Genomic DNA, 144,179 nt, shown 5'->3' on the forward strand with positions numbered 1-144,179 from the left:
AAGCAGACTCCAGGCTCTGTACTGACAGCTCAGAGCCTGACGTGGGCTTGAATGCACGAAGCACAGGATCATGACCTGGGCCAAAGTTGGACACTTAGCTGTCTGAGCCACCCAGCCACCCCTGGATACTTGCCAATTCTTAAGAAATTATTATAGTGTAATATAAAAAGACAAAAAACAATTATTCTAAATATTTTAATTTGTCCTTTCTTCTTCCTCAACCATGGTTATAGGAGATTAATACGGTTTCCACTTGATATTCCATCAGCCAAAATGCCCAATTGGTCATCATCAATTGACCTTATCTTTTTGTGTTATCATGGATGATAGCTCTTTCTCTTATACTTTTTAAAAACTCCCATTACCTCCCCTACATCTAGATGACTTTCTTTTAGAAGATCTCCTAACTTTTAGATAGATCTTTTAGATCTCCTATCAATACTGCTTTTACTTTTAGGTTATAAGAGTTATAAATCCCAACAGTTCTACCTAAAGAAAAAAGTCCCTGGCCAAGAGACATTAGATTGAAAGGCTAAAAAGATTATCCACGAAGTACTGATATTTTGTATATAGAGTACTATGAATAGAATCAGTGGGCTTATCAGGGCAGGAAACGATTCAACCATTTAAAATTATCATTCAAGGGCCCAAATCGCATTCAGAAAAGAAACTGTTTATAAGCTATGTTAGTAAGTTGTCCTAAGCCCCACATGACTAACCTGCCTTTTTTTTGTTTTCGTCAAACATTATCTCAAAGGGTCACATTATATCATTTAAGACAGGAGTATGTCCAATTATTTCCAAATGGCATAAGTAAACCGAAGCATCATTTTGTTAACTTTATGTAAAAGGTAGAGTTATATATAATTATATATAAAACGTTTTCAGAAGAATGAGTACAAATGTGCCTGCAGCTACCTCTGGCTAAAATCCACTGAGTAATCTGACCCCTGGACACAACATATGGTAGGTGAAAATGGCTTCATAGATAACAAAGGTCAAAACCAAGTGCCTGCAGACAGGCATAGACAAGAGATGCTAATTCACTTCTCAAAACCTTACTCTGAGGGAAAACAATTGCCACATAGGAATTACTTGCCAAACCAAAGTCAAAATCACGAGGGATAGCAGAATGAAAACATTTTCAGTCAAAATATGTGCAGATTGTATTCTTTCTCATGAAGCTGCTGGAGGATATGCTTTATCATGATAAATGTGTAAAGCAGTGAACAGGGACCACCCCCCCCCCCACCCCCCCCCCACCCCCCCCACCCCCCCCCCCCCCCCCCCCCCCCGCCCAATAGAGAAGAGAAGCAAAGGGGTTTTCTAGGACCTGGGAAGGCAGGTAAGTCGCAAGATAAAAGCTTTGCAGTAGATTTCACTGGCAAGCAGTCCAGTCCACACTGAAGAGAGAAGACAGAAGCCTTCACGAGGAATGCTTCTGGGAAGAACTGAAGCTAGTCTGTTACCCAAACAAGTTTTTGTCTCAGAGAAAAGTTATATTTTGAGACTTTTTTCAAAGATGTCAGAAAGTAATTGAAGATGTGGACATAGGTTCAAACCTTTAGACAGACATTTAAAAACTTATAAAATTTGGGGCGCCTGGGTGGCTCAGTCGGTTAAGCATCCAACTTCAGCTCGGGTCATGATGTCACGGCTCGTGAGTTTGAGCCCCATGTCCAGCTCTGTGCTGACAGCTCAGAGCCTGAAGCCTGCTTCAGATTCTGTCTCTCCCTCTCTCTCTGCCCTCCCCCACTTGCATTCTCTCTCTTTCTCAAAAATAAATAAACCTTAAAAATAAAAAAAAAAAAAACTTACAAAAATTTAAGAGAAACAAAAAATATTTATAAAAAGGAAATGCAATCACTATTAAAAAAAAAAAACAAAACTTGGAAGATCAGGGAATATGTCCCATAGCCATCATTGTGAAAGTCCAAGAAGAAATTTAAGTTACCTGTTTGGAAAGATTTGGAAAGGAAAGAAGAATCTTGGAGCACAAAAATAAATGAATGAATGAATGAATGAATCAGCTACCATAATAGATCACAGATGTCTAAAATAGATTAATCACAAGAATGCAGTACATATGTACTTACTCATGTAGAAGGTAAATGCCAATATAAACTTCTAAAAGAGTACAAAGTGATTGTTTCTGAGTAGAAACTAATATAGGAGACTGACGCATTTTAGTCTAAACCTTTTAACACTACTTCACTTTTTAAACTATGTACACAAATTAATTCCCTATAAAATGGAAAATTTCAAAATAGCAACAATTCATTTAAAAATGTTTTTTACATTAAAAAAGAGAAAATCTTCCTTCTAATGACTACATCTGAATTCAGAGAAAACCAGTATGAATATTAAAATGATGCATTTTTTTTTCAAAAAGGTAGATGAAATCTAGAGAGCTTCAACTACTCTTTAAATTATCTTGAGATTAAACTTGCTAACTTAGCAAATTAACCACTGAGAGCAAAAAACTCATTTCCTATTCATGGCTTCAGCAAGCTGCATTTCCTATTTCTGACTTGTCTTCCTAATTAAAGGAAAAAATAATTTAAAAAATCCCTCTAATAAAATATGGATAAAATGTCATTCTCTTCTGCAAAAGACAAGACATATCACTCAAGGGGAATCAAAAAATTCTTAGTGAATATCATGGCAAATATTAAGTCATCTGATCCTAAGAACGAGTCCTCAGTACCCTTTCAAAAAATACTTGATTATGTCCAGAACAAGCACTGGTTGTTTCTTCTGCCAAGTAGGTGAGGTAGACTTTTAGAAGTATGTCCTGGGGCGCCTGGGTGACTCAGTCAGTTAAGCTTCCGACTTCTGCCCAGGTCATGATCTCGCGGTTAGTGAGTTTGAGCCCCGCATCGGGCTCTGTGCTGACAGCTCCGAGCCTGGAGCCTGCTTCAGATTCTGTGTCTCCCTCTCTCTCTCTGCCTCTCCCCTGCTTACGCTCTGTCTCTCTCTCTCAAAAATAAATAAACATTGGGGCGCCTGGGTGGCTCAGTGAGTTGAGCATCAGACTTCAGCTCAGGTCATGATCTTGCAGTTCGTGAGTTCAAGCCTGCATAGGGCTCTGTGCTGACAGCTCAGAACCTGGAGCCCGTTTGGGATTCTGTGTCTCCCTCTCTCTCTGCCCCTCTCCTGCTCGTGCTCGCTCGCGCGCGCACTCTCTCTCTCTCTCTCAAAAGTAAAAACTATAAATAAACAAACAAACATTAAAGAAAAAAAAAACAGAAGTATGTCCTGACATAGACACGCCCATTGGTGTGCAGGACTCCACCAAGGCGTTTCTCCTGCATAGGTCTCAGGGTCCTGCTTCCCCAAGAGCAATGCCTGTTCAATCTTTACTTTCTACTTTACTCCTTTACTTGTTTGGCTCTCCTGCTAGAGCATAAGCCCCTTAAGGGTTGTGGCCATGTCTTATTCATCTTAGTTGTTCGAAGTGAACAGAGCCTGATATCCAGTAGCTTCCCAATAAATATCCAATGAATCAATGTACACATTAGCGAGTAGACCAGTATCAGACTCTTTTTCAACCTCTTTTGAAAATTTAAAGCCAGATGTATATTTTTTCAAAAAAAGAGAAAACTCCTATGCATAATACCAGTGAATCTTTGCATAGCCCTTTAAATAAGAGGAAACTTACTGAAAGTCAACTGCCTACTCTTCATGCTTCTGTCACATAGCTGCAAAAGAAAGGTTAGTAGAAGAAAACCTTCAGACTTGGTTTACTTTTAAGAATGTATTAATTCCCTTTTAAAATAAATTAAATATCACCCTTGCTAACCATTACCTCCACCACCCAGAAAAATAATCCCAATTTACCACCAGGTGTCAGAACATCAGCACTCACAGGAAAAGAAGTCATTATTACGATGGGAACAGTAGCGATGATGAGGCATATGCATCACTGTATTCTCCATCAAAGTCTACATACCTCAATTTCAGAAATGCTTGTCTTAGGGAATCAGACACATTACATACAAAATATATGGTCACGTTTGGACATGCACACACACGTTTTGCATTGCACTAGGTGCCTGAATCAGAAATACAATTTTGAAAGGAATTTTCCAACAATAAATTATGCCAGGCAATGACTTGCAGCTGTGGTAAATGATGGCATAAAAATCACCTAGAAAGCTTTTTCAAATATATTTCTCCTTCCTACTCTTTCCTTATCTTGGAGCATTTTTTTTTTTGTTTTTGTTTTTGTTTTAACCCTTTTAACTCCCAACTAAGAGGACATGCCCTGCCAGTTGAGAACCATTTCTGTACCAAGCCACAATTATTGACTGCAATATGTCCCTATACTTTTGGCATGCTGTGGGGAAAGTAATAAACACATGAAGATCACTTCAATTTTTAAGGCATGGTTCTGTTTAGTGATGGCAAAAATGTCCTCTGATAAACCAACTTCACCAATTGGTTGTGGCTGCCTGAAACACAAGCTGAAAAAGATTTTAAGACTCTTTTTGTTCTCAAAACAGATGTAGTAATTAATAATGTTTGCTGAGGTAAAAGTGGGGCTGCAGCCCATTTGGGGTAGATGCCATCTCACCTTCTGGATGTCCAGACCAGCCCAATAAGCTCACTTAAGTACAAGATGACAGGCTTCTGTAATAGCAAACACTTCAATTTACTTAAAGCAATGTAGCTTGGGAGGTGGTTTGGCACAATAAAGGGAACACACACACTTAATCTGGGCCCTGCCAATGAAAGGTTCTTGAGTTCCCCAGGCCTGTTTCCTCATCTTAACATAGGCAAGGTGATCTCTGAGGTCTCTACCGAAAGGCCTAAGATTCCTCTTTTTTTTTTTTCCCCCCTTCCTTTTTCTGTTTTTTTTGTTTTTTTTTTTTTTTTTAGGTTTTTTAACATTTATTCATTTTTGAGAGAGAGAGAGAGAGAGGGAGGGAGGGAGGGAGGGGCAGAGAGAGAGGTAGACACAGAATCCAAAGCAGGCTTCAGGCTCTGAGCTGTCAGCACAGAGCCTGATCTGGGGCTCTAACCCACGAACCGCAAGATCATGACCTGAGCCGGACTCAGACGCTCAAGTGACTGAGCCACCCAGGCGTCCCTTCTGGTTAGTTTCTAAACCGTAAGAGTGGGAGTGTTTTGAACCTTATGTGTAAAGTCTCAGCAATTCATGAAAATCATAGCAATCAATTAAGGCTCATTTTCTAATTTTTGTATTTTAAATGTAACTACAGGTCTTAATTTAATTGTGTAGGGTGCGCACTGCATTTTTTAGAGATAGTAACGACAGGTGGTAACTTAGCTTGACATTGTAAAGAAAACCTCCTCCTTCCCCCAGGACCAATGTTTATCACAACAATGTTTATACAGACTTACCTATAGCTGAAATAACCCAAATATACAATAGCAGGGATTTAGTTAAATTATCATCATCCTGTTGATAGGCTACAACTATTGGAAATTACATACAAGAATATTTAATCACGTGGAAAAATATGGGAAGTCAAAGTATATTCAGGGTTTTATTCCTTAGTTATAAAAGCTCTGTGTACACTTGACGAGGGGAAAAAAAAAAAAGGTAAGAATGGTAACAGCGATTTTTCTGGGTTGTAGATTAACTTAGTATGTCCAAAACCCAAGTAAATGAATAAAGGGGTGTTTATCTCAAGTGTGGAGACCCAAGCAATCCTGGTACCCAAAATAGATGCATCCATGGGATGAAAGCTGAATCAAGTGTTCGCTGAATGGGCAGGATAGGCCACACAGATGGGGACACTTCAGAGATGGGGAGAGAGGTCAGAGATGAGAAATTAGACAGGCCAGGTCCTCATTGTTAAGACTAACCCCAGCAACGTGAAGACAGGACAGCAAACAGTAGAGCAGAGGCTGGGGACAACAGGCAGGACTACTGAGGACTGAGATGAGCCTTGCTACCCAAAGCCACCTTTTAATGAGCTTTTAGAGCAGTCTCTGACGTATATTGCTCACCAAGGTTTCAGGAGGTTGATCCTGTGAGTGCGACAAACAAGGTGCTCAATGCTTTTTCCATCTTTACATCTACGTGAGATGGGGAGCATCTTTCCCACTTGATAAACGCAGACACAGGTTAGCTAAACTAGTAAAGGGATGATACACAAATCCAGGTCTAACAGACTTCAAAGCCTGCACAGGAGTCATGCCCTCTCACCACCCCTCCCCCCATCCACAACCCCCCCCCCCCACCCCCACCAGTATCTTTAATCCAATCTCCAAGCCTGACAGGAGGCTTACTGACCTTCTGGAAGTGGCCTGCACAGGCATATGGGAGCACTGAGGGCCAAAGGAATCCTCCTTGGGTCTGGAGAGTTAGTCATCAACCTTCTAAGCCAGGTCACAGAACAGTCTGGTGCCTTCCCCACTTCTCCCACAATGCCATCCTAATTAACAACTTCCAGTTATCAAAAGGTGCAGTATGTGCCTTAGAAAGGCACACAAATAATCAGCAATCCTTAATTCATAAGACAGTATGCAACTAAGTAGCCAAACATAATATGTATTAGCTGACTGAAAAAAGATTGTAATTGCTTAGTTTTTACTTATTGGGTGATTTGATGATAAAATCATATGTTAAGTTCACAATTTGTAGGGCAGTCCATCTTCAAACAAAAAAGTGGCTTACAGTTCTTAAATATTATTTCCTGTCATTTTAATGTGTTCTGGTTATAGAAGAGAATATACATCTGTGACTGTGATGAGGTCCACGAACTTTCAAATCACAACGGGCACTGTTTTTGCCCCAACCCAAGGAGATAATTACAGGTAATGTGCAACGTGACTGCCCCTCCCTGAATCTTCTTAGTCCCAAAGAAACATCAAACCTCCCAAAACATGCAGAGGTCACCTAATCACCAAATTCACAAAGCAGTCTCTAAAGAAGTCAAGACAGGCAGAATAAATGGTAAATCTTATCTACAAAATTGAAGTATCTAACTCATGGGTGAATCACCAAAACCCTCACACATTCTTTATCCCCATTTTGCTCATAATTCTAATATACTTCCCACCTGGTTTTCATTCCTTAGCAAGTCAAAAGAAAAAAAAAGTTAGATAGGGTAAAGTATTAAGGGGAACAGATAAGTAGTGACAAAGTAGCGGCTGCCAAGGGGGAAAAAAACTACAAAACGCAGGCAGAACTAGAAAGCAGCCATGTGTAATACTGTGGCCAAGCCACCTACCCTCTGGCTTTAACGGAACCATGAAGGAATCATCCTGTAATAACTGATGCCCTTAATGAGGATTCCAACTATCAAGGTTACATTGTATTCAGACAAATTTATGTAACGTAATAAAGTGCCTAATATACTTTAGAAATATTTCTATCCAAAATTAATTGCAATGCATTAATGTCCCAAAAGATAAGCTTTTGTTAGCACAGGTCTTGCTAACCTGTGTTGTTCTTCAACGGTGCAGAATGAGCTACTTCTATAGAAGATACAGAGATACAGAAACACAAGTAACTTTAATGATTTGTAGTAAACAAAAAAGAAGCTGGAATCTATGATCAAAAAATGGAAACAGTTACAAGTGTATCTATACGGAAATCACAAGATTTAACAGCTTAACATCAACCAACTGCTGTCAAAATATATTTAAAGAAACCAAAGAAAAACTACAAAACAACTGCTTAATAGTGGTAGACACAGTACAACGAAGGGAGAGGGAGGATAAACACAGACAATGACTGAAGGAGAGTGAGCGGCAACCCTCAAAGTTGTTTCACAAACAGGGATTCAAATCAGAGGAACACACACAAACCTGTCTAGGAAATGTGACCGATGAGGCAATAGAAAGTGACTAAAAGTCAGTTATAAGTCAAAAATGACAACCCAAATCCCAGAGAGTCTTAAATTATGTAATCCAGACATTATCTAACCCCTCAGATTTGTTTGGTGCTATGGTGTTCATCATTCTCCATTAGGATGAAATGTGGGACAAACACATTACTGGTTGGAGAGCTTTTTCAGAGCCGATTCATCCTTGAAGGTCAGGGTCCACAGTTTATCACTGCATTTACATAGTGCATTTCTTGATATGGAAAAGTAACATGTCAAAAGAGGAATTACAATAAAATTTATTTTTAAATAATCCGCAGAATCTCAAACTTACAAATAAATGAACTTTAATAGGTTTATTAACTTCACACACTCAGTATTCTCATCCAGGACTTAAACTGTTCTCTAGCCCACCAGGGACCAAACCTGGCCGGGCCCACAGTGTCTCCCTTCCTATGTCTTTAATATTAGCACTAGATTCAATTTCTAGGGAGACTTACTCAAGAATTCTGCTTCTTAAAGAATATTTTTAAATGATCTCATTTACCTTGTCGATTCATTCACAAATGAGAACACTTCAATCAGAGGAACCTCCCCCAGGCCTCCCATTCTCAGGTGGTGTCCTGTCCACTCTTCTCATCAAACCTTAACTGTCTTGGTATTAGAAGTAAGTCCTTCCCACTCCTACCCTTAGACTTACTGTTAGAGCCTTATGTATCACATGGACAAAAATCTGTTCTAAATCAAGTAATCCCCAACTTCTGCCTCCACAGCAATCTAAAGTGGAAAAAAAAAAAAAAAAAAACCTTTACAAAAAAAGAAATTAAGACCTTCAAAAACAATTATTTTAGCATATATAGCAAGGTCTACCAGAGAAAGACTGGTTCCTAATTTGTTAATATTTGATTGACAATTTGCTAGTCTAGTAAGACCTTCTAAGCAATATTGATACGAAAATGTGTTAAAGAAAATGCTCTAAGTGTGCATATGTATTTATAAGTGTATATATATATACATATACTCTAAGTGTATCTATACATACATATACTGTAGAGAAACACAGTTACAAAGTGATAGCTAACAATAAGCAAGTATATACAATAAAAATATGTACCATAAGCCCGATGTTTTCACCACCTAAGAATAATGTTATGGTTTAAGTCATGATTTCTTGATGAATAGATAAAAAGGGATAAAAATGTAGGAACTGACATCCACGTACATTATAAGAAACTAAACACAACGTAAGATGACGACAATTGTAGACAGAAGAATTTAACACCTGTGGTGGTACATTAGGACCAGGTACTCTACTTTCATTACAATAAAGCCAGAATCAATTATTTGACAATATTCCTTGTTCACCAAAGGATGGGAAGTATTTTTGCTGGTGGCAGCAAGTGTGGATTTTTTTTCATCAAAGAACATTAAAAGGCTGAGATGATAATGATACTACTTGTATATTTAACCCATAGTTCTGAAACTCTCTCCTTAATCTTTAATAGCTGATAATCTGAATAAAAAGACATGATGAATCAAAACATACACCAGTTTTAAAAAGAAACATCCTTCAAAGCAATCTCAGCATCTAAATGGCAAACACAGAATGAATTCCTAATCTGGCATAAGTTTTTTTTTTTCTTTTTTAATTCAAGGAAAAAACGTGCATGAATGAGTCTACCTATTTGTAAACATGTATATGATGAAAACAGTGCAATGGCTGGTTCTCACACTGTGTAAGTTCAATTTGAAACATTAATCTGGTGCGATATTTAGCTGTCAAGAGGGAGCAACTCAAAGGACATCACACAATCTATAAACCAGCTGGAAGGAGCCATCCAGACTTTGCCCTGCCGCACCCTCTCTGGGCGATGGTTAGACAGATCCTCATAGATGATATACTGCGTGCAGAAGCGCTGATCGGAGTCAGCTTTCGCATGGTACGCGACAGTATTGATGGTCTGAGTCACGTCGCTGTCCGGCTTGGGCTTTCTACTGAGAACCTGGCCCCCAGCTGCAGTGACAAGCTTAACAAGGTTGTCCTTTGGATGGTGTTTGAAGGCTCCCCCAAAATAGAAGTAGCAGCCATCAAACAGCTTTGGCAACTGAAATAACAAGAAAAAACTTGTTAAAAGCAGATGAAAACATTTAAAAACACTGCATAGGAATGAGGAAAATAAAGATAAATAGTCATGAGCAGTTAAGAAGCTGCTTCAAAGAAGTGCTGGGATAAGCTGCATTTCAAGTACACTATTGGGTCAGGAAAAAGACTTCGCTTTATAGATTTCCTATTTATGATTGCTTCCTTGAGTCACCATCTCAGGTACTTTCCCCCCTTCAGATTTTAGGTGTGCTTTGCGTATGCATGTGGGAATGAGTGTGTGCGGGTATGTATTTTAAAAAGCAAACAAACACTGCTCATCACACTTCTTTTAACAGAATGTTATTCATATTTGGTGGGACTTAAAGCCTCAAGAATTCCTAGGGTATCTGAAATGTACTTCAGGGATCCTGGGCTACATTTAATAAAATTATAGGAGTAACATCATTTCTCTGGATCTTTATCCAGTTCTGCCCATCCTTACTCAGGTCTCTATATGTTACCAACCTCAGGTCTCCAGGACAGTCCTGGCGGGAGGGTGGCCTCCAGGGTTCCAGATACATATTCCTTGGGGTAGAGTATGTTATGATGCCATGGCTAGGGATCCAATTAGCTATGAAACACATTTCTTTGTGTTCTATTGAATAAAAAAGTTTCACAGTTGTCTTCTGCGAAAATTCTTCTTCGTCATTTCTAATATATATATGTACACAGGATAATGGAATAGCATCCATTAAACCTGCAGTATGTGGCAATAAAGACATATGGGAACTCAATACAAGCAGCAGCCATAAGTCTTCTTTCAAGTGACTTTCTGCATCTGAGACTTCTCCCCAGATTCTGAAAGGTTTATGGGAATGTTCAAGATGCCAACAATCCATTAACAGTATGAAATTATCACCTTCTGGATTTTACTGCTCATTGTGATCATCTCTCAGAATCAAGTGCTTGAAATAAGCACAATTAAAATTTTAATCAGTCACCTGTACTTGTTGAAAGGGCAAGAGAAGTTTTTCCTGATGGTGATGATATAAAGTTATAATAAGAACAATGAAAGTAGTAACAAAAGAAAAATACCAGCTGTTCTTTGTTGAGCCTGCTTCGCTGTGGTCCTTCAGGAATCTCATACTTTTCCTCCTGTTCACATGCTTTTCTTTGTAGACATGCTTTCACCCCTAACAACAACAAAAAAAAAAAAGGATAAGAGGAAAATAAATATCAAGTATTTGTTTCTTACTGAAACAATTTACCTAGATGACTTTTCTTCTCCATCACTGTTTTAAGTATTGTTCTGAAACAGAAACAGACACCTTATTTATGTTAAAACAAAATATGATTAAAAATGTTTTCCACGTAAAGAAAATATAAAAAAATCTTTCCTTCAGAGGACTGAACAATGAAGTAGTACTGAACACTAATTTTAGTTTCTTTTCTGAGAAACCTAAATCAATACGCTGTTCACAGCAATTATACAAATCTAAATTTTTATTTATACCAATTACCAAAATGAAGGTGAATAAAAAGTCCCTCATGTAGTGCAGCCCACAATGGTTTGAACCTGAGGGCCTACCAGCAGCACCTCTCATTTCCAGTCCTAGGTCTACCCTCCTGTTAGATTCTTCAGTGGGTCCACACACCTAGCTCAGCTGGGCACCCAGTAGGGACACTACAGTGCTTGTCCCAGAGCCTGGGACAGGTCTGGGATTTGACAGGTACACAATTGAAGTCTCCCGTCCACGGACAACTTGGAGAATATGCCAAATGCTTTAGAGATGTTTCAATAGAGATGATCCAAGATGCTGCTTTAATATATAAAAGTCAGAAGATTTTAACAACCGAATTCTCCATCTCTCCAAAAGCAGAGCTCTGTCAAGAGACTGAACTTTTTTCTTAACCTGGGACTATTAACGTATATTCAAATTCAACATTCAACTCTGGGATATCTATAATTCCCTATCATGTGATTATTAATTTGTTAGTTTTGCTTATGCTTTGGTGTGCCTTCTCCCAATGTTTTTAATACAAAATTCATATTTAGCCAAGTTTGTTATGATGAATTTCTGAATCTTATTATTCTCACTAACTTATCATAAATATAATGGTTCTATAAAAACTGTTGGGTTTCTGCATTGCATAAAAATTGCATTTTAAAAATACTGTAATTTTTTTTTTTTTTTTCAACGTTTTTTATTTATTTTTGGGACAGAGAGAGACAGAGCATGAACGGGGGAGGGGCAGAGAGAGAGGGAGACACAGAATTGGAAGCAGGCTCCAGGCTCCGAGCCATCAGCCCGGAGCCCGACGCGGGGCTCGAACTCACGGACCGCGAGATGGTGACCTGGCTGAAGTCGGACGCTTAACCGACTGCGCCACCCAGGCGCCCCAAAAATACTGTAATTTTTAATAATTGCCCACTGAGTAAAAAACTATCTTTCTAATGGAGCTAATATTAAAATATGTACTGTCTATTGAAAAGGAGTCTCAAAAATTTTGACTAGGTCAAAGTATCATACCAGAGACACTGCCAGTGTGCTTACATCATATACTGTTTCTATATTAAAAACCAACCTAAAAAACATTAGCAATCTAAATCGTGGACTTACCTTAAACTCATTATTTTACATGTGAATATTTTTTTTTACTTCTTATCTCTTCAGCATGAGCCCCGCCCCCCCCCCCCCCGCCCCGCCTTCCTAAACCTCCTTTCCTATAGCTCTGCAGAACATTCCTATCAGTATCTTTAGATGAACATGCCAGCATATAAAGTCAAGGACTGAATACTCCCATGGTAACTACTGTAACAAGTGAATGGCAAATGTCTAACTACAAGGATAAATAAATGGGCTGTGCCTATGCCGGCTGCTTACCCATTTTGCAAATTTATTTGGTTGATTATTTAAACTGTCAAAAAAGCCTATTTATTACACTGGTATCTTTTGATCCTGGCACCGTGCTGGCATTAGTATCAATCAGCAGACAAGAATGTCACAAACTGCCCAGGGCAGTCACAAACAGGGCAGCATGGCTGTTTCAGTGCTTCTGTAGTGGGAAGGTGCCCCAAATCATAAAACTTACAGCTTTATAGCAGATGCTCAGTACAGTTCTATAGGGTAAGACAGGAAAATCCATTGCTCTAATTAGTGAGTTGAATTAAGAATACATTCCTCTGATGTACTCTTATTCTAAGCAACAATCTGCCAACTCTCTGTGCCACTTATATCAAGTTAAAGAACAAAATAAAGCATTTTCCCCCTGAAAATTAAAGAATAGTGTCCAGGTCTTTAATAACATGTTTGAATGATGACTAAGTATTGTTAATTGCTGTCACAGCACAGAAAACATCAATTTTTGAAAGTCAGGAGTGACATCTAGTCCAAGGGTTGCAACTCGAGTGTCTCCGAGGGCCCTCAGATTAGGTAAATGTGTGAGGAACATCATGTTAAGTGGTAGGAAGCTGGGGAGACTGCAACCACTAGGAAATGTACAGGAAACTTGAAACTTGAAACTTGAATGGCTACATGGGACAGAGCTGGTCCACATAAGTCGTATCTGCTCTGGTCCTCAGGCTGCCAATTTGAAACTCTTGATGCTTTGTCTAATCGACCTCTTCATTTCAGATAGAGACTGAAGTCTTAAGAGATTTAAGCAGTTTTCTCAGTGACACAATGGAGATGAGAACTCTGATATCTTCCAATTCCTAGAGCAGTTTTTTTAATCTTTTTTCTTCTTTAAGCTTTACTCTTTGTTTAAAAAAAAAAAAAAAAAAATGAAGCATCTAAGGAAATGCCAGGCATTTTCTACACAGATTTAAGGTATTGTACCTCTCTTACAATAAGTCATATAACCACTTAGTAGATGACTAAGTAGGAGGATCCATATTTTTTAAGAGATTAGCAAAAAGTATAACAAATGGCAAAAAGTGCCGACTATCCTGGGGGAGGGGGTATGGGGCGAACAATGCATTTGGCTTTGTTTTTAGTGAATCAATGATTTTACTTAATCTGATGCCTAAGTTGCTACTCTTCTCAACATTTACAAAAATTACAAATTCGTATCAATTTTCTAGTGAACCTCTTTTGAGGTAAACCAAGATTTCCTAAAAGTAAAAAAAAAAAAAAAAGAAAGAAACTTTCAGCAATTTAAAGTGAGACATTAACATCATCAATGAAATGGAAGAATCTACCAGGCAAAATATGACCTAATTAACAAGTCAAAACAATGGATGGTATTTACAAATTTTTATTTATTCAATAAAAAGTTAAGCAAACTGCAGCAAAAATTCTTAAACCCATCTTCTGTGTTAAACAAAGTATCAGAACTTTCATAACAGCCACTGACACAAAATCATCCAAAATACAATATATACTGTAATGCTTATTCTCTCTATATGTATGTCAAAATTTAAAAATAGACCACTTTCTGGGGCACATGGGTGGCTCAGTCGGTTGAGCGTCTGACTCTTGATTTCCACTCTGGTCATGATCTCGCAGTTTGTGGGTTCTAGCCCTGTGTTGGTCTCTGTGCCGATATCGAGAAGCCTGCTTGGGATTCTCTCTCTCACTCTCTCTGCCCCTTCCCTGTTTGCTATCTATCTCAAAAATAATAAACATTAAAAAAAACTTTAAAAATAGGCCACTTTCCTCCAATTAAAAGATACTTCTTAAAATTTAACCAAAAAATGTGTTATGTTTATACCATGTACTTGGCAAAGTCGTCATTATTTCATCATCCGTCACTAAAATAGTTCAGCAGAAAGAACTTATCCTTTATCCTCTCTTTTGAAGAAATAAGCAGCATATACAAGACCACTTATTAGCTTTCTCAGCTAATAATTTCCAAACTGAAATAACTAGGTAAATAAGCTATGTTATTTATGTAAACACAGATTTCTACATATGCCGGAATGATAGATACTTTATAATGTGTCCAGCCACTATCCTTATAAAAAGTTTAGATCCTTTCTTCCTTTTCACATGTTCATTGCTTTGGGATTTTGACTGAAACTACCATTTTCAGAAATATAGGAATGAAGTACCGGTTTTTTAAAACTCAGAAATTCTTTTAACCCAGATATATTCCTGACCATGTCTACTATTTCAGGTAAGCTTTCCTTTGGCCCCGATCTTATTACTTTTTTATATATGGGAAAGCAGCTCAATTCCCCAAGTGCTGCTTAACTCAAAGTCATTAACTCAGTCATTAAGGGAGCTCTGGCTACCTTAGTAAAGCCTGGAATCTTTGCATAGTAATGCAGCCTATGGATTCTGGGCTACAATGGCTTTAAGAGAAGCTTGTACTATACAGAAAAATATTCCTTCATTCTAAATCTCTAGTAACCACTCTTAACCTCCTACATCTCATAACATCACATATATCAATGAATGTGTATTTTCACAAACCGCTGGTGATGTTTGTGAATCTATACTAAGCTTAATCAGCTTTATCTTAATCTAGTTTTAGAAGGGGGAAAAAATCTAGTTTTACATCATGGAAATGGGAAGGAGTAGGAAAAAAGAGGTCCTTGAAACCACAGCTATACACAAATGATTACAGAATACAATGAAGATGGAATAAAGCTTTCACATGGAGATCTGTTAAATGTCCAGAGGGGGAAACTACCCCTCCATGAAGGGCTATAGAATCTGCTCTTTTTCTTCAAAACCTAGAGCAGTAAATAAACCCTTATTTTAAAGAACTCCTATTTTTCTGGAGCTATCCATAGCTGAAATAGCACTGAAAATTTCAGAATTAAAGATCACTCTCAGCCAACATGTAATGTCCTAAAAAAATAAACAAATAAAATACAGAATCAAACATCATTCTATGTCAAAATTAAGTCCTAATAAATACGTCATTATATCCAAAGTGGACACTTATGGAACTCAAAATATTAGTAAAATAAATATTGAAGAATTTACCCTCTGACTCTATTAAAAATGAATATCCAAATTGTACAAACAAAATAATTTATTTTTCAAATGCTTTTCAGTTGCGCTTTTTAAGCAAAGAGCCTATGATATCACTAAACTTTAGAAAAAAGGAAATCATCACAGGAAACCTTACACAACTGTGACAAAAAAATGGAAAAACAACTTATGCTCTCCCTGCAATTTCTGAAAACCTGGGTGGCCAGTACAAGAAGAAATAAGTCCCATATTACAAAATGCCACAGAAAAGAGTGGAAGGACAATGAAATGAAGGCTGAAAATATAAAATAAAAGCTCAGTGTTCCACTCAGGCCATCATCAACATCTAGACTTGGGATATCACAGGAAACACAACTGCAGATCATTAGGTTTTGTAATTCTATATAAATACCAGTTAACAACTGGCTATTTCTGGCTACTTTTTAGGCCAGTATTCTAACTACAAACATATTTATATATAAAAACAGATTTCTTCATGGGGTAGTATGCTGAATTTATTTATTTTACTTAACGTATATTGAGAAGCAGGTCAAATTCTATCTTAAAAATGTATTATAGGCTGTATCATAAAATTTTCTTAGGCAAAATATGGGTATCAATTCTAAAACCCTGTATTATTCATAATATCAAAATAATTCCCTTTTTAGAGTTGTGGTTAAAGATCAAACTCAGTCTAATATCCAAAACCTCTTCTTAATAAAATAATTTAAAAATTCGTACTTGGTATTCTTTTTTAGTCATATATTTAAAGTTTATGTATGTAGGAATTTCCTCTTTGATTGGCAGGACAATCACCATAACAAAATGTCCTTGGTAGTCTAGAGAACAGGTGTAAAAGATCTGGCATGTTAGACTACAGAAATGTACACACAGGTTCTAACTTTCCTGATAAACACTGAAGCTCTTACCTATACAATTAATCTTTGGAAAGTTGAAAAAGAAGATATACTTTCTAATTGTTATTCAAATTTGAGAAGCTAAATTTCTTCCAGAGAGCATGGATTTCACTCAACCGACACACATTGTTTTCAAAAGTGTTACAAATAGGACTCTGCCTATTAATCCACCAGTTTTCTTTTGATTGTTCCTTTGCCTGTATGCTTTCACACATTTATCTAGGGTTAAAAGTGAAGATATAATTGTTTTATGCTTTTTTAAAATGTAAACAATCCTTTTTTATAATACTTCAAATGTAACCATTATCGTACAATAACATGATTTTTTTTCAGAAACTATCTTTAAACTTTTCTTAATTCTTTCATATTTATTCCCCCTATGTCCTGCTATTACAAATAACAATGAAAATGTTATTTTCCGTATTTCTTCCGTATTTCTGGCTTAGGACAAATTCTCAGAAGTGGGGCTATTAGATCAAAAGATGTTTTTTTTTTGTTTTTTTTTTTTAATGTTTATTTATTTTTGAGAGACAGAGAGACAGAGCATGAATGAGGGAGGGGCAGACAGGGAGAGGAGGACACAAAAACCGAAGCAGGCTCCAGGCTCCGAGCTGTCAGCACAGAGAGCCCGGTGCGGGGCTCGAACTCACGAGCTGTGAGGTCATGACCTGAGCCGAAGTCAAAGGCTTACCTAACTGGACCACACAGGTGCCCCAAAAGATGTTACTTCTTTCAAAAAAATAATCCTCAGAGCATTTTTGGTGAAGGATTTCTGTAAGCATGAAGTTGCCTATCAATCTTAGTTGATAGAATGCTTTGGTATATTTACTTTTTGGTAATTAGCAAAGTTTAAATAGAACTGAACAGATTCTATTTTATTGAAGTGAATACAATTTGAAGAAACATTGTAATGGAAAAGTGTGAGTCTGTTAACCTGACTACGAGGTTATATGATGGTATAACGATTGTCTTTTAGGTTCCATCGTCCTCAACTAAAACAAAAACAAAAGCAAAAACAAAGTACCCTATGTGGTGCCTCCTCACCTCACAGACGCCAGCCCAATGTAAAATGTTGGGCACGTTCCCCCAGCAATGCCCTCTGGTGCTAAGGAATTTCAAACCTTCTCCAGCAGCAACTGTATTTAAACTGAGATGAGAGTGGGCAAGAGAGAGAGATTACTTAAGAAAAGATGACAGCCATCTGCTCTCCTCTTCACACTGAGATGAGAAATGAAAAGGCAAAAGAAATTTTTTTTTAAAGGTTAGGCTGGAGGAAATTTTGAAAGCAGGGTACTACAAGGACAGGTCAGTAAAAGAGGTTTCCCCCTTTTGAAGGCTAGGTTACATCTTTAGCACGCAGTGCCACCTTACTCACAGTCTAGAAGGGCGATAAAAATTACGTATTCATGCATCTTCTATTTTTTTCATTCTAGACATGTTTTAACAACCTTTGGACAATGATGGTTCTACGTTGCCTGTGAGGAACTGGCACCAGACCAGGGCGTAAGCCCTCAAATTTAATCTTAAGGAACTTTTCCTATCTCTATTTCCCATTTCTACGAAATAAAAACTACAAAACAGATGGCTGGTACAACAGTATCACTATGGCTTAATCTCAGAATCTTTGTTGGTATATGCATTAACTACGACACTGTAATATACTCTCACATATCACATGGGAAAAAATAAGAGATGGACCAAGTAAGACAAAACATGGTTAAACAGAAAATATCCAATAATTAAATTTAGCAGTAATTCTCTAGTGTTCGTGTGTTCAAATTTGTTTAATTTGTTAAATGAGTCAATTATCCACAGAGAAAAGTTTAGATAAAATTTCCTCTTGACGACTCTTGGGTAGTTCAGTTGTTAAGCATCTGACTTCGGCTCAGGTCATGATCTCATGGTTCATGAGTTCGAGTCTCACATTGGGAGAGCTCAAGCCCTGTTTTGGATAAGCTTGAGGCCTGCTTCAGGTGTACATGAGCCCTACTTCAGGTGAGCCCTGCTTGCTTTTTTCTTTCTCTTTCTTTCTCTTTCGCTTTCTCTTCTCTCCCTCCCGCCCTTGTGCCACTTCCCCTCAAAAAAAAAAAACAAAAAAATCCCACTTGAATCTTCTTGGTTTATGGAAAATCCCATAAAAAGATAATAGTGACATTTCTGTATAGTTAAGCCAATAAAGATTTTGTCTACCAGCAAGCTAATGGATATCTTCAAACACAAGACCTAGTTTTAATAAGTCATAAATCTTTACAATTAATTTTGAAAGCTTTGGTTCACCTCATCTTTCTTCAATGTGGATGTTTTCAGACAGTTTTGAATAGACTTGAACATTTTTAAAAATCAAACTGACACGTCTGACATTAAGATCAATGTAGTGAGAAATAAAGACTAGAAGAGAAGGTATTTGCAGTTTCTTGCCTTCTGTTGATACACCCAGTGACTATTTACAGTAACTGTCTTAAAATCAGTAAGAGATCCCATGCATCCCTTATCCCACAGAAGCACTGACACTGGAGTGTTATTCACGACTGAGAATCACCAAATGGCACACTATTGAGTCAGTTTGAGTCCATGGTGATTCTATAAAAATGACATGGCTAAGCCATTAAACTGACAAAACTTCCATTTCTTAAAGGCAGATTTTATGGAAACCAATCACGTAGCCTGTATATTTAACTAGATGCAAGTTGAACATATTCACAAGAACTAGACTTAACCGGCAATGCCTTAACATTCAAAATTTCACACGACTTCTTCATTGTTAAGACCTTATTATTATGAAAACCCACTCCTTCTGATAACCACTGGCAAAATTTCTGCAGCAGGTTCAGTAAAACAGCATCTACCATCATGGAACCATTTTAAATCAATGTTTTAAAATGACTGAAGCCCAATAAAACTTGCCACAGATTTGAAAGGTAAAAAGAGGTTCAAAAATAAGAGTAAAGCAGAAATTTTTTTTCTATGTACGTAATAACCCAGTCCAATTGCTTATTATACTTCTTAAATTGGCCATGACCAGGAGAGACCAAAGGAGAGACTAGTAACAGTTAGGGACGAGAACAGATGAGTGGCAGTGCTAGTCGTAGCCTCAGCTGGGTCTGACCTCTGGGTGGACACGGGCATCGCAAGGAGAGTGGCGGCTGCCTTTAAAAAGGACATGAATACCAACTGCTAAAGGGAAACTGTTCTACAAACCAAATTAATTTCAAACTGAGATTAAATTAATAACACAATTAAGATATTGGTAAATCAAGCATTTCTATCATAAAACCTTCAAAGCACAAAGCCATAACATAAAGTTTCTTAAAGCTAATTCTAATCCATCATTCGCTTCTTACAAAGAAAGTTTCATCTAAAATACTACTCTTTTTTAACTTTTAACTTTTAACTGAAATAATTACAGATTCATAGGAGGATGCAGAGATGTCCCATGCGCCCTTCCTCCAGTGTCCAATGTTAACACCCCACACACTACAGAAGAATCTGACACTGATACAACCTATAGGGCTTATTCTGATTTCATAGTTATACACGCACTCAGCTACATGCGTGCACACGAGTGTGTGCAGGTCTATACAATTCAATCACATGTGTAGCCCTGTGTGATGTACCCACCACTGGGGTCCAGACGCTCAGCTGCATCATCACAAGACTCCCTGGGCAACCTCTTTACAGCCATTACTCTTTTCTAAAAAATTAGTTAACACAAAAGGTATACACATTGTCCTACTTCAGCCATCGTATCAAAAGTAGATACTTCAGCTACTGAAGAATAGGAAGTAACTCCATATGAGCTTTCTTTCTGTCTGAAGTCCTAAGTGAATCCAAGGTCAGGAAAAGCAAACAAGTGAGAGCAGGGGAGGTAGAAGGCAGCTCTGCAGGTGGTGGTGCTGGACCAACCAGAAGCAGGTAAGAGTTTGGATAATGTCTGGTGCAATCGCCCCAAATCAGGGAGTACAAGGCAGTCTAACTCCTAACAGCTTCCTAGAATATACTGGATCACTAAGAAAGCATACACAGTTTTTAGAAATCATAAGGCAAAAGCAACAAATTATTTCACGTCATGGTAGTATATTTAAAATGTGTTTAAGTTACATATATTGTTGGATTGCTGGAAGCTTAAAACCCATTTACTCTTTATTAAAATAGTTCCTATTGTGAAAAAGAAGACTTTAAAAAAGACTAAAAAATTCTGTGGACACTCATCAAGAACATCTAAACAATACCACCAACATAGGAAGGAAGCTTTTTCAAACTGCAGCGACTAACCAGAGGTAAGAAAAATTAGCGTTAAGTTCCTTGAATAATTATTGGCAGTAGTACACCATAAAAAATGAAATTAATTGGGGTGCCCGGGTGGCTCAGTCAGTTGAGCATCCGACTTCAGCTCAGGTCATGATCTCACAGCTCGTGAGTTCGAGCCCCGCATCGGGCTCTGTGCTGACAGCTCAGAGCCTGGAGCCTGCTTCTGCTTCTGTGTCTCCCTCTCTCTCTGCCCCTAACCCACTCACATTCTGTCTCTCTCTCAAAAATAAATAAACATTAAAAAAAAATTTTTTTTTTAAATGAAATTAATCTACTCAATTCATTTTGTAGTTCTCCCAAATCTAATACTTACATTCAAATTTTAAGATCCAACATCCATTGAGAATCCCAAGCATACATTTTAGGGTACTTTGAACTGTATCTCCAGGAACAATGACATGAGTTACTAGAATACAAAAAAAGAAGTAACAGAAACAAATATATACCAAAAAAATTCTTCAATGATTATAACTAGTCTGTGCTTCATAATCTGAATTTTCTTCAAAAGCAACCATTTGTATACTTAGATATAAGACTTTTTAAACTAAGTATCACTCTCCATCCTGACCAACAACATGAAAAACCAGATCATAAACCATGTATCTTAAAGCCACATTAACATATATTTTTCTTTTATTTTCAAATTGTAATTAAAGAATTAAAGTATTACATTGCACACAATTTATTTGTCATTAGCAAACACATAAGTTTGCCCTTCTGACACACTGTTCTGTCCTAAAATATGTGCAAAGCTTTAAACTTTACATTTCCTGACTAAATTAGGTCTGTAAAAACATTTTAGATTATAAGATTCAAAGTATACTGCCATTCCCCAATGATTAAAACATATAATTGATGAGGGGAATTCTACAAATAAAATAGGATTGCCTATTTAAAATTTTTTTCAGACAAAAATAAGTAAGTATATAAAAATCCTCACCTGTATTGTCGAATTCAGCACATTTTTTAGCCTTAAGAATCACTGCAAGCTCACTGAGCATTTTTTGCTGTTCTGAAGAAAGCCCGCTGCCTATAAGCACGAGAGGTCCATCCCTACGCTGACCAGTGTTTGTCTATTAATGAAAGGGGAGATACCACAGTGTTAAAATCATTTAAAAACTAAAGAAACCTATTAACTTTCACTTGATAGAAGTTTGAATCTCAGTATTTATCTTCCTCTATCTAGTAATTCCCCATAATTTCCATCGAATTGTGGCTCAGAACCTAATGCTCAATGCATTTGAATAATTTATAGTCCTTCCTCCCCACCTCACCCCAGAATAATATGCTAAATAGTAATGTAAACGCAGGGCATCTTGTTTCCTTGATTCTAAACTGGATCTCTCCAGAATTTTATAACTTCATTCTGTCACCAGTAAGCCTTTCTTAAAAAAATTATTTATAATCTCTGCACCCAACGTGAGGCTCGAACTCACGACCCTGAGATCAAGAGTTGCATATTCTACCGACTAAGCCAGTGAGGAGTTCCACCTTCTTTTCTTAAGTAACCCAAAACACCCACTTAAAATTATTAATTCCCTATCTCCCCTCCACTAACTTATTCTACTAAAGTTAAACTTGGTTTGGTCTTTTTTTTTTTTTTTTAATTTTGAGAGAGTGTGTGCAAGCAGGGGAGGGGCACAGAGAGGGGGACAGAGAATCCAAAGCAGGCTCTGCACTGCAAGCATGAAGCCTGATGCCAGGCACAAACTCACAAACCATGAGATCATGACCTGGGCTGAAACCAAAAGTCAGGGGCTTAACCGACTAAGCCACCCAAGGCACCCCTGGTCTTTTCATTTTAAACTGAGATTATGTAAAAAAATCAAAGAACACTAGAGGCGCCTGGGTGGTTCAGTCAGTTAAGCGTCCGACTTCGGCTCAGGTCATGATCTCGCTGTTTGTGAGTTCGAGCCCCACGTCAGGCTCTGTATTGACAGCTCAGAGCCTGGAGTCTGCTTCAGAGTCTGTGTCTCTCCATTTCTCAGCCCCTTGCCTCCTCATGCTCTGTATCTCCCTATCTCTCAATAATAATTAATGTTAAAAAAAATAAAAAATAAATCAAAGAACAGTAAAGCGTCTAACAACACTGAGCTCAAAAACAGAAAACAAATTCTTTTTTTTTTTTTAATTTTTTTAAATGTTTATTTCTGAGAGAGAGAGAGACAGAGGATGAGTGGGGGAGGGGCAGACAGAGCGGGGGACACAATCCGAAGCAGGCTCCAGGCTCCGAGCTGTCAGCACAGAGCCCGCCGCGGGGCTCAAACTCACAGACCACGAGATCATGACCTGAGCCGAAGTTGGACGCTCAACCGACTGAGCCACCCAGGTGTCCCAAGAAAACAAATTCTTAACATCAAAACAGTTACCTATCAAAACCAAGACAATTAAAACAGACAAGAAAATACAGAAGATAGACTAGATCCACCAACAGTAATACCTCAATGCAGCTATGAAAAAGAATTGCTCTAACAAAGACCAATATTTTCAGTTGTACAGAAAGAAGTAGAACTTCCAGGAGACAAAAACAACAAGTATAAAGAGAAAACACCAATGGATAGCATCAAGTGAAAGATTCAAAGAAACAATGAGCTAATGTCTTCAACAGCAGCCAAGAGAATTTAACAAATGGAATTGGAGTGAGTCAGCCAAAAGCTACCTGATAAAAGACAAGCAATGTCCCGGCAAAGAAGAAAACAAAAAGTAAATCAGCACTATTGTGTTAAAGAATAAAAAGCCAAACACAGTACTGTAATTTTCAAATACAAGACAGAAGGCCCTCCAACGTGTGTGACTTTGTATGCATGGGATTTTGGGGTTCTCAAAAGCTCTGAAGAACAAAGTGAAACAGTATGGTCTGATCACCAGTGCAGTTCAACAACTAGATTAGAGAAAGTTAGTGTTTAAATATTCACATATCAATGTAGTGATAATTCATAGTCTAATGCCGTACCCTATAACACTAAGTTGTTACCTACATCTATAAACAGATCGATTCTAATCATTCATTCGCTCAAAATATATTCAATGAAATTCTGCCATGTATTAAGTAAGTACATACACAACATTTTAAAAAAATTTCTATGAAAGGTTTTTCTAATGGCGATATTCAGCACTTGAGTCTTGAAACTTGAAAACTATTTGAAAACTAAAGTTGATGTCCAGTTTCCTGGGGCGCCTGGGTGGCTCAGTCAGTTGGGCATCCAACTTCAGCTCAGTTCATGATCTCATGGTCTGTGGGTTCGAGCCCCGCGTTGGGATCTGTGCTGACAGCTTGGAGCCTAGAGCCTGCTTCGGATTCTGTGTCTCCCTCTCACTCTGCCCCTCCCCGACTTGCACTCTGTCCTCTCTCTCTCAAAATAAATAAACATTTTTTAAAAAATTAAAGAAAAAAAAAAAAAGTTCCGTTTCCTAAGTGCACCTGGGTGGCTCAGTTGGTTAAACGTGTCACTCTTGATTTCTGCTCAGGTCATGATCTCATATTCATGAGACTGAGTCCCACATTGCTGAGCATGTAGGCTGCTTAAGAGTCTCTCTCCCTCTTGCTCTGCTTCTCCCTGACTCGCATACACATGCTCGCTCTCTTTCTCAAAAAAATGTTGTTTCCTGAATTATTCATCTGAGGTTCAAGTTGCAAAGGTCTGACTGGACATGCTATACACATCACACACATATTGACATCACATTTCTGTATATGTTATCTTTCCTATTCACTAAGTTATAAGGTGCTTTTACCATGTCTAACCTAAACACTGTAAACATTCCCTAAGATGAAAATAGTGTAGTGCACTTGATGGATCATTCAATTACTAAATAATAGTAAAAAATAGTGATTCAATAATTGTCAGTTATACAAATATGTGCCATAAAAATAGCTCTAAATGGAACACGTTACTTTCCAGTTTATGTAACTCCACTTCAGCTAAATGAGTTCTCTGTACAAAATACAAGAGTGAAAAGATATCAATTCTATATATATAGCATATGATACTATCTCCATCAGCCTGAGAAGAGCACCAAAGTGGGTCAAGCATTTTCCTATCATCGTTTGTAAGTCTGAACAAAAAATAGAAAACGACACTAATTTCTCATAGTTAAGGAATACTATTAACAACAACAACAACAACAACAACAACATAAAGCAAACAGCCACCAAAGCCACACAACTGTTGGGGGCAGGAGCTGTGGGTGAGGAGGCACGTGGTTTGAATAAGCAGAGGTTATTCACCATGAGGTTCAAAAGATGTTCAGAACACATCCAAGGGTTCAATACCCTGATTTTATAGATATTAGTTGCTATGTACATGGCATTAAACTCTTATGAAAATTTTTCTTAAATTCTTAATTAATGTTTATAAAAAATAGGGTTTGAAATTATGAAAAGAAAAAGGATAAAAATGCTACTCAAAAGGAGCATGGGCAGAGAAGTAACAAAATGAACACAGCAACAGCCTTTTAAGTCACTAGAGATAGCTTCTCAGATTTCAAACAATGCCTTCCAACAACCATGAAACAAAAATTCTAGATTGGAAGTAAAGACACTCAAACCCCACACACTTATCACCCAATTCCTTCCACATGATGCTCTTCCTGAAGCAGCTCCCAGGACTTGGAAATCACAAATCTGAAGGAATTCAGACTCAGCTATTAAGCACTTGTCCTGGTTTTAGGAGCAAGCATGTATCAGGGAGGGCCCTCTAGTACTCTCTCATGCATTTAACATACATTTATTGAGAGCACCTACTATTTGCCAGACACTGTTCTCAGTACTGGGGTTGCTACATTAACAAAAGAGGCAAGTCCTTGACCTCATGCAGGTTATAGTCTAACTGGAAGGGAGGGTAGAAACCCAATAAAATAAAAATGTATTTTGTCAAATGATCAGTGGTAAGGGAAAATAAAGCAGGGTTGGGAGGATACAAAGCCCTGGGAGGCTGCTACTTGAGAAACAGTAGTACAGAACCCTCTTGGATAGGACGACACCCGAGTGGGATTTAAAGGGAGTGATGCAGAGTGCCACATCTATGTCCAGTTCCCTACAATTGTCCCTGTCAGAGAAAACAGCTGGTGCTGAGGACTTGAAATGGGAGCATGCTGGTGGATTCTAGAAACAGTGAGGCGGTGCAACGTGGCTGAAAAATGATGAGTGAAAGGGGGTCTGGCAGCAGCTGAGGGAAGACAGATTCCAGAAGGACACAACCCTTTCACCTTAGGACTTACCATATAACCATTATCTTTTCCTTCACCAGAAATCTACCATGAAGATAGTAATAATGATACTGTGAGGCCGTGTCCATGAGACATGCAGAAGGTACAGGCTTCTTACACTTTATAAAAACACAGCAGTAACTGGGTAGAACTGAGGGGGGGTAAACAACTTCCTCTTTTCTGAGGACATCGCCATGTTCACACTCCAAGACCACCGTAAAGGTATCTTTGTTTTTGACACATTTGATGTAATTCTTCTCCAGCTTTTCATAAAAGGAACATTGGCAAATGACAACTCAGTCATGCTATGTTCTGCCAGTAGAGTTCAAGTCCAAATGAATAAATACATGCCAATTTACACCTATTAAGTATGGTGGAACTGAATGAGTACTGACCTAAGATTTAAGAAATTCAAGTTCTCACTAGTCCATTCAAAAAAACCCTACTTTCTTTCTTCCGTTTTTTTTAATGGCTCGTTAACCATGAGCAAATCATACTAGGTTTCAGCTTTCTTCTTTGTAAACTAGTAAATTTCTACTAGTAAAGTAGAAAGATTTCTACTTTCTCCTGCAGTTCATTATGAAAACCACCTTGGTGCACACTTGCAGGGCTGACGTCCAGGAGAAGGCAGGAGATAAACAGTTGTCAGAGCACAAAGGTAACCAGCCTGCGACAGCAGCTATGACCACATCTTTGACCTGAACTCATCCCTTTCTCTCCTCTTCCCCTATCTGAGCAGCTGAGTGCACCCACCACACCCCTCTCTTGAAAAACCCTCTTCTTCTCTCCCTGCCCACATCACACCACCATTTCCCATCAGAGTTCTGTTTACCACACAGCCTCCTAACCAGGTTTTGGTCTTGGCCCACTCTCAGCTGTCCTCTGCGGTCCCAATACACTGAAAATGCACAAGAGTGCCCTGTTGCGTAGTAATGTCTAAACTCCTCCTGGGGGGAGCCAAAGCCTTTTACATTCTGATCTCAACTTCACTCTTGACCTCTGGTTCTTCTCTGATAATATACCTTGTGCTCCTCTCACACTAACTAGTTTCTCAGATTTCAAAGATTCTTTATGCTTCCTTGTCTATGAGTTCTGTTTCCTCAGATTTGGACTGCCATCCCCACTTTGTATACCTGACTGCAGTGCGGCAATGCTCACTTCCTCCACGCTAACAGAATCCCATTTTTCCAGATATCCACTCTTCAAGAACCTTCCCTGCCTCCAACCATGAAGTATGTCAACACGAACCGCGTGACCAGTTCTGACCAGTAAGACATAAGGGGAAGTCCAGTGGAAGGATTCTAGGAAGGGTTTTAGTCCTTCTTTTAATGGTGGACACAGTCACATGTGCAGTTGTGGCTATCACCCTATAACCACTGGAGGGAGATTGGTGAGGACAAAGCCACCAACCTGAGGATGGCAAAGCAGAAAGACAAAGAATTTGGGTCTCTAGCGCAGCCATTTAATTGCTGAACTCACCCAAGAAAGCTATTCTAAATTGGGATTACCTTTATATAAAAGAATATACTGCCTTTAGGCATTTGAGTAAATGTTTTGTTATCTGCAGCCAACAGCATTCTACTAGATACCTTGCTAAAACTTTTACCTTTAAAAGTTTACAAGCTTTCTTGTTACCTTCTCTGTGAAGCTCTTCTGATCCCTTGTGGAATCAGCTTCTTCCTTCTCTGTGGATCTCCTGTACATTTTTATGGCTTCTATTATAAATTCATTACAGTATGTAATGAACTCTTTTTATATCTATATTCACCATTAAACTGTAAATTCCTATGGAATAAGCATTCTTTTCACTTTCTCTAGCTTGTAGCTCTTTCCTGAACTACAGACTCACGTGCCTGTTCAAGATCTCCACTTGCTGCCTTAGAGACATAAAATTGGTCAAGAGAATTATTGATTTCCTTCCCCCACAGCAGGAAACGGCCCCACCATCTACTACCCCTTTGCTAGTCATATTAATTCTACTTTATCCACACTTCACATATAATCCATCAGAAAGTATGGTACCATTAACTCAAAAATAGACACTCAACTTCATACTTCTCGTAATTTCCACTATTACCTTAACCCAGGAGGTCATGATAGCTCATCCTGTCACAATGAAACAGTCCTCAGTGATCTCCCTGCCTCCACTCTTGCCCCACCTCAGTCTCTTTATTACAAAGTAGCCAGAGTGAACTTCCTAAAACATAAACCAAATCATGTCATTCCCTTGCTTTAAATCCTTTCAGCGGTTTCCAGTACTCTTAGACACTGACTAGTCACCGTCAAGTAGGACCTTCTCTCTAACCTTCAAATATGCCACACTCATCCACTAAGGGACCCTGTACACTTGCTTGGAACACCTGTCCTCCAGATGTTCACCTGGATACCTCCTCCTCCTTATTCAGGTTTCAAATCAAACATCAGTTCTCTAAAGGCCCTCCAATGACTCCAGCTAATGCAGTGCCTTTTCTGGAGCCCTCAAGCTCCACTCAATTATACTCTACAAAATCTTCAAACCACACAATTTAAGTTCCTGAAATTATTTCATTTACATTAGTTTACATATTTACAGAGTGTCTCTGTAAGAGACATCTGTCTTACAGACATCTCTGTCTTACAGACATCTATATTAGAATGTGAGTTCCTTGAGAATAAGAGTTCTATCTGTCACACTGATTGCAGTATGAATGCTCCCTAAAATATATATGGGAGTCAATAAATATTTGTTGATGGATTTATTCTGATTATAATAGTCTTTGAACTCACAGTAGCTAATACAAAGAAAATGTTCAATAATTTTTTGGTGATTGAAAGCAATTTGCTAACTGGAAATTTATGTATTATGTTCCTTCCATAATCAATTTCAATAAAAGACCTAAATTTCCCAAAGCCTAATCCATACTTACTACTGAGCAATGGCGAGTTGACGATGATTCATTCTCCTCTGGTAGCAGCAATAGTGACTTCATATTTTCACCGTCTGCATAATCCACAGGCCGCAAACCAAATATGTTCCTGGTAAAGTAAGTGCAGATGGGTTTAAGTAAATAGAATGTGTGACTTGATATTTAACTAAATGGATGCACCAGGGGATAGATTTTTTCAACTTCCTTAATAATACACAACTTTTATACTAAAATAAATGACTCAGAATTCATACAAAGCATAAGAATCAAGTATCACAAGCTGTTGAATTCAATGGAAAAAAACATGTGAAATTTCAATTTGATATCAGACCATTCTAGGGAGTATTTTTAATTGGATATATTGTTACTTACACATGAATTTTTTCACAACTCTGTATTCTTCTGTATTCAAATTCACATTTTTAACATAGCTTTATAATCATTAATCACCAAGGGTAGAATGCTTTCAAATGCAAATAAAAATAATTTACCATACTTATTATAGTCTCTGTATTCTATGTCAACAAATACAGAAATTAGATAAATACATAGGACAAGCATTCAGATCCACTAGAAAGAAAACCGTGCCACATGACAAACAAATGAATAAAGTAGTGGACAGGGCACTTTTAAAATTAATTTTAATATGTATGTACATTATATAGTAATCACAGCCATCAGGAAAACCAACTGTGGTTTAGGGAATAAGTTGATGCAGACTTCTCAGCATGTGCTAATTCATAAGTCACTGAATATTACACTGGAAGGGAATTCAGAGACCTGTAGAAATCTGTTATTTCATAGATAAGAAAACAAAAAGGTTCCAATGACTTAACTAAGGTTGTGTTTTTCCTTGTTTATTCCAATAATATTCAATACTGCCCATCATTCATTTTTTATTTATAAGTAAATTGGTAAAACTGTACAACTTTTGTCTACTATTCCACTTCCTTACACATGGTTTCAAAATAATTTTAATATATTGTATTATGATAAAAAGTTTTCTAAAATGATAGAGTTAAGATGGTGGAGAAGTAGAGGGGACCCTGGGCTTTCCTTGCCCCTCAAACACAGCTGCTTTGAAGTCAGAGTACTTGGAACACCCAGGAAATTGATCTGCAGAGTGGCAAAGGACCTTCACAGCTGTAGGGAGACAGCTTGGCAAGTACGAGGTGCATGGATGTGAATCAGCAGAGAGAAAAACAGCTTAGCTGTGGAGGAAAAGGGAACCTTTCCATGAAGAGACAGAACAGAGAGGTGTTGAGATAGTGCAGCATTGAGACAGCACAAGAAGAAAACCTCCCTGGCCCATGGACAGGGGAACGAGAAGTACTGAGGTCTCAGTTCTTTTTTGCAAACAGCTGATGGAGCTCAAACTCTGAGGTTGTGGAAGTGCACAACTCTCTTTGGAGCAGAACTGTGGAGCATGCTCCTGGAGAGAAGGGACGAGGTCCTGGAGTGCATAGTGTCGTGTAGTGATCTTTGGGATACACTGGGAGGGAACAGTCCCCTTCCTGGAGTACTTTTGGAAGGGGGTTTACTGCCTCCCTAAGGACAAAAGACCTTGCAGGTGCCAGCCAAGGGTCTTTCTTCAGCAGAGAGGCTCTGCTCTGGAGGAGGAAGGGAGTGAGTCTGAGTGATGCCAGGTCCTTTAAGACTTTGGGTTTTGAATCCCAGCTGTGCGCCAAAGAAAAAACACAGGAGAGTTATGATGCAGGGCAATTTGACTGCCCTAGCTATTCTGGGAGGAAACAATCAACAAAACTAAAAGGCAACCGACGGAATGGAAGAAGATATTTGCTAATGACATATCAGATAAAGGGTTAGTATCCAAAATCTATAAAGAACTTATCAAATTCAACACTCAAAAAACAGATAATCCAGTGAAGAAATGGGCAGATGACACGAACAGACATTTTTCCAAAGAAGACATTCGGATGACTAACAAACACATGTAAAGATGTTCAACATCACTCATCATCAGAGAAATACAAATTAAAACCACAATGAGATACCATCTCACACCTATCAGAATGGCTGAAATAACTCAGGAAACAGATGTTGGCAAGGGTGTGGAGAAAGGGGAACCCTCTTGCACTGCTGGTGGGAAAGCAAACTGGTGCAGCAGCTCTAGAAAACAGTATGGAGGTTCCTCAAAAAATTAAAAATAGAACTATCCTACGGCCCAGCAATTGCACTAGTAGGTATTTATCCAAAGGATACAAAAATGCTGATTTGAACGGGCACATGCACCCCAATGTTTACAGCAGTGCTATCAATAGCCAAATTATGGAAAGAGCCCAAATGTTCATTGACTGATAAATGGATAAAGAAGATGTGGAATATATATATAATGGAATACTACTCAGTGATCAAAAAGAATGAAATCTTGGGGTGCCAGGGTGGCTCAGTCAGTTAAGTGTCTGACTTCGGCTCAGGTCATGATCTCACGGTTCATGAGTTCAAGCCCCACATCAGGCTCTGGGCTGATGGCTCAGAGCCTGAAATCTGCTTCAGATTCTGTCTCTCCCTCTCTCTCTGCTCCTCCCTCACTAATGTACTGCCTCTCTCTCTCTCTCTCTCTCTCTCTCAAAAATAAATTAAAAACAAAAAACATTAACAAAAAAGAATGAAATTTTGCCATTTGCAACAACATGGATCGAACTAGAGTGTATTATGCTATGTAAAGTCAGAGAAAGGTAAATATTATATGATTTCATTCATATGTGGAATTTAAGAAACATAACAGATGAACATAGGGGAAGGGAAGGAAAATCAAGATAAAAACGGAAAGGGAGGCAAACCATATGAAACTTAAATACAGAGAACAAATTGAGGAGAGGTGGGTGGGGGGATGGGCTAAATGCGTGATTGGCATTAAGGAGAGCACTTGGGATGAGCACTGGGTGATATATGGAAGTGATGAATCACTGGGCTCTATTCCTGAAACCCATAAACACTGCATGTTAACTAACTTGAATTTAAAATAAATAAATTTTTAAAAATAAATTAAAAAAAAAAGTAATATGCCAACATAAAAAAAAGTTTTCTTTTTAAAAACAAAATTTAATATTTATTTATTTTTGAGAGACAGAGAGAGACAGAGCACAAGTGGGAGAGGGGCAAGAGAGACACACACAGAATCCGAAGCAGGCTCCAGGTTCTGAGCTGTCAGCACAGAGCCCGACACAGGGCTTGAACCCACGAACTGTGAGATCATGACCTGAGCCGAAGCTGGACACCCAACTGACTGGGCCACCCAGGAGCCCCCCAGAAAAGTGTCCTAAAATGAGCATTTCTTTTATAAGACTTCATAGTTTTTAAGATTATGGTATGTCCATGTAATGGCCGTTAAAGTGAGCCATGAAAATGCAATGTGTTCAACTAGATATAAAATGGCGAACATGGTACAATACCAGCTTTTAAAATTGCACTGAATGTATAGAGAAAGATCTGGAAGGAAACAGAGTGGAAGGAAGAGGGAGGAGGAAGCTGTCAACTCAGATGCTGCATGAAGGGCACATAAATGAGGGACAAAAGCACCAGTTTGGAGACAAGGTCATTAATGACCAAGGGGAAAGATGTTTTGATGGCATAGCAGGAAAAGAAAGCTAGTGATCAAGAAAAGAAATGAACCACAGCAAACATTTCTCTAATCACTGTTACTTATCACTATCAGGTTCAGTCACTCTTTCTTTTTGGATTAGCACTGGTAAATATGGATAAATTTGTACTCTCAGATTTCCCTTTAGGCCTAGGTTCAATAACTTGTAACCTTCCTCTGACAACAGTCTTTCTCTACAAGAACTGCATTGTGTTTTGGCTCTCTGATTTACAACAAAGTGACAAGTCATTGTGCTACATTTGGGGTCTTTCCAAATTCCCATACACTTAGAGCAATCTCAGTTTATTTCAAAAGGCAATTAATTTCATCCACTATACTTGATACTTCTCAGTTTCATTCTCTTAAAATACTGTGCTCACATACCAAATAAACAATCTCCTCACACATATATTCTGTAAGTATGACAATCAAAAAACAGAAATCTGAGATAATGAATCCATTATTCTGGGTCTTAAACCACCAAGTGCAAAAATGAATAAACAACAAAAAACCACGTCACACTATAGGCCATCAAAAAAATCACTGTACACAAAAAGACTTTTTTAACAACTGAAAATTTCACACTTCACAGACATAAAAGGTAAGAGCCCAATCAAGTGTACTTTAATAAGTAGTAACTATAGCATAGTTGTTTTTACACAGGTATGAATAAAAGTCCATTACGACAACACAGAATAATATTAATGAAAGTACTTCTCAAAGCACCACCATCAGCTTGTGGGCTTCAAACAAAAAGTAACCAGTAAAACAATTGTCTGCACAAGTAAGATGCTTGTACTGAAGTTTTCCTTCATAAATGACAGGCAGGATTCTAATTTACATTTAGAGTCCTTACTACACAAAGCTTACTATCTCATATGGTCTTTAAACATGCACTTGGATTATGGACAGCTTCTGCTTATACACAGTTCACTAAACCCTGAGCCCTCCTGTATTGCTAATGAACTGGAGAATGGCACATACAAATGCTACAGATTGAAAGATAATCAGTTAAGCCTCAGTCCTGCATCACAGGAGACAGAGCCTATTAAATCCTGTCATGTTTCGCCTTTGTCGTGGACTACTGAAATCTGAAATTAGAGACAAGTTTTTATACGGCACCTTCAAAAAACCAGAGCAAGAGGAGACAGCATAGGTAAGATTTCTCCTTTATCACATGGGTACGAGAAAGTCACACCTTTTTCCCCATAATGATATATTTGAATGGACTAACATTTTCTTTACAGACTTAGTGTAAAAAAAATCAGTTTAAAATGTACATAATTGCAGGGCACCTAGGTGGCTCCGTCAGTTAAGCATCCATCCAACTCTTGGTTTCAGCTCAGGCAGTGATCTCATGGTTTGGGAGATCAAGCCCTAAGTTGGGCTATGTGCTGACAGCGCAGAGCCTGCTTGGGATTCTCTCTCTCCCTGTCTCTCTCTTCCCCTACTTTGCTCGCGCTATCTCAAAAAAGAACAAACATTAAAGAAAATAAATAAATAAATAAATAAATAAATAAATAAATAAATAAAATTTGAAAAAAAGGTAATACTTGAAGAAAAGTGACACGTCACACGTACAGGAGACTATCACTGTGACTGATTATTAATTGAAGACAGAATAACTCTCCTCACTAGGATTCTTTTTGATCACTAAGACTGATGAGAAGTAAGTTCTTACTAAAGAGTTGAACTGCTGTGTTTAACTATTCAGCTTCACCCCAAAGGCAACAGTTCAGGTCACAGCATTAACCCTTTCATGTCCTTTCTGTCCAAGAATATGGTGGAAACTGCCCACGACTATTCCCAAGAGAAGTCTCACCACTTTTAAAAGGGGAGAAGGAGAGATGGGCAAATTTAGACTTCCATTTGCATACACAGATCATTCAGTCCCAGATACTCATGCAAAAAGGCATTTTTACTAATACTAAACCTATCATGCATGACAGGCTACCAAGACAGTCCATGAATGAAATCCTTTATGAATCCTATAAAATTACAAACACATAGATTTTAATTTTTCAAGTCACTTGGCTTGCTGTGAAGCAGGAAACAGCACAGAAATTCAAAACAGCAACATTTATTTTTTAAGCTGTAAAACATAAATTATCTGTCATAGGAGATTAATTTTTTAAAAAATTAACTAGGGCAATGGGACAATTAATAGGTCCAATGGTCCATATAATATTTTCTAATTACGAATTCTACATGCTTGCAAGGGAAACTATGCTAATGGCAGACCATGTGCCAAATCCTAAACTTTATATATCTCTTAAAAAAAAAAAAAAAATGCTATTCTCCATACAGTCAAAATAGTTCTGATGGGATGTAAGAGCTTTGTTTTAGGTTCACATTGGATGCACTGAAGGCAGTAGGGAAGATAGATAGATAGTTTTGACCAGTCACCAATATAAATATTCACAGACAAAGAAGAAGCATAGAAGATATGAAACTTTTTACCTGAGGTTAAAACAGAAGTAATTTTCCCTCTTGGGTAATGGACTCTTATTTTAGTACATAAGAGGTAACTTCTCATGCAAAACAGAAGTAAAATCGGAGTTAAATGAATTAATATTATATTTAAATGTAAAATGTATTTTTAAAAGTGGCAAAGTTCACATAGCAAAAGGCCAAAGCAAATAAGAAAGTATTGTAAGTAAATTGTGATTTAAAAAACAGTAAAGTATTAGAATAACATTAAGTCTAAACAAAAGATAAAGTTTGAAGTAGATATATATGACCATCTAGTATACACATATTCCCTCCATTATCATAAAGACTTAGGGCCCCAAAACCTTACAGTAGGAAGTTCACAGCTGAGGATCACAGCTTCCATGAGAAAATACAGGACTAGAAGACTTCACTGGTGAACTTTTAAAAGTCCCTGGATTTTTTAAATTAAACAATGAAGACAGTAGATAAAGAATATCAATGATAGTACTATACGTAGTTAATTCCTAGTTACCAAGTCTTACCTTATAAGGTTTCAAGATTTCTTCCACCAGTATTCAACAAATTGCTTTTAAATTCATTTAGCTTTGTGATAAACCATATTCCATTCTTTCTTTTCTCATACCTGGCCTTCCATAAATATTCAATTCCTAATTATATTTCTGAGTTGTTGACTCTTTCCACCGCCTGGGCTATAAAAAGACTGTTATTTTCACATGTTATAAGCAATACTAAAAAAAAATGGTTCTTGAGCCTTCTCTCCAAAATTTTAAGTTACATGGTCTTTCTGGTTAATTTTTTTTTTTTAATGTTTGTTTATTTTTGAGAGAGACAGTGTGAGTAAGGGAGGGGCAGAAAGAGAGGGAGACACAGAAGCTGAAGCAGGCTCCAGGCTCTGAGCTGTCAGCACAGAGCCCAACACAGGGCTCGAACTCGCAAACTGTGAGATCATGACCTGAGCCGAAGTCAGATGCTTAACTGACTGAGCCACCCAGGCACGCCAAGTCACATGGTCTTAGCACCATTTATGACAACTTAATAGCAGAACATATCCGAATACAGAACTTTCTAACATGGATCCCTTAGTCCTCATATACAAGCTTTGCTACATTCCAAAGACATCCAAAAATACCCTTAGTCTGAGGCTGGATTTTGTCTCAGGTTTTCTTCTCCCTCCCAAGACTAAATTATAAAAATCTTTACTCTTCTCTACAAGTTTGCTTTACACCCAATTGAAATAATTCAAGTTAAATTCCTACAGTAGCAGAAAAGGTATAAAATCAATCAAAATATGTCAAATGTCGAGTAAAAAGAATCTATGTTTGGTGTCAAGGACATAAGTCATCTATTAAACATGCTTTCAATAGGAACTATATTAACCACCAATTCCTTGTGTCTATACTACAGTGCAAATCAGTGGACCCAAGGCTGGCTTACATGCCTCCTTAGCTTAAAGGGCCCTGAAGTATGTGGAAATAAAGATAGTATTTTTTAACATTCAGTACTCAAGAACGATCACAGCATTTGACTAAATCATATAAAGGCAGATCCAAACCTTTATGGGTTTGCGATACTCTGCTATACATATAAGAAATATAATAAATACAGTATTTCCTCACAGACCCTGTCTCACTGGTATGCCCTATGCAAAGCATCAGTAAGATGATCTTCATGGGCATCCTCCTAAAAATCAGTCTCAGATAAAACTGAAAAATAAGTAAACTTTATTTTTATAGCATACAGGGAATATATAAAGATAAATTTAAAGGGCATCTGGGTGGCTCAGTTGTTAAGCATCTGACTCTTGATTTTGGCTCAGGTCATGATCTTGCCATTTGTGGGTTCAAGCCACATGTCAGGCTCCTTGCTTACAGTGCAGAGCCCGCTTAGGATTCTCTCTCTCTCCCTCTACCTCTGCCCCTCTCCTACTGGCACTCTCTCTCTCTCTCTCAAAATAAATAAACATTAAAAAAATAAAATATAAAATATATGTAAAGATAAAGTAATGAGACAACAAAAAGTCCATCTTCACTCTAGTTCCTGTACTCTACTATCAATACGTTACTATTTCAGAGTGGCAACTACTAGTAACAAAACTGGAGAGATTTTCAAATATTATATACTATACAAATTATCAAAATAGATAATGATGTGCCGAATGGAGGAAGAGCTTATTTCTGTAAGATACTCCACGCGTGTTCCAGAGACCAGAGAAGGCAGAAAGCATCCTTGAGTATCTTTCTAGGAAGTGGAAGAGAAGAGGCTGGTAAAATGGAGGAGTAAGAGGACCCTAAGATCACCCTGCCCCACGGATACAACTAGATAACACTCATATCAGTGTGAATAACCCAGAAAACAACCCAAACCTTGGCAGAACAAACCCCACAATGAGAGAGAAGAGTAGAGGTCACACTGAAGAAGGTAGGAAGGGCATACAAGTGGTAGGAAGCTAATTGGACCACAGCCTCCCTGGGAGGGAGGGAGCCACAGGCACAGAGAAGGACTATCATGGGAGCCTACACAGGTAAGACAAATCCCCAAAACATTTGGCTTTGAAAGTGAAAGAAGCTTCACAGTTCTTACAACCAGCAGGACTTAAAGCCTGAAATTTGAATACTCTCCCTCTGGGAGACCCCAGAGGGCATTAGGAAGTAGAATTCAGGCCTTAAAGAAAGTTCAACATACAGCCTGGGGAGATGCAGCAGCATCTTGCAGCAGCAGTTTGGAAACACCTGGGGGATATGGGAGAGTTATTTACTCATCTCAGAGCAAGGGGTAGGTTTTGCAGGGAGACTACACCGAGAACATTTCCCTCCCCTGTTGCCAGGCATGAACACACAGCCACCTGTGGGCAACGGTGCAGCGCCAACATTTATTAACTTGTCTGTAGCAAGCCCTGCTCCCGCCAGTCGAGCCGGCCTCAGTTCCAGCGCTGTGGGTCCCCTCCCCCAGAAGACCCGTGCAAGCCTTGCTAATACCACATCTCCCTACCTGCATACTTCACAGGGCCTTGGTCGTGGTAGTGGTAGAGGGCCCTCATGGAATATCACGCATCCTGTTAAAACTGTGCACCCCACCCTTGCCAGGGACCCAACACTGGCCACAACTGGCAAAGAGAACCACTGCAGATGACTAGATTGAAGGAAAAAGCAGTCAAGACACAATAAACGGGCTCACACAACACACACAGGAGACACCCATGAAGTGCCATGTTCTGGTGAACACGGGACACTGCACTGCAAGACACTACAGGACCTCTTCTTCATAAGGCCATCACTTCACAAGGCAGGAGACTTGGCTGACTTTCCTAACACACAGAAACAGACACAGAGAAGGACACCTGGGTGGTTCAGATGGTTAAGCATCCAACTTTGGCTCAGGTCATGATCTCACAGTTCATGGGTTCGAGCCCAATGCTTTGGATTCTGTCTCTCTCTCTCTGTCCTTTCCCCACTCACACTCTGTCTCTGTCTCCCTCTCTCAAAAATAAACATTAAAAAAAAAAAAAAAAGAAAGAAACAGAGACAAAATGATGAAACAGAGGAATATGTCTCAAATGAAAGAACAGGACAAAATCACAGCAAGAAAGCTCAATAAAATGGAGATAAAAAAAAATGCCTAAATGCCTAATAAAGAATTTAAAGTAATGATAATAAAGACATTCACTGGACTTGAGGAAAAGGTGGAGGACATCAGTGAGACCCTTAAAAAGAGCCAGAGAAGAAGAATAAAATAAATGAAATAAAAATTAAAAATAAAGTACACAGAATAAATAGTAAGCTACAGGAAGCAGAAAAATGAATTAGTGACTGAGAGTACAGAGTAATGGAAAGTAATCAAGTGACCAGAGGCGAGAAAAAAATTATACAAATTGAAAACAGACTAAAAGAACTCAGGGACTCCATCAAGTGTAATATAATGCAAATATTAGAGAGACCCTAGAAGAAGAAAAAAGAGAAAAAATGAGGCAGAAAATTTAATTGAAGAAATAACTGCTAAAAACTTTCCTAATCTGGGGAAGTAAAAAGATATCTAGATCCAGGAGGCACAGAGATTCCTACAACAAAATCAAGCCAGGAAGGTCCACACCAAGGTACATAGTAACTAAAACAGCAAAAAGTAATGATAAAGACAGAATTTGAAAAGCAGCAAGAGAAAAGAAGATAGTTACACATAAGAAACCCCATACAACTATCAGCGGAGTTTTCAGCAGAAACTTCGCAGGTCAGAAGGGAATGGCATGATATATGCACAGTGCTGAAAGGAAAAATCTGCAGCCAAGAATACTCTACACAGCAAGGCTATTATTCAGAATAGGAGGGGGAAAAAAAAGTTTCCTAGACAAATAAAAGCTAAAGGAATACATAACCATTAAACCAGCCCTGCAAGAAACATTAAATGGAACTAAGTGGGAAGAAAAGACCATAAGTAAGGGTAAGAAAAGTAGGAAGCACAAAAGCAGTAAAAATATGCATGTCTATAAAAGTCAAGGGATTCACAAAATAAAAGGATGTAAAGTATGACACCATATACCTAAAACATGGGGCAAGATAAGTAGAGAATAGATTCAGACTTAAACGACTATCAATTTAATATAGACTGCTATATGCAGAAGACATTATATACAAAACTAATGGTAACCACAAATCAAAAACCAGTGACATGCAAAAAATAAAAACAAAGGTGTCCAAATGTATCACTAAAGAAAGACAGAAAACTGTGAGAAGAGAGCAAGAAAAGATCAGAGAATTATAAAAACAACAGCAAAATAAGTAACAAAATGGCAATAATACATACCTAGCTATAATTACTTCGAAAGCAAATGGACTAAACATTCAAATCAAAAGACACAGGATGACATGATGGCAAGGCTAAAGAAACAAGAGCCATCCATATGCTGACTACAAGAGATTCACTTCAGACCTAAAGACACATGCAGATAGAAAGTGAGAGAATGAAGAAACATTTATCATGCAAATGGATGTCAACAGAAAGCCTAGGTAGCAATACTTACATAGGACAAAACAGACTTTAAAACAAAGACTGTAACACAAGACAAAGAACACTATATAATTAGTAAGAGGACAATCCAACAAGAAGACAGAACAAATATAGGGGCACCTGGGTGGCTCAGTCGGTTGAGCGTCCGACTTTGGCTCAGGTTATGATCTCACAGTTCGTGGGTTCAAGCCCGCATCAGGCTCTGTGCTGACCACTTGCTCAGAGCCTGGAGCCTGCTTCAGATTTTGTGTCCCCCCCTCTCTCTGCCCCTCCCCTGCTCATGCTTTGTCTCACTCTGTATCTCAAAAATAAACAAATGTAAAGAAAAAAAATTTTTTTTAAAAGATAGAATATAAATATTTATGCATTCAACATGGGAGTACATAAAACAGTTAATAACAAACATAAAGGAAACAATCAATAGTGATACAATAGTAGGGGACTTTAATACCCCACTTACATAAATTGACCCATATCAAAAGAGAAAATCAACAAGAAAACAGGGGCCTTGAATGACATACTGGTCAGATGGATTTAACACATATATTCAAAATATTCCATCCAAAAACAGCAGAATACACATTTCTTTCAAGTGCACACAGAACATTGTCCCAAATAGATCACACAGGTCACAATACAAGTCTCAACAAATTAAAAAAGATCAAAGTCATACCATGCATCTTTTCAGACAGTAACACAATGAAACTAAAAATCAACCACAAGAAAAAATCTGGAAAGAGCACAAATATAAGGAGATTAAATAACATGCTACTAAACAATGACTGGGAATCAAAGAAGAAATCAAAGAAGAAAGCAAAAAATGCATGGAGACAAACGACAATGAAAACACAATGGTCTGAGGACCTGGGTGGCTCAGTCGGTTGAGCATCTGACTTCAACTCAGGTCATAATCTCACAGTTAAATCTGAGTCCCACAATGGGCTCACTGCTGTCAGCACAGAGCCCCCTTCAGATCCTCTGTCCCCCTCTCTCCCTTTCTGTCCCTCCCTCACTTGGGCTCTTCCAAAAATAAGTAAACATTTAAAAAAAAACAAAACAAAAACACAAAGGTCCAAAATCTTTGGAATGCATCAAAAGGGGTTCTAAGAGGGAAGATTATAGCAATACATGCCTACCTCAAGAAAAAAGAAAAATCTCAAATAAACAACTTAATCTTATACCTAAGGAGCTAGAAAAAGAAAAACAAATAAAACCCCAAACGAGAAATCATAAAGACGAGAGCAGAAAGAAATGATACAGAAACTAAAAATGAATACGTAAATGAACAAGCAAATCAATGAAACCAAAAGATGGCTCTTTGAAAAGATCAACAAAGTTGATAAGCCTCTAGCCAGACTCATCAAAAAACAAGACAGTACTCAAAGAAAAAAAAAAAAAAATCACAAATGAAAGAGGATAAATAGCAATCAACACCACAGAAATACAAAGGACTGTAAGAGAATATTATGAAACAAACTGGACAAACTGGAAGTCATGGATAAGTTCCTAGAAACATGTAACATACCAAAACTGAAGCAGGGGGAAATACAAAACCTGAATAGACCAATTACCAACAATGAGGTTGAACGAGTAATCAAAAAACTCCCACCAAACAAAAGTCCATGACTAGACAGATTCACAGATGAACTCTACCAAACATTTAAAAGAGTTAATACCTATTATTTTCAAAGTTCTCCAAAACATAAAAGAGAAAGAAAAACTTCCATTTTCATTCTATGAGGCCAGCATTACCATGATAGCAAAACCACATAAAGACATCAAGAGAAATACAGACCAGTATCTCTTAAGAACACTGACAAAGTATCAGCAAACTGAATCCAACAATACATTAAAAAAAAAATCAATTCCTACAATCAAGGAGGATTTATTCCTGAGATGCAAGGGTAGTTCAATGTTCACAAGTAAATCAATTTGGTACATCATATCAAAACAAAAAAGATAAAAAACATATCATTTCAATAGATGCAGAAAAAGCATGTGAAAAAGTACAACATCCATTCATGATAAAAATCCTCAACAAAGTAGGTTTCAAGGAAACATACCTCAACATAATAAAAGCTTTACATGAAAAACACAGCTAACATTATACTTAATGGGGAAAAACAGAGCTTTCCCCTAAAGTCAGGAACAAGTCAAGGATGTCCAATCTCACCATGTTTATTCAACGTAGCACTAGAAGCCCTAGCCACAGCAATCAGACAACAAAAAGAAATAAAAGGCATGCAAATTGGTAACTTTCACTATTTGCAGATGACATGATACCATATAAAGAAAACCCAAAAGACTCAACCAAAAAACTACTAGAACTGAAAAATGAATTCAGTAAGGTCAGAGGATATAAAATCAATGTGCACAAATCTATTGCACGTCTATAGCACTAATAATTAAACAGCATAAAGAGAAATTAAGACAACAATCCCATTCACAACTGCACCAAAAATAGTAAGATACCTAGGAATAAACCTCACCAAAGAGGTGAAAGACATGTACTTTGAAAAGTATAAAATACTGATGAAAGAAATTGAAGACAACACAAATGGAAAATAAGAAGGCATTCCCTGCTCACTGACTGGAAGAACAAATATTGTTAAAATGTCTGTACTAGCTACCCAAAGCAATCTACAGATTTTTAAAAATTTTTTTTTAAAATTTATTTATTTTTGAGAGAGAAAGAGCATGAACAGGGGAGGGGCAGAGAGAGAAGGAGACACAGAATTTGAAGCAGGCTCCAGGTTCTGAGCTGTCAGTACAGAGCCTGACACTGGGCTCAAACCCACAAGTGGTGAGATCATGACCTGAGCCGAAATTGACACTCAACTGACTGAGCCACCCAGGAGCCCCAGCAATCTATAGATTTAATGCAACCCCTATCAAAATACCAACAGCATTTTTCACAAAACTAGAATAAACAATCCTAAAATTTGTATGAAATCATAGAAGACTCAAAGAGCCAAAGCAACTTTGAAAAGGAAAACAAAGCTGGAGGCATCACAATTTCAGACTTCAAGTTATATTGCAAAGCTATAGTCATCAAAAGAATATGGTACTGGCACAAGAACAGCCACATAAATCACTGGAACAGAATATAAACCTCAGAAATAAACCCACAATTATATGGTCAATCTTTGACAAAGCAGGGAAGAATATCCAGTGAAAAGAGACAATCTTTTCAACAAATGGTGTTGAGAAAACTAGACAGCAACATGCAAAAGAATGAAACTGGACCACTTTCTTACATCACACACAAAAATAATCTCAAAATAGATAAAGGTCTAAATATGAGACCTGAGGGGCGCCTGGGTGGCGCAGTCAGTTAAGCGTCCGACTTCAGCCAGGTCACGATCTCGCAGTCCGTGAGTTCGAGCCCCGCGTCAGGCTCTGGGCTAATGGCTCGGAGCCTGGAGCCTGTTTCCGATTCTGTGTCTCCCTCTCTCTCTGCCCCTCCCCCGTTCATGCTCTGTCTCTCTCTGTCCCAAAAATAAATAAAAAATGTTGAAAAAAAAAATTTAAAAAAAAAAAAAAATAAATATGAGACCTGAAACCATAAAAATCCTCTAAGAGAGCATAGGCAGTACTATGTCAGACATCAGCCATAGCAACATCTTTCTAAATGTATCTCCTGAGGCAAGGGAAACAAAAGAAAAATAAACTATTGTGACTACACCAAAATAAAAAGCTTCTGCATATTGAAAGAAACAACCAACAAAACTAAAAGACAACCTACAGAATGGGAGAAGATATTTGCAAAGGACATAGCAACAAAAGGTTAGTATCCAAAATATATAAAGAACTTCTACAACTCAACACCAAAAAACACCCACAAATAATCCAATTAAAAATGGGCAGAAGACATGAACAGACATTTCTGCAAAGACATCCAGATGGCAAACACACATATGAAAAGATGTTTGACATCACTAATCATCAGGGAAATGGAAATCAAAACCACAATGAGCTATCACTCCTGTCAGAATGGCTAAAATCAACAACACAAGACACACACATGTTGAGGAGGATGTGGAGAAAAAGGAACCCTCTTGCATTGATGGTAGAAATGCAAACTGGTGCAGCCCCTGTGGAAAACAGGATGGAGATTCCTCAAAAAGTTAAAAATAGAAGGGCTCCTGAGTGGCTCAGTCAGTTAAGTATCTGACTTCGGCTCAGATCATGATCTCATGGTCCATGAGTTCAAGCCCCATGTCGGGCTCTGTGCTGACAGCTCAGAGCCTGGCGCCTGCTTCAGATTCTGTGTCTCCCTAGCTCTCTGCCCCTCCCCTGCTCAAGCTCTGGTGTCTCCCTCTCTCTCTCAAAAACAAACATTAAAAAAAAATTTTTTTAATTAAAAGTAGAATGATCCACTATGGATCCACTAATTGCACTACTGGGTATTTACCCAAAGAATACAAAAACACCAAGTTGAAGGGATACATACACCCCGATGTTTATTGCAGCATTATTTACAATAGCCAAACTATGGGAAGCAGTCCAAAGGTCCGTCATTTGATGAATGAATAATGATGCAGTATATGTATGTGTACACGTACACACACACACACACCCACACACACACACACACACACACACAGTGGAGTATTATTCGGCCATAAAAAAGAATATAATTTTGCCATTTGCAACAACATGGATGGATCTAGAGAGTAAAATGCTATGTGAAGCAAGCCAGTCAAAGAAAGACAAATAACAAATGATTTCACTCATATATAAAATTTAAGAAACAAAACAAATGAACAAAGGAAGAAAAAAAGGGGAAGAGACACAAACCAAAAATCGACTCTCAACTGTAGAGAACAAACAGACGATTACTGGAGGGGATGTGTGGAGATGGGTGAAATAGGTGAAAAGGATTAAGAGTACACTTACCTTGATGAGCACTGAGTAATGTATGGAATTGCTAAATCATTATCTTGTACACCTGATACTAATATAACAGTATGTTAACCATACTGAATTAAACATTTTTAAATAAATTTTTAAAAAGAAACTATGAATATAATTTTAATATAAAAATCTGCAGGCAAAAAAATTAAAAATAAAAAAACAGATAATTTCAACTTGTAACTAGAAATGCAAAAATACTAAATAAAATCCTAGCAAACTGATGTAAAGTATTTGCTTAAAGAATAGCACAGTATATTTAAGTTTATCACAGAAATACAACATGGTTTAATATTTTAAAATGTAGGGGTGCCTAGGTGGCTCAGTCAGTTAAGAATCTGACCAGCTCAGGTCATGATCTCATGGTTCCTGAGTTCAAGCCCCGCATCAGGCTCTGTGCTGACAGTGAGGAGCGCTCTTGGGATTCTCTCTCCTCTCTCTGCATCTCCCCAACTCATGCTGGCATTCTCCCTCTCTCTCTCTCTCTCGAAATAAAATAAAACTTAAAAAGATATTTTAAAATGTATTAATGATACCAACAGGCAAAAGGTCTAAGATCACCTCATTATAAGCTAAAAAATCATTTAATAAGGTATAGTCTTCTTAAAAAATAGCAAAATAAATAGAAGATCTTTATTTTTTAATATTGATTTTAATACTGACTGTAAACCTAGAGTCAATATTTTTGAAAAATGAGAATAAAACAAGTATGCCAACTATCACCATTATTTTATAATATTGTTCCAGAAACACTGGCAAATGCAATAAGAAGTTAGAATTGATAAATGATAATCAGATCCTTAGAATTAGGTGTTGGCTAGATATAAGAGAAATGTACTAAAATCAACAGCTTCCCTATACATCAGGAATGACAAGTTGTATTTATTAACAGAACATCCAGTTAACCAGAGCAACAAAAGAATCAAATGCCTAGAAAAATCTAATAGTTAAGTGCATGCATAAATGCAGATACATATAATAGATGAAAAACTTTACTAAGATGTGTAACAGAAGGCTCAAATAAATGGAAAAACATACTGTTTCTCAATGAAAAATCAAATTCCACTATAATCCACACCCTTACCCAATTTTAATCACAACCCTAGTAAGATATTTCTTAACTTATCAGACTTCACGTGAAGGAAGAAGCTGATGAAAAGAGTGAATTCTCTCCCTCCCCCCCCCCACCCCCAACACTGCTCACTGTCACTACCTCAGCTCAGACTCACCTCTCCAGGTTATTGGACACACCTCTTCACTGAGGTCCTGGCCCATGTGCAGGAAGAACTTTCCAATGTAACATTTGAACCCTGTGGCATACTATGCCTCTGTCTGCCTCTGCCACCTTCTCCAGCCTCTTATCATTGTCCCTTTAATACCAGTCTTACCGACACTAATCGAAGCTCCTAGAACTGAATAGACAAGCAGTCTTGGCCGTACCACCTACCATCTCTTTCTGAAAAGCCCATCCCCCTATTCTTCAAAATTCAGTAGAAGTGCTCCTTCCCCTAAAAAGTCTTTCATGACTTCCTCTAGTCTCACTTACAGTCCCTACTCTAGATTTTCACACAATCTTGTGCACTGGCCTATGAAGGCATGTGTCACATGGCTCTGTAATCAGTTTACTCCACTAGAACAGAAGGAGCAGATAACCAACTGGGGGGTGAGGAAGTAAAGGAGCAGGGCAAGAGTAGGAGAAAACCTAACAGGATGTCACTGAAGAACCAGGAAATGAAGGTATCTAAGTAAAACAGACTACTTGAACCTTGAAGGAATGAAGAAGACTGCCAAAATGTTACGGAGCTGAAGACTGCCATTTAGAAACACAGATGAAGCAGAAAGACCCTACCCACCTACAACTTCGAGCAAAGAACTAAGCCATAAAAAGCAAAGGACAAAGAACAGCCTTTGCCCTTTCCAGTTCCAAACCTTCTTCCTAGTCCTGGTTATTGAGAGAAAAGTTCCATTCCGTGTAAAAGAGATACAAGCAAACTGACGTTTGGGGAGTGGGACACACAGGCTGCCAGTTATGGAACGAGTAAGTCATGGGAACATGGGAAACAGCACAGGGAATACAGTCAGTGGCACTGCAGTAGCACTATATGGTGACAGATGGCAGCTAGACTTGTGGTGAGCGTAGTGTAATATGCAAACTAGTTGAATCCGTATGTTGTACACCCGAAACTAAAGTAACGTGGTATGTCAACTATTCCTCAAAAAAAAAAAAAAAGAGTAAAAGAGATATAATAAGCAGAGAAAATAAAAGTAATATACTTGTGAGTGATGAATCGCTGAATTGCACTCCTGAAACCAATACTGCACAGTATGTTAATTAACTAAAATTTAAATTAAAAAAACAACAGAAAGTATTATGCTTGCCAACTCAGATTCCAGAGTCTGAGATATTAATGGCTTATAAGGTGGCATTAAGGAGCCATCTTACCAGACAAGAGCTTCAGGAGAAAGGGGGAAAAAAAAGAGTACTAAGAAGCCCATACAGTTCCCATGCCCCTCCCAATGCTCCTCTTAAATGGAGGAAGTCAAGGAATGAATTTCATCTACAGTCACTTGTCAGTACTTAATTCAAAAAGACAATATATAGAACTCTGGCAGAAAAACAGATCTAAAAAACACCAAGGCTATAGGAATTACTTTGGAAAGCCATGAACCCACAGAAGGTAACATGCTATGGATTATGGATGCCCAGTGGACAAGAGACTAACAATTCTGCCCGGGGAGCACGTAGGAAACCAGTTCTACCATCCTAGCAAAGGTGCAGCTTATGGAGACATGGCTTTAGACTTTCACTCCACACTTATAGGGAATTAGGGAGCAGAGGGAAGCAATTCCTGTTGTCATCTCATAGGACCCTTTTTCAAAAGAGAGGAAAAAATATACCATCTTTTCATGCATTCAAATACTTACTAACTTGCACCACAAATGAATGTCTGGAAGTTTTGAAAAACAATAAGAGGTGCCAATGAAGGGTTTTAAGCTAGTAAGTGATTTGACCAGACTTGTGTTATTTATTTATTTATTTATTTATTTATTTATTTATTTATTGAAGTTCTTGGGTTGCAGTAATGGGGAATGAACAAAAGAAAAGCCATCTGAAAAGAAGACCAGTTAGGAAACAGGTGAAGTCAATTAGGTGAACAACCACTACTAGGAAATAAAACAGCAAAAAACACAGCAAATACTTAAGGATGATGACCACCAACCAGTCTGGAAAAAAAGGAATAACAATATTTAGAAACAGCTATCACACTCTTAAACCCTAGATTCAATCTACTGCTGCATTCTCTCCATGGTTCCCTAACCGTCCTCTACCTAATGTTATTCCCAGCCTTTCCCCAAATAAATCCTTCTTCCCCACTATCCTAACTATATCAACCAGCTGTCCAATTCAGTGGCCACTTGGCACATGTGGCTATTCAATTAAAATAAAATACATTTCCAAATTTAGTTCCTCAGTAGCAACAGCCCCATTTTAAGTCTTCAACAGCAGCAGATGGCTAGTGGCTACTGAGTGCTCAGCACACATATACAGCATTTCATCAATACAGAAAGATCTACTGGATGGTGCTGGGCTACAGATATACCTAAATCTGCCACTTCGCTAGGTAAGCCTATTTAAAAACAACATATTTATCTGAGGGGCACCTGTGAAGGCAGACTAGGCTCACTGTCTCATGCCCACACCTTGTATATTAATAAGCTTCACAGTATAGTGAAGAATCATGGTGTACAAACCACAAGACAGGCCCTGTGTTTTGGCTCATTAATCCTCACTATACTCTGAAAAAAAAACAGAAAAGCAGCAGGCATCACCCATGTTTTATAGGTGAGGACACCAAGGCACAGAAATTAACCTGCCTGAGGCTATAAAGTCAATAATGGAGTCACAAATAAAAGCTGAATTCCCTAACGCCCTGACCAGTGCTCCATTCATTAAAGTAGTCATGGCTGATTTAAGAACCCACGGATGGAAACTATTCAGTTTCACCTGACCCAAGTAACCATTTGCTTTATCAAATGGCTGGCTATCCCCCCAGGAGGGTCATATCTGTTAGGTCCATGTGTATATATATATGTAATGTGTGTGTGTGTGTGTGTGTGTGTGTGTGTGTGCATGCACACGCATGAGCACACACACTCACAAACCAGAAAAATAAAAATACATAAAAATACGTATCCCTTGAGTTTGCCCCAACTATCTCATCACATGTGATAGACATAAAGGATATTAGACACACTTACCAAAACTAACAGCACCAAAATATGGTACATTCCTGCATTATTTATTAATTTGTTTTTCAATTATGCTATAAAAAAATTACAACCTAGAAGTTTTGCATTTTGTAATTCTTATTTGCCTCTGTAACCACAGTAAGCCTGATTTTCGGGTGCTCTTTCTAAACCTATTGAAGCAACCGGGACATGAAGAGGCAATTCTATTTCCATTTCAACTACCTCATTAACTGAAAAGAGTAAAATAATATATAGGGAGACATGAACCAAGTTATAGATTAAAGATATAAAATCCACATATGGCAATTGCTTGTGACACTGTTGACAATAGCGATTTTAAAATGCAGCCGCCAGCATTCACTAATGCATCTCTGTGCCCTGACATTGCAAAACAATTTACCCACAGCTTCATTTGAATGATGTGAAAAATCTAAGAAATAACTCAATAGCACTTGCCCAACATCAGAATGCTTCCATATTTTAACTAAATATCCAGGAAAATCATAAAAAAAATAGAATATTTAAAACAAATTCTGAAATACTGGGAAGCATACAAAACAGTTATTTCTGTGCTTCTAATTCTTTTCTTATTAATAAGTATGACTCAATCTACAGACTCTAAGTAAGTGAATTTGTCCAAAATTAACTTGGCAATTATTTCTGAATTAAAGGAGCAAATCACCCTCAAATATGTAAGTATCACAAAGGAAAAGAGCATGAGTGCTGATTTTAAATACAGAATGTAATGGTCATGTCTAACCTCAGTTGTGAAAGACAAGAAAGACAGCCACCAACTTCGGTATTCAAGTCCTTTGTTCCTCACAGCCTTCACTCAAGAACACAAATCAACTAAAAACCAGGTTTTAAGTTGAACAACTTACATGGCGTTCCTGGAGGCTCCATAAGAAAGTAAGAGCTTGACTATATCCATGTGCCCATTCTTGGCAGCGTCATGAAGTGGTGAATCATTCTGATACCCAGTGGAGTTCACCAACGCCTTGTGCTGTAGCAACAATTCCACCACCTTCAGGTGCCCATGGTTGCAGGCTTCGTGCTAATTAAATAAGTGAAAAAAGTGATGAGGAAGAATAATGCATCATATCATAATAAAATTGCACTTTAGAAAAATAAATGTGAACTTCAGTCAGTAAATTGGTCTAACCTAAATATTCATACAGACCATAAGTGTCGGCCCGGAGTAAAGCCCTATTACTAATCTTAGTGATGACATACATGATGATCAAGATGTATGCAATTCATGGAAAAAGATGGTATTTATTTGAGCCTTCAGTCAACTGCTCATTTTTTAAGAAGAAAATGTAGCTATAAACCAACTCTAGCTCCTCAACTGTTCCACAGTAAAAAATTAAAAACAAGAAACATAGAAAGTATTTAACAACTAGATCATGCATAAAAGGTGAAATTCTCCAAGGCTGAATAGAATCTACTAAATCAGGTACCTAGCCATACCCTAAGTGGTGCACCCGCATGTATACATAACCACCCCACAAAGTGAGTATCCTGGAGAGAGTATTTACAAGACAAGACTATTTGCTGAAGCTACAGATTACTGTATGGCTGGTGTCGATGATAACACAAATAACATAGAGTAAAAAGAGCTTACTGACGTAACAGGGCATTCATTCAAGGCATTCAAAGATGCCTCGTGTGCAAATCTTTCCTTATGTCTAATGAACTGTTAAAAATGCCACTATACTATATTCTAATAAACCACTGACATACTGTGCTTTTTAAGAACATCTATTCAATTCATAATGGGCAATACCCCACCAAATATCTGTAGGTCTATTTCCAGGAGAAAATAACAGAAATTAGACATCAGGTGCTCGAATAAATCACTCACCAATCTTTTTTACAACTTGCCTTACTGGCTTTAAAAAAAAAAAAAAAAAAAAAAAAAAATTGACCTTTCTTTGAAAAGGTTAACTAGCCTGCAGAGTCAAAAACAACAAAGTGACTCTGATCCAGACTAAACCCTCCCAGCTTAAAAATTTGGCAAGGAGAAGTCATTCTCTACAACTTTAAACCTTTTTTACACCTGGCTTAATAAGACTCTCTCAATTTTATGATAAATTTCCAGCTTACAGGGTAAGGGCTTCTACCTCCTCTGTTGACACTGCTATAGCTGTCTTCAAATTGCATGCAATTAGCTCACACAGCACTTGTTCCCATGTATTTGTGCTATTCGTTTTCCAGACTATACTCCACATTGCAGTTTTAGTAATAATAAGCAGATTTTTAAAAATGTTCACTGTAAGCAAAGATTTCTACTGCCTCTATATATTTGCGATTGGGTAGGGTATAAATGAGGCTACAATAGATCTTCAGTAAGAATCACTGCCTTATGATATAATCCTATACCCAGTCCCTCTGACCTCTTTGTTCCAAGAAATCTGGTTCCAATAATTTGGAATGTGGCAAAATGAGGCCTGATGTCGGCTCCAATAGTTACCTCCATGTTATTAGCTACATTCAGCAATGTGGTGTAACTGGATTCCTAAATCTAAAGGTAGTCAGTGAAAAGGCAGCCAATTTCTTCCCTGTCACAATTGAAAAGCTAGATGAAAAGTAATCATTTTCTCTTGCTTAGTGAAATGTATGTTCTTCAGATTAAAAAGAGAGTGTATAGACAACTGCATACAGTATAATAACTATAAGACATAAAACGAGAATAAAAAAACAAATAGAAAACTACCAATGGTGTCCATCCAGCATGGTCTTTAACATTTGGGTCACTTCCATTTTGTAAGAGGTATTCCACAGAAGGTAGGTCGCCCTAATAGAATGAAAAAATAAAAAGAAATTAAAAATCATCAATAAAAAAAGAAGATATTGAGATTTGAGTTCTGTTTTATTTTTTAAATTTTGTCTTCTTAAAGATAGAATCAAATTTAAATCTCTTCTCTAATGCCTACTGCTCATGAGTAATAAATAATAAGTCATGTATAGATGAACTGTTCTAAGGTACCAAGAAGTCATGAAGTCATATGGTCCATCCTTGAATATCAAGTTCAAAATCTCTGAGATTAGCAACCCTTATCAAAAGTCATTTCAAAATACCAAATAAAGGGCACTAACCAAAAATCAACGGATGATAATGAAGTATTTAAACTCATCACTTCATTTGTGAAAAACATCCTTTTTGAGCATGCATTAAAATGATTTCCAAGTACTGTTTAAAACAAAATCAAGGTCAAGAAGGCCACTCAGTTGAAACTTCCAAATTGTTTTTTTATTGACAGTTACTCCATTTATCCTTAATACATTAATTTAGCTTATATTCGCCTTATTTGCTAAAAGATATTTTTCTAGGTAAAAGCAAGGCTATTTTCTCCAAATATTACTGACAGAGTTTACTCTGAAAAAGGCTGAATAAATAAGTTACATATGGCGAATGGGGCACCTGGGTGGCTCAGTCGGTTAAGTGTCCAAGTCTTGGTTTCCGCTCAGGTCATGATCTCGCAAGCCCCGCATCAGGCTCTGCGCTGACAGGGAGGAGCCTGCTCAGGATTCTCTCTCTACCCCCCTCTCTCTGCCCCTCTCCTTTTTGTGCCCTCTCTCGAAATAAACTTTAAAAAATTTTTTTTAAAAAATTACATATAGCAAAAGTTACCTATGACACATAGGTGTTCAACTGGTTTTGTGAAGAGCTTCTTTAGGGAGAAGGAAATCTCTCCCCTCTCACCCCCATCCTCAATATTCTAAAATGAGTTTTTCCCCTATTGGTTTGATTATATGTAGAAGTCACTAAGTCTCCTAAAAACAGTAACATTTGCTTTTATTTGATTGTTTTGGGCTGCTGCCTCTCAAGCACAACAAATCTTAAGATGGTAGCTTACTTAGTTTTCTAAAAAATAAAAATAAAAATAAATAATCCATTTGCTTGGGCACCTTGGTGGCTCAGTTAAGCATTATGACTTGATCCAGCCAGGCTCAGGTCATGATCCCAGGGTTGTGGGATAGAGTCCCATGTTGAGTTCTGCACCAACAGCACAGAGCCTGCCTGGGATTTTTTCTCACCTTCTCTCTCTCTGCTCCTCCCACCACACATGCTCTCTCTCTGTCTCTCAAAATAAACTAAGAAAAAATTCATTTGCAACATACTTTTTTAAGTTCCTAAATTACCAAAATGACCCTAAATATTTAATGGATTTAAAAAATAAACATTATATATGTTTCAAATCAATTATCCCAGTTCCAATAAAAACATATTTTCCCACAGTTTCTTAGGGGTGCAAATTCTATATTAGTAGTACAAATTACCATTTATTTAGCAACCTTTGCTCTATATTTAAGTCCATTCCCAATGAAACTAGTAATATCTGTCAAGATACTTGAATTTTTTTAAACAATCCCATGATTATTGGGGCAGATGAACTGCCAGAACCACACACACTTCCAACCTTCAACATGAAAGTATCCACACACAAAACTACACAAAAAGCCTTCTGAAAGATTTCCCCATTCTAATTCTGCATAGGAATCACAAAAACATATTAACCTAACAAAGCCCATAAATATAAATACAACTGTGGAATGAAAAGTCACATGAGAACACTCACATAGAAACAGAGACATTTAGAAACTAAAAGCAGATTCTCTTGGAAAGATGCTACACAGTGGTATTTTTCTTTCTTGTAACCTTGTCAAACTATCAAAGGGTCTTCTATTACAAAGCACCCCTAGACTTCCCCAGAACATATAGCCCATTTGCAAACTGCTTGTTTTTCATACTCAATATGCTTTCTCTTCCCTAGTACTTAAAGTTTGTCACATTTTCATTGTTCTACTTTATGTAAATTTAATGTAATGCACATAAATAAAATTATGAAAATTAGATAGAGTTCACAGTAACGGAGTAAGCTTGAACCAATATGGAGTTTCTGGGAAATAAATGAACTTTTGCTTCTAATTTCTTTAAATTACTTTCTTCACTAAAAGAATATTTTCTGAGTAATAAGCACTCACTTTCAGACTCTCCACAACTTAAAAGAGTAACTGAGAGTTTCTTAAACCACAGCAAGAAAAAAAAAAAAAAAAATCATCCAAGTAAAGTATTTACCAAGGCTTACAAGAAATTTTAAATGGATTTGGTATTTTCAAGTAATACCTTAAAGGCTGAAAACAAACGGAACGTGTGTGCCACAATGAATTTTCTAATTGCTAACCTTTCATTCAAAAACAGATTCTTCACACATCCGTTCATATTACAGCAATATAAATTAACTTTCCAACACACACTTTTTTTTTCCTTATTATAAAGGTTAGCTCTTCTAAAATACAATTAAGAATAAATATCTTGATAAAAAAGGTATAGGGCATTACAATGACGATGACTTATCCCAAATGGTTAAGCTTTTCCACATATATGAACTAATCAGTTACCTAGAACTTTTCCTTTGGCAAGTAGATATTGTTTAAATTTTTTTTTTTTTTTTTTTTGTCATCCAGAATGAAGCTCTAAAATATATTAAACATTTCCCTAGCTTTTCAAGAGTTTACTGAATAAAATAACTTCACAGAAGCTTCTGACAACCTAGTCTGTGTAATGTTAAGCTACTGGTATTAAGGAGGTTCAGTATTATAAAGGTGGTGGTTGACAGAGGGAAAAATGGATACTGCCTCCAAGAGATGTTCTAGAAATTACAATCTTGAAAATATCATAGATGCCAGTTTGCTTGGGAGTCCTCTGCAACTTTCTCAGGAAGCTGGTATGAAGGACGAGCAGTAAACGGGGTTCACACAATGTGACTGCCTTAAAATACGATGAATGACAAAGTCAGACCCTGAAGGAGACTCTTCACAAGGGATGTTTTTTCCACCTAGGAGATCCTCATCATCTTTGCTATGTTAAGTGTATCATGCCTTATAAGTTGCCTGAAAAATATGATTCGTTCTGTCTGCATCAAAAATATATCATGACATGCCAACGTCAAGCCTTCTATATCATAATACATTCAATGCTGTGGCATGAATTATGAGCAATCATTACCATTTGAAGAATCTGTGCTAGAAATCTGAGGCTAATTCCAGCAACCACAAATCCTACATGATAAAATAACAAATCAAAATTTTCTTTATGTCTAGAGAAATATCAAATACTAAGTTTTCAAAAATTAAATCAGAAGAATAAATGAGTGTTTATCTTAGTTTCTACCTAGGCACAGTAACACTTTCTCATAAAATCTCTCATTTATAACAAAATGTTCTCAGTAGCATTTTAACCATAGGTGACATCCACATTCAAATAGAAACACGGGCAATAAAAAGAGTCAACTGAATCTCAAATTTGTTCTGGTTACATGAGAATACGCACAATATCCCAGACATCATATTAATGAATATTCTGCTTGAAATTCTGCAGTGTAATAAAATGAAAGTATAAATAAGGAATTCAAGAAGAATCCTGTAGGGTCTGTAGGGTTTGTATTCATACGGGGCTGAATGTCCAAAAAGTAGAATGGCTCACCTGTAAATCCAGGATCCTGAGGGAAAAAAGGATTTGAGAACTGACAGTACAAACAGTATCTGCCGGTGACATAGTAGTGGTCTAACATTCAGCAGCCTGAATTTAGGCAGTCTGGATATTTACCAAGACCCTTCTATTGCCAGGAATGGAGGTTATCAGGGTAAATAAGGTAAGGGATGCTCTACATTAACCCAGAAGTCGACTTCTAGGAATTTATCCTAAAAATACACCTGGTCACATATGAAACAAAGATTCCTTGCCACAGCACTGTTTATAAAAGCAAAAGAAGGGAAACAAACAGACATCCATTAGTAAGGACTAGTCAAATAATAAAAATGTATAGAAGGCAACGCTACTATAAAAACATACAGAAAGCTGTGTACCAATATGGAATAGATTTGCTTATATTTACATAAAGAAATTCACAAAGGACACACAAGTAAGGTGGTTAAGCAAAAAGGGCTTGTCAGTAATAGTGCAGCTAGGGGCAGAAACAGGAGTGAGGTTTTCTACTATAAATACTTTTATTCGTATTTTTGAAACCTGCAGTTATTACTCATTTTGAAATTAAATTTTAAATGAAGAATATATTCTGGATAACCACAGAAAGCTAAATGAATATAAATGCAAACAAAGTAATGTCACCATAGAGGAGAAACTAACTCTAGGAATCCTGAGAAAGACTTATTAAGAAGGTAGGATGTAAACTGGATTTTTAAGGTTACATACAAAGAGCCAGGAAGGAAAAGGGAAGCATGTAGAGGAAAGAATATAAATCAGAGAAAAGAACATGTGCAAAGTATTGGTAGCATTAATGAACGTACTGAATAGTTCATAAGGCTAAATAAAGTTGAGTGTGACAGGAGAATGGGGTTCAGATCATGACTGAGTGGAAAATTTGCTCATTTATTCATCAAATTCATCTGCTATGTTCCAGGCAATGTTCTAGATCCTGAAGATCTAACAGTGAAGAAACAGAATTCTTGCTCTCATTCTAAAGAGAGAAGCAAGAAACTAAGAGAGCTATAATAATAATGTCAGGAAATAGAGGGACCCAGATGGCTCAGTTAAGTGTCCAATTCTTGATTTTGGCTCAAGTCATGATCCCAGATCAAGGGACTGAGCCCCACACAGAGTGGAGCCTATCTGGGATTCTGTCTCTCTCCCCCCACCCCTCTCCCTTACTTGCACTCAATAAATAAAATAAATCTTAAAAAAATAAAACATGTCAGGAAATAACTGAAAGAAAACAAAACAAGCAGGACTGCTTGGTTAGGTAAGCGAGAAAGTCTCTCTGAAGACGTGGCATTTGAGTAGAAGCCTGAAGGAGGAGGATCATACAGGGCTGTGTAGACCATAGGAAGGACTGTGGATTTTATTTTCAGTTGGCTAGGCTTGGCTGCCTGAAAGGTCATCAAATCTACATTCTGTTCAGCAGCAGTAACTTTTATTTCCCTGTTTCTTGTTCCATTTTTAGTATTTTAACTTCAGAGCCACCTCAAATCTTTTTCTAAAGTAGGTGGACACAAAAAATAAAATAGCAGAATCACAATATTTGGTTTTCTAGTACACATTTGCAGCCGCAAATGAGAAAATTAGAGCAGAAAATGAAATGAATACTACTTATAAAAAGACAAATATACTGACAAATCAACTGTTTTTTCGCACGTATTTGTTCTACGAAAATCAACCTGGGTGGGGGTTTACGTTCAACTCATAACATATTTTTAAAAGAGAGCACTCTTATTAAACAGTGATTTAAAAAAAAAAAAACAATAGAAATCAATTACCTTGTCTTAAATGTACTGTATCAGAATCTGCCAACTAATGACAATAACAGTATTTGATAAGTGCAAAAGAATCAAATGGGTAACTTTAATGCTGGCAAGAAGACTCTTCCTAGGTAAACTAGTTATATGACAAAACTTGTATGAAGCAATCTTCACTGGAGAAAATTCACAAGACACATCTTATTTTTCCTGTCTTAAGATTCTTTGTCTTTTTTCCACTGCTGAGGCCAAGGGTAGGCAAACTATGGCCTGTAGACCAGATGCATGATTTTGTATGTCAACTTTTATTGGTTTATATATTGTCTATGGCTGCTTTTGAACTATGGGCAGACATGAATAGTTGTAGAGACTACATGGCCTGGGAAGCTAAAAATACTTGCCCCTTTAAGAAACAGTTTGTCAAACCATGGCCTAGGTCTTAGAGATCTTCATTAGTAAAGATATGGTTAAAAGAAAAATTCTCTACCCATGTAAATAGAATCCTGCCTGGTAGTCTGAAAATAATTCCCAGAAAGGAAAACGTAGAAACTAAAGCAGTCTACATTCTTATATATTAGTCAGAAATGAAAACATCATTATTATGCTAGCTACTTATGTCTATGAAGCATTTATAGCAATATAAAGTTAAGATTATAATAGCTTATTCACATATCTATTATTTACATAACAAATAGGACAAAAATATAGTCCGGTTTTTTAAATCAATGCTTTGCAAAAAAAATAAATAAATAAACTAAAATATAACAGGGACCAACTGAAAATTCAAGTTGTTCAAAAGATATGTGTGCAGAAACTGGCATGTAGTCATGTTGCAGTTTCCCTCCTCACTGGTATCAGATATAGAGTACTCTATATTCATCATTTATTGGAAGATAAAGCAAGGAAAAAAATAAAATTAAAGCCCTAACAGTTGGGGAAGCTCGTTTTTTTGCTTTTCCCTTTCTCCATACAAAAATACAGGAATGTCTGGACTCAATGTCTATTCCATATTCTTCCCAGATGTTTCCTGATGCTCATCAGCCTTATATGCGGGGGCCTCCAATAGGTTCCTTCCAGATCTTCCAAAGATCTCTATCTGTGCAAAACACCCAAGGACCTCCTGATGAACTTATTAAAAGATCATAAAAGCTATCCTAATTTAGTACTAAGCTCACCTGTATTTGATTCGTATAACACTTGCATGAAATCACAAAGTCTGTAAAGCTGTGGTGCTAACTGCTCCCCTCTATGTGCAGTTCTTGAGTCAGTTCCAAAGGTTAACCCTTGCACGTATACCTCATGCTTGACAAATGGGCTAGTTTCAAAAAAAACTAACACTGCCATAGCCCTAGGGTTGAGGCAGTAAATAAAGAGAGGTAACTTTAATGAACACACTATTAAAAGAAATGTCTGGCTGTGGGATACAGACACGTTCCTTCAGGGTCAACCACGGGAGCCATTTTTGATAATCAAATTTCCAGGTCATTGGAAAAATGTACAGACCACATCTTTCAACCTTGCAAATTCTGGCAGTGCCCACTACAAGTGTCAAACATACAGAAGTCTGTCATCTCCCACACTGTCCCTAGCTCTTTGGCTGGGTAACAATGTGTTGCCAGCAGTAACTTGGCCCCTGTCTATATTCCTAAAGCATGAGAAACTAGTGAAAACTGAACAAAATCATTATGGAATAGAGAAATGAAAGCCCTTGGCAAAAGAGAAGCTGAAATATTGAAATACTGGTTTTCTCTTATAAGATTATGTTCCTCAGGCCCAGGGGCCACTGCTCTGAGGTAGGGACACAGTCCCTACGAATTCTGCTTCTCTGGTTCAAAGGAGGTATCACATGAGTAGGTTAATTATCCTAGTAATCTCATGTCACTGTTCACAGGCCCCACAGAAATTGTTTCTTATAGTCGGTCTCATTCTAAAATTGTATCTCACAGCAAGCATCCTACCTTAATTGAAGCAATATGAAGCAAAGTCTCTCCTCTATGATTTCTTTTCACAGCTGTAAGGCTACCGGGAGACAGCTTCATTGCTGAAGGGCTGAACATCATCCGTCTGTAACTTGGACTATTCAGTGTAGAAGGTGGTGTACCTGGTGAAAGGCTCATGGATTCGTCTGATATATTACTGTTTTTCCTCCTTAATGTGTCACCAACTTTACGTTTGCTTGGAGGTGGTGAAAAGCAGCCAGGCAGTGGTTTGTTTTCTGAAAGCAGCATTTGCTGCCCACTCGTGCCAGGAATGCTGCTTCTGCATCTCTTAGAAATGGGACTGGACCGTCTGCTGCGACGTCCAGGTCGCCCATTATGACCCGATGGCAAGGACTGCTTAGATGTAAGATGATTCGCACAGGCATTGTTCTCGGGAGTCGCGTCTTCATTCCTGCTCTCTGTTTCTGGAGACTCTATTTGCTCAGCCAATGGTAAAGAGACTTCAGTTAAGCTTCTAGAACACTCCGATTCGGTTACAGAGTCACTTGCTAGTAAGTCTATGCCACCATTTGTCTGAGGACTAGCAATAACAGATGGCTGGCTACAGAAAGACACCAGCTTTTCCTTAAATTCCTCTTTGGAGTCAGGTTCACCATCTTCTTTTTCTGCCTCGAAATTCCATTCTTGGTTGATTTCAGCTAAAGTTTTCTTTTTTTGTTTTTTTCCAGACCTCGTGGAAGCCTTTTTAGCCCTCTCAGGAACACTTGTTGGAGGACTTGTAGAGACAAATTTGTACATTGAGGCCTGCTGAGCGTTCCCATCATCTATCACTTGAGGCTGGGTTTGCACTGAAACTTTAGTCACAACATATCTGACCTTCTTACTTCGAGGACTAAACCACATTTTTATTGAATTCTTCTTATTTTCTGCATCACTGAATACATTTTGCCTAGATGTGTCTTCTTTCAAATCTGATAGAAAAAAGGAAAAGAAATCTGTTACACGAACTTAATCTCCCCCATCTTGAGCTCCCAAAGGATTTTGTTCATAGTTCTCCTAAGGTGTATCACACTTCATTTGTGTACCTTTCCCTTGTCCTAGGCTATGAACTCCTTGAGAGGAGATATTCACTCATTCAACAAATATTTACAGAATCCTACAATTCCAGACAACATTCTAGGGACTGGAGATACAGCAGAGAACAAAATATGGAACTTCTATTCTACTGAGGATGGGCAGAACATACAAGTAAATTAGTAGAACATACAGCATGCTGGTGGCGATAAGAGCCATGGAGAAAAGATATGCCAGATAGATAGACAGACAGGCAGGCAGGCAGATATGGGATTTAATAAGCAGTAGTAAAAAAAAATTAACACTTGTTCATTGAGACTTCTGAAAACCAATCAATAACCAACAATTCATTACAACAATAATTCACTACATCAACAAACTAAAGGAAAACCATGTGATTTTGTGAACAGATACAGAAAAAAAATGACAAAATCTAACATTCATTTATGACTTTATAAAAAGACCAACTAACAAGGGATAAAAAGGAACTTCTTCAACCTGATGAAGGGCAAAAATACACACAGCTAATATCATGCTAAATGGTAAAATACCGCAACTACCATTTTGTTCCTATTATCAAGAACAAGGCAAAGATGTCTGTTCTCACCACTCCTAGTCAACATATACTGAAATTCCTAGATAGCACCCCAAGGAACAGATATAAAAGGCACACCAATATAAAACCATCTATTTATAATTAACCTGAATCACTACATAGAATATCTCAAGGAAAACTTTTTTTAAAAAATTAATGAAACTAACAGGTAACTTTAACTTAACAAAGCCTCAGAATACAAGGTCAATATACCAAATTCAACTTCAACTATGTTTCTATATGATATATAACAAAAAAATGCAGAATAAATTAAAAAACATTAGTACCATTTATAAAAGTACCAAAAAAAACCCATAAAATACTTAACATACATCTCACAAAATACATACAAGTTCTGAAAATTATAAAATATTTATGAAAGAAATCCATACAAATGGAAAGACATTCCATGCTCATGAATAGTAAGACTCAATATTGAGACATTGATTCTCTCCAATAGAACTACAGACTGTAATATAATCCAATAAAAATCTTAGTTTGTTTTTTTTTTTGTAAAAATAGACAAGATGATTCTAAAATTTACATAAGAAAGCAAAGGAGCTATAATATGGAAAGGCACAAGACCTAGAATAGCCAAATCAATAATGAAGAAAAACAAAATTGGAGGACTCACACAACATGACTTCAATTTATTTCAAACAAAATGAATCTAGGGGATTGAAGATAGTCACAACTCTTTAGGTGTCATCTCATATAATCTTAAACTATGTAAACAAGAAACTAATGTGAATGAATGAACTTTAAGTACATACTGAAATATACGCTTGAGCAAAAGAAGCCAGATACAAAACAATACATAAAACCAGCTGAAACTAATATGATGTGTTAAGTCAAAATACTGACTATCCGATAACTATGGGGAAAGGAGTTAGTGACTAAAAAGGGGCAACAAGAGGCTTCTAGAATAGTGTTTATTCTTCTAGGATACTTGTATTGTTTATTGGTGAGTTCAGTTTATGAAAATTCATTCAGCTATACAGTTACAATATACGTACTATAAGAATTTCTTCAACTTTTTACTAATAATCAGAAATTAGGGGCATCTGGGTGGCTCAGTCGGTTAAACACCCAAACCCTTTATTTCAGCTCAGGTCATGACTTCACGGTAAATGAGTTTGAGCCCTGCATGAGTTGAGCCCTGCAAGCCCTGCTTGGGATTCTCTCTCTCCTCTCTCTGCCCCTCCCAGCTTGCACTCTCTTTCTCTCTCTCAAAATAAATAAACTTAAAAATAAATAAAAATAATTTTAAAAAGTAAAAATAAATAATCAGAAATTAAAACACAAAGAATCAGTAGACTTTAAAAAAGAAAAGAATCACTGTCCCCAAGTAGATAAGGTGCCACAATTTGTGGGTGAGTACTCTCATACAAACACTTTGCTGCGTTAGCTAAGGTCATCAAGGAAGGCCTCTCTGTAAAACTCACTTTTGAGTTGAGACCTCATGACAAACTACAAAAGGGAAGCAGTCACATAAATATCTAGGAAAGTGGTTCCCAAGTAGAAGGTAGAACAAGTGCCAAGGTCTTAAGGTAGAAATGAGTTTAGCATATTCAATGGATAAAAAGCAACGTGGTAGAGCTTAGCATATAAAGAGCTCAGCATATAAAGCATGTAAAGAGCTCAGCCACAAGTATTACTTCTGGTATTCCTCATTCCATCAATCTCTGAAGTGGGAGGGCTTGAGACTTCTTCACCTGCAATCACCTCCTTGGTAATCTTATATATACACATACACACACATATATATACATATATATGTGAGAGATATATATATGTGAACAGATATATCTGTTTATATATATATATGTATGTGAACAGATATACATATATATCTGTTTATATACATATATATATATCTGTGAACATATATATATATATATATATATATATGAGCAGATATATATATATATATCTGCTTATATACAGGGACAACTTCAAATGTGTATGTGCCACCCAGACCTCTCCCCTCAACTTCAGACTAACATTCAACTGCCTACTCAACAACTCTTAACATGCACGTCTACTCCTAATAAGTATCTCACACTGAACATGACCAAAACTGAGTTCCTGATCCACATCTTCCCAAACCTGCTCCTCTCATAGCTGTCCCCATTTCAGTAAATGGCATATCATCAATCCAGTAGCCTAGGGCAAAAACCTTAGAATCAAACTTGCCTCTCCTATCTCTTTCATGCCTTATATGCAAAATGCAAGTTCTATAGCTCCAACTGCAAAATACATCCAAAATCTGACTACTTCTTACTGCCTCCATTCCTGCCAGCATGGTATAGGACACCATCATCGTGCACTAGATTAGTAATAATAACCTCCTAAATCATCTCCCTGATTCTGTACTTGCTTCCTCCCCCATAAGTCTATTCTCAACAGAGCAGTCAGCGATCCCTTTATAACTCGTCAAATTATGTCACTAAAACCCTCCAGACTTCCACTCTGGCTCTGAAAAAGAGCCAAAATCTTAGTAGCCACCTAACAGGCCAGAAACAACCTGATCTTCCACTACCTTCCTGATCTCCTGTTCTCTCCTTACTTGCCATTCCAGCCACTGGACCTCCTCGCTGCTCTTCAAACCAATAAAATGTTTTATGTAAGTCAGATGGCATGAGTGCATCTGTGTTTTACAAAATCAGTCTTAAGTGGAGCGAGAGAAAAGAGATTGGAAGAAGGCAATCGTTAAGAGGCCAGAATAGGAGTGTAAGTAGAAGGTAACAAGACTGGAGAGGTGGTAGGAGGGGAAAAAAAAGAAGTCTTTGAAAAGTATTTAGGAGATAAAATTTATAGAATTTGGTGATGAAGTGAATACAAGAAGGCGGCGGTGACAAGGATGAGCCACGTGCTTCTGGCTGACACCACTGAAGGCAACTAGAGAAGAAACGCTGATGGGGGAAGGGGGGGAACACGAGCTGCCAGTGGTTCTGAGTGTCCTGCATACGTCTGCAGGGTGTGCCAAGAAGGCAAGGCCCTGGCTGCTCTGTACCCAGACACTTCTCAGGACTGTGTTTGCAGCATGCATATCTGAGGGACTGGGCAGTGTCTCCCAGCAGGAAAAAAAAAAAGCAAGCCCATTTGGGCTTACCACAAAAAGTCAATTCCCTAAGCTTAGAGTTCATGTCCTGTATCGCAACCCACTCTGTGTATGCAGGAATCCACAATGGACCTTTTGCCAATTACAATCAAAGTTGCAAAACTGCCAAATAAAACATCAGCAAATCAAATCCAGGAATTTCAAAGGCAATATGGTAAAATACTTGCAAATTTTAAATGTATACACCCTTTCACAAAGCAATTTGGCCTCTAGTCATCTATCTTACCAAATATAGAAAATATCCATGCATGTACCTGCAAACATAAATGTGTAAGAATGTTAACTGCAGCAATATTCCTAATAGCATAAATCAGGGGGGAGAATCAGTGTTCATCAATCGGCAATGAATTAACTATGGATCATTTACACTACAAGATCTTATCTGGCCACTTCAAGACACTTGTTAAGTGTAGCACAATCTCATTTATGTTCTAAAAATTCTATTGCATTTATGTCCAAATATCTTCATAAATTCATGGAACTAGAAAACTAAACAATGAAAACAGCACCTCTGTAAAAGAAAGCAATTTCTACTTTTCAGTTGAGGGAAAATGGTGGAGGAGGACTTTCACACTTTACACTTTTATATGGCTTAATCTGTTGTAAAAAGAATGCTCTCTTATATTTCTTATATAAATTAAACAGAAAACAAAACTTGTTTAAGGTCATACAACTAGTTGCTGAAAGGGCTAGCATTTGAGCTCATACCTATTTTCACAAAACATTAAAACTTTTCACCAAGTATCACTACATGTGATATTGTAATTTATAGTAATAAAATATATTAGGTCTTCATCTACAGTTCCTGGTACAAAGGTCCAAAAACCTTTGTAATTTCCCAAGAGAACCTATAGGGGCATCTTTTGTTATAAATATTTAGTTATGTTTCCAGTTTCTAAAATAGTATGAGTGATAAAGAGGAAATGGGTGTCTTCTCTTCTTCATAACTGCTTCTTTCAACCACACCTAAGCTTACATTAATGAGGTGACTTCTTGGAGTCCCTCTAAGGATAAAGGCTGGTTGCCTGGGGAACCAATCAAGATGAGAAAGTTAAAGCTTTCAGTCCCACCCCCAACCTTCAAGAGGAGAGAGGAGCTGCAAGTTGAACTAATCACTGGAAGCCAATGATTTAATCAATTATGCCCAAAAGGAAGGGTTTAGGAAGCTTCCAAGTTGATGAACATATGGAGGTCTTGGGAGAGCAGCACACCCAGAGAGGGCAATAAAGCTTCACACCCCTTCCCACACTCCTTGCCCTATGAATCTCCTCTCTTTGGCTGTTCCTGAGTTACAACCACTGAATAGGGAACAGTAATCTAGTAAGTAAAACATTTTCCTGAGTTCTCTGAGTCACTCTAGCAAATTAATCAAACTCAAGGAGGTCCTGGGAACCTCCAAGATAAAGCCAGGTAGCATCTGAAGGGCGGTGGGGGGCAGACTTGTGGGACTGAGCTCTTAACCTGTGTTGGCTCTTAATGCTATCTCCAGACAGGCAGTGTCAGAACAGAGTGAAACTGTAGGACACCCAGCCAGTGTCACAGAACAACTTAATGTGTGGAAAACCCACACATCTAGTGAAGTAGAGGAGTAGTGAAGTAGAGGAGGCACACAGGAAAAGTGAGCTTTTCTTTCCTCTCTATATATTATCATCTCTATATGTATTGTATTTTTTTAGACCTACCAATCTTGCCCATTAACAGATGAGTAAGAAATAGTCAGTGAATGAGTTGTATAGTGATCTACTTTCGGATTCTGTCAGTGATCCTCCTTCAAGTTGTCTTATTTAGTTTTTGCCTTTCAGCCCATTTGTTTTTCTTTAAAAAATATTCCCAGGGCACCTGGGTGGCTCAGTTGGTTAAGCCTCCAACTCTTGGTTTCAGCTCAGGTCATGATCTCACAGGTTTGCAACATCAAGCCCCACACTGGGCTCTAAGCTGACAGCGAGAAGCCTGCTTGGGATTCTCTCTCCCTCTCTCTCTGCCCCTTCCCAATTTGTGTTCCCCTTTTCTCTCAAAAATAAATAAATGTTTAAAATATATATATATTCCCTCAAAATTCTTTCCTCCCACCCCACACAGGGGTGGTAAAACCAACCCAGGTCAGCCCAGCACAGTGGTGAGCACAATCAGTGGTGCTCAAAAAATACTGGCGAATAAATTATTTGATATCTGCTCTTAAATCTTGAGAAGCATTTATATAAGAGAGGTTACATTTTAAAGGCTAGAAGAAAACTTGAGAGTCACTCAATTCTCTCACTTGAAGAATTAAAGTTAAAAAGAGAGGAGAGGCAGGGAGGTCACCCAATCCAGCATTCCTCTCCACAGGAACTGGATTACCAAGATGCTGTTTCAGGTATAGGAAAGAACCCAGGAAAGGCAGGGAAACTGGAAAAACTACCACCACCACCTGACAAGGTTAACAATGCCTAACAAATAATTTCCTACTGCCTGAACTCATTCTCCAAATTGACAGAATTAGTAATCTCCTTTGACCAACAAAGGTACTTGGAGTATGTTTTATTTGTCCTAAGAAAGAAAAGAAAGAAAAGCAAGAAAAGAAAGAGCAAGCTATCATATTAATGTTTTTTTCCTGAGAAGTCACTCCTCATTCAAGATGAAGAGAACTCTTTATTTATAAGACTTTTCTTCCATTACAGACTCTAAAGCAAAATTTTAACAAACTTAGTTCTAACACTATGCTACTTTAAAAAGAAAACCAGTGGTATCTTTTTTCCTAAGAACTGGTAACATCTGCTATGTAGGAAATAAATGTGTCTGATGCTACTAAGGTGTTATATAAAATTGCCAAGTGTGCTTATTCCTGAAAAGTTTGAATACTTAAGAGATACAACGTAATTTTAGTTTCATTTTTCTTATTTGTTTCTGGGAATAGATTTCTTCTCAACATTCTCATGCCTTAAAATATTAACAAGAGAAAAGGAAATTATGAAAGAAGTTATTTTTAAATTCCTTTTATTTTTATTCACACAGAACATTTTTTTTATTTTATCATTTAAAATTATTAATACACCAGAGGATGAGTAAACTAAAATCTCCAATCTCTTTAGTTCAAAACTGATTTTTCTATTCCTCTTTCACCTCCTATTTCGTGGGCATAAAGCTCCTATGTTTATAAAGAGATCCGTAAAGACAGCACTTTAAACAGGTAAGAAAAATGAAAAATAGATTTTAAAAAACAAATAATTCGTATTTAGCTCTGTAGAAAGTTCACAGACATGATCTCTAGCGAAGGAATTCAGTCAAACTCCATTCTATTCCAAAGAAGCCATCCCTTCCTCCTGGTGCAAATGGTAGCATTATACTGGCCAGAGAGTAAGACAACAAACCCAGCTGAAGCCAGGAGTGTGTAGCTGAGTAACATCAGACTCTCTGGCATCCTTCTTACATCCTAGCTGAACATCACTTGGTCCACAAAGTGTTACTAGATTAGGATCTTGGAAATAAAAACAATCAAGATGAGGTATCTTGGAAATAAAAACAATCAGAGTGAGGTATCCATTCACACAGAAGACTTAATGTCTAATTTCTAACAAGGTCTTTCCTCTGCAGTGATTGGTAGATTTCAAAAACAAGTCATTTCTGATATAATTTCACATCTAGAGGAAAGGTCAACACGAAATGTTACCAGTGTTACTTTTTAAGAATCTAGATTACAAAGACTTAACGGTTAATCCTCTGGTAGTCTGTAAAAACTTGTATTTGATTTTCCAAAATTTCTTTTAAAGATAGATGATGACATTTTCAATTAAAAACAAGTCAAATGCTAGGACCCTCGGGTGGCTCAGTCGGTTAAGTGTCCAACTCTTGGTTTCAGCTCAGGTCATGATCTCAAGGTTCATGAGTTCAAGCCCTGCGTGGGCTCTGTGCTGACAGTACGGAGTTTGCTTGGGTTTCTGTCTCCCTCCCTCTCTCTGCCCCTCCCCCACAGGCACACTGTCTCTCTGGGTGTCAAAATAAATACATTAAATTTTTTTTTTTTTTTTTAAAAACAAGTCAAGTGCTAAAGTCCTTAATGCTTATAAAATTTACAAAATGTAGAATTTCAGGGTGCCTGGCTAGCTTGGTCAGTGGAGTGTGCGACTATTGATCTTGAGATTGTCAGTTAGAGTCCCATGTTGGGTATAGAGATTACTTAAAAACAAAATCTTTACAAAACAAACAAAACACGGATGTCATACTCAGGTCTATGTATCCCTTAAATTACAAAGAAGTGAATGAAAAGAGCATATATTCATGTAATTTATACATACACAATAATCTCACTAATCATCCAGTAGCAATAAATACTCTCAGGAAGATTTCATTTTGACCTTTTTTCTAGACTTGCAATTGTATCAGAAATGACTTGTTTTTGAAATTACGCATCTTGTCCTAACTAAGCAAGGACCACAGCAGCAAACATGATTGTAAATTCTGCATTTTACACAGCATTTCTAAGTTTAACCTGTAAAAAGCAAAACCCCCACCTTGCTGGAACATAAATCACAATATTAACAGCTACAACAATTTTTATGAGTGAATGCTTCTAAGCATTATAAACTGTCATATTCATTTCATGAAGAAAAATATTGGTCCTTCCTCCACATAGTAAATTTCTTCATGATGACATTTTTAAAAATTCTATCCCTGAGTATAAATATTTCTGAGGACACCCACAAGATATCGAGGAACAGAGATGCACATGTTGCTAAGAAGAAGCTTTGCCAAGTTTTTTCTTAAAATTTAATAATAAACTATAGAAAAAGGAGGCAATTAGAAAACGTGATTTAGCTATCATTAATCTACATCAAAGGATTATAATGATGTACATTGTGTGTCTTTCAAATTATTCTCTATTATAGGTTTCACAACAGAAGTTGAGAAATCTCTTTGACAAACTAGTCCCTTATTAAAAATCAAAGGAAAGTACTTTGCTACCATCTGTGCAACATTAACGCCTTCAACCGCAAGAATGATTATTTTGTAAGTTAAGAAGTATTCAGTTCTATTTTAAAAAAACAACAGCAACACAACTATTCAAATGTTCATCTTCATCTATTATAAGAAAGTCATAACATATATGAAACACTATGTAATTCACTATAGAAAGACAAGCATCTCTTTGGAAGCCAGAAAACAGAAAAGGAAATTGTGATCCCATGAAAGCATAATCAAAATGTGTTTTTTTTTTGTTTTTTTTTTTAGACGTCACCACCAATACCAACAAATGCTTCACAGAGCCTGACCAGCACCTGCAAGGTCTGATTTAATATGATGGGAAGCAATATAAAATACAAACTTTTAAATTTAACTCCATTAGTAGAAAACAGATTATGTTATAAAGAATAAGGTAAAATTATCCATAAATGGTTTTCAGAAAAATTTGTGACAATCTTTTCTCTTGAAAGTACACTGAACTGAGGAAAACCTGTTCAAGTATTTAGAAGCTCATTTTAAAAAGCATTACTATAAATCAGGCTTCTTTATCTCTAGTATATCATATACCATGTCCATGATTTGACAAGTTCTTCTTAATTACCCACCTTAATTACAGTAATTATATATTTCATAGTAAATGCAACTAACAAGGTTCTTTTGAAAGATAAATTGTGAACTACAGGGCTTAAAAAAAATAGAGATGTAGATATCTGACCATCCCACTTAATTCATCACCGTCAACACCCATTTAACAGAACTAGATGATTTTCAAGCTACACCTTGGGATCACTTAATCTAACACCCTTATTTTATGAGATCTGTTTCCAATTTCCTCATTATAAAGAGGATAAACCAGGATGCCTGGATGGCTCGGCAGGTTAAGCATCCAATTCTTGGTTTTGGCTCGGGTCATGATCTCATGGTTTGGGGCATCAAGCCCTGTGTTGGGCTCTGCACTGACAGCGTGGGCCTACTTGGGATTCTCTCTCTCTCCCTCTCCCTCTCCCTCTCTCTGCCCCTCCCCACCCCACACACCTGTGTTCTCTCTCCCCAAATAAATAAACACTAAAAAAAAAAGAGGATAAAACGTAATTTGTCCCCAACTGTTAGTTCCCTCTACCTAGTAACCTAGTACACCTTATACCACTTTAATTTTAGAGGTACTTGCTACGTAAACTAACATAAGGTACTACATAAAATATCGAATACACTATAAAGAAACAGAGAAATACCCTCAAAAAAACTCCAATGCCCTTTGAGGCTAGTTTGTTTTGGCAGAACCTCAGGAGGAAAAGTTAATGCGATGCCACTAATCAGCAGAATAAGTTTGGCACCATGTAAATTATAGCTCTGGACAGAGATTTGTATTTCAATATGTTTACACCCTAGATTTACCATCTTCTGTAAAAGGAGAAAAGGAAGATGCTACCATTATAAAATGAATTGTTGAAATCAAAACCTGAGAATTTGTTTTAAAATTGTTTTGGGGATGCCTGGGTGGCTGAGTCAGTTAAGCGTCCAAATTCGGCTCGGGTCATGATCTCATGGTTCATGAGTTCAAGCCCTACACAGGGCTCTCTGCTGTCAGCCCAGAGCCCACATCAGATCCTGTTCTCTTCTCTCTCTCTCTCTCTCTCTCTCTGCCCCTCCCCCGCTCATGTGCACTCATGCACATGCTCTCTCTCTCAAAAATAAATAAACATTAAAAAAAGCTTTTTAAATAAAATAGCTTTAATTAAGTTTAGTCTCTGGGGTATGAATTAACCCTTACCACTGCCAATTTGTCTCCAATTCAACAAGTACAATGAACACCTATACACCTAACCAAAGCATTGTGCTAAATAAATGTGCAGTGTAAGTAAGTAAACAAACTTACACTGTGACCTTCCTGCATAACCTAAGTCCTCAATTTCCTCACCTACAGAATAAGTGATTTAGGATGACCTTCCTGCTCCTAAAATTTTGATTGTATGTTATCCAAACTGTGAAATTTCAATTCATGCTAAAATAAGTAATGATAAAGCCAGCACTGCTGAAGTCTGGTCAGACAAAAGTAGTTAGTACTCACTATAATAAGGAAAATGAACACAAAACGGCTTTCGAAAAATGAATCACCATAATCCTCTCCTCAAACTCCCAATCTATTTTTACATGACAAAGACAACATTCTAAAAGGCCTCTGGCCCCATGCAAAAACTTATTCTAAACCTGATAATTTTTATAAATACCCTTAGCAGTGATGAAATATGGAGACATTTCATACATGGTCCACAAAATATGAAAACCATACTAAAGACTCAACCATCATTAACGCCAATAGAATTTCTGGAGAAGTCCCCTACCTTATTCTTCTTTGCACCCCAAGGCACTATACCCGTACCCCACTATGCTATAATTCACTACCCATCAAGAGTTACTCTGCTCCCTTTTTATTAGCATTAAAAAAGTCACATTACACATTACATTGTTATGGGTTAAACTGTGTTCCTCATAAAATTCATCTATCCAAGTCCTACTCCCAGTACCTCAGGATGTGACCTCAGGAAACAGGGTCATTACAGATATAATTAGTAAAAACTAGTAGAGTGGGACTCTATAGTGCAAAAAGACTGGTGTCTTTATAAATATGGGGAAATTTAACATAAACACGCATGCAGGGAGAACACCATGTAACACGAAGACTGCTATCTACAAACCAGGCAGAGAGGCCCTCCTCTCACAGACCTCCCTGACAGACATCCTTCCCTGACAGACATCCTTCCCTCACAGACTATGATGGCACTAACTATACCAACACCTCAATCTAGAACTCCTAGCCTCCAGAACTGTGAGATCATAAATTTGTGTTATTTAAGCCACACAGTTTGTGGTGTTTTGTTACAGCAGTCTGAGCAAGCTAATATATTACTGCACAGAAACTGGAGAAGAATCACATCAAACCATCACGACAGACAGAATTCTCAGAATAGCACCTCAGGTGTCAATGCATGGCCAATGTTCCTAAGAGACCACACATCTTGAAGATTCTGACAAAAGCCACTTTCAGGCAGACATGAACATTTTTCATATTGTACACTTAAATCAAGAGTTTAAGGGCACCTGGAAGACTCAGTCTGTAGAGAATGCAACTCTTGATCTCAGGGTTGTAAGTTTGAGCCCCACAGTGGGTTCAGAGATTACTTAAAAATTAGCAAATCTTAAAAAAAAAAAAAAAAATTTTAATCCTCCCCCTCAACTCCCTCCAAAGATGCATGAACTCTCTTTAATCAATGGTATCTGTATGGGGGGGGGCATATCATACACTAATCATTTTAATTACAAAATTAAACACTATCAGCCCTACCTCTGAGTAAGAAGGAAAAAAATACAGATGATAATAATGAAGTTTCTTCATTATGCTCTTAAAGAGATTTATAATGCAGTATTATTTTTTCAAAAAGGTAAATACTTTTTGAAATGTATATGAGTATATAATTACATCTGAAAACATGTAAAACTTTATCACGTAGCATATTATATCCTAAAAGAATAGAGTCTAATACAATGATGAGATGAAGAAAACTTTTCATAGGTAGACTATGATTTAAATTCTTCTTAAAAATATGGACCTAGTCAATAAGACAAAGTATTTGCCTTGTTTCTTTAATTTGTCTAATCAACTTCACCTTTAGTAGCTGACAATAACACAGCTTGTCAGAAATCTAAGATCAGAAGATTTAGAAATGGAAATTCAACCATTTTATGTGAGCATTATCAATCATTCACAGCATCCTGCCAATCAAGAAAAGGTTATCCTATAAACATAAACTAAAATGACATGATCTGATCAATAAAAAGACAATTCCAGTATCTAATTATGAAGATTCAAAACCTTTTACTTTCTTTCCACAGCTAATTAGTTCTCAGCAGAAAGCACAATGGGAAGATATATAGTTAATACACAGAGTCTAAGAACAATTTGAAAAACATTAACCCCCATTTAAATAGAAAAGAAAATGAATATTAGATTTTTGCTCTTTCAAAATGTGCTCATCTAATTAATTCAGTCTAGAAAAGCGATGCACAGAAGGTTGTATTCTATCTTGTAAAAGTGTATTTAAGTGAATTTAAGGACAAAATCACTTTTCCATGTATATTATTCAGAAATTATTATAACTGTAAAAAGCAGGCAATGTAGGTGGTGCAAAGTGTCTGGACTGACAATCAGAAGAAATGGGCTCTATTTCTCATTTCCAGTACTAACTACACATGTGATGTTAGGTGAGATCATTTAACCTCTTTGGACCCTGCTTTCTCTAAGTGATCTCTAAGTTATCTGTCACTTCTCAAAATAATTGCAAATGCTGTCAATCTTCAAATCTGAAATATGCCATCAGAATTCCTGACGGATCTTTACATACTTTCTGTGATCAATATGAATTCATCATCAGATATTTCATGAAGAGAGAGAGTGATCTTTCTCACCTGATAGCTTATTGTCATGCAGCAAATTCCGGAGCTTACTACAAAGCTGGATCATGCTGTCCAACTGTCTATTTATCTTCACATCTTGTATCCAGGCTGGGGTGTAACACACTGGACATCCGGTTCCAATGCAGTCACTTACACAATTACTTTAAAAATGTTAAAATATATACACATATATATACATATCAATGCATTCAGCAGAATTTTAATTCCAAAAAATAAACATAAACAGTTTGAACAGAAGTAAATAAAGGTTGTTTTAACAAGCAATGGGCAATCATATAATATTTGTTACAATGATGTTTTTGAAAGATTATGATACACACATACAAAATCTGTACCTAAAGTCGCTTAGGCCATTTGATATGAAGAGATTTTACTTAGACATTACTCTGCAAATCTTTTTCATGCAAATAAATCTATAGCTTCTAAGGGGTAAGAGTACAGAGAGGGACATAAATAAACATATTTAGTACCAAATGCATAACAGCCATGCATTTCAACCTTTTCTATCCTAAATCTTAACACTATGTTTCATGGAAAATTACTGCAAAGAGACTGGGAAAGGTAATTTTTGTTTTGTTTGCAGACAAGTGTCTAAAGGTTTTAAAGTAGTTTCTGAGAAAAGATACTTGATTCTTTCAGACATTTTTATAACCTGTAGACTCAATTAAATCATCTCAGGTTATCTGTCTAGGAGTTAAAGTCTCACAGTTAGGGGGATTTTCTTAACTTTAGGGGTTACAAACCCTTTGCAAATCTGAAGATATACATAAGCTCTTGTAGAAAAAAAGGGGGGGGGGTCACAATCCCCCTCCAAAGCTTATCTGTGGATTCAGAAATAAGAAACCTAACAATCCACTCTTCCCTTAGCCTCACCAAAGGAGCTCCAACAAGACTGGGTAACCTAACTGATAAAAACCACATCTCTCCCAAATACCACATTCCTTTTCATGTGACCCACTCATTTGTAGGCACAGAGGATTCTTATGAGATCCTTCCAGAAAAAGCCTGTGGTTAGTTCTATTATTTGTATCTTAGATTCTGGCATGATTTCTGATACAAAGTAACTCAATAATATGTTATAAAACAAATCTGTAATCCATACCTGGGCTAAGAGAGAGTTTCCAGATGAATGTCAAATTTCTTTAGCAAAGAAAGGGACTTCTTTGAGTTTCTTTGCTTGTACTTAAGAACCCTTAACTTAAAACTCCAACAGAGAAAATAGGGAAACTGATTGTACAGGGAACTGAAATCATCAATTGTTACGTAATACTTAAGTATTTGAGGAACACGATTGACAAGAGACACAATCCACTCATCAGGAAATCATTACCTTATTTTCAGATAAAGAAAATGAGATCCAAATAGGTGAGACACTTACCCAGCACCACACCAGTACTCAGTCTATTTTACACATTCTATAATGTTCATCTTATAAATGTTCTCAAATTATTTTGTAAACATTAATCTAGAATTCTGGGGAAAGATATCACTTCTCAATAGATCTGTATAACTCAGTAAGCCAGTATTTTCCAAATGACCGACAGATGTGGTCAGGAAATCATACTGGGTGAAAGATCCATTCACAGCATAGGATAAGTCAATGAAATTTATTGGAACAGAATACAAAAAGTTCACTGGTATCCTTTCCAAGTCCACACTGTAACAAATCTAAAGAAACTAGCACTTGCTAAGTAATGGTGTCGTATCAAAGAAGAATATCCATAATGATCTAAAAAGGCTATTTAAAAATCCTTCTTTTTTCCAACTATGCATATGTATAATACAATATCTTCCTCACTCACATACTGCAATCAAAACATTAGATCACAACAGAATGATTACATAAGTAGATACGAGAATCTACAGTCTTCTATTCATCAAAACAATGAAGAGATTTGCACAAATATAACACAGTGTCACTCTCACTAGTTTTTCTTTGGTTTATAAAATGGTTACTTTTCCTTAAAACAGTGTGACTTATGTTACTACGTAATGAGTTTATTACTGTTATTTTTAAGTGAATGGTATTTTTTAAATGTCTCAGTTTTACATGGTAAATACACACATACAAACAAAACTGCTTTGGGATCCTCAATTTTTAAAGGTGTAAAATGATCCAAAGCCAAAAAGTCTGCATATGTCTGCCATATGTTTTAAATGATTTCTACCTTAAAGAGAATACATGGACTACTTTTATCAGGGATTGACACGAAAGTACCTTGGAACTACCATAACACTGTCAATGACATAAAAATCTGTGCCCCTCCAACCAGCACCCCTCCACTTCAATGCTTCAACTAGACTGGTATATATCAAACCATCTTTTAAAACTGCATGGTATTTACGGGGTGCCTGGGTGGCTCAGTCGGTTAAGTGTCCAACTTCGACTCAGGTCACGATCTCACGGTTTGTGAGTTTGAGTCCCATGTTGGGCTCTGTGCTAACATCTCAGAGCCTAGAGCCTGCTTCAGATTCTTTGTTTCCCTTTCTCTCTCTGGTCCTCCCTCCCTCCCTCCGTCTCTCTCTCTCAAAAGTAAATAAACATTAGAAAACTGCATGGTATTTACAACATTTCCTAGCAGTTTTACACAGCTGCAAATCTGCAAAGAATACAGTTACCCAATTCTTGGCATCACATAATCAAAATTTGTCACCGATCTATTACATACAGCAAGTACATCAGCTGAAACAAAATAAATCTGCTTACTACCAAGTAAGGATAGGAAGTGGGCATATTTCATAAGGGCATCATGGGAGGTCTTTTGGAGGTGGTGACATCTGAGTTGAAACGTAACTGATGAAAAGTTAGCCTCACAAAAATTTGGCAGTACATTCTAGAAGGAGGAAATAGCAAGTGCAAAAGTTCTGAGGTGGGAATGACTTTGGTGTGTCTAATGAACTAAAAGGAGAAGGTAGCTAGACAGGGTGAGCTAGAAGGAAGTGTGGCTGGAGAGACAGGCAGGAATTGGGTCCTGTACAGGTCTTCCAGACCTTATAGTGAAGAGTAAGGATTTTATTCTAACTGTAAAAGAAGCCACTGGAGGATTTTAAGGAGGGTAAGGATATGGATGTGATTTACATTTTTAAAAGATCACTATTAAGAATGTAGAAAATGAGGAAGGGGAGCAGTTAAGAACTTATTATACTAGTCTGAGGAGAGATAATACAATGGTGGCTTGGATCAAATAAACAGTAGTAAATACAGAGAAGAGTGGGAAAATTCAAGATTCAAGGCACATTGTGAGGTGGAAGTGACAGAACTTAATGATGTGACAAGGAAGAGCAGTTGGGTATTACTTGTGGTTTCTGCCTTGAGCAGCTCTGTAGTCGGCAGTCCGCTTTATTGCCATGAAGATCTCTGACGTGGGCACAGGGGAAAGGAGGATGACTGACGCACGTGCCCTGCCCATGTGAAGTCCTTGTCATCATCCAAACGGAGAGCGGATGGGCAACGTGTACTATTCCCTATCCCAGCCTCCAGCTGGATATGCCCCATATATCAAATCCATGTTTCCAGAAGGAAAACTGGGACCCCAAGCATAGTCACTTCCCACACATCAGCCCACAGCAGTCACACAGTAAATTATTTTCTTGTGTGCTTAAACTTCATGCCGAAGTCGTTCATGCCAGATAGTCATGCGTCATTACTGAAGTCATTAAAAAACTGATGCAAAGGAGGCTACGTGGACCCTGTCTCAGAGACAATTAAACCAAGACATTCAGTCCTTTAATTGATTTCTCCAGAATAAGAAATAGAATGAGATGAAAATCTAATATTCTAATCTATATGCCAGGGCTTTCATACTATAACATGGACATAATTCCATAGTAACTATTATGGCTTGAACTGTGTCCCCCAAAAAGATGTTGAAGTCCTAACCCCCGGTACCTAATCTTATTTGGAAATAGGGTCTTTCTCGAGATCAAATTAACATGAGATTATCAAGGTGAGCCTTACTCCAGGAAAGCTGCCATTCTTACAAAAAGGGCAGGTTTGGACACAGAGACAAACATGCACACTAAAGAGAAGGCTGTGTGAACATGAAGGTCAAAATCAGTGATAGACCTACAATCCAAGGAAGGACAAAGATTGCCAGAAGACAAAGGTTCTCCACCACCAGAAGGTAGGACAGAATCACGGGACAGGTTTTTCCTCACAGCCCTCAGAAACAACCACCCTGCTGACACCTTGCTGTTGGACTTCTAGCCTCCACAGCTGTGAGACAATACATTTCTGTCATTCCAAACCACTCAGTCTTTGGGACTTTGTTACAGAAGCCCCAGAAAATTAATCCAGAGCAAGATTTTCACAATCTGGAAGGTCTAGACTCCAAAGTAACCAGAAGGGGGAAAAAAAAAAGAGCTGTATTTCAATTACATAACAGATTTTTCTCCCCAAGCTACTTGCTAAGCTATGCAACTCTGAACAAGTCACCCCCTTTGAGCTTTGATGCTCTTATTTGTAAAGTAAGACAGTTTTATGCATCAAAATGAGACAATGTACAGTAAGTTATTTGTAGCCTATGAGAGTTACACAAACATAACACACAACATATTACTAATATGGTAATTATTAGTAATGACCTAGTAAAAAATATAGTTACACTATGGATCAAGTCATAATTACTTACCTACAGAAGATGTGCTCACATCCCCCTAAACACACAGGCTCCCTCAGAATATTAGTGCTGTTTGAAGAAAGGAAGACAATCAAGACTTAGGTCATTGTGAGATAAACACTTATTACCCAACATTTCATAAATCCAAGGGCCAACACTACTGTATTTCTCTTTCCAAAGCAGAAGATTAGGATATATTTATTTGAAAGGCTGTTACTCACTGATTAAATATTGTATCATCACACATCTGCTGAATTCAAATAGCTACTAGCAAACTCAGTGCAAACTGTAACATTTTTTATAACGCATATAGTGGGAATTCAGAAAGAAGGAACTTTGTGTAAGTATCCCTATACCTTTATAGAGGATGGCAAAACCGACCACTGACTGCTTCTTTCAATTACTAAGATACATCTTCGCTTAATGATTCAAAGTATAGACCATAAATTTCAAAATAAGGCCTAAAAGGCAGAATGACCATATAACATATTGTCCAAATGAGAACATTTCTGGGAGTGACAGGGCATGACAACTAAACAGGACACTGGGATAGCAGGTGTAAACCAGAACCGACCCAGGAAAATCAGAACATCTGACCACCTTGACCATAAGCATTCATGGTTTCCCATAGGAATACACTGGTTTCTGGCTATTGTTAAGAGGCAATTTATTTTACATAGATGCCTTGTCAAAAATACAGCCATTCTTTCAGTTCACAATTAACTGACTGTTTTGTTCGTTAAGCAACTGCAAACAGGAATCATCAGATTGACATTCTACAGACTGAATGAGAGTCATGGCATTGGGGAAAGAGAGAGAGAAACACAATTACTGTCCATCAAAATACGTGCTACATTTGATAATCCTCAGAAAGTAACAGTACGTACTTATTAATAAACACATCAAGTCATTGTATTCAGAGAGCGTAATGCAGCAAGAGCAAACAGGAGAAAATAAAGCTTTTGAAGGATGAATATTTTTTGTGCTTGGTTTATTACACTAACCTTAGGACCTTTAGGTATTTACAGCATTATTATCCAATTACCTCTGTACATGTACCACATATCAATAAAAACAGTTTTCCACATTTCTTGAAAGATCAAAAGTATCAAATAGCACATTTAATAGATGTGAACATTAAAGTGAAATTGAGCTTTCAGAAAGAATGCTAAAAACAGAGTACACACCTATAATGTTATCCTCAAGATACCAAAAATGGTGCTCACTGACATTATAAAACCCATTGCTTTTTAAAAACTCACAATGTCTGATTTTTCTATCCCACCACACAGATCACAGTGTAAAAATATGACTTGTGAAGTGCCAGGCACTTTTGTGACTCTGGCAATGAAGATGATCTCTGCTACAATGCTCACGCTCCTCCTATAATTTCTGCTCACTATTTCACCCACCAAATCTAATCTGATCTCTCCTGATCAAGTGTGTTGAATTCTACTTCATCACAAGTTTGGCTCTAAGATCTCAGAAGTGATGTATCTCACTTCCTCCTATCATTATATACTCCCTATATTTTTTTTATTCCACCACTCTGACCAAACCTCCACCTTCAGTTGCTCTCTGCCTTCAGACAAGGCCATTCAGTTCATTAGCTCCTTGGATTCCCAGGCCACAATTACTACTTCACGGACATCTCCACCACCACCACCCTATTTGCATTGACCTTTTGGACACTCACAGATGCCAGGAATACCAGATAGGCCCCACAGTCCACTCCTTCCTTGCCTACTCTCAGGGGATGAATAACAATGATAAAAAGACAGATATATACAGACAGATATATACACGTGTCTCTATACATTCAGTTGGTACTTTCTTCACCTTTGTAGAACAAATGCTTGAATAGATGGCTATTCAAAACAATCTCCATGCTCCTAAATCCCATTAACCTGACTGTGAGCTTTTCACCACCTGGGCCTATTCCTTCCTCTTCACCCATAACCCTGTCCCTCCCTCTGGGCTCAGGGGGAAAGATGTCCTGAAGTCATTCTTCCTTCTTAAAATGTGCTGCTCTCCCTGTCCCTAGATCCAGTATCTTCCCTGTCTCCTAAAGTAGTCGATTCTCATCATTATACTCAGCAAAATTTCTTCTTCTATCTGCAACTAAACACGCACAGGTACTCTCTCCTCCACCCTAAAAAGTAGCCCTTTCTTCAGCTCCTGCCTCACTCTACCTTCAGCCCCAGCTCTTCCCCTCTCTGTGGATGTAAAGTCCTCAGAAAGTGCTCTACACGGTTCTCTCCATCTCCTTATCTCCCTAGCTTGAACTCCCAACTCTGCTGAAACTATTCCCTAAAGCATTTTTAGGCCTCGTTCTCCCTGACTTCTCTGTGAGGCAACACTGATCTCACATTCTTTCCTGAAACCTTTCCTTCTGTTGAGTTTTAATTTTCTTATAGCACATTTATCCGCCTATTCCACCATTTCGTTAGCTGCTTCTTTTCCTGTCTCTCAATTGTAGGCTTATCCCCAGGACGCAGTTCACAGTCTTCTGGCTTTCTATGGCAGTACTCGACTCAATGCCTTGATTCTATTTCTAAACTTAAATTTCCTTTTTACGATGACTCTGAACCCTTTATCTCTGGTTCTGACCCTTCACCCTAGCAATGAGATGCTATAGTGTGATTAGCAATGATTCTAGTATCTATGAATAATTGATAAATTATACTAATTCTAATTAGTGAGCTAGAATATATTTTTTGTTGCTGTTAACAGATGAGGAAGGACACTGGAAGACTGACAGAGAAGTATATGCATGTGCAGAAAAGTATGTATGCGTGCATAGTGGAAGGAGCAGGGAGAGGGGTGTTATACCCAACACTGGGAGAGGGAGGTGTGGTGTCAAGTTCAAAAAATTGTTAATGAAGAGCTCACAGAGCAGATAAAGAGTGGCACTGATCTCTGTCAAAGCCAGGCTTTCAGACAATGGCTAGAGCTTAGAGGAGAAGATACTCTGCAATAAAACAATTTTTATTACAACCAGACAATAAGTATCAAAATTTTAAATGCATCCACTTTTTTTTTTTTAATTTTTTTTTATATTTATTTATTTTTGACAGACAGAGAGACAGAGCATGAGCAGGGGAGGGGCAGAGAGAGGGAGACACAGAATCTGAAGCAGGCTCCAGGCTCCGAGCTGTCAGCACAGAGCCCGATGCGGGGCTCGAACTCACAGACCGCGAGATCATGATCTGAGCCGAAGTCGGTCGCTTAACGACTGAACCACCCAGGCGCCCCTAAATGCATCCACTTTTAATTCAACTATTCCCGTGTCAGGAATTTATCCTTCAGAGATACTCAGGTGCTTGCAAAACTGAAACTCTAAAATACCAAAGATGTCTATCTAGACAGGATAATAAAGAGATTCCAGAGATTAAGAAATAAAACGTCATATATATATGTCTGTATACACACACACACATACATATACACATATACATACATACATACACATATATACATATACACATATATATACATATATGCATATAAATATTTCTTGTTTTAAGGATCCAGAACAGCATATGACATCCCAAGGGTGACAAGGGATACCCAGCCTTCAAAATAATGATTGAAAATTATTTTGTCCTTCAAATTTTATACCCAGTCATCTCCCACAGTAGAAAGTGAACAGATAATAGTAAGAAAACTGATCTTTTAGTGCAGGAAGTTAGAAAGTTAATAAATAATGTCTAAAATGGAAAAAATCAAGAGGTAGCAATAGAAACCTATTATTTGGAAATGTAGATGTAAACCATGAAGAACTAAGAGATGAAAGAAGTTGTATCTGGAGTACAGATGAAGCAAATGAATATTTTTATTATGTCTCTGACTTAATGACTGTTGATTATAGTCATGCATAATTTTATTTTATTTTTTTAAGATTTTTTTTAAGTACTCTCTACACCCAACATGGGGCTTGAACTCACAACCCTGAGATCAAGAGTTGCAGGCTCCACTGACAGAGCCAGCCAGGCACCCTGTTCACAAATAATTTCAACTAAAACTTTGTAAAGGCCATGGACAAGGATATTCACTCCAGCACAGCTTATTAAAGCCAAAGACCAGAAACAATCTAAATTTTAACCAACAAGAAAATGGTTAAATAAATCATGATACATCTCCCTGACGTATAGTATCTTCTCATCTGAGGCTTACAATGCTTATACAAACACAGAGAACCTCTTAAAGGACACATAATAAATTGATCATAGTGGGTTCTTAAAGAAAAGGATTCAGGCCCACCTGTCATTCCCTTAAATATTTAATCACCATATACCTTAATATTTTAATGCATGTATTATTTCAATTTTTAAAAACTTAATATTAGAAAGTTCTTCACAATCCAGTTAACTCCAAAGCAAGCAACATTTTCTTGCACTGCTCCTCCACAAAAAAAAAAACCTCTGCTCTCAGCAGGCCAGTGTCTGTAACATTTCTCAAATAATACCCAAGATCCAAAACCAGATTGCTCAGGCTGTTCTCCCATCCTAGAATACACTTCCTCCTCACAACTCCCAAAACTATTCAAGCCCAACACATTATCCAAATATTATACAGGATGATATAATAAAAATGACACTAAACAAAGCACAGAAATTCTTGAATTTTAGTTTCCATACCATCACTCATGCAAAATCTGTACCTTGCACCATACATGTAAAGAACACAAGGTTGACTGCAATACAATCTATATTAAGGAGCTTATAATCTAACTAGGTAATCTGATAAGCAAAGTTAGTGTATGATTTAAGAGAATTACAAAATGTTCTCAAGTTCCAGAGAGATGGCTTCTAGTTGGAGCCCTGGAAATCAATGCTGAAAGCTAAATTATTTTGTATTTTATCTGCTTGATTCCTTATTTTTCCCCCTGGTCTCCAAATAGATTCTAGCCCTACAAACAAGAGATCTTGACTTTCATTTTTTCTGAGCTCCCCACCACTACCTCCCTAGCATGGTGCTATACGAACAGCAGAATTTCGATAAATCCTTAGTGAATGAAGCAAATGGAAGAGTACATGCAAAAATGAATTTATATTAAGAATTCTATTTTATCTTTACCCTATTCTTTGTTTGATATACATATATATTAGAAAGAAAAAAGTCCAGAAGAATAAGAAAAGACATTTGCATGGTAACAGGATTTTTGTACCTTGAAAATTCAGCTACTCTACTTTTTCCAATCTGCAGTCATACTTCTGTTACTTCACATGTAGTTGATTTGGAAAGATCAGCGCAGTCAGAGGATTATAACTTGGGGAAGAACTAAGTAGGGAGAACAAACAATTTTTTTTTTTTTAAAAAGGGCCTATTGATATAAAAATTTCTTTGCAAAGAAGAAAAGGAAAGTAAATTCAGTTGAGATTACAATACTGAGGCAGACCTATTTCTTAACAGAATGGCTCCTTAAGCTTACTGAGATAAACTGCTACTTAACATTAGGCAAGATAGCTACCACAATGCTCTTACATTTTAGAAAATCGCCAAGTTATTTTTAAGTGTGGACCAACACATTTAACACCAAAATGCACAGGCTCTTCAAGCCAATTAAACAATCTGTTGTATTTGTCTTCAGAATAAACAAAATTGTTAACAAGGGATATGAATAATGACACAAAGGCATCTTATTCTGTGTATTTTGTATGCCAGATTCAAGTAAATCACGGAAAAAAAAAATTTTTAATCATGTCTAATTATTTAGTGTTGACAAATACTGAATAAATCAAGGAGCCAATATCCCAAAAGCCAAATGGGCAATAGACTCCTGTCTATTAATGACTGATTATAATGGGATCTATTGTTATGAGACAGATGAGCACAGAGAATATTATGCATACCTGCCTCAAATACTTCTGGTTATTCTGTCCTTTATTTCTTTTCTTCCAAAGCAAAACAGTATCTAAGTAACTGTCCTTAAAGCTTTACCTTTTCCACCTAATGCTCAAATGTTGATTTTAAGGCTCTTTATATTCTCTTCCCTGCTCACTTCCAGAAGTGTGCTTTCAAACCATCTAATGCAGATGACTGTCAAGAGTGCACTCCCAGCCTATAAAATCTCTCCTCAAAGTCCCAGGCTCATATTAACAAGAACTTCACTTGTAAGACCATCCCCAATGCTATGGGGAACAGGTGCTCAATGTCTCTGGTAAGTTTCTCTGGCAGACACAAGCACTATAGAACACCAGGTATGTGGAGGCCTATAATGGGTCTGTGTAACTCATGGTTCTACCTTTACCTCCCAGGGCGAAAGACCTTGGCTTCTACATCTGCTCAAGACCCTAGTCATTGTTTACTATAGGTAACTAACCCCAGGAACCTACAGAGGATTCTAGGTGAGTCAAGTGAAATTAACCAGGTCCTTATGGTATTCCCACTTGCAAAGACTCCTTAAATGTGATCCTAACTTAACCTAAATTCTTTAATGCACTAATTTAACAAACGCTAAGAAACCATGAATTCAACACTGTGGCCACAAATGTGAACCTGTCTTTATGAAATGTGTATCAAAGAATCAAAATACCACATAAGTAAATACATTCTACGTTTAGAAGAGATATAGGATACATGCTGAACACCAATGATTTGTGCCCTTTTCTGGATGTATGTTAAAAGTCAATAGAAAGTTTTAAACAATAATTTGTACCCAAAGGAAACTCATAATTATGGAATCTGCAGAACTAGAGGGAGTCTTAGAAAGCCCTTTGTCCATTTTCCTCATTTTATAGATGAGGACATCAGAGTGACAGGAAAGTTACACAAATTGCTCTACTTAGGAATTATGTGAACCAACTGAATAGTCAGTTGTTAGGCTACCAATTACTCTCTGCCCATCTGACTCACTTCCCCTTTATTCTACAGTACCTTTTAGCATATTGTGATTAGCATACTCCACCAGTCTCCATCTATGAAACTCTTTCTGAGGCCCAATTCAAAAGCCATGAAGCTTTCCTCCACTGGCACCATCCAAGTACACTTCTCTACATCTCCTTGGCCTTCATCATAATTTACCCTGAACTCTGTGTGCATTTTACCCCTTATAGTTAAGCGTGTGCTCCTTAAAGGTAAAAAATGTCTCACCATGTCACCACTAATGTGGTCCATCAGTGATCACTTATGGTCCTAAAGAAGAACCAGCATCAGAGCAAGCTAAAGGAGTAATCATCCCACTTAAGGATCACTGGCCTAGTAAAGTGCTTCTGAGCAAAGCTAATGAAGACAAAAGCTTAATGCTGGGGTCAAGAAATCTATCCTTTATTTTACAAACATCCATATAGCACATAAAACATAATAGGCACTGCTCTAAGAATCTTATAAATATTAACTCATTTAATTCTGGTAACCTCATAAGATAGAAACTACTACTAATTCATTTTCACAAATGAGAAAAGGAAGCATACAAGATAAACTAATTTACCCAAAAATCACTGAAGCAGGATTTCAAGCCAGGGTTCAAAATTAATGTTCTTAATCACTAAGTGATGCTATAAGAGAAAATAATCTTTATCGCCTTTAAAATGACAAAAAATAATTTAGAAAAATAAAATCATCTATGCCAAAAATCACAAGATTGCTTTTTTACTTTTTACTAAAAGTTGATTTAAAAAGTGCTAGAACTCCAGGGGCGCCTGAGTGGCTCAGTCAGTTGAGCGTCCAACTTCAGCTCAGGTCATGACCTCATGGTCTGTGGGTTCGAGCCCGGTGTTGGGCTCTGTGCTGACAGCTCAGAGCCTGTAGCCTGCTTCGGATTCTGTGTCTCCCTCTCTCTCTGCCCCTCCCCCACTCTCACTTTGTCTCACTCCATCTCTCAAAAATAAACAAATGTAAAAAAAAATTTTAAAAAAAGTGCTATAACTCCAAATTACACTATAGTAGAGGTCAACCTGCACACACCTAAAAATGTCAAGAGGTACCTAATTTTAACTCACAAAATAGTGTCATATGACACTTGGGGTTTACATTACAGCCTTTATTATTTTTTCCTACTTCCTTTAGGAACACATTATTACTATGCTTTCTGTCAGCCTCTCAAATGATACGGTCTTCCTGTCTCATTTTTCCAAATCTTTAAATAGCTTCTATCTGGTTGTGGGGCTTGGACCTAACACAAATGTCACATCTGGCCTCTTGAAAAAATTTCATCAGCTTCACCTTGGAGCCCTACTTATGTTAAAGGTCAAGAAACGATGCCCTGTAATGTAGCCAATCCACCCTCACCCACAAGCAATGCTTCCCGTAAAACAGATGCAATATGCTGTATAAGACAGGTGACACCTGGGAACACAATATAGATGACAGCTGCAAGCTGAATGTGAGGGTAATCGGGGTAATCACTAGTCCACTGGGTAGAACTTTGAAACTCTGTAAAAGGGCATACTGACACACAATTTCAAGTAACAGGACACTGCCAGGAATGGTAGGTAGCAAAGCAAGAAGCAGACCATCCTGAGTTGTTCTTTGAAGCAATGGCGTCAGGCAGCTACAGGGAAAGGCGTGGGTGGGAAAAAAGGGGTTATCTTCCCTGGGTAAGAAGAAACGGGCCACGCTTTATACACTGTAGACAGTGCCAAGACATATAGAGACACCAACAGGAATGCAAAATCACTTCTAAATATTAAATCCCGTGTCATATAAAATTTTACACTGAGGATTTTTAAACTTAAGACATTCTACCTATTAAAACAGTTCAGCAAACTATAGCTTATGCACCAAATCAAGTCAGTAGACTGTTTCTGTACAGCCTTGAGCTAAGAATGCTTTTTATGTTGTTAAGGGTTGTAAAAGACAAAAAATAGTAAGAACACAGATGGTGGTCAGCATCAGTTATTATATGACTCTTTACAGAAGTTTGCCAAGCCCTGGTTAAAATCTGCAAAGACACCATTGAGATTTAGTTGTTATTCCATCAGTGGTTCATATATTAACTTTTTAAGAAAATTCACTAGAGTTCAGTATTATTCTCCACCCAACAGGATAAGTTGTAATAAAAGTCTAGACCTAGTTACTGATGTCTACTTTCAGTCCTCTGGCTCTTATTGTCTGCTCACTTTTGTTAGAAACTAGAAAAATATTTGGCAGGGATAAAAACTGAAACTGGCAGGATGCATGGATGGCTCAGTTGGTTAAACGTCTGACTTCAGTTCAGGTCACGATCTCACGGTTCGTGGGTTCGAGCCCCGCATCGGACTCTGTGCTGACAGATAGGAGCTTGGAGCCTGAAGCCTGCTTTGGATTCTGTATCTCGCTCTCTCTCTGCCCCTGCCCGCTCACACTCTGTCTCTCTCTTAAAAACAAACAAACATTACGGGGCACCTGGGTGGCGCAGTCGGGTAAGCATCCGGATTCTTGGTCTCCACTCATGTCATGGTCTCACAGTTTGAGTTCAAGCCCTGCATCTGGCTCTGCACTGATGTTGCAGAGCCTGCTTGGGATTCTCTCTCTACTTCTCTTTGACCCTCCCCCACCTGTGCTCTCTCTTTCTCAAAATAAATAAAATTAAAAAAAATAAAAAATTTAAAAACAATTTAAAAATAAATAAAAATAAACATTAAAAAAATTTTTTTAAGTGAAATTGGCTGTATTATAGTTCAGGACAACCTACGGATTACTCTTCTTTTTATAAAGCACCTATTTTGCCTTCACCAAACCATTCAGCAAGCAGGCTATGCTTTTTTTGTATTTTTATAAGACACCTATTACTTATCACTTATTCTATAACAACCACCATACTCAACACTTTACACATATAATTTCATTTAGTTCCCCCCCCCCCCACAGAATGTTAGCTTCCTAAAGACTGAGGTTTTTGCCTGCTCTGTTCACTAACGAATCCCCAACGCCAAAATAGCACTTTGCAGGTGTTCAATAGTATCTTTTATTAGTAATGAATCCCCATAGGTGGATGAGCAGAGCACTATTATCACTCAGATGGGGAAACTGAGGCACAGAAATTAAATTACTTGAGACATGGATGCCTGGATGGCTCAGTCGGTTAAGCGTCAGAATCTTGATTTCAGCTCAGGTCATGATCAAAGGGTTGTTGGGAGCAAGCCCCCCGCCATAGGGCTCTGTGCTGACAGCACAAGCCTGCTTGGGATTCTCTGTCCCTCTCTCTCTCTCTCTGCCCTTCTCCCCACCTCATGCATTCTCTCTCTCTCAAAATAAATTTAAGAAAAAAAAATTTTTTTTAATAAATAAATAAATGACTTGGGCCATAATGTCAAAGCTGGAACCTGAACTCAGGCATCCTGACTCTACACTCTAAGTGAAGCACTATGATGTTGCCTTAGTGCCTTCCATACAGAAATGTCCCATCTGAATGTCTAACTTTTGTTTAACTACTAAGGTGTTACTATAATTGCTTCTATTATAGCAACTAGCAGAGCTAGTTTTAAATTTCTTATTCTCAGATGGAGGACCCCTGTGTTATTAAAAAACACACACAACTCAGAATGTCTCCATGTATTCTAGCAAAAGTGCCGCTTTTCTAAGGAGCGCGGTGATTTTTTTAAGTTTTTGTAAAACCAAATATAAGTGCAAAACTCGGTGACAGTTAAGTCCTCATTTTTAAAGAAACAGCTGCGGTAACTTGTGCTTTATGTAAGTTCTGCGGGTTGGAAATGGGGGGGGGGGGGGTCAAAACAAAGTCCAAAAAAGTCAGGCCAGCTACAAGCAGAGAGAAAACCTGAGTTATATCCATGCAGAAATACAGAGCTGCGCACACAGCAGGGGCTCAATCAATGCTCTTGGAAGAAATGATAAGGGTGACAAGCCCTTCTTGGTTTGTATACTAGGAAGAGCTATAGGAAAAGCATGGAGTACCAGTCATGAACATGATGTCTTCAGATATAATGAAAACCTTGAAGTGAGAGGGCTCCCATGGTGCAACAGCATGAAGGAAAATAAGAAGCAAAAAATGATAATAAATAGCATCTCTAAGAGCCGGAACCCCAAGCCATACAGCCTTTTGACTAAACCAAGGAAATGAGAAACTGAGTGAGAAATAGAATGGCGGTGTCCATCACACTGCCATCTTCAATCTACCTCCAGCAAGGGTCCCCCAAACTCTCCTCTCCCAAGAAAGCGCTGCTACGGAGTAATGGTCAAAGGATCAGCTCAGCAATGAGTGACAGCTGCTTGAAGCTTAGCGGGCCCCTTCAAACTTGCGCAGCCCGGGGCAGGAGGGATTCCAGGCCCAGTAAAAAGTCCCGATGCCTTAGCCCCACCCCAGCCCTACAGATTCAAAGTATGGAGGCGGGGCCTGAAATCTGCATTTTTTTTTAACCACACCTCCAGACGAGTCTTCGGCCCGCTAAAGTTCGACAACTACCACCTTAGTCGGGTTTGACGACGAAAAGACAAGCAAGCAGCGCGGAAAGGAAGGGGATGGGAGCGAGGGAGGGGACAACTAACACCAGATCCCTGGGCAAGTACAAAGTCTGCTCGCCGACCCGACTGCGGGGCGGGAATGGAAGGAGAGAACCGGGGGTTTGAAAAGATCCCCTCCCCCCGCCCTCGCGGCAACTCGCCCGAGGGTCCATCTTTACCAACGCGAGCAGCGCAGCAGCTTCTCCAACCGGTCGAACGCGGCGCGGCTGTGGGCCCAGGCCCCGCGCCCCTCCGGCTCCATGGCGGGCGCGGGACGAGGCTCGTTCCCGGACCGGACCCTCGGCTGCCGGTTCCCCGGCATCGCCCCGCCTTCGCCGGAAGGGCTCTTCCCAGAGCTGGAGACGCGGCGGGCTCGGCGGGCTCGGCGGGCTCGGGCAACGACCGAGACTCGACCAACCTCCGACCCGACCCCAGCCCGAACGGTCCCAGTTTCTGGGCCGGCCGGGACGCTGGGAGGGCGGGGCCCTGGGAGGCGGAGCCCCGGAAACGCGCCAAAAGTCCCGCGCGCGGGGCCGGAGGGGTGGGGCTTGCAGTTGGCGGGAAAGGGGACGGGTCCAGGCCACCTAGAGGGAAGAAGATGCGAAAAAGCGAGTCCTTGACTTTTCTGAACCGTGGGTTTTAGGGACCTCAAAGCGAGGAACTTTTAGTAGAGACTAATCTCTAAGGAGTGCTGTTTTGACTACCATAGAACTTGGAAAAGTTTTGGTCCTGACACTGAATGTGCCACCTTCTTCACTCCTAACAAAGTTAACTTTCTCCTTCCCCTCCCCCTTCCAGGTTTTTTTTGTTTTGTTAAAGATATGATGAGGGAGCTTGGGGAAAGCTAAAGGCAAAATACAGGCTGGCCACCACCCACCCCCAGGCGCAGGTGGAAAACGTGATAATCCTCAGACACTTCCTGGCTACCCAGAACAAAGGAAAGGGGTTTAGGTGCTTGCCCCGCCGTAATGTGGGAAACTAAGGAAATGAAAAATTAAATTCCTTTACTGCCCATTGACAAGTCTTGAAACAAGCAGTGACCTCCCTCTAGGAGCTCAGCTGCTTCAAGGATGACACTTTGGGGGGCAAAAGAGAAAATTAACATTGTCCCAAACTCCAGGATCCTGTAAGTCAACTTCCTTTATCTCAGCTACCCCAAGATACATGCTGGCAATCATACTCCAAGTTTGTGCCCCGCCCCCCATATATATCTAAAGGGTCTCATGGCTGAAGTTTTATTAAATGGTAATAAATAGTGTTTCCCTAGCAACAGCTAGCCCCTCAAGGTCCTGGAAACCTTGTTTCCAAAATTCCTTAAACTCTTACTCTATCCCTGACCCCCTCCCAACCTGAGGATATATAATGAGCTACCTGTCAGTACTCCAGTGCAGCTCTTCCTGCCCATGGGTCTTGTCCCCATGCTTTAATAAAATCCCATTTTTGCACCAAAGACATCTTCAAGAATCCTTACTTGGCCTTCGGCTTCGAACCACCCCACCATCACCCCAAAACTTCATCAGATCCGCACAATGATCTCTCATTGCTCACCATATTTTATGGATAACACCTACTGAGCACCTTCACCCTCTCCATCCAATCCGCTGCCAAATCATTGCATTTGCCCCTCTGACTTATTCTCAAATCTACCCACTTCTCTGTCTTTACTCCACCACAGGCCCCTTGTCTCATTTTTTACTTAGATTGTTGCTGTAGCCTTCTGGCTGATATCCCTGTGTCCACCCAAGTCCCCTCCAATCCTTAGGCTACACTGTAGCCATCTAAAACATTGCCAAATAACCACTTGGTTAGTGGAAACAGAATAGGTAAAACTAAGGAAGATCTTAAAGGGTGTTTTAACTGACCTATATTAGCATATTAAACTAACCAAATATTTTCTTAAACTCACAGGCAGTCAAGAAATTGATTTTGATTATTAACCCTGTTGAGCCATTGCTTACTCTTTGCGGAGCCTCAGAGAAATCAAATTCTAGAAAAGTTAAAACATTAAATACACTTAGAGATGCTATGGTATATAATGGAGTAAATTGGGGATTTCAGGAGCCAGACATCCCTACTTCTAATCCCACTTCCTCTGCTAAATAATTGTGTGATTTAAATCAAGTCTTAAGTCCTCTGAACATTAGTTTCCCTATCTGTAAAGTGGGAATATTTATTTTGTAGATCTGGAGGATTATAATGAGATAAATGTAAAATCACCTGCATCATAAGTGGTCAATATATGGTAGGTAATATGAAGATGCTTACGTATATAACCAGTACTTTTTTTTTAAATGTTTACTTATTTTTGAGCGAGAGAGAGGGAGACATACATAACTAGTACTGTTAATGGTTTACTTACCACAGAATAACACTGAATATTTTTATCAGATGCTTTTGTAATTAGGACATAATGTAACTGAGCAGAGTAAATGCAAATTTCACACTTTGGACCAAACAGTTGTTACTGAACTATCTGTACAGTGCTGTTAAATGAGTTGTGGTGCAGGGGCAGTGAGGTTTTCCTGCTGTTAGTTTCCTCTTCTTTCCCTCTGCCATTGCCCCATCACCTCTCACTACATCTCATGAAATTCTCAGCAGCTGGTTGATGGCAGCCATAGTAAACTCATCAAGAGAATAAGCAAGGTTACTCTCTCATCTGCAGCTTCCCCTTCCATTGCCTTCCTCTGGTGCTGCTCTGTCACTATTTTTGAGAGACAGAGACAGAGTGCAAGCAGAGGAGGGGCAGGCACAGAATCCAAAGCAGGCTCCAGGATTTGAGCTGTCATCACAGAGCCCGATGTGGGGCTTGAACTCACAGACTGCAAGATCATGACTTGAAGTAGGCCGCTTAACCAACTGAGCTGCCCAGGTGCTCCCCCCAAAAATTTTTTTTAAAGAGAGAGCACACAAGCAGAAAAGAGGGGCAGAGGGAGAAAGAAGAAGAGAGAACGCCAAGCAGGCTCCACACTCAGCGCAGAGCCTGACTCAGGGCTCAATCCCAGGATGCTGGGATCATGACCTGAGCCAAAATTAAGACTCAGACACTCAACCAACTGAGCTACCCAGGCATCCCACTTTACCTTTCCTTTTAAATTTTTTTTAATGTTTGTTTATTTTTGAGACAGAGAGACAGAGCATGAACGGGAGAGGGTCAGAGAGAGAGGGAGACACAGGATCGGAAGCAGGCTCCAGGCTCTGAGCTGTCAGCACAGAGCCCGATGCGGGGCTTGAACTCACGGACTGTGAGATCATGACCTGAGCCGAAGTCGGATGCTTAAGCGACCGAGCCACCCAGGCGCCCCTACCTTTCCTTTTTAATTCTAGTATAATTAGCACAGTGTTATATTAGTTCCAGATGTGCAATATAGTGATTCAACAATTCTACACATTATTCAATGCTCATCACAGTGTACTCTTAATCTCCTTCATTTATTTCACCCACCCACCCACCTCCCCTCTGGCAACCACCAGTTCTCTATTAATAAGACTATTTCTCAGTTTCTCTCTTTTTTTCTGCGTTCATTTGTTCTGTTTCTTAAATTCTGCATATGACTAAAATAATATGCTGTTTATCTTTCTCTGACTTACTTATTTCACTTAGCAGCATACCCTCTAGATTGATCCATGCTGTTGCAAATGGCAAGATTTCATTCTTTTTTTATAGCTGAGTAGTATTATACTGTGTGTGTGTGTGTGTGTGTGTGTGTGTGTGTGTGTGCGCGTGCGCGCGCGTGTGTGTGTGCGCGTGCGCGCGCGTGTGTGTGTGTAGATAGAGATAGACACGTAGATAGATAGATGATAGATCAGTCTTCTTTATACATTCATCTATGGATGGACACTTGGCTATTTTGGCAACTGCAAATAATGCAGCAATAAACATAGGGGTACATATATCTTTTCTAATTAGTGTTTTGGTACTCTTTGGGTTAAATATCCTGTAGTGGACTTACTGGATCATATGATAATTCTGTTTTTAATTTTTTGAGAAAAATTCATACTGTATTCCATAGTGACTGCACCAGTTTGCATTCCCACCAACAGTGCATGAGAATTCCTTTTTCTCCACATCCTTACCAACACTTATGCTTTCTTCTATTTTTGATTTTAACTATTCTGACAGGTGTGAGATGGTATGGGATATGTGTTTTTTAATCAACCTTTCCTCCCAGGCTTAGATCCTGAATTTTAAAAGCTAGTCCTTTAGGGGTGCCTGGGTGGCTCAGTTGATTAAGTGTCTGACTTCGGCTCAGGTCATGATCTTGCGGTTTGTGAGTTCGAGCCCCTCATCGGGCAGTGTGCTGATACCTCAGAGCCTGGAGCCTGCTTCTGATTCTGTGTCTCCCTCTCTCTTTGCCCCTCCCCTGTTCCCGTTCTGTCTCTTAATAATAAATAAACGTTAAAACAATTTTTAAACATAAAAAATAAAAGCCAGTCCTTTCTCCCATGTGCATTTATGTGTACAAAAGACGGGCCAATCCAGGATGAGATACACCAAGAATGCCTAAGATCCTGTAACTCTGCTTCCAGGGAAAAACTTCCCAGGAAAATCCATTCCATCTATGGCGTCTTGGTAAAGCCTTAGCTTAGTGTATTAGCAATATCCTGTCTTCAGTTTAAAAGGGACTAAAACGTCTTAATTCCCTTTTTGTGTCCCTGCAAGGACCTCCCGAGTACATCAGAGTTTAGGTTCGTTGCTCCATTTTGCTCCTAGTCTGTTCTCTTCCAGCTAAGCAGTACCTTAGACTCTTCCAAAATTATTCAGCCCACCCAGTGCAACATTTGGGTCCTACGGGCATTGTGAGGCAGACAAATTGGTTTGCTTTAGCCTGTTTATATATCCTTCTCTCTTCATGCCCTTCCTAACTGCATTGATTACCATCTGTAGTGCTGTTTATACTCCAAAGGCATCTCGGTCTGGTCTCTTTCCTGATCTTCAGGCTCAATATAACAGTTTGTTGAAAACAAACTGTCTAAATGCTAATTTCTTTCTTCTGTTGTGTTGTGAAGGATTTCACATAGTAAATCTCCCTCCTATGCACTTGGATAAACATATTTAACAAGCAAAATGGGACAGACATAATGCCAAGGCTCTCCTCCCGTGGAATGCGAAGCTACCTCACAAATTCAGCATGTACCCAAATTCTTCTCGTTGAATTATGGTGTCACACAGTGGAATCAACTGCTTTGACTCTTTTGAATGCATTCTCTTTTTCAGATATAAATTTGGTTTGCAAGGACCTCTGTGAAACCTAGACCCTCCCCCCGTCCCTGCAAAAAATGCAGTTTGAGAACAATCGATAAGGAACACTTGAATGGAACAAACCTCCACAGCATCCGGGAGTGTGGTCTGTGCTCTCTACATTTGACTCACCTGGCCTTCCTGCGTGAAAGTGCTCTTAACCTAAGTTAAAGTCATAAGCTCTGTGCTATTTTTTCTGGAATCCAATGTGGCATAATGATTAAGTGCATAGAGCTCTGGAGTGAAGCAAAACTGGGTTATAAACCAAGTCCTGCCATTTCCTACGATTGTACCCAGGGGCCCGTTGTGTTAACCTGTTTTGGAACTTTGTTTCATCTCTTGTAAATTTAGGATTGACGTCTCCCAACCTCACACTGGTAGGGTTGTGGTGAGAAAGGAATTACAAATTGTGAAAATGTTCTAAACCAGTAGTGTAGCTCAACCAATGGAAATCCCTTCATGATGGACTGGACTGAGCTTTAATAATACATCAAAGCTTAATTCACAATAGGCATTGAATACATTTTCCCAATTATAGGACTAGTTCTGGCATTGTTGAGCTGCACTAAGCCAGTTATACTTGCTTTAAAATCCTCTTAAGAGGGGTGCCTGGGTGGCTCAGTCGGTGAAGCGTCCAGCTTCGGCTCAGGTCTTGATCTTGCGGTTCGTGGGTTCAAGCCCCGCATTTGGCTCTGTGCTGTCAGCTCAGAGACTGGAGCCCGCTTTCGGATTCTGTGCCTACCTCTCTCTCTGCCCCTCCCCTGCTCATGTCCTCTCTCTCTCTCTCTCTCTCTCAAAAATAAATAAACAATTAAAAAATTTAAATTCTCTTAAGAGTGCATATTCTGAGTAAGAAGGAGCCACTCATTTCATGACTGTTGGATCAGAGATACTTGCTGGAGTAATTGCTTTGCAAATATGACTCAATAACTCTGAAAGGAAGCTTGAATTTTAACGATCCTAATCTCTTTCAGTATCATCTCAAATGAAGTGTCCACTGGATTTCTAACACCATCCATGGAATGATGTTAGTACTAGATAATAAAAAAATCTTTATAGTGTTTGTTCTATTAAGTTGGAAATTGTTTACAACATTTTGTTCATCCTCTAAGAGCAAAACATCCTCAGCAACTAAAAACAGTAACTTTGTTCTGTGTGCTATAGATAGCTTATATGAACCAAACAAAAAAGTGTGGCCCAAACTAATCAGGACCCACCACTCATACATGCCATCATGACCGATGTGGATCTCTTCTGGATTGGCACAATTGTGCATATGATCGAGTTATTGGTTGCAATGGATTATACCGAACTTTTCTGACATGCTGCCGTCTCAGACTTGCACTTAAGGACAGAGTCTGAATGTCACATAGACCTTGACATTTACTGAAAAATTACCCAAGTCTCTAGAAGCATCTAGATATTCTGAGATGGTGTTTGAAAGAGTGTTAGCTCCATTCTTGTGGGCATCTGCCAAATTTCTGTCACAGGCTCAAAAGTAACTAGTCTAAGGACATAGTTACATTAATGTGTCCCTATAGCAGTGGTTTTAAAGGTTTTGGTATCTTCTGTGTTTCCTGACCATTTATCAAATTTAGCCTGACACAGATATTTCACTGGTCATTGTTTTTTGTTCAATAGACTTCAGAGTTCAGCCCATTCCACTGCCTTTTATTGCTTGCTATTTTTAAGGAGACACCTCAGTAGAAACCCCCTTTTTCTGTACAGTGTAATTACTGAAGCACATAAAGTGGTTATAGCAGGAATTTATCACTTTCAGGTGGAAATACTCCCAGCCAAATAAAAGATAGAGTAGGAATGCCAGAAGCAATTTATAACAGGCTCACTGACATTTTGTGTTGAGAAGCTCTACCACTGAATAAGCATCAAGTCATAAATCTCTGTAAACGTGATTAAAGCAAGCAAGTTATTCTTCGAGGGGACATGATAATAAAAAAATGCTGCGATGCAAAGCAGGAAAATTCTGTTGACAAAAATCACCAAAAACAGCTGTCAGTAAAATTTACAAACAGCTTGTTTTAAATTCTGTTGAATTCCAGCAGCTGTTTGTTTGCACATAAAATGTTCATTTAGGAAATGAGCATTGGCCTTAGTTTGGGTTCTATTGTGTTTCAAAATTTTGTAATCAGCTTAATCAACATCCATACAATAATTTAAATTTCTTTCAATGGACAAGTAAGAGGTAACTAGTATGTTTAAGTATGCCTCGTATACAGTATGTGTTCAATAAAAAGAAGAATAAATGAGTGAATGACTATATACTATTATCCCTGAAAGCAATGGTCATTACAAAGTTTTATTTTTTTCCATCTATATATACTGCTTTAGAAATTATGCCTTGTTCATATTGGATTCACTTTACTAGTATTGGTAATAACCCTTAATAGCCCTTCAGCAATACATTCTAGAGTTTTAGAAAGCTGAATTAAAATTTAGTTACTGTTGTAAAGTCACTCTCTGTGAGAGATAGTTCATTAAATCTCTCCTCATATTTTTGCAAATCCCTTCATTTAGTTACTTTTCTCACTATAGCAAAAGATAGATATTTTTTCATCTGTGAAATAAGGATAATAGAAAATATTTTATTGCTGTTGTATGAATACAATAAGCTAATACACTTAGTAAAGTCCTTAGAACATAGTAAATTCTTAATAAATGCTGGCACTTATTACTGTACAAAAGCCTCAATGTTTGTGTGCCTGGGTGGCTCAGTCAGTTGAGTGTCGGTTTCTTGATTTCAGGCTCAGGTCATGACCCCAGAGTCGTGGGATCAAGCCCAGCATCCGGAGCCTTACTGGGCAGGGAGCCTGCTTGGGATTCTCTCTCTCTCTCTCTCTCTCTCTCTCTCTCTCTCTCTCTCTCTCTCCCCCTCTCCCCTGCTTGCCTACTCTCTCTCCAAAATCAAAGCAAAAGAAAAAACTCCAGGTTCAAGAATGATACAATGATGAGAGTTTTATTCTTAGGTAATAAGAGACATAATATCATCCTGTGTACTCAACTAGACAGGAATCCAGTGTGTTTCAACTTTTAAAAATGTCTGTGCCCCTCACTCCCCCAAAATCTATCTATCTATCTATCTATCTATCTATCTACCTACCTATCTATCTATACATCTATCTATGCCATTTTTAGGTATCAATTTGGAAGCTTGGGAGGTTGAGTCAAACCAAAAAGCATTACCTTTAAAATAACTATAACAATACTTTTCATTCTTAACCCAGAATTACACAATGATAATCTTACCTTTCCTGGAATCACTCAAAATATTAAAAATACATTGCATTTATATTAAATTTCCAAAAAAGAGTCTATAGCCCTAACATCACCCAACAGTGTTGACATCATTATCTCTCCATTTGACAGAGGAACAAATGGGGCTTCATATTGTTAGTAACTATCCCAAGGGCATACATCTTATAATTGAAAGGGCAAGGAAATAGACCCAAGTCTACCTAACTCTAAAGTTCAACTTTTAAGCACCTACATAAACCCAGGTTTAATTAAGGTCAACTTTGAAGGATGTTAAGTCCAAATCAGTTGAAATACCAGAGGACATATTGATTTTCAGCACAATTATTCATTGAAAGGCTACAGAAGAAGCTTAAACTTATAGTTTCTCCCCTCAGAGAACTGACTGTCTAGTTACAGACAAGACTAATGTGAGAAACAATACAAATAATATGAGACAGATTATAATTGTGTTCAATTATGTGGTGTACATAGAAGTATCACAAAAGGTCAGGGGAGAGAATGCTTAAAATTGCTTAATGAAGATTTGAGTGATCATAGCTATGTTTGTGGGAGAGGTGAAAGTAGGAGATAAGTCTCGGAAGATGAGAGGTTTGAAGTAGTAGGAGGGAGAAGAAAGATTATTTCTGATGGGAAAAATCGTGTGAACGCAGACACAAATGACAGGGAACATTGGCACCGGTTTGACTGGAGCAAAGATATTAGAGTGAGGCGTATGAAATTACTGTTTTTCTAGGTCAAAAATGGTTGGATAACAGTGATTCCATCTGGCTCAACCTAATACATATTAGATAGTAGTGATTATAGATACTACCTAGCTGAATGCAATAAAGAGCTCCTAGAATTTGGGGAGTCATCAGTGAAAAGTCACCTTCTTGAGAGGAAAGCTAGCAGGAAACAACAAATAATGGTTGAGATTATTATCTGCTCATTTATGTACCTTAAGAGAGATTTGGAAATCTGTTGCTTAGATATTCAAAGAAAAGCCTCAGTGCAATCAAAGCAAGCAGAGTAAAATTAAAGGACTAAAGCATTTTTTTTTTTAATTTTTTTTTTCAACGTTTTTTATTTATTTTTGGGACAGAGAGAGACAGAGCATGAACGGGGGAGGGGCAGAGAGAGAGGGAGACACAGAATCGGAAACAGGCTCCAGGCTCCGAGCCATCAGCCCAGAGCCTGATGCGGGGCTCGAACTCACGGACCGCGAGATCGTGACCTGGCTGAAGTCGGACGCTTAACCGACTGCGCCACCCAGGCGCCCCTAAAGCATTTTTTTTTAAACTTGCCTTTTCAGAGCACTTTGAGCCTGAGAATAAAAATTAAGTCACATTATGAATAATAGCCTATATTTATATAGTTTGCCATCTATGAGTGGCGTGTGATAGCTGGCTTGTATTGGCCTGCAAGAGCCAATATTAACCCTGAAGAAATTTTATTAGCTGCTTGTTAAACATAGCCACTATTAAAAACCATATTGTGGGGTGTCTGAGTGGTTCAGTCAGTTGAGCGTTAGACTCTTGATTTCAGCTCACGTTATGATTTCATGGTCACAAGATTGAGCCCCAAGTTAGGTTCCATGCTAAGCATGAAGCCTGCTTGGTAGTCTCTCTCTCCCTTTTCCTCTGAACCTCCCCTGCTTGTGCTCTCATGCCTTGCTCTCATGCACTTACTCTGTCTCTCTTTCTCTCTCTCTCTCAAAAACAAACAAATAAATAATCAACCATATTGTGTAAGCTTAGAATTAAATATATTATTTCTTAAAGCAAAGGTAGTAAATATTAAAAACTCATCACCTCCTGAGTACTTTACCACCTTTCTTTTATTATCTATCCTCTTGATGTGATTGACATTTTTTCGTCTCTACGGTGGAAATGCTATAGTATATAGCAGTGCGTTTTTGCATATTTCTTGCTGACTCCATGTTCCTTGGTAGTTTGAAATCAACCATGGTGAGAACTTTTACAAGTATTTACACCATGGATATTGGCCAATGCTACAAATTAGGGTTTGATATATTGTTTTGCTGGTTTTTTATACTTAGATGAAGAAGATGCTAATAATGCAGATTACTATGTCAAGTCCATAGCTTTTATATTGTGAAGAAGCACAAAAAATTTGATTCTTCCAATATTCAAAACTTATTCAGCAAACAATTCACCCACATCATTGGCAAACAAGTTACTTTTGTCTAACTCATGAATTTAACACCTGTATCAACTAACATGTGTGTCAGACCTACACTCAAAAGCCAGCTGTTCAACATATACAAGCACATCAGTGCATCTACGCATCTACGAGACATCAGACCTGGTGTCTCTTCTGCCTGCTCCCCTGTGGAAGTCTACAGGCTGTGACTGACATTTACTCACAAACCCAGTGCCATTGGCTACAATATGGCATCCAGGCTCTGATTCTGAGCCCCACAGTGACCTCTGCTGCCTCACTCAGAAGCCTGGCATACTCTGAAGTCTTAAGATCTTCACGCCTTTGAGCTCCACAACACTTCCAAGTCCCAAACTCACTCTAGCTGCTGCCTTTGGAACGCACTCCATGTCAACACTGCTCTACTCACACAGAATTCCTATTCCCCTATTTTTCTGTACTTACTCTGAACTAATTGGTGTTGATTTGTGCCCTAAGTATCTCAGAATTATTGTATGAAATTGGCTCTTTTTGTTCTGCTGTGCTTTTTACAATTCACATCACAAGTCCATGAGAAGCTTGTCTGAGGAACACTTGCGACCCTACTTCACTTCCTTTATGTTTTTCTAGCGGGTATCATTAGCTAACACATTATATATTTAACTTACTTATCTAATTTATTACCTGTATTTCCTTATGGAATGCATGCTCCAAGGGATTTTTGTCTATTTTTTGCTCTATCCCCAGCATCCAGAACAGCACCCAGGGCCATAGTAAGTATTCACATGAATGAATGAATGAATGAATGAGGACAAAATGTCAGACTTGTGTTGTAGTCGGTATCAGATTGACCCTTTGATGGGGGGACATTATTTCTGGACCAAACTTGCTCTACTTTCTCTGAACTTAAAATAGTTTGTTTTTTCCCCCCTAGAGATCTCTAAATCAATTGTGCCTCACAAGCTCTCTATTCCTAAATTCTTCTTTGTTGTGGGTGCTATTTAGATTCCCCTCCCCCCCACCAACCCCCAACCATACCCAAAGTGGTGACTAGAACATTATAATATAACAGAACTGTTTGAAGGAAAATAAAACCTTTGAGTATGTAAAATCAAAATATAAAAATGCATTTTCAGACCAGATTTCATCTGAAAGAGTTTGAGAAAATTCTTGATGAGATGTTTGGCTGAGAGGGGTATTAGCAAAAGCCAGAGCAGCAATGGACAATGTTTAAACTACTTTCCATGGGACAAGGAGAGAGACGTTAGATTTGGGGCCTGGAAAGGAGGAAGGGAGAACAAAAGGAGAAGAGACAGGGAGAGGAGCCAACAACATTGTCGTGAGATTGGACTTGCAAGAAAATGCAGCCAGTGAAAAGTCTCAGGAGTTGGGTGGTTGAGAACCTTTAAGAACAACTCTTTAACTCTGGACTGCTTTTAGCTGGATGTAGGACTGTTGTGGAAACAAACCTGAAGTCTGTGGATTTATGGGGACTGGCTCCCTCGAACACGTCACATAAGCTCTGCAACTGAATGTAAAGAAGAAGGTATTTCTTGTCTGAACAGGTAGGTGTCTCTTGTCTGAACATGTAGTGAAGTACATGTACACGCTGTTGTTTATATATCAGAGCCAGAGCACATCATTATGTGGACAAAAAAAAAAGTGTACGGCAGTGGGGGTTAGCAAACTCAGATCTTTAAATGATTAGAAACGTATGAATTATTAGCAAAGGTGGTAAGAGCTCAGATTTGTGAAAGTCTGGTTTGAAATCTCATCTTTTGTTGTTCCTCTGTAGGGCTAAGTAAGAAAGTCTTCTGGGTTTTTTATTTGTTTTGTTTTGTTGTGTTTTGTTACATGAGCTACTTCCTGCCCCCCAAGGGGAAATATTTTGCTACCAGAACAGGATGGGCAAAGGCCTTGGGGCTAGAAGGGCTAGAAGGTATTTCGGGTTTCTATCATCTCAAAAGTGTCCAAATAACCCAGGAAATGCAGGCTTTTCCTTCCAGAGCAAGAAATGACAGTCCTTGTGTGTAAAATATATTGCCTGAAATTTTTTCTGATCATATTATCTTCTCAATAGAGTTCTATTTTCACACTCAGTGACTTGATGTCAAAGATTTTCACATCTTTCAGCCTTATTGCTTTGGGTGAATGTGGATGCTGTGATAGCAGTAATTATCAAAACTGAGAAAGAACAGAAAAAGAAAAAGTACCCTTTGTTTCCCAGTTATTTTTATTGGCTAAAAGTATTTAAACCTAAAGGAAGAAATATATTTTTAATGTACACAGAGTTTTGAAAGAATTCATAAGCATCTATTGGGAGCCGGGGAGCAGGAAGGAGAAAACAAGAGGGAAGGGATAACTACTAATGAATAGACAAACAAAATCAAAAACAAAAAGGGCAGTGTCCTTGGAACTAGAAGGTATATGTTCATGCCCTGGCCTTCCATTTACTACATTTTTTTAAACCTTACTGAAGCCATTTAATGCACCCTTCCAATTATTCTCATGCATCAAGTGGTTCTTGAGAGCTTATCGTATGCCAGTCCCTATCTTAGGTGCTGGAAATAAAGGGGTGAATAAGACCAACCTGACCCTGTCCTCATAGAGTTTACAATCTGCGCTTCTCTTTTATCGACTCTAAAATGAGGAAATAATAATTGCCTTCTCTTCATGTTGCCATGAGGATCAAATGAGAAGAGTTTATGTAAAAGCAGTTTGTAACCCATCCATGTGAGAGCTTATTATTATACTTCTCTTGGTCCAAACTCAAATTAACAGGTACTCAGCCAACCCCACATTTGTTAACATTAAAACAAAATCATTAACTTCAATTGTCAGTGCACAATTGCCTCTGTAGAAGAAAATACCTTCTTTAAAAAAAACCTATCAAGGTTTTGTCCAACTCCTAATTACAATTGTAGACAATGCAGCTTGCTTTGAAAGTTTTCCTCTATATTTCATTTCCAAGTAGTAAATTTCCTTTCTTGAATCATAGGGTGCCAGAATAAACAGTTGAAACATTGGGTGAGAATCACAAAATCTCACTTACTCTTGTTCTTGAATCTGAACCACAGACTAAAACAACAACAAAAACAAAACACAAACAAACAAAAAACTCATTTGAATAGAGATATTCTCAGACTTCAGGTTATTTTTTATTATGCAACAGTACAACACAGGAATAAATGCATTCCTAAAGATAATTTTTTAAAAACTTTAACTTTATTTATCTGTTTGGGGGGGGGGGGGTCGGGGGAGCACACACATGCACACAGCAGGGGAGGGGCAGAGAGGAGAACGAGAATCCCAGTCAGGCTCTGCATCATCAGCGCAGAACCCAGGAACCATGAGATCATGACCCTACCGAGATCAAGAGTCAGATGCTCAACCAGCTTCACCACCCAGGCACCCCTAAAGATAATTTTTAAAATACTGAATTAACATGGTGCCTGGGTGGCTCAGGCAGTTAAGTGTCCAACTTCGGCTCAGGTCATGATCTCGCAGTGTGTGGGTTCAAGCCCTGCATGGGGCTCTGTGCTGACAGCTCAGAGCCTAGAGCCTGCTTTGGATTCTGTGTCTCTCCTTCTGTCTGCCCCTCCCCTGTTCATTCTCTCACTTCTCTCAAAAGTAAATAAAAAATTTTTTTTTTAATTTTTACATACTGAATTAACTAATCTGTTCACTCAGAATAAATTTAACATCAAACCAAACACAACCACAGCCCTATATCTCCTCTTATTCTCATTTAAATCCTCTATCTCTTTCAATAAAATTCTAGCACTAACACACAGATCAAGCAATCTTGACATGCAATCTTGACTCAGCTTTGCTAAGTGTTTTATAATTATTCAAAAATCATAAGTATTACTTGAAATGAGTATTTCTTGTATTTCAAGTATTGTTTGTTCATAAGCATACCCATTTTGAAGTCGTGGTAATACCAACTTAAAACAGTATTTGATCCATTGGTTTCCTAAATAAAGTTGCCATTAAGTTTTGAAAACAAAGGATACCCATATAGACCTCATAAGACAATAAAATAGAAAAATACATCATCTTCTCTTCTTTAAACTGAAATATGTTTACAGTCTCTGTCAATAAATCAGGATGTGTATGCATTTCTCTGTTGTGCTGTACTTAAATTTACAACCAAGTAAGCGTAGAACAAACCTCTATACATTACAACTAAGATCCAATGTCTATGAATATAACAGCACATACATTAAATAAATTATTGTCGTAAGATATAAGCTTAAACTGACTCACTCTTAAATTCATAAGGTAAAAGAGTTACAGATTCTAGAGAGGAAAGAGTTTTTTCAGCAGTAAATTATTGCAGACGATTGGACATTGGGAAGTGCAAACAAGTTGGGCCATGCAAGCATGAAGAATAAACAGATCACTAAATTTGGTTTATGCGGTGTTTAAACACAGGCAATGCAGTTTTTGCCTTTATAAGGCAAATGTATTTTAAAATCAATTTGTAATGTGACAGAAAGCCAGTAAAATAGTTTCAGTAGTGGTGTGATATACTGTGATAGTTTAGTTCTATGCAAACATGAATCAAGATCTCCATATCCTGTCAAAACAACAAAGAACCTGACCTTGCTAAGGGAATAATATGAATTCCAAACAACGCACTCCTTAAAGGAAAAACTTAAGGTGAAAAATGGCACCATGCTTCTTGCAAGAGAAGCACAATCATATTCCAAGTAGATGTGACTACAGCCTCTGTATTTTAAAGTACTTTAACATGTTCTCTCCTTCTCCATGTACTACTTAGTACAAATGGTTTGTATATCACACTGCCAAGAAGAAATCTCGAATCAAAATATACTAAATTATTTTGCAAGGTTTGGTATGTTTTCTTTCTTTCTTTCTTTCTTTCTTTCTTTCTTTTTTTGTAATACAGTGAAAGTTAAAAATGTTCATGTTTGTGAAAATCAGTATTTTAATTCCCTGGAATAGAAGTGCAGGAAGAACAACTTTAAAACTGTGAATTTGTTTTTATTTTCATTTTTTTTTAGTTTTATTTACTTAGTTATTTTGAGGGAAAGAGAGCATGAGTGCAAGCTGGGAAGGGACAGAGAGACCGGGAGAGGGAGAGAGAATTCCAAATAGGCTCCATGCCATCAGTGTGGAGCCCGATGCAGGGCTAGAACCCACTGACCGTGAGACTATGACCTGAGCCGAAACCAAGACTTGGACACTTAACCGACTGAGCCACCTAGGCACCCTGTGAATTTGTTTTTTAAATACTAAGCCTTGGGGCACCTGGGTGGCTCAATCGGTTGAGCATCCAACTTCAGCTCAGGTCATGATCTCACAAGTCCTGAGTTTGAGCCCCATGTCAGGCTCTGTGCTGCCAGCTCAGAGCCTGGAGCCTGCTTCAGATTCTGTGTCTCCCTCTCTCTCTGCCCCTACCCTGCTCACACTCTGTCTCTCTCTCTCTCTCAAACATAAATAAAGATTAAAAAAACAATAATAAAAATTAAAAAATAGAATAATAAGCCTTTTTGTATTGCTTTCCAACATGACTTTAGAGGGGTAACAGCTCCTTACTATAATATATTACTCATACTCTGTGTAAATGAAATGAAGAATATCATGAAATAATTTATAAAATTTATAATAATAATGAATTAACCACAATGTATCTAATACCTATTTAAGTGAAATATAATAAAATCTTGTATAAAGCATGTTCTTGTAAAGAAAAAACATTTCACATTTAATTTTTTAAGTTCATTTATTTTGAGAGGGAGAGAGAGAAAACTAGTCGGGGAGGGGCAGAGAGAGGGAGAGACTGAATCCCAAGCTGTCAGTGCAGAGCCTGAAGCTGGGTCCTAACTCACAAACTGTGAGATCTTGATCTGAGCCGAGATCATTGCAAATATGGATAGCCTCTTCAGATTCTAACTCAACCTATAACACACACCTAATACTTCTATTGTGCACTTATTCTAGAACTAGGGGTGACCCAAAGATCCAGAAATAATTACCTGAGATTCATTAGAATGCACCAGCAGGGAAAGTACCAATATTTCTTATTTCTCACTGGTATGGATGTTCTTGGCTGAATCATAATGAGCAAGACAGTTCAGTCATATTTCCTTTTCAATTACTGAAGCAGGGAAGAAACTGAAATTTTATTCTGGTGATGGCATTATCTGATAGTTGGAATTAACAAAAAGAATACATTACATAGGAAGAGATCCAGTTTCAAATCCAGAATAAAACACTGCAGAACAGTAATACCAGAACAACCTCCTGAGATGTTATATCTTGCCTGTCCCATGTGGTAGAGCCTGATTTCCATGTGGAAAAAAAAAAAATTATTTATTTTTGGGCCATAAAAGTATTTGGAAAGATCTCGAAAACATACCTGTTTACTAGGTAATAAAGAAAGCAATTTAAAAACATGATCCCTAATTTCCAGAACATTCAAGGGAAAGCACTGAGGAAAAGAGGGATAGGCACCTTAGGGAACACCTATATTTAGGAATCTAAGTGAATAAGGTGGGAACAGGGAGGAAAAGACTGCAAATTATTTTTTTTTAATTTTTTTTTTAACGTTTATTTATTTTTGAGACAGAGAGAGACAGAGTGTGAACAGGGGAGGGGCAGAGAGAGAGGGAGACACAGAATCTGAAACAGGCTCCAGGCTCTGAGCTGTCAGCACAGAGCCTGACGCGGGGCTCGAACTCACAGACCGTGAGACCATGACCTGAGCCGAAGTCGGACGCTTAACTGACTGAGCCACCCAGGTGCCCCAAGACTGCAAATTCTAATTGATCACATTCTGCTTTTTAAAAGACTTTCTCCTCCAGGGGTGCCTGGGTAGCTCAGTCAGTTAAGCATCCAGTTTTTGGTTTTGGCTCAGGTCATGATCTCATAGTTTTGTGAGCTCGAGCCCCACATCAGGCTCTGTACTGACAGTGTGGAGCCTGCTTGGGAGTCTCTCTCTCTCTCTCTCTCTCTCTCTCTCTTCCTTTCTCTTCCTCTCTCTCTCTCTCCCCCTCTCTCTCTACCCCTCCCCTGCTCGTGCTGTCTCTGTCTCTCTCAAAATAAATAAATAAACTTAAAAAAAATTTTTTTAAAGACTCTCCTCCAGCACTGAGAGGTTAAGGCCTGAGGACCTAGAAAGTTCACAGAATTAGTATATCTGCCCCCAAAAGATGATGACATTCCAGAACAAGTATCATTACCTCTATTACATTCTTTTTCAGATTACTGAGATTTGAAATGACCCAGCTTATTCCTTTTTGTTTCTGCTCAAAAGGTTCTCATGATCTGACATTATTTGGTAGGAGGAAAAATCCACTGAAGGTGGATCCTCTTAACCCAGGAGGCCAAAATTTCATAACACACACTTCAGAAGGAGAATGAAAAAGAGAGAGAGAGAGAGAGAGAGAGAAGGAAAAGGAAGAAGAGAAGGAAAAGGAGAAAGTCAAAGAGATTTGATGGATCTTTAGCATGGAAAATGAAATAGAAATTGTGAAAATAAATGATCACAGTTAACATTTAGGTTACAACTTGTAATTGTGTATTGATCTTTAGAATGAACAGAGAATGAGCCAAAAATTCATTGCTTTGGGGTGTAACATTACAAACAAATGTTTTCGAGAGTAAGACCTGATATCTTCAACCCACATTTTCCCTCAGGTCCCTCTAAATTGTATGATGTTCAAAGAATCCTCTTTTGAAGCTTTGACTTTGTCATCACTCCCCCTGTTGTTGCCTCCTCTGGTAGTTGAATGGTTTAACTGGCATTTCCCTGTTGTTTTAGAAATTCTCCATCTTCACCTTCTGCAACTTCATGAAAGTTCGAATCTTGGGGGATATTTGCATTTTCACTTTGCTTTGCATTACATTTTACATCATACTGTCCAGATACTGATGCTTTAAGTCATGGGGAATATAAAGGCTAATGTTAGAGGTGCCTGGTTGGCTCGGTTGGTTAATAGTCCAACTTCAGCTCAGATTATGATTTTTGGCTCGTCGAGGCCCACGTTGGGGTCTGTGCTGACAGCTCAGAGCCTGGAGCCTGCTTCAGATTCTGTGTCTCCTTCTCTCTTTGCCCCTCCCCCTCTCCCTTTCCCTGTCTCTCTCTTTCTCCTCTCTCCCTCTCATATATAAATAAATTAAAAATGTTTTTAATTTTAAAAGGTAAAAATAAATAAAGGCTAATGTTAGGCATCGAGGATTCTGTCTTATTTGAGTGGGGACTAATTTTAGAAATGGCCAGTTTTGTATTACGTGCTTGCAAATATTTTGTATTTTGCTTTCCTATAGGATCTAATATAAATGCAGGAATTTGATTATGAAAACTCAGACAAAAGACCTCTCTGACCTCTGAATAATCAAGAATGGCCTGTCTTTCCAAACATCCCATAGATGACTAAACTTTGATACAAAGGAAATATAACCATTGAGAAATGTGTTTTATTTCACCTTCTGAAATCTTGTTGTGTTATCCTTCAGCCATAATAATATATTTGGGAAATATACTCCTAGTCTTTAGCAAGACAACTGTTCATCTTAAAATTTAACTTAGAAAAAATCTGGGTGCCTGACTGGCTGTGTCAGTAGAGCATGTGACTCTTGATGTTGGGGTCAAGAGTTCGAGCCCACAGGTGCAGAGATTACTTTTAAAAAAATTAACTTAAAAGAAAAAGCAAAAATAATAATTGCTTACCCATTGTCTAAGTATGACTGGTGAGCTATTATTAATAAATGAAAGGGGCTCCTGGGTGACTCTGTTGGTTAAATGTCTGACTCTTGATTTTGGCTCAGGACATGATCTGACAGTTGGTGAGATCAAGCCCTGCTTCAGGCTCTGGGCTATCCATGGAGCCTGCTTGGGATTCTCTGACTCTCTCTTGATACCTCTCTCTCTCTAAAATAAATAAATAAACTTAAAAAAAATGAAAGATTCTCTACTTTAATTGCTTTTCACTATGGCATTTTAAATTGGTAAAAATTTTTAGTCAGTTTGTTAGGTTTGACTCTAATTTTGTTGTTTGTATATGTAAGAAAATAGCTATACATTATGACAGTTTGAAATGTAATTATAATCTTATGATACAATGCATATTCACAGTCAGAAAAATATAACATTGGTATGAGACTTGTTACTAGGAAATGAAGCTATCTCTACCAATTTGTATTTCTAGAAATTTCCTATATAAAGGCAGGTATTGATTCATGTAGAAAGCTTCTCGGGAAAAAAATAAAGTTTCTCTGGATTCATTTGAATTTTCAAATCAGGTTAACACAATGAATTAAGATGATAATATAAATCAAACTTAAGTCTATTCAATGGTTTTCAAAAAATCATTAATAATAAATAATTTGACAAAATTCCATTCTTATTTTTAAATCTCCACATTCTATTTTTACTACTGGTATGGGAGGGAGAAACATCATAATGTATCATAAAATTCATTTGTTTGGCTTTGCAAAAAAGATTTGCTTTTTGAAGAAACATCTTTGCTGTCCGTATTGTTTTGCCTTTGGTTGTATTAGAAGCCAAGTCAGTGTCCAAGAGGCAATCAGTAAATGAAAAGTTATAGATAGAGATGCACCACCTTTATGCCATCTTTAATGCTTTTCTATTCCAGTAATTTGGTCCATATTGTGCTCCTTTTGAAACATCCATTTTAATCATTTCTTTATTTAGAATTCTGTGAACCTTCCCATCGCTGTAAACAGTAAGGGCCAGTTCTGAAAACAGACTTGTTGACTTCACTTTTCCCTTACTGTTGGCCACAAACATGCTGTAGCAATTGTGAGAAGTGGCCAACCAATTTCCCTAGGATAGTGGCCATAAGATTTTTTTAGATCTTGGTCTACAGCAGAGACAAAAAACTCTATGTCTCATGCACATTACTCCTCTCATTTTTCAATTAATGAGTAACAAAGAAGTGTCATCATGTAAGGTTGGGTCAGGAAAATCCTATAAACAACAATGCTGTCTTAAGATGATTCTCAATTATTGTTAGTCTTGTTTTGAAGTAAATTTTTCTTTTCTTTAAAGTTTATTGATTTATTTTTGAGAGAGAGGGTGAGAATGATAAGGGGAGGGGCAGAGAGAGAGGGAGAGAGAAAATCCCAAGGAGGCTCTGCACTGTCAGCATGGAGACTGATACAGGGCTCAAACTCAGGAACCGTAAGATCATGACCTGATCACACTTAACTGACTGAGCCCCCAGACTCCCCGAATTAAATTTTTCAATAAATCCAATTACATAGCAATTTTAGTTCATACAATCAAAATTTAGTAAGTTCCTAGGAACTTAGTAGTATGTAAAAATTACCAAATGATTTAAAATTTCCCAAGGAGGTTTTAAAAGTTATACATTTCTGCAAAAAGTGCATGAAAAAAAAAGATTATACAAAGGTTGGGCTATGGTAACTGCTGTATTTTTCCTCCAAACAATCTCTGCGGAAACTGCAAACATCATCTGTCATTTTACCTCTCTGAAGCTTTCAAACTCATGACAATATAAATGACAGACATCAAATTATGGTAGAAAAACCCTGAATTGTGAGTCTGGTTGCCAGAGTTTTAAATAGGGCTCCCACTCACAAGCGAAGTCACAATACTCGTAAATTTAAATTTCAATTGAATCCCCTCATCTGCTTGCTGCAACTTAACTTGTCTGCTTAAGGCAGACAAATTGCTGCTTGGTCTTGCATATGTGATTCTCTCACTTTGACTCCTTCTACGTTTATTTCCACCCCCTTTCTTCCAAACAGAAGAACCTTTTCTCATGCAAGAAATCGTAAAGATAGAAGAACTCATGGGCAGGTTTCTCAAATTCCCCTTTATCCTAAGCATTTAGCAATCCTTTTAGCTTTGTGTACAGCTGTGACTGATAATGAAAATGACTTAATGAGTTTGAATAGTCTCCTTTGAATGTATCATATCTCCTCAATTATAGCTATGTAGTTACTGTCATTATTCCATAGTTCATAGAATCCTGGAATCTCTTCTCCTTTTACTAAAGAAATTATGCAGTTAAACTTGCAATTAGGGTGCCCTTTGAGGAACTGCCTACCATGCCCAGAGCCTCTTTTTGAGAGGAGCTTCTGTAGGAAGTGCCTTATGCATCCCTGGACCTGTAGATGCTTCTCCCACAACTGACTGACAAGGGCTGGGGAACATGCCATGAAAGCTCTGTCCAAAGGAGATGACCCCTAAGAAGCTTCAGCGTTGACCAATTGGATCCTTTCCTTGGGGGAAGTCAACACTCAGGCTGGAAAGAGCTGAATCACCATGAAGATGGACAAGTAGACCAGAAAGATACTGTGTGCTGAAAAATGTGATTGTCTGAAACAATAAACTGATACATGACACCTGCACGGATCACTGGAATGGCCATCTAATATCTGAATGCCATCATGCTATTCCATGCTTGTGTCTATACTGCATTTGCATTTTATGTACCGAGCAAAGGCCAACTAAAGTAAATACCAGTTTCTCAGTAATGGAACTTGAGAACAGTGCTGGGAATATCGAGTGATCCCACAACATACTGAACTCAAGAAAAGCCTTTGCACAGCAATCAGTCCCACCATACTTGGGTTGTGAGGAGATTGTGGTAGGCTAAATACTGGCCCCAAAGACAGGCAGGTCCACATCCCTGGCACCCGTGAAAGTTGCTCTACAGAGCAAAAGAGACTCTGCAGATGTGATTAAAGTAAGGATTTTGAGACTGGGAGATTATCTGGATTACCTAAATGCAGTCACAAGTGTCCTGAGAGGGAGGCAGATGAAAAGATCGTACATGATGAAGCAAAGAGAGATTTGAAAATGTAACATTGCCAACCATGAAGATGGGGGAAGGGGCCATGAGCCAAGAAATGCGTCTCTAGAAACTGGAAAAGGCAAGGACATAGATTCTCCCCTAGAGCCTCCTGAGGGAGTGTGGCCCTGCCAACACCTTTCTTTCAGCCCAGCAAAACTGATTTTGGACTCTTGACTCCAAGAACTGACTGTAAGAGAGCAAGTAGGAGTTGTTTTATGTCACCAAGTGTGCCACGAATTGGGCAGTAAGAAACTAGCATCAAGGTGTGTGTGCATATTCCATTTCTGAATGTAGTAAACAGGAGATACACACTAAAGATTTTTTTTTTCTTTTCCTCAACCAATAACTAGATTCACATACCAATTTAATGTAAAATTCAACAAATTGACAATTAGGCATTGTTCCTGGCCAAATTGTGGTTAAGTATGACATCTGATTATCTTCAACTAACAAGTAATTTCTTGAAATTATTAATACAAATGTGAATTGGCATGCTCTGTATTAGTATTATTGAGGTCAAAAAAATGTATACATAGGAGTGCCTGGGTGGCTCAGTCAGTTAAGCACCAGACATCATGATCTCACGGATTGTGGGTTCGAGCCCCGCATCTGGCTCTGCGCTGGCAGCTCAGAGCCTGGAGCCTGCTTCAGATTCTGTGTCTCCTCCTCTGCTCCTCCCCCACTTGCACGCAACCTCTTTCTCTCTCTCTCTCTCTCTCTCTCTCTCAAAAATAAATAAACATTAAAAAAATTTTTAAAAATGTATACATAAATATAAAATCTGACTGAGACCATATCTTTGAAATCTTTTCATTATTTAGTTTTACCAAAATAGTAGCACAAATCACATTAAGTTGATGTTTTAATTTAAATTAGTTTTATACTGATTTATATTTAACTTGAAATTTTGTTCATTTTCTTTTTCATTAAAGTTTATTTATTTATTTATTTATTTATTTATTTTGAGGGAGAGAGAGCGAGAGAGTACACGTGTGTGCAAGTGGGGGAGGGGCAGAGAGAGAGGGAAAGAGAGAATCCCAAGCAGGCTCCATGCTGTCAGTGCAGAGCCCTACGTGGGGCTTGATCTCACAAACCATGAAATCATGACCTGAACCAAAATCAAGAGTCAGATGCTTCACCAACTGAACCACCCATGTGCCCCAAAATTTTGTTAATTTCTATCTATATATTTATTTAAATTTATAGGAGCTGTTAACCTGAGGAGGGTAGGCTTATTCTCCTCTCCTCCTTATCTTTGTATGTGTTTAAGTCAACATCAGACTCTGAAACATTTTTTTTCAAGCTACTATTTTAATGTTTATTTATTTTTGAGAGAGAGTGTGAGCAGGGGAGGGGCAAAGAGAGAGGGAGACAGGATCTGAAGCAGGCTCTGTGTTAACAGCAGAAAGCCCTATGTGGGGCTTGAACTCACAAACTATGAGATCCTGAGATCATGACCTGAGCCAAAGTCAGATGCTTAACTGACTGAACCACCCAGGTGCCCCAGTTAAGCTACTATTTTATTATTATTTTTTTATTTTTAAAGTGTTTTTATTTATTTTTGAGAGAGAGACAGACAGAGCATAAGAGGGGAGGGGCAGAGAGAGAGGGAGAGACAGAATCAGAAGCAGGCTCCAGGCTCTGAGCTGTCAGCACAGAGCCAGATGTGGGGCTTGAACTCATGAACTGTGAGATCATGACCTGAGCTGAAGTCGGGTGTGTAACCAACTGAGCTACCTAGGTGCCCCAAGCTTCTATTTTAAAAGCTACTAGAGTGAGAAACATTATTCAAAACTTTGTGAAGCTTACTAGTAGGCAATGGCTTTCTATTCCAACATACCATTAAAAGATAAACTGAGGGGTGCCTGGGTGACTCAGTTGGTTGAGTGTCCAACTTTGGCTCAGGTCTTGATCTCATGATTTGTGGGTTGGAGCCCCGCGTTGGGCTCTGTGCTGACAGCTCAGAGCCTGGAGCCTGCTTTGGATTCCCTCTCTCTCTCTCTCTCTCTCTCTGCCCCTCCCTCACTAGTGCTCTATGTCTCAAAACTAAATAAATGTAAAAAATTAAAAAAAATTTTTTAAAGGTAAACTGAGGCAGGGGTGCCCAGTTGGCTCAGTTGGTTAAGCAGCCAACTCTTGATTTCGGCTCAGGTCATGATCTCATGGTTCGTGAGATGGAGCCTTCTGTGAAAACTGTTTGGGATTCTCTTTCCCTCTCTCTCTGTTCCTCCTCGGCTCACACACATAATCTCTTTCTCTCTCTCTCTCTCTCTCTCTCTCTCTCTGTGTGTGTGTGTATGTGTCTCAAAATAAAGAAATTTTGGGGCACCTGGGTGGCTCAGTCAGGTAAGCTTCCAACTTCAGCCTAGGTCATGATTTCACCCTTCCTAAGTACGAGCCCCACATTGGGCTCTGTGCTGATAGCTCAGAGACTGGACCCTGTTTCGGATTCTGTGTCTCCCTCTCTCTGCCCCTCCCCCACTCGCACTCTGCCTCTCTCTCTCAAAATAAATAAATAAATAAATAAACAAATAAATAAATAAACACTCTCAAAAATAAATAAACACTATAAATAAATAAATAAACCAACTTTTTAAAAAGGGAAACTGAGGCATGTTAAAATTTCAAGAGTTTGAGCAAAGAGCGATTCCTTCCAACCAAGCAGTGCCAAGCTGGACGTGGTTGGAGCCCTCCACCACCAGGAACCAAGAAGACTCATATAAGAAGGCGTGGAAGCAAAGAAAGGCAACTATTTGATGGGCTAAAACTCAAAGACTAGTTGGCTGCTTGTGACTGGTTATTCTTAGTGTTTTCATTTCATAACCTCAAGGCATTTATAGGCTTATATTTCGGTTTGCTTACATAGACAATCCTGGCATTAGAGCCACTCAGTCTAATGGCCTCCCTGCTTAATTAATTTAACAATACTTTCCCAATAAACTTCCAGAAATAGAATATGTCTCTTGAAGCCTAAGGTATGTCATAATGCCCCTACGTATGTACACCTTATCATTAAAGGTATTTCCTGATATTTTGGGATGTAATGAGACAAATGCAGTCTTTATAACAAATTCACCAGTTGGGTGAGTGAAACATAGTTGTTATTTTTTGGTTTTTTGTTTTTTTTTTTTTACAAGAGAACAAATCTACACCTTCATTTATTTACTTTTCTGTTAGTTTAAATCATTGAGGGGCACAACATCACACGAATTCTGTGGCCAGTGGCTTCAGCAGGAAGGTTGCTTCGGAATATGGCACGAACCATGCCACTGTTTCCATGAGCACGAGTTACTTTTCCCCAGATCTCTCCAATTTTATTCGGTTTGCCACCAGGAGTCACTGTGTTATTCTTTGCTTTGTACACATAAGCACATCTCTTGCCTAGATAGAATTTAGTTTCATCTCAAGCATAAACACCTTCAATGTTAAGAAGAGCTGTGTGCTCCCTCTGGTTCTGGAGACCTCGCTTATAGCCACCAAAAATGGCTTTGGACCACAGCCTTCCAGATATATTTGTCATTTCAGGAGTCCTGTTCCCAGCAGGCCTCCACGGGTTCCAAGCCGGCCCGAGGAGCTGAAGCATAGTTTTCAACATAACTGCACACTCACTCTGGTTAGAACTCTTGTAAGTTGGAATACACGGTCTCAGTTAAGATGATATTAATCCTTAGATGACAACTTATACGATACAAATTAAACAAGTAGGAAACCGTGGACAGTGAATAGATGGTGATTGATGTCGGCAGTGTAAACCCCTGAAGTCTTACTCAGTATCTCTGAACACTCAGCTGCTTTGTTATTTCTTCCAGGAAGGCTTCATGGGCCCCTGGTGCCCACTGATAAGCACAGTACTATTCCTTCATACTTTCAGGTTGCCTATTCTTGCTGTGCTGTCTCCCCATTCAACAGTGGGGAGAAGGCAAGGGCAGGTGTTTGTTTTATTAATGTCTGTATCTCTGTTGTCTCAAAGATAGGGACTCCTTTGCCCCCACACCAGCATACCTAGTATATAGTAGACACCCAATTAATGTCTGCTCAACAAGTCTAGTTTCTACATGTGCTATGTTTGGGAGGAGAAGCACTTTCTCAGGGGCTACCCAGCAAATGTCAAGCCTTTTAAACTGTTGCCTAGAAATATCTGACACTGGCAACATTAACCTTTAGAAGCCATCTTAGCATTTATTTAAAGGCTATATTTTGCAATGAGTAACAGGCTACATCTAAAGTCTGCTAATGTTCTCCAATAACAGATTTAATAAAAATGTAAAATGGATTGAGAAATTATCAAAAACCATAAACTCACAGCTTATTACTCTATAGCAAAGAACATATTCTCCGGTTAATCTTCTTCTATGTCCTAAAGATCTATGACCGCTTAATCGGCCTTAGAATCCAGTCAAATCAATTACCATATTAGTTCTTACAGCTTCCAGACAGGAATATCCTTCATCCGCCCAAATCCTCATGCTCCCCTGTGAATCTGGGTTTCATTGCATCACCAGGTGAAAGCTCATTTTAAAAATGACATGTGCTTCGAGTGATTTGCCCTATTTACAAAAAGAAATGGAAAAATAGAGGGCTTTGAAATCAAGAGCAGTACAATTGAACTTAATCTATGTCTACTGAGGCTGTATCTATTCTCACTACTCTGTTAAATGCTGTGGGGTGTATAAGAGAGGGGCAAAACATGAGACTTTATGCAGCCCTGTGGCACAGTCATGTGAAACATTTAATAGCATTAAAAAGCAAGAGTATGATTAAGTGTCAAAATGAGATATGCAGTCTGTAAGTGCTTTTGAAGTTCTGCTGAAAGACATCCTCAGGGGTCTAAGGGAGTTGGCCCAAGGCAGATTCAAGACAGACCTCTAGGATGGACAACAGATTTGGGAAAGGGCAGCTGTAGAGGTTTCTGAGCAGCCAGGTCTCTGAGCAGCATGAGCACAATCAGGAGGCGAGGGGAGAGGAGTGACGAACACGGGGAAAATGAGAGAAGAAAAAGAAATAGAAGACATTTTAGAAGGTCAAGACCAAGGAGAAAAAACAAACTGGAAAGTAGACATAAAATTTTAGTTAGCCCTGGGTTTGAGCTTTCTGATAGTTGAAGAAGAGATATCATTATAACATTTTAATTTTTACATTTGTTTAAGCCAGGGATTCTCTTTTCAAAAATTTAATTAATTTATTTAAATTCAAGTTAGTTAACATACGGTGTAGTATTGGTTTCATTTGTAGAACCCAGTGATTCATCACTGACATATGACACCCAGTGTTCATCCCAACAAGTGATCTCCTTAATGCCCATCACCCATTTAGCCCATCCCCTCCCACACACACACCTCCCCTCTAGCAGCTCTCAGTTTGTTCTCTGTATTTAAGAGTCTCTTATGGGTTGTCTCCCTCTCCATTTTTATCTTATTTTTCCTTTCTTTCCCCTATTATCATCTGTTGTGTTTTTTAAATTCCACATATGAGTGAAATCATATGATTCTTGTATTTCTCTGACTGACTTATTTTACTTAGCGTAATACACTCTAGCTCCATCCATGTTATTGCAAACAGCAAGATTTCATTCTTTTTGATTGCCAATTAGTATTCCATTACATACACACACACACACACACACACACACACACACACACACACAAATAACATCTTCTTTATCCATTCATCCATCAATGAACATTTGGGCTCTTTCCATACTTTGGCTATTGTTGATAGCGCTGCTATAAACATTGGGGTGCATGTCCCCCTTCAAATCAACATTTTTGTATCCTTTGGATAAATACCTAGTAGTGCAATTGCTGAGTCATAGGGTAGTTCTATTTTTAATCTTTTGAGGAAAGTCCATACTGTTTTTCAGAGTGTAAGCCAGGGATTCTTAAACGGTGTCCATGGAATCCTTTATGAACAACTTTCAGGGAGTCCATGAACATACTGAAATGTTTTGTAAAATATCATTCATATGGAGGTTATGGAAGGTTTCCATGATTTCATCAGATTCTTACCTTCTTAAAGGAACTTGTGAATGAAAATGTTAAGAACTACTGAGAAAATGTTATTAAGTTTACGTGCCACTATCACAGAATTATATCATCTGAGGCCCACAGAGATTAAGTCCAAGGTCAAAATTAAGATTCCCCAGAGCCAAATTTGGCCTATTGACATGTTTTGTTTGCCCCCCACAGCATCTTCTAAATAATGTAATTGCCAACATTTACAAGTGTTGAAAAATTGAAAAATCTGTCAAGATGAGACTCTCACTCCAGAGCAATAGTGTCAGAGCTGAGAAAGGACTGCCCCTTGGAAACAGGTAAGTATCCTCAAGTTTATCCCCTGACCACCACTCCTGATAGCTCTAGACCCTTTTGTTCACTGATTTGATGCCTGGCTACTGTAGAAGTATGTGTTTGAGGGTCCCACATTGAATGTGTGCAGAAGCTGATAGCAGGGTTCAGTTTTGGTCACGATTCAGAATGAAGTCTACTATTCCAGGGGTTCTCAAACTAAGTGCCCACTGGAACCTGGCTGTTATGTGTTCAGCTTTGCTTTTTGCTACCATTTGTCTAATAAGCAAGTGTCTATAAACACATCTTTAAGCAGTTTGTGATGACTTTTTTCAAAAGCACATGTAACATAATTACTGTATGTTGTTATAAGTGCATTCATTCCAGCAGATATTTCTTAAGCATAAGATAGTATGGTATTATAATATAGTATATTATTATACTATAGTAATAGTATAGTAATATACCAACTACTTTTCAAGTTCTATTATATATATATGTAAATATATAATAATATATAAAAATATAAAAATATATATTTATATATAAATTATTATATATAATTTATATAATATATATTCTATATAAATAATTAATAATTATTTATTATTAAATAATTATTTAATAATTATATAATAATGAATATTTAATTATTATATTAATAATTTATATAATATAATGTATTATATTAACATATTATATTATATATAATATATGTAATATATTTTATATATATAAATATAAATATAAAATATATATATTATATAATATATATAATATATATATTATATAATATATATTAATATAATATAATAATAATAAAATTAATAAATAAATATAATATTTATTATATATTATTTATTATATATATTATATATAAATATATATATAAATATATAAATAAACTTTTCAAGTTCTATTATATATACATATATATATACGTAAATCTGCTAGTAAGGTGTTTTCTAACTTATATGATGAAATTAAATATATCAATATTTTATAATGTTCTATAAAAAGTGCTGTAAATCCATGTGTTCTGCATCTAAATACAATCACTGCCCTCCCCAAGCTACAGCCCATTAAATTGTTTATTGCTTAGTCTTCTTCCAAGCACAAAAAAGGTAACTCTAGAAGAACATTTTTCTTTCCTCGTTAATTGCAGTTCAGTAACATTGATTGATGTAACCTGATAAATACATTATTCCGATATGTTACTTTCTCCTACCTGGGCTTCATGCTCTTCATAGAACTGTGCATCAACAATGTACTCCTCCTGGGGCTCCTGGGTGGCTCAGTCTATTGAGAGTCCAACTTTGGCTCAGATCATGATCTCATGGTTTGTGAGTTCAAGCCCCGCATTAGGCTGGCAGCTGTCAGCATTGGGCTCGCAGCTGTCAGCACAGAGCCTGCTGGATCCTCTGTCCCTCTCTCCTTCTCTCTCTCTCTCTCTCTGCCCCTCCCCTGCTTATACTCTCTCTCAAAAAATAAATAAACCCTAAAAAAAAGTGTATTCCTCCCTTAGCCTTTCAATATCAGTAAATGGCACTGCCATCAACACAGTGCACCATTTCAAAAATTTAGGAGATATCCTTGATGTCCCTTTTTCCCTCATCCTTTCCTCAGTATTTACTCTAATCAACTGTTTGCTAACTATACCACAAATGTACACCTTCAAATGTACCACAGATCCATTAACTTCTATCTCCTCTGCCCTTACTCTGATCCTTCGGCATCTCTCACCTAGAGAAGTGCAGTAATCTCACTATTCGCTTTTCTACTTCTATTCTTGCAATTTTCTAATTCAGCCACTGCAGACAAGCCAGAGCAGTACTTTTAATGTAAAATAGACCCTTTTACTTCACTGTTTAGAACTCCCCTACGCCTTCTTCTTCCACTTGGAAGAAAACACAAACCCCTTAATTTGGTCTTCTTGAGATTCATGATGTAGCCCCTAAATCAAATCAATTTTTACTAAAAATGAAGAAATGAGTGCATGTCCTACCATTTTCCCCTCTGCTCACTAAACAGCAGCCACCCTGGCTTCTTGCAGAAATACTGAGAAGGCCAAGTCTAGTCCAATTTTAGGGACTTTGCGTTTCTGTTCTCTGGGCCAGAGGAGAACACTCTTCTCCTAGTTCTTTGTATGATTGCTTCCCTCTATTCCTCAGATCTTTAAACAAAGTTCATGTCCTCACAGAGGGCTTCATGGCCAGCCAATCTAAATGAGTGGCCCTCCCTTCCCATGCTAATCAGTCTCATTCATTAACCTTCATGATCTCATTTTATACACTTGTTTATTATCTGCTTCTACCCACTTGATCATAATCTCCGTGAAAGCAGGGGATCCTGTCTTTCCTAGTCATCTGAATGCCTGGATTAAACACTCGTTCACCTAAATGGGTACCCAGCACAGAAAGTTTGTAAAATATTTATTGGATAAATGAGTGAATGAATACGTGAATGAAAATAAAGGAAAAAATGGCCAACACTCTCAGAGTCTAAAAGTGCTGATGCAGGGAACTGCAGTCTACTTTTCTGATCCTGGGAACAATGTACTACATAAGTGATCAAATGAGGTAGGTAGTTGAGTTTGAGGATGGGTGGATGTTTGGATGGATGTTTAGATGGATGGATGGATGGATGGATGGATGGATGGATTTGTTTATTTATGTGTTTGTTTGGTTACTGTGCTTTAGTGCATGGATGTGAGCAAACCTCAGTGGCTCATTTGATTTTGCTTGAGAGGGCCTTGCCTCTGGCCTAGGCACATGAGCAGCCAAACTCTTACCTAGTATATATCACTTTTAACAGAAAAAAACCAGATGCTTTTGTTTCTTTTTTCAAACTAGCATAATTCACTGCCTTCTTTTTGAAACTGTTTTCTGACTTCAGAGAAAAACAGATTCACAAAGACCACTTTAAACAATGACCAATCTTTGAAAAAAAATTTTAAGGGGCGCCTGGGTGGCTCACTCCATTAAGCGTCCGACTTCAGCTCAGGTCATGATCTCACGGTTCGTGGTTACAGCCCTGCATCAGGCTCTGTGGAGACAGCTCAGAGCCTGCAGCCTGCTTGGGATTCTGTGTCCCTTCTTTCTCTGTCCCCCGCCTCCCACTCATGCTCTGTCTCTCTGTCTCTCTGTCTCTGTCTCTCTAAAATAAAAAAAACAGGAAAAGAATTTTTTTTAAATTTTTGATATGGGTAGACAATAATCATTTTTAATCATGCAAATTCATAATATTTGACAAATGGAAAAAATATAGTGCCTTAGTGATATGATAAACATGAAATTTATGCTAATGTTTGAACTGCACACATTTGGCTTGGCAGAAAAAAAAGTAGGTTTTTTAAAAGATAAGCTTCGGGGCACCTGGGTGGTTCAGTTGGTTAAGCTTTCAACTCTTGATTTCAGCTCAGGTCATGATCTCACTCTTTCACGAGCTTGAGTTCTGTATGGGGCTCTGTGCTGGCCACTCAGAGCTTGCTTGGGATTCTCTCTCCCTCTCTCTCTGTCCCTCCTCCTCTCATGCTCTCTCTTTCTCAAAATAAATAAACTTTAAAAAAATTTAAAGACAAGCATCTATAGACCTGTGTAATTCACTTATAAGACACGGTAAATTTTTAAAAATTAATTAGGAGGTAATGGAGGATCTAATCAATTTTTACTGAAAATGAAGAAATGAATTATTTTAATAAATACCAAAGGTCAGCTCTTAGATCAGGCAGAAAAAAAAAAAAAAATTCAAGTCACATAGGAAAATAAAATGTTCTTCCAGGGTAAAAGTGAAGAAAGCTCAGAAGATTCTCAATGAGGCAAAAGAGAACATTTACAAATATTTTTTAAATGTTTATGTATTTATTTTTTAGAGAGAGAGAAAGAGGGAGAGAGAGAGCGCGCGCGTGCGCGCGCGCACAAACGGGGAGGGGCAGAGAGTGAGAGGGAGATACAGAACTCAAAGCAGGCTCCAGGCTCGAAGCTGCCAGCCCAGAGCCCAATGCAGGGCTCAAACTCATGAACCACAAGATCATGACCTGAGCCAAAGTCGGACATTCAACCAACTGAGCCACCCAGGCACCCCTATATCATTTTTTTTCCTTAAAGAAAAATGCTTCCTTGCTTTATGAAAATATTCAGAACCTGTCCCTAAATCTACCTGGAACTCCAAGCTCTACTGAATGCAGAACAGAACTCAGCAACTTTGAGAGATCTGGGACTTATGAATAACAAATCTCCAGATTTGTCTTGAATGCCAATGAATAGTTAATTTGTAAAACTAATAATAGCACTAACATTTGTGTAATACTTTGTAGTTTATGGACACTTTGAAACACATTATCTCATTTGGTTTGCAAAATAACCGTCGGGAAAATTGGAATACATTTAGTGTTATTTTACTGATAGGGAGAAGTGAGGGCAGCCCCAAAGTCCCTAGTTTTGTACTGAAATAAGTAAAATCCTCTCTGCTGCATAACATCACTTTCCTGTCATTCCACAAGGGTACCGAGGTTCAATCTGCAAATGACCTGGGAGACTTAACACGTCAATTTACATTTTCTCTTAGATGTAAACCAGTGATTCCAGATCCTTGGGAAAGGATGAAGGAAGGCTTCTTGACAAGGCGGTTGTCCTTCAGTGGAGGAAGTTGCAGGAAGGAAGCTGGAGCCCATGAAGAGAACCTTATTCACAGATCATCTGAGGCCACACTGTCCTCACTTTAAGTTATGCCAGTGCACATCGCGTAGGAAAGTATATTTATGTTCTTGAAATTTTCAGTGTGTTGATTTTTAAAAATAAAGAATCAAGGCATAGTTTAAGTTTGCTAAGTGTTGTTTAAACTAAGACAGGAAGAGTGAGTAGGAAGAGTTTGCCAGGTAAGGAGGAAGGGAAAACATGCATATTCCAGGCAGAGAAAGCAACATGTGTGAAGGCCAGAGGCAAGAGACAGTATGGCCCATTTGATGATGTGCTGGAATAATTCACTGAGATAAAAATTTGAGTTTCATTTGTACAGCTGTAGATGGACCAGAAGCATAAGAGCTATTTTTATTTCTTCTTAAATCTTTCTTAGTCACAGGTAGGTTTTCGGTGGAATGGGGACCAGGGGCTTGTCATGCAGAGTTAAGGACATTTTCTTTTGTGGAAGAGTCCAAGAAGGAGAATGGGCTCTGAGACTCTGCAATCAGGAACCAGATGTGACAAAAACTGAAAGGTGCTCTTAGAAGGGTTGGTGACTGAATCACTGAAGCTCCCTTAGGATCTCAGTGCTCATGTTAACGACTGTGAGAAATAAGCCCGCTGACCCCATCAAAGGAGGGACACAGCGACTCAGAGCACAGTGAAGTGAGGCTTTAATCAATGTTCTTGCAAGAGCAGGTGTCTGACAGGCACACTCGGGGCACTTACAGCAGACAATTTATTTCCTAGCATGCAAGTCCCTCCCCTGGTTCTCACTGGCCACAGAGATTATAGCCTTACCCCGATACCACCTATGCCCACATAAGGTAAAAAATAGTCTGATTGGAACAAATGTACATCCCCTGAGGTGAGGCAGAGACTTTCAGTCCCTCCTCCCTTTGTTCTTTGGCACATGCTCATTGCAAAGCCCGCAAAAATAAGCCAGTGAAATGGAGAGGGGAAGAAGAACACGAAAGTGAAGTGTCTAAGGGTTTGGGACTCCATTATTGGGGGTGGGGGGTTGTACACATTTCCAATAGGTTGTTAACTAGACAGCACAGCTTTTATTTGGTATTTCTGAAAATGCATCATCTCCCTTCTCACATCAACAAAGCCTCCTTACGAAGAAAATTCAGCTGTGGACAGTAAGCAGTGACCCACATGAACCAAGCATGACCTGTTGAGTCTGAGATGGCGTGGAGTTGGCAGAAAGATATTCATCTTACTTTTCTTAGAAGTATGCAATTGCCATAATGAGTCATTTAGCATATGTCATTGCTTATCTTAGTCTCAGAGATCTTAAGATTCCAAGGTCTGATTCAGGCCTTTGGAAGAAGAATGGCTCATACTCCTCTTTGTCTTCAGAATTTGTAGGGTTTCTGACAGTTGCAGGATCATCATTTCTGGCATATTCATACATTTCAGAATTAGAAGTATTCATCATCACAATGATTTGATAAGTTCTATATTTTACAATTGGTCATAGTCACATGTCCTAGGAATCCATGTAAAGGTAGGCAATGAAAAGATGGCACCTTTGCTATATAAAGCTAAAAATAAGAGGTAACATTTAGCACACATTTAGCACACATTCGTTCCCTGGTACTTTTCTAAGTGATTTCCTAGATTAAATCACATGATCCTTCACAACCCTAGAGGTAGATACTATTTTTATCTCAAGTGCAACTATTGCCAAGAGAAGGATAGTGGAGGAAGAAATGCAAACATCAAGTAGGCAGCATTTTCCATCAGGAGAGATGATGTTGGGCACTGGTAAAGTAAGCTAACGGGAGTTCCTGGACCAAATTCAAATGCTATCACAAGAGAAAGAAAAATCCATCCTTTGAACCAAAGTTAGAACTAGACACAGGACAACTTTTTGCCATGTAGAAAATGGATAAAATGATCACGTGGTCTTGTTTTGCCCCCTACCTTCTGAGAGTCAGTTGCTTTTTATGAGTGAGGCCTTTTAGCATTATTCCTCCTGGATGCTCATTGAACAATTGAGGCTTACTGTTGGATGACTTCCAGCATTATCATCAGGGAGCTGTACCATCCTGAACCAAGCCATCATTTCCAGAGTATCTAGGGGCCTCCCATTGATTATAATAAGCCAAAAACACTCTGAGATTAGAAATTGTAGGTACCATTGTTCAATAGAATCTACTATCCAATTTATTTTACAGCAAAATCTATCACAAAAGCATTCAGTAAATTAATCTAGCTTGACTGCCAGGAGATTCTAGTATTATTGTATTTCCCCTGCCCCAGTCCCCCAGGGCACCGAGGGGATTTTGTTCATTTGCCATTCATATTCCTCCCAACGTTTTATTGTCAATGGCGTGGCTGACCCCAGGCAAAATTGCAAAGTAGCCAAAATTCATTTTAAAAATCCTTCCTTCCTTCTTTTCATACATATCCTCCCCATTTTCCTGAGGCAGGCTGGATTGTGTTCAGCCCCAGGAATGCTCAGATACCCACTGAAACTCATTGAATTTATGAAGTGTTTTAGGCATCAAAAATTTGTCATCAGGTTCAAAATGATCTTCCCATTGCTAAACACATTCATAAATACTCAGTCCTTATTTTCCCTGACTTATCAGCAGGATTTAATATAGGTGATCATTCTCTCCTCCTCGATGTACTAATTTTTTTTTTTTTTTTTTAATTTCACTGTCCTCCTGGACATCTCATTCTCTGAGTTTCCTTTCTAGGCCACTAATAGCTTCTTTTCAATCTCCTTTGTTCCTTCTCTTTTCTCTATAGCCTGTTAACACTGAGGGGATGCAGTACTTATGCCTTGTTCCTGTACTCCTTCTCTTTATATTCACTCTTCTGGTGATCTCACTGCTTGAAATAGCATCTATATACCAATGACTCTCTCATTATATCTCTTCTGTGAGCCTTCCTCATGAACTCTAGACTCATGTATCCAACTGCTTATTTCACAGAGTCTCTTGAATATTTACTAGGTATCTCAATGTTAAGCCGACGAAAATTGAGCTCTGTATCTTCCCCAGAAAGTCTACTCCTCCTGAAGTTTCTTCTGTCTCACTGGAAAGAAACTCAATTACTCTAGTTAATACAGGCAACATTTTTGGAGACATCCTGGATTCCTTCTTTGCCTCATATGATACATCCAACTTTATTCATCAAACTTCAAAATACATCCAGAATTCAACCACTCCTGATCATATCCAATTACTTATACTGCTACCATTCTGAACCATCATCATCTTCTGTCTGGATTATTGCAATGGCTTTGTAACTACTTTCCTTGTTTCTACTCTTGTCTTGGTTCGGGTCCCTTCAATAGCAGATCCTACTATTGGGTGTAATTTTTTTAGGAGGTGATGCTAGGAAGCATTGTAGGGCATGTTGCAGAGAGAAGGGAAAGGAGAAAAGCCAAAAAAAGATTTACTCTTGTGGACGATGGGGATCAATCCTGCTTGGGATCCTTGGAGACATCAAGTGGAAAGTGTTTCTGAATTTTTCCACCAGGGAGCAAGGAATCTGTGCTAGTTAACCAAACTGATAGGATATCTCCTAAATTCAAAGAAGGCTAAGTGTTGTGCCTTTTTCTTTGTTATTGGACAATGCTTTCTTGTCCTTTACCACTGAAGGAATGTCCTGGCATTCCTCAAAACATTGGACCGTAAAAATATCACCGATGTACCATGAATTTTTCTAAGGTTTATCTAATTTCCAATTCACATATGACTTACCAGAGTATCCAGAGCATTTGCCACTTCATGCTCACTAGTTTGATTAATATGATGTCATTTGCCAGTGGACCAACATGATGTTCTGTGCAGTGTCCCTTTAGAATCTATTGTCATAGCGAGCAGGAGGATTAACAAAGACCTAGGGCAAGTCTCAGAATGTGCACTGCTCTCCATCCAAGTGCTTGCAGAATGTTTTTGATCCTCTTTTCTGATAATGATTTAAAAGAAAAAATCATTTTCCAGGTCAGATTTGTTCTCATCGCAACACCACATGCAACACAGCAGCTGTGAATAAAGCTACCACTTGGTCAATTTTGTGGTAGTTCACTATCATTTGCTGCGATCAACCTGATTTTTGTAGGAGCCATACCAGTGAATTAAATGAGAATATAATGGGGTCCATCTTTTAAGACTTTTGAGGATGGCACAAATTTCCACTATTCTAACTGGGTTATAGATGGCTTTAAATTTACTCTTTGGGCTTTTGTTACTGAACTCAGGTCCTTGGACCCACAATGGTTGAAACAAGGCTGGACTCAAGATGTAAAGGTGCAGGCAAGGCTTCATTCGGGCAACACCTGCAGCTGAAGGAAAATACAGCCATGACAAAGGTGTGAGACTGGCTCCCAGAACAACATCCAGGGGAAGTTTTAAAGGACACAAGGTGGGCTCTAAGCAGGGAGATGTTGGGAAATACAGGAAATTGGGCATGTAGGTGCAGTTGACAGAACAGGCTTCTTTGTACATCCTATGCTTCATTTGCATATTAAGTCTCCACCTCTGGGTGTGATTTTTAGCATTATAATTAGGAGGAAAGGTGGTTAAAGGTTAACAAAAGTTAACCATCATGTCTGGCCATCATGTCTCAGACTAATTTGAGCCAGCCTTGGCTTGCTCCTTGGTCTGTCCTCCACTCTGCAAGAAAAGCGGTAAGAGACAGCAGGGAGTGTCTCGTGCACAGGGGCTCAGTTCCCAAGGTCCCTGACTGTGTCAGCTGAATGCAGGGGTAGTTTCAGAAATTTGTTTGGCTTTTCCAACCACCATGGCTTAGGAGATTCCAAAAGGATTTTACTAGAGAATTGTCACCATGGCTGTGATAAAAGTTGCAGAACTTAGAAAAGAGAAATAGTCTGCTCTGAACTTTAGTTCCTCTTGCTGCATGATCCTGACCTGTGTTTCACTAGATGGCTGTCCTTCATGGCACACCACTGGGTTATGCAGGAGAGCATTGATATTTTCCACCTCTGTACTCCATTAACAGCAGCAACTTGCCCCTACTCAGTCTCTATAAAGAGAAAGATACCATAGTAAATGACTCGGCTCTCCACTTCTCGGTCTCCACCCCCCCTCTCCTTTTTGGACTCTGAAAGTCATACGTTAGCAAGATAAATTTCCCAGAGGCATGATTAAGATCAGTGAATCTGTCCAAAGCAAAGCACAAAAAGGGTACAAGAGTCTTCATCAAATATCTTGAAAGAAGTCCCAGCTATTATTTGTTTCTTGTCCTTGGATATCCCCGAGGCTGCCTATTGTGTCCTTACTTCAAAACACCCAGTGGGATGCCAGAGCCGTGCTTCCCTGCACTTGCAGGCTGTGTACATCTTTTCCCAACTCTGCAGCCAGTGACATCACCACTGGTAATTTGAAATCAGCCAAAGGTAAAAAGTATTTACACCATGGAAACAAATCCTGGTTTTTTTTTCTCTGTTAGAGAGCTAATTGTTAACATTTCCCAGTACACTACTGACACCTTTTGTTTAGCAAGTATGAATACGTTTTGACTCCTTGTAACCAAAAATTCATTGACGAGAATCATAGTCCAAGACCACAGAAAGACATGGAGGAATCTTAAATATTTATTACTACGTAAAAGAAGCCAATGTGAAAAGGCTACATACAATATGAGTCAAATTATATGACATTCTGGAAAAGACAAAACTGATGTGGAGAACAAAGGCAAAAGAAATAGAGAAAAAATAAAACTTCCTTACAATTTATAGCCTATTGACAAGTACTTGAGACCAGGCAGAGTGACCTTCCTCCAGGACCTCAACTGTCAATGTGAATGCTTTGCTGGAGGCAAAAGGACCTCCAGGATCCTCTAAATCTTTAACATATAAAAAATCTCTTTGGAAACTTCCTTTATCTCTACCCTGCCCTCCACAAGATACACGTCAGCAATCATCCTCCAAGCATCTGGCCCACTGATACACATCTGAAGGGTCTCATGACTGAGGGTTTACTAGGTAGTAGTAAATGACCTGATCCTTACAGCAGCTAGGTCCTCAAGGTCCTTGCTTCTAAATTCCTTAGAGACTTACTCTATCCCTAACCCCCTCCTAACTTGAACTATACAATCAGCCACTCCTCACAACCCCAGTGCAGCTATTTCTGCCGACAGTCCTGTTCCCATGCTTTAATAAAACCACCCTTATTACACTGAAGAATTCTTTCTTGGCTGTTTGCTCCCAGACCCCAACATTTCACATCAAAACTATGGAGACAGTCAAAAGATCAGTAGTTGCTGGAGAGTAGCGTTGGTGGATATGAACAGGAGGGCACCGAAGATTTGTAGGGCAGCAAAAATACTCAGTATGATATGATGGATGCAGGTCATTATACATTTGTCCAAACTCACAGAATGTGCAATGCCAAGAGAGTACCCTAATGTGAACTATGGATTTTAGGTGATTATGATTTTCAATGTAGGTTCATCAATTATTGAAAGAGAACTTCAACTACCACCATTTTGACCTTAGTCTAATAGACTCCAATTGATTAAATTCTTCCTTCCAGCTTATCTCTTAACTCAGGCCCAACACCCTAGGGGCAAAGCATCCTCTGGTGGGAACTGGAGTAAAAAGGACTGCCCTGAGCCAGCAAGACCCCACCCATGATTGCCTCCAAGATGATGATTTGACCTTCACCGCCCATCTGCACATACCCACCCACCTTTGCCCCACATTTTCCTTATATAAATCTGAAGGAATTTGGGGCATTTTAGAGACTGTCTTTGCGACATCCACTGTCTTCTCAGTGTTGCTTTCGTTGAAATACATTCCTTTCTTGTTTCACCACCACTGGTTTCTCTGCCTTTGGATTCTGTCAGCTGCTAGTGGCCAAATCTGGTCTCTTTGGGACCCTGGGAGTGAGGTGTTCTTGCACTCCTGCACCTAGGCTATATTGTGATAAATGTACCATTCTGGCAAGAGCTGTTTATAATGGGAGAGGATGTGCATATGAGGGACCATAAGGCAAGCTGAGAGCCAAGCACAAGCTAGCACAACCCCACCCGACCCCCAACCAAGGTGAGATATGCGTGATATTCCTCAGGCACTCCTGGCTGCCCAAGAACAAAGAAAAGGACAGAAAACAGTTAAACTGATAGTCTCCATCAGTTTACAAATATCTCATGGATAGCCTAATCTCCAGGAACTCCCTACTATCTTAATGATACTGCTTCCTAGAGGGAAAAACAATCTTAGCTTGATAATAGCTAGGCTTCTAGTAATCTATAAATCCTCTTTAGCATATGGAAATCCCTTTAAGAAACTTTCTGTTAACTTTACTCCTCCTCCCCTGCCCAGCTCCACAGTATATAAGCAGTCACTCTTAACACTACCCCAGTGCAGCTCTTTCTGCCATTGGGTTCTGTCCCCATGCTTTAATGAAATCATATTTTTGCATCAAGGCATCTTCAAGAATTCTTTCTTGGCCATTGGCTCCAAACCTCACCATCACCCCAAAACCCCAATTAAGGCATATATGGGAAATCTCTGTACCTTCCACTGAGTTTTGCTATGAACCTGTAATAACTCTAAAAAATAAAGTCATTAAAAAATTTAGCAAATACCCTAAATAAGAAAAAAAAAAAAAGAATAAAAGTTGCAGTTTTCACTTGGCCAAGTTACTTTCTCTGTGATTCCCAGTTCCTCCTGCAAAATGGAAAGTATGATACTGCCCTATTTACAGACAATAATGATTTTATGAGAACATTTTTAAACTACAAGGAATTTTATAAGCATTTCATGACTGGGATCAACGGCTGTATTTCTGAAACATTTTATTCTTCCTGTGCTAACTCAAGTGCCCAACAGACGAGTTCCTCTGAGCTTCTCCCACAAAAAAAACAAAACCAAACCCCCATGAAGGCATTAGCAAGAAATGTAAGATTTATGTGTAATTTCACAGCAGAGGTGGAGGAATTTTACTCTGTATGTTACTTAGCCAAGGATTTAGCAATATTTTCCCCAAACTTGTTAGGTTGGGCCACTGAATGTGTTTGTCTTCCTTCTGGAAACTTGTTGCTCCCAGGACCTATGTCTGCCCCTCTCCTCCCTTCATATTATGTAAATTACTTCCCTCTTTGAGAATCTTGGGACAAACAGGAAGCTTTTGGGGGCCTTGCTTCTGGCATCTGTTTAACAAATCTGTCTTTTCCTACAAAGGAATTCTCTTGCAAGCTGCAAAGAAAAGAGCATATATTCCAGGTACTATATATTCCCCTAAGAAAATATTTCTATCCTGACATTTATATAAAATCTGTCCCTGGAAGTGGAATGAATGGAAGAAAAATACAAGATGTCTATGGGTTTCTCAAGCCTCAGGGTTCAGCCACTCCGTGCTAGGATGGCTGAGGTTGTAGATACAGAAAACATTTTCACCTCTTCCCGGAGGGCATCTCCTCTACCCCAGCCCCCCTTGCAATCTGGAGATTCTGTAGTTCTTGCAGAAGTGGATAAGAAGTGGATAATCAGTATGGTTTTACTGGTTCCTTATAGGAGCCCAGGGACATACAGGTGCCTAGGAGAACAGGTGTAAAGCCCATTCTGGATTCTCAGTTACCCCAAATCTGGATGCCTGACTCTGTGCTTGTTTCCTTTACCCCCACGATATTGTCCATGAGGGCTATACTGGGCTGGATCACCCCTCCTCTCAGGCTCCCTGCCCCCAGGAAAGGGAGAAGGAACTGGGAAAGTAGGTAAGCCCAGCCAACAGGAATACTTATGAATTCCTAGCAAACTAGAGGGACTTCCTGCCTTATTTCTTGGTCTCAGTTTCTGGAAGACCAGGATAGAGTTTGCCTCATTGATATACTCTATTTTGAGATACCTGTCCTTCCCACAATAGAAATAAAACTGGTTGTTTCTCTCTCTGCAGAGTCCTGGCACTCTTTTGTTTTCTGTTCAGTTCATGAATAGGTAGCCTGCACCACCTGGACATTAGTGGGTAGAATCTAACCAAGGCCTTAAGCTTTTTCTCTGCATCCCCTGGGGGGCACTGGGTTTTCCCGTCTTTGGGAATTCTTCTTGTGGGGAACTTGCCTGGAGTTGGGGGCGCTGAATGACAAGAAGTCACTTTAGTTTCCCGAGTTTGAAGTGGACCGTCCCTGCGCAAACTCCCTTTTTGATTTACTTGTAAACTGAAAGCAGCCAAATCTCTCCCTTTCTTCCTCATTCTAAATTATCTTTACCGATAGTGACATTTTGGCAAATCTCTTATCTAGCTTGCTTTCATCTCTCAGCCATCTGAGCTTCCTTGGAAAACTCTTACTGTAAATTGTTCCTGAAACTCCTCACAGCAATCTGGATTGTCTCTCTGACTTTGTCCCAGAGCATCTTGTTTGAATCCATTCTGGCACAGTTTCTCCAGTCCTGGTACCTGGGCTGAGACCTTGTCTCCCCTGTAACTATGTGGTCAGAACGGATATGCCAGCCCTGGCAAATCCCTGTCTTCCTGACTTTCCATATTCTCAGGTACTTGTTTGAGGTCGCTGGAGACATTCGTGGCCTTGAAACCTTGAGTAGTTCTGAATGCCAGGCCTTGAAATTTATGTTTCATCCCCAAATCTCTTCCCTGCCACCAGTCCTTAGCACTGGGTGCCTTAAAAATACTCTATTTCCTAGGGGTGCCTGGCCCACTCAGTCAGTGGAACATGGGACTCTTGATCTCAGGGTTGTGAGTTCAAGCCCCAGGTTGGGTGAGGAGGTTACTTAAAAATTTTTAAAATCTTTAAAGAACATGCTTATATTTTCTAGTAATATGTAGCTTTCACTTGATCGACACCTGCTGCATAGACCTAGTTCAGCTGCTGAAGGACAGAAAATCCCCTGATTTAGCCTGTTATTCTCTACCTTTGGCCTCTGATCTTCCTTGAGATGCACCCCCATTTTCTACAAAACATCCATGGACACTGGGTTAACCATCAATTTCTAGCCTGCTACTTAATGGGGTTGTTTCTTGGACTTAAGCTTGACCCATTCACCTGATGCTGTATTCATCTGCTTCCCAGTTGAACAGGTATAAACGTGAAGCTTCATCATTCCCCCAAGACTAGATTGCCAATCTCATTATATAGTTTCCACATTCTCTTGTGGAATTTGGAAGGGTGTGCCAAGAACTGACAATCTCCTTGAACTCTGCATTGAAGAGCTTAGAGTTCAGCTGAAGGGGGAATGTTCCCAGCTCAGTTCTTTGAAAATATCAGGACTCATGAAATAGAGAAGCCAAGAATTCTATGACAGACACAAAAACACTCAGTGCCAGCCTTAGCTTTGTCACTAATTAAATGAGGTAACTAAAAACAAGTCACTTAAACTTTTGGTGCTTCATTTTCCTTATATATCAAAAGGGAAATAATAATAACTAGATTTGTTGTGGGACAAGATTCAATAATGGGAAAGAGCTTTGAAAAATATGAAACTGTACCAGGGTAAGGTAATTTTATTATTATATAGCCTAAGATGCTTTGGTCTTCCAATTTCAGTTGAAATTAAACAATTGAACATGAAATATCAATTTCATAAAGGGAATATAGCAGAATGAACAGTAGTAAAAAGATCAATTTAATCTAGACTTCATGTTTTTATTATATGAAATCATTTTAAAAGAAAGGGTATTTTTACTCATAATTTCGGTTTAAGAAAGAAAATATATTGGAACAATCGCAAAGAATTGGGCCATTAATTTTATTAGATTTGACATCATTTAAATATGCTTCTAGTAAAGGTTATGTTTGTTTCATGCTACAGAAATGGTAAACTCAAATGATAACACCGTATAAGCAAAATTAAAAGGGCCTTTATCTTTTTTTTTTCTTTAAGTTTACTTATTTATTTTGAGAGAGAGAGAGAGAGAGAGCATGCACAGGTGAGGGGGAGGGGCAGAGAGAGAGGGAGAAAGGGAATCTCAAAAAGCTCTACACTTGTCAGCAGGGAATCTGATGACCTCAAACTCATTAACTGAACCATAAGATCATGACTTGAAACACTTAACCAACTGAGACACCCAGGTGCCCCTAAAAGGGTCCTTATATTATGTGTAAAAAGAAAAAAAAAAAAAAGAGGGGGTGTTTCATGAAAAATATTAATACCATAAATCTTATTTTTTGCCTCTGGATTATCATGTTGCAGCAAGTAATTTTTTTCACTTACAATTCATTATGATCCAAGATTTTAGGTTCAGAGTAAAATTTGTATCATTAGAAATTTTGGCAGAATTTTTAACCTTTTGGCCCTCCTAGTTGTTGCTGTCGATTTGCAAGGTAACATTCAAGGTGATTCAGCAACCCCTTTGCTTGCTTAAGATGATTTGAATTCCATTCACAATCACGAGGGTGAACAATCACAGGACAAAGAAACCCCCAAACAATCTTTTATTTTCAGACAGCCTTCCCATCTTAATGCCTTATATCCCTGAATCAGAACACCTCCTTGGAGCAGACTGGACATATTGTGCTATACTTGGGCCTTTCTATCAGGCAGGTCCGTTTTTCCAAATGGAATTTAAAGTAGTTTCCAAATCTGATGTCAAGAGCGCTAATCTTTTTTGGAAAAAAAAGCACTGATCTTTAGAGTGAGGTGAGTAAAAAATATATATATGCTTAGTCCCCTCTCTGAGTATTAGTAGGTAGGTATTTGGCATGCTATTGCTAATAAGTTTTTTCCCCAAGTGTTTACATTTGCCGTTCTCCTTGATTTGTAAACATGTGTTTTCTATCGTCAGGGAGGAAAATCTTTTCTCTACACATTTAGACTCAATACTGGGGGACTTGAATTTTACTGACCAAAGATTAGTTGGAGAAAAGAAATAAATGTATTAATATTTTTACATGTGTGAGTGTTCACAGAAAAGAAATGAAACGCAAAGTAGTTAGACTTGGGAGTTATACACTTTTCTTAACAAAAGAAGGAGGGTTTTGGCTTCCGGGATGCTAAATTGTGGGGAAGTGACCAGGCAATATATGGGAGAACTAGTGGAAGATAAGGGCTATTTTAGGAAGCTTCTTCTATGTAGGTTTTCTTGGTGCTGGTTCTCCATCTCTTTTGATGAGTGTTCCTCTTTTCTCCTGGTCCAGGTCAGGGGGTAAATTTATGTCCGTCTTTCAGGCAGATAAGGAGAGGGCAGAAGCTCTTCCTGTATTTGTTGATCCTTAATTGCCTTCTACTCGAAATAATCCTTATGCTAACTAAGATTGCTTATTTTGGGGTGGCATATTTGGATCCCTTCACTACCAACATCTATAGTGAGTCATCATCTTTAGCCTCTGTAGTAGACACGCTACTTGGATGATCCACTGTCATTACCAAACACCTCCCTTGCCTTCTTCCATACAGGGGTGGTAAAAGCTAAATACTCTTTTTCCAGGTTCCCTTCCCGCTGGAAGTGGCCACATGATATGATTCGAGGCCAATAAAATATACTAGAAACCATCTCTGACTTTCTTAATAAGAGGGACAGAAATGACTTGTCATCCACCCTTTTGTGGCTACCATCAATGTGGCTATACCACCAGGAGCTACAGCAGGCATCTTTGCAACCATGAGATGCTAAGCTTGAGAGAAAGCCTGAGACAATTGTAGAGGCAACCATCCTGACATATCATCAAACTTCTAGACCAATATCTAGAAGCTTTTCTCCAGAATTGTTATGAGAAAAATATATCTCTCTGTGAGTTGGATTTCTCTATTCCTCGAAACTAAATGCATTTCATAACTATGAAACCTCCCCCTGAACAAGACAACAATAGTTTGCTTGCAGTTTATACACTTCAGTCCTTTCTCACCATTTCCCCCAGTTAGATTAGCTTTAAATATTGTACATCAACAAATCAGATGTCTTTGTTTACTTCTGTTGATTGGATTTTTTCTTATTGGAGTTTAACTCTAGAAATTCTTTCTAAAAGGAGTTATAGACAGTAGCCATTGTGAGCCTTGTATGTTTGGAAAAAAAAAAAATCTTTATTTTGCTCTCCCACTAAATGAACTGGATATAGAATTTTCGAATTGAGCTAATTTTCTCTCAGGACTTTGAAATGCTTGCCCCACCATTTTCTAGCTTATTCATTAGCAGTGACAAGTGTGGCCAGGGCACTGCTGCCAGAAGGACCATCTATTCTTCTGTCTTCTATGACTGGCCCTTCAGGAGCAGAGCGGAAATTGTTCCCTCTGGGACAGAAAAAATATAGGAGCCCTGAGTCTGACACTAATTTCATTTTCATCCCTTCATAGTTACATGGTTTTTATTTTTTGTTTGTTTTTGTTTTGTTTTGTTTTCCTTTCTGAAAGTCTTTAGACACTTGCTCTTTATCCTTTGGGCTCTGAGCCATTTGTACGATGTGTCTGCAATGTGTCTGTGTGTGGGTCTTTTTACATCAGAGCTCAGGCAGTGGTGGGCCTTTCGGCTCTGGTAAATTATCTTCTCCTGGACTCCCTCCCTCCCCCTACTTACTTTTCTTTCTTCCTTCTCTCTTCCCCCTCCCTCTCCCCTCTCCTTCCATTTCCTCCCTTCATTTCCTCTGCTCTCTCTTTTAGGAATGCTATGGGAACAGTTGAATGTATTCTGTAGTATCAACTTTTCTGTTGGACTCTCTGCCTCTTTCTTCTCCTGAGCTGCATTCTCAGAGAACCTTCTGAGCTCAGTTGGCCCTGTCCCTAAGTCAGCCTTCCATTACTTCCAGCCTGCCTGGATACTGTATTGCAGGGCTCACGTCTTCATTTCTTTTTTTAAATTTTTTTAAACATTTAATGTTTATTTATTTTGAGAGAGAGAGAGACAGCATGAGCAGGGGAGGGGCAGAGAGAGAGAGAGAGAGAGAGAGACACAGAATCTGAAGCAGGCTCCAGGCTCTGAGCTGTCAACACAGAGCCCAACAGAGGGCTCCAACTCACTAGCCGTGAGATCATGACCTGGGCCAAAGTCAGACGCTCAACCAACTGAGCCACCCAGGGGCCCCTCACAGTCTTCGTTTCTGTAATGTCTAGTCATTCCTCACATAGTCGCTTAGTCTTGTTTTCTCCATTAACTGTTTCCTTTGATGTGGGTTTCCTGTTGAGTTTGATACCTCTATTTCGTAGTTTTTCCATAAGTGTTTGGGGATTTTGTTTTTTCTTTATATGAATGTATTAAAAATTCTTATTTCTGTCTTGGTGACTCTAGGTTCTGTTTACAGCATCTTGCCCCTGGTGATTATAGGAGGGGATAGGGCATGAAGTCAGGCAGGGTACGTGGGGATGGTTTGGACTCAGGGCATTTGTGTCCTCCTTCCTTTCAGAGATCCTAAGTTACTAGGGCATTGGCCTCCTTCTCCAATTCTAGCACCCTATCTGTGTGCCTTGTATAGGAGTATTTCTATAGAAATGCTTTAGAAAATCATATTCATGGTGCAGTTTCGTTGAGGGAGGAATCAGATTGTCTTGCCTTCTCTCTAGTCCTGTTCTTATGGAGGTCTGTAGAGAACCCGGAGTCTACTCTGATTCTCTCTCCAAACCTAGCTCTCTTGCCAAGAGACCTTAAAGGCAGATGTTCACTGGGTTTAGAAAGCAGTTATCAAAGTGTTACCATATCCATACTTTCCACTGCTATTCTAAATAATTAATGAATATCCTGATGATATTTCAATGCCTTGTAAGCTTTTTGCATTCGTTCACTTTGAGCTTGAAACATCTCTGGACTTCCTCTTATTCCTCCAGTCACTTCCTCATGTGCACATTTTCTTCCAATCTTATTCTCGTCCGTATGATTCCATCTGTTTTCTATTACTGGGGACTCTCTGCTCCACAGATGGCATCCTTGTTTTCTAGCATATGATGGAAATACTCTTTTAAAGACATATTTTCAGTTATCTAAAATAATTCTGGACAGGAAGGTGGGTTGATGCTGTGATTGGTCTTGATTTTCATAGTAATGTTTTCTGGTTGTTACTTACAAATTTGAAAATGAAATTTAAGCCAAATATAAAAATCACATAACCACACTATCCAGAGATGATCAGGATTAGTATCTTGATATTTATCTTTTTTGGGTTTTCTTTTGATATTTGCTGAAACAAAAATGGGATCATTGAAAATGGATTTATCTTTATGTAAAATAAGTATCTAATAAATAGCCAGGACCACTATCTAAGGGTTTGCATAATGTTTGTTCCATTCATGTGGCATCCTACATACATTTTATAAGAGTAAGGGATCCATTTGATGACAAAGAGAGTATGGAAGTAAGTACATGAACAATGGACCCATTGGGCACATCATATCCTGTACCACCCAGAAAGCTAACAACATAGCTAGAATGCCAGCTCAGAGGCAATATCTTGAAATGATGGAACATCATCCTCCAATATATACCCCCAGTATATACTTTATTTAGTGCTTCACAACCTGGGGCAACTTTGCTCCTCTAGACATTTGGCAAAGTCTAGAAATACTTTTGGTTGTCACCACTAGGGGGTTGCTGTTAGCGTTTGTGGATAGAGGCCAGGGATACTGCTACACATGTTACATCAAACAGGACAGCCCCTACAACAAAGAATTATCCAGCCCCAAATGTCAATAGTACGAAGGTTGAGAAATCTTGCTTTAATTGATGACCTTTATAGGGTGCTATTTACCTGTAGGTTTGGGACACATTAGGTAGAAGCAGAAGTGCCCTACTTACCATTGCTACCAGCTATCTGCTTGGGGAGGAACTTCTATTTCCACAATTCTCAGTTTTATGAGTTTAGAGATCCTGGCTCCTAAAAAGAGAACTCTACAGTGAAAATATGCAAGACTCCTATTGGTCTAGAAGCTACAGCTGTTGCCTTTAGGCTCCTTGTACCAAGGAACCATTAGGCACAAAAAGGAGTCACTCTCTTGGCAGGAGTAACTGGCCATAATAATGAGAATGTAGGGCTGTTTTTACCTTACAGGCAGGGAATAATATATTTGGCACCCAGTTATCCACTTGAGCATCTCTTGGTACCCGCTTCCCCTGTTTTGATGTTGAAAGGGCAAGTGCAGCATTTGGGTCCAAAGAAAAGCATGGTTACCACAGTCTCACACTCCTGGCAAGGAGAGTTTGTGTTATACCAGCAGGAAAGACATGGAGGCCAACAGAAGTGCAGCTGAAGGTACACATAATAGAGAAGAGAGGCATTGAGTGTCAGTTGTGGACTGGAGACCGACTGCAGAGGTGAAGGTTATGTTTTGTTCTACTAATCCTCCTCTTATATGTTCCTTCAGGAAAATAGCCTCCATGGAATCCTAGACCTTATGTGAAGAAACAGATCTGAGCACTGAAAAGGATGGACTTTAGTGGATGCTGTGATATACCCAAATCTCCCTTTAGAACTGAAAAAATGTATTCTCCTGTCTGGGAATGCTGCCAGCAGACAGCCCTTAGATTCCAGACATCTTAGAAATTACACAAGCTGAAGAGTGGCCTCTCCCAAGGCTACACTCTTTGCCCAGGCCATGTTCAAAGACTTGTGCAGACATATGAAGGCCTCATGCTCTTCTCCCAATTTAATGTAACTCCAAATGGCCGTGTCAGTTTTAAACTCCTTATGGGTCTACTGGAGGTTTTCTTGAGGGGGCCTCACAGCCCAACTTTTCTTTCTGCTTAGTTCTTCTTTCTTCTCTTCCCTTAGATGAGTTGCAATGTCAAGACTACTCCCGAATCTATCGTTTGCATGTCACGTCTATCTCAGACAGCTTCCTGGGGAGCCCTACCTATAACAGATTACAAATTGAAGCAAGGCAGCAGCGGTGGTGATGGAGGCTGCATAGACATTTTGGATGTTTTAAGGAAAGAGAGAGAGTTCATTATCATTTGGGTATAAAAGGAGAGGAAGATGGATGACTTAATCATAACTTCCAGGTTTACTTGGACAACTGGGTAGTCAATGGTGCACTCATCAAGATGAGGAATATAGAAATAGATACAGAGTTTGAAGGAGAAAATGACCAATTTCTTGTACATTTTCATCATGTGTATAAAGGAAAATGCAGTAACATAATATATATAAAGTTATTAGGCTGAATCGTATGAAATTGCCATTCTTATAGGTCAAAACTTGTCAAATGCTGGCAATTTCAAATAGATTAACCTAATTACATACTAGCTTCTATCAGAGAAAGTTTACTATTTTTATTAAAACTTATGTAAGCCATGTAAGATTTTATAAAGGTAATATCTGTCAGATTCAAAAGATAATCTTTGGGATAATGATATATAATTTACATTTAAACTTCCAAAGCAAGAATATAAGTCACATGTTATTGCTTTAAGGCACATTAGAGGATCTTGATGAGATTGGGAACTCTGTTTTATATCACTTTTCTTGTGGAAGTTGAGATACAATTGCCATAAATAGACCCAGGAAAGGTCACAGATAACTTAATTTCTATTTTGAAGCTTTCACAAACACACTATCATCTGTCATAAGAGAAAAAAAAAAATCGAAGACAAATGTGGCACACTATGGCATTTGTTGCCTATCAACGGGTTCATTTCCAGAACACAAAATGTCAACAGTGCCATTTTAGGTGAGGCCAAAACTGAACTCCCAGACAAGCCTCACATCACCTTTATGAGCTGAAAAGTATATCTTAATATATCACGTTCTATCAAGGTTGTAACGTGCAGTGCTGACGGATACAGACACCCAAATATTAGAGATATAATGGATTCCAAGTGGTGGCTGAAGGTATGGCACTTGAAACAAACTTTGTGCTCACCTGAGAACTTCATTTCCACTCTTTTTGAATAGAGAAGGAATCCATTGGATCTATATTAATCTGATCAAGGAAAGATAAATAATCATAACTAATATCACATCAAACCACCGACCTGGAGAAAGAGAAAACTAGAATGCATACATACAGATAGAAAAACGACAGCAACCCTCTTTTAAAATATAAGGCATAGGTTCCAGGACAGAGGCAGTGACGTCATTGCAATAGGTAGGTTAGAGAATGTAAGTGGGAAATGTAGTAAAGACTATCAATACACCTATCAATCTGAATGCGCTGGGTTATTCTGAGGCAAAAAAAACAAAAAAACAAAAAAACAAAAAAACAAAAAAACCAGACAAGAAGACAAACAAAACACCCTGAAAATCTTAGTGACTTGAAACCACTAAGTTTATTTCTGGTTCACATTAAATGTCCATGGCAAGTTGGCTGTGGGCTCTGCTCCCCATTGTCCTGACTCCAGGAGCAGCCAAGCTGGGACAAGAAACCACTACCTGGAACACTGCGAGTTACTCAAAGTGAACAGAGAGTGTGATGAATTGCACACTGGCTTTTAAAGCTTATGTCCAGAGTCATATACATTACCTGCTTACTTTCCACTCACATTTTGTTGTCCAAAGCAGGTCCAAAGCCACAAATAACTTCAAGGGGGATGAGAAAGAACAATACTATAACATACCTGGGAGGGAAAAATGAAAATATTTGGTCAACAGCACTAATGACACACTAAGATTGCCGCTTTTCTAGACTGTAGTTGAGACCAAAGGCTTACAGTGTTGGGAGATAAAGTGTCAGGAGTCTTGGATAGAACAGAACAAGGGGATAGAATAATGGTAGGGGCCTGAGGCCAGAATGCGGTGAACCACATAGGCTTTGAAATGGCAGATGCAGGACAGCCTTTTCTAGAGATGCAAGAGGAATTATTTCTCCCTTACAAGAGCTTAATTCCCAGATTTTGTTATCAGCAGAGAGAAGAAAAGCTACTATAGGGCAGTCAGAGGGTTAAAGGGCAAGTCATGACCTGAAAAGTAACTTCTGGAATCCATTTCTCTGTTAATGTCCTTCAGCAGCTTATAGTGTGTGCCAATTTCCATTTGTCTCCAACACTGTGCTTTCCACTTCAGATCATGGCTCGAGGGCCACCTTATTAAGACAGAATTTTAATATAGTAAAAAAAAAAAAAAAATTGGGGGGCAAGTTTTAATTACCTACTAAAAGTGCTATTTCTGTATTAATTCCACATTTCCATTGGTTTTTCTAGAGTTTATACATCTGATATGATTTATTAAAATAATTATTCATTCAGCCAATTATCAGCCATGACATTAATTTTTATGGCTTTAATTTATAGGGATAGTAACTGTAACTAAGAAACACACATGGAAGCATTTGAGTGAGTATAGATAGATTTTGTGTACAGTACCCTGTACACATTTGTAGATGCCTGAAACTGCAGATAGTCTTGAACCCTGTATATACTGGGGTTTTTTTCCCTATACATACCTGTGATGAAGTTTAATTTATAAATGAGGCACCGTAAGAGATTAACAATAATAGCTAATAATAAAATAGAACAATTATAACAATACGCTGTAATAAAAGTTTTCTCAAAGTGGTCTCTTTTTTAGAATGTCTCATTATACTGCACTCACCCTTCTTGCGATGACGTGAGATGATAAAATGCCTACGTGATAAGATGAAGTGAGGTGAATGATGTAGGCCTTGTGACTTAGCGATAGTCTACTGTGACCTTCTGACTGTAAGTCAGAAGGAGGATCTTCCACATGTGGACCGCAGTTGACTGTGGATAACTGAAACCATGGAAAGTAAAACCGTGGATAAGGGGAACCGCTGTAGAGTAAATAATTCTGAGCAAATGGCATCATCCTGCAGATTATCAGCTACTTCTCAGAAGAGTTCACAAAAGAGAAGAGTACTTTTTTCTGTCCTTCAGTTCTAGATTTGATTGCAGGAGTGGAATTTATCCAAAAGCAAAACGACATGGTTGTTAAATCTTACACTATTAGACTTAAGTAAATCCGTAAGACAGATTGTTAAAAAATGTGGTTACTGCTATGTTGACCAAGACCTTGTCACAAAACTATAGTGAGAAAGTGAACCGTGCGGTTCTTATATTTTAAAATTGTATGGGCCATTTTAATGTCGCCTTCAAAACTCGAACAGAATGTCAACTCGTCCATTTTATCTTGCAGTTACAAAATCAAATAATGAAGCAGATGGACAATAACGCTTTATTTTAAAGTGAGTGAATGCTTTCATCTTCACAGCTAGTATGGAGAATTTTGTTAATAAAAACAGGAAGGGCGTGTGTGAGTGAGCAAGTGAGCAACAGAGAGAGAGAGAGGGAGATGGAGAGAGAGAGAGAGAGAGAAAGAGGGAGGGAGGGACAGAGAAAGAGAGAGAGAGAGAGAGAGAGGTCTTACAGACACTTTGAATTATTCCAGTATCTAGCATAATGCTTTGTACATATAAAATGCTCAGTGATTGTCAAAATGAATTAAGTTAAAGACTGTATACCTAGAATTCTTTAATTCCACCTTGATTGAAAATTAAAACTGAATTAGGAGGTGTAAGTTACAATAATAATGATAGTAATTATTATTATTATTATTTTGGTATCTGCAATACTGGTTATATAAAATGAGTTTTATATGGTTGTATATGTGTCCAATCATGTAGAATTAGAAGTGTTCCTACCTCCTGTATTTTCTGAAAGAATTCATGTGAGATTAGTGTTATTTCTCCCTTAAATGTTAGAAGGAATTCACTAGTGAAGCCATCATGGCCTGGAGTTTCTTTATGGAAAAGACTGTAGTTATGAATTCAAATTTCTTTAACGGATATGTTATTTAGACTCACTATTTCTTCTTGGGTCAGTTCTGCTAAGATGTGTCTTTCTGGGAATTTGTTTGGTTAGTTGGCTGAAACCTGCACCACCAGGTGCCCCATACTGAGTGAATCAGAAAAGCTGCACCTGCTTTGATTTCATGGGGAGGGAAGAATTCAAAGGCTTAAGGAGATTAGAATATTAAAGGGGTTTGTCATTTAAGACCTACTCACCCGTGCTGGGAGGGGCTGGAGGATAAAGCCTTCACTTCTGTGAGAAATAAATGTGTGAGGAGAACCCTGGCATCCTGAAAGAGCTCTCATCACTCTTCTCTCTGGGCCAGGCCTTACAGCGCAAGCTGCAGTCACTGATTTGGGGAAACCAAAATGTG

The 144,179-nt window shown here is 38.4% G+C and overlaps 1 protein-coding gene, 1 long non-coding RNA gene and 1 pseudogene across 7 annotated transcripts; all 3 read right to left on the bottom strand.

The window, feature by feature from the left end:
• Window positions 1-6,390: 6,390 nt before the first annotated feature.
• Window positions 6,391-90,165, bottom strand: BARD1 (BRCA1 associated RING domain 1). Of its 6 annotated transcripts, XM_042950050.1 has the most exons (13): window positions 89,953-90,164; window positions 78,404-78,460; window positions 73,764-73,912; window positions 59,587-60,539; window positions 52,086-52,166; window positions 50,251-50,423; window positions 29,149-29,257; window positions 21,975-22,107; window positions 21,348-21,440; window positions 10,981-11,078; window positions 9,662-9,907; window positions 8,503-8,579; window positions 6,391-6,407 (listed from the first exon to the last, which is right to left on the bottom strand). In XM_042950050.1, the coding sequence occupies exons 1-12, from the start codon at window positions 90,093-90,095 to the stop codon at window positions 8,541-8,543; spliced, it is 2,274 nt and encodes a 757-aa protein (XP_042805984.1). In that variant the 5' UTR covers window positions 90,096-90,164; the 3' UTR covers window positions 6,391-6,407; window positions 8,503-8,540. The 6 variants fall into 6 exon arrangements, with proteins under 6 accessions (XP_042805984.1, XP_042805983.1, XP_042805982.1 ...); XM_042950049.1 differs by lacking the exon at window positions 6,391-6,407 and having other exon boundaries at window positions 7,471-8,579; XM_042950048.1 differs by lacking the exon at window positions 6,391-6,407 and having other exon boundaries at window positions 7,471-9,907; window positions 73,764-73,900; window positions 89,953-90,165.
• A 25,253-nt stretch (window positions 90,166-115,418) lies between these two features.
• LOC122226075 lies at window positions 115,419-115,835 on the bottom strand (annotated as a pseudogene).
• Window positions 115,836-127,436: 11,601 nt separating this feature from the next.
• On the bottom strand, window positions 127,437-133,279 carry LOC122228468. The gene is made up of 3 exons (XR_006206609.1): window positions 133,194-133,279; window positions 128,099-128,213; window positions 127,437-127,512 (listed from the first exon to the last, which is right to left on the bottom strand). It is a non-coding gene; the product is annotated as an uncharacterized LOC122228468 (long non-coding RNA).
• Between the last annotated feature and the right edge of the window lie 10,900 nt (window positions 133,280-144,179).

Source organism: Panthera leo, chromosome C1 (assembly GCF_018350215.1).
Source record: "Panthera leo isolate Ple1 chromosome C1, P.leo_Ple1_pat1.1, whole genome shotgun sequence".
In the NCBI taxonomy this organism is placed as follows: domain Eukaryota; kingdom Metazoa; phylum Chordata; class Mammalia; order Carnivora; family Felidae; genus Panthera; species Panthera leo.

Coding starts and splice junctions, on each gene's coding strand:
- BARD1 (XM_042950047.1), bottom strand. CDS start 90,095: ATGCCGGGGAACCGGCAGCCGAGGGTCCGGTCCGGGAACGAGCCTCGT. Junction 22,108..29,148: donor CAACTCGCCATTGCTCAGTA/GTAAGTATGGAT, acceptor TTTCATTAATAG/ACAAACACTGGTCAGCGTAG. Junction 11,079..21,347: donor TTGGATCTTAAAATTTGAAT/GTAAGTATTAGA, acceptor TGTTGTTGTTAG/GGGTGAAAGCATGTCTACAA.